The sequence below is a fragment of the Ornithodoros turicata genome, chromosome 4 (genome assembly GCF_037126465.1).
Source record: "Ornithodoros turicata isolate Travis chromosome 4, ASM3712646v1, whole genome shotgun sequence".
In the NCBI taxonomy this organism is placed as follows: domain Eukaryota; kingdom Metazoa; phylum Arthropoda; class Arachnida; order Ixodida; family Argasidae; genus Ornithodoros; species Ornithodoros turicata.
The window spans coordinates 45,613,596-45,741,711 of NC_088204.1; the positions used below are offsets into that span (position 1 = coordinate 45,613,596).

At 45.4% G+C, this 128,116-nt stretch overlaps 3 protein-coding genes and 3 long non-coding RNA genes across 10 annotated transcripts; 3 read left to right on the forward strand and 3 right to left on the reverse strand.

Annotated features, from left to right (window-relative positions):
• The first annotated feature begins 29,799 nt into the window (after nucleotides 1-29,799).
• On the forward strand, nucleotides 29,800-30,715 carry LOC135393087 (uncharacterized). Its single transcript, XM_064623646.1, has one exon. It carries the CDS (start codon nucleotides 29,834-29,836, stop codon nucleotides 30,698-30,700), a length of 867 nt encoding a protein of 288 aa, XP_064479716.1. The 5' UTR covers nucleotides 29,800-29,833; the 3' UTR covers nucleotides 30,701-30,715.
• A 441-nt stretch (nucleotides 30,716-31,156) lies between these two features.
• Nucleotides 31,157-32,782, forward strand: LOC135392398 (uncharacterized). Its single transcript, XM_064623113.1, has one exon. It carries the CDS (start codon nucleotides 31,157-31,159, stop codon nucleotides 32,780-32,782), a length of 1,626 nt encoding a protein of 541 aa, XP_064479183.1.
• A 31,059-nt stretch (nucleotides 32,783-63,841) lies between these two features.
• On the reverse strand, nucleotides 63,842-67,782 carry LOC135391487 (uncharacterized). The gene is made up of 11 exons (XR_010421996.1): nucleotides 67,668-67,782; nucleotides 67,406-67,593; nucleotides 66,224-67,331; nucleotides 66,091-66,149; nucleotides 64,777-66,016; nucleotides 64,644-64,702; nucleotides 64,380-64,569; nucleotides 64,248-64,305; nucleotides 64,116-64,173; nucleotides 63,982-64,041; nucleotides 63,842-63,921 (listed from the first exon to the last, which is right to left on the reverse strand). It is a non-coding gene; the product is annotated as an uncharacterized LOC135391487 (long non-coding RNA).
• A 410-nt stretch (nucleotides 67,783-68,192) lies between these two features.
• Nucleotides 68,193-72,357, reverse strand: LOC135391488 (uncharacterized). 5 transcript variants are annotated; one of them, XR_010421998.1, is made up of 7 exons: nucleotides 72,004-72,357; nucleotides 68,856-70,278; nucleotides 68,724-68,781; nucleotides 68,592-68,663; nucleotides 68,460-68,517; nucleotides 68,328-68,385; nucleotides 68,193-68,253 (listed from the first exon to the last, which is right to left on the reverse strand). It is a non-coding gene; the product is annotated as an uncharacterized LOC135391488 (long non-coding RNA). The 5 variants fall into 5 exon arrangements; XR_010422001.1 differs by lacking the exon at nucleotides 72,004-72,357 and having other exon boundaries at nucleotides 68,856-69,834; nucleotides 69,898-70,665; XR_010422000.1 differs by lacking the exon at nucleotides 72,004-72,357 and having other exon boundaries at nucleotides 68,856-68,913; nucleotides 68,988-70,665.
• An 18,413-nt stretch (nucleotides 72,358-90,770) lies between these two features.
• Nucleotides 90,771-91,465, forward strand: LOC135393088 (uncharacterized). The gene has a single exon (XM_064623647.1). The coding sequence runs from the start codon at nucleotides 90,771-90,773 to the stop codon at nucleotides 91,458-91,460; it is 690 nt and encodes a 229-aa protein (XP_064479717.1). The 3' UTR covers nucleotides 91,461-91,465.
• Nucleotides 91,466-98,706: 7,241 nt separating this feature from the next.
• LOC135393091 (uncharacterized) lies at nucleotides 98,707-99,233 on the reverse strand. Its single transcript, XR_010422442.1, has 2 exons — nucleotides 99,197-99,233; nucleotides 98,707-98,778 (listed from the first exon to the last, which is right to left on the reverse strand). It is a non-coding gene; the product is annotated as an uncharacterized LOC135393091 (long non-coding RNA).
• Between the last annotated feature and the right edge of the window lie 28,883 nt (nucleotides 99,234-128,116).

A 128,116-nucleotide genomic window follows, 5' to 3' on the forward strand; every position in this document is an offset into this window, starting at 1 on the left:
TGTGTTCGGAGGTTTACTCTTGGTTTACTCTTCTACTACAAGACCGGTCAGTGTCTGCAGGACAACCACGCAGGACTATAAACATCATTCGCGGCAGCGATGTTTGTGTGACGACGTGGCCGCGTTTTGTGTGTTTGTTGCTGAAGTGGTAAAGCATGCCAGTAATCAAATTTGTACAACGATTTAGGAAAACCATTGAATCTGCAGCTGTAGCACAGCGCCAGCTTGCAAAGGAACGATTCAAGATGACTCTTTCACAGACAGGGATACGAAACAACCGGTCAAGTACGTGCTTACGAAGGAAACGTTATTCCCGTGACCGAGCTGCTTTCTGTTGAACGACAGCCGCAACCGCGGTAAGGACACGTTAACAAAACGTTGTTTCCGCAGTGGTGCTCACATTTTAAGAGTAAGTGACATTGGAAAAGCACGAAAAGCAGCGCAAGCAACAAAGCGTTGCCAAACCGAAACTTTAGAGAGGATCACGTGGTGGACAGGAAGTAATGGCGGTTTTGACAGGAGCGACCGCCAGAGGGGTCCCACGGAAATCTGATCTGCTCGAAACGGCCGCTCCTGTGTTTCCTTCCTCCATGCCTGCTCCCGAGAACGAGCTCAACCGGAAGGAAGGTGCTCTGGCTCGCTCTGGCTATTTCATTGCCCCGAAACCAACGGGGTTCAGGGTTCAGGTATCTAATCCCTTTTACAACAAGGCAGGCATCCACAAAAAGAGTCGCAGGCGAGTCTCCAAGCTCTCATAAGAGGAGCGAGGAATTTGAGTCAATGCTGGGGGGTTCGTCTTGCGGGGGAGGCGCTAGATCCTGAGGGGTATCATTCGTTGTGTTCGTACGCCTCGGCGGCGGTGGCTATGAATGCAGTGCCTAGAGTCACTAAATAGCTCTAGTAGTGCCCCGGCGGCGGCGTATTTCGAAACCCTGACCGATACAGAAGAGCGGCGGCGGCGGCAGCAGAAAACCCGATGCGTTTGCTGTACGGACGCCGACGGTGGCTATTGTACTGGAGAACAAGGTTAGGTTGGAACACGCACGTAATTTTGAAGTTCTTTACTATGTGTTTGGATTACAAGCAAGGGTGGGTCAAATTTGACTACCCCTTGGACTGTAGATGAGACGGAACGTTACGAAGTTGTAGTTGAAACCGACAGATATTCGGAGAATGTGTTACGCCATATGAAGCAAGAGGGCAACAACTGTTAATTTGAACGTTCGGAAACTGTCACACAAGGAACAGTATGTCCTGTCGCACTGTTAATGTCAATGTCATTCTTTCCCTGTCTGATTTAGTATGTGCCTCGACCCACATTCGAAGCACATCAAAACAGTCTCTTGCGTCAAAACAGTTGTCATTTAGGAGCCTCCACTGATAATTCATATGCTGTGAGTAAACAGCATAGAATTGATCCACTGTACTGAACTGTCAATACGATGTGTCATGCTATGTGTTGCTTTAGAGTGCGTAATGCTAAGGCTGAGACATACACTGAAGGCAGGAACACAAACAGGCTATCTGTATTTCAATGCAAAAGTGAAGACCTTGTTGTACTTATTATATCTCCATACAGATAATAAGTACTTACAAATGTCAGCACACACTAGTAGACAGGTCCCAATAGTTATTATACTCTAGGGAATTTTTGTAAATTTTGTTATATTTTGCAACATCAACAACCGCAACAAACTTGCAGGCGAGTCAATCGAATGACAGATGTGGCGTGACTTGTATTGAAGGAAAATGATATTGTGTCAAATAAAGAATAATGTAATGATTGGATATTTGTAAAGAGACAGAAATTGTAATCGAGCAGCATCGCTTTGGGTGAGACTGACTTTGAGGGCTGGCTGTCGCTGCATCGAGCTCTCCTTCGGAGTGGGCATAGAGGACCTACAGTCAGGAAACAAGTGTGTGTTGTTCACACTTGACACATGTATTTCAATCGAAACTACTTGAAATCTCGTGAGGCTGTCTCGCAGCTCATGACACCCCATATATAAACTCATTATTAAACGTTCAAATATTCTGTATTTTCATCTCTCATCTCGCTGTGTGCGCAAGCATGAGTTTGTGGGCGTACCCAGGATCAGCGGAGGAGGGGGGATTTTTTTTTTTTATGTATCGAGCCCCCTCTACCTTGGAGGTCTGGCTACGCCACTGGAGAAGACGAATGAAAAGCGAAGTGTATCTTCCATGGGACCCTTAATTTCCGCCCCCTATGTGTGAACCACGCGGATGAACACACAACTGACAGCAGCCAAAGAGCACATTTGTACAATGCTTCACGCAAGAAATATGTAAACAGAATCCAACTAATAACTTGAAAAAGTCACTTAGTGTCAATGCAGTTCGTTCTCAGAATATTTTTTGCTGGAGGTACTGGCCCACTTGCACGAAACTTCTGCTAGGATGCTAACCTTGAGGCATTTCCTTTGACACAGCTCTTTTTTTTTGATTGGGTGTTAGCGCCGCGAAGCAACTGTGGCTATGAGCGACGTACAGATGTGGACAGACGGAGAGAGGATAGCAGGAAGGAGTGGGGGACAGGGGGGTTAGTATGCGTCCTGGGCCGACTTCAGGGGGAACTGTGCCGACATTCGTCTAGAAAGTCTTCGGAAAACCCAGGGAAAACCTCAGACAGCACAGCCGGCGGTAGGATTCGAACCCACCACCTCCCAGTCTTCAGCACGACCTTGGTTACCACCAACGAGCGGACGCCTTAGCCCACTCGGCCATGTTGACACAGCTCTGGCAGTGCATTTCGCTTATAGGAAAGTTTATGTCAGTAGCATGTGACACAAGCACTAGCAAGCCTGTGCCAAAGGGAATTCCTCAAGGTTAGGACCCTAGCAGAAGTGTAGTGCAAGCAGGCCCAGGTACTTACCCAAAAGTGTTCAAAGTAAAATTCAAAAGTTATATTTATTTAATTAGTGAGCATATGCAAATAAGCTACTCACTGCACAACTCATCTTTAGCGATAAGAAAGCTCTCCAATAGCACCAACTGTTTATGAATTCAGTTGTTGTTTATGAACTCAGGCTGCGGCCTCATACTCCCACATTTCATCAGTGTACGAGCAATGTGTCAGTAAAAAAAAAAAAAAAAATACTCAGACTGGGGACCTTCACGAAAGAAGTCCAAAAGAAATGGGACGTGGACAACAAAAGGAGTAACAATTAAATGGGGTGTTTACACTTTGGCAGTTTATTCCATGTAGCAGCTGCAGTTTTTGAAATCTAATCTGCAATATTGTAAATTGTGGTAAGCAGACTTCTGGTAGGACACACAGGATGTGAGGCCATATTTAGGTATGTTTGGTATCAGAGTGATTCTATTAGTAAATATATTGATGACACATAACAGAACCTTCTCATTTAATAGATGCTACCTGTAGTAATCAAAATGCATGTAAATCCTGTAAAAATATGCCTTATGAAAGAATATAAGGGGCCCTGTCTAATGCTTATGTACGAAAAGGGGGGCCATTCCCCCAAAGCCCTGAGATCAAGAGGAAAGTCTTCTCCTGCACCCACCTTCCAACACCTGCATACATACCGACATACATTATATCAATGTAAACAAAGGGGTTGTGTTGATAGGCCTCGTGGTTATGATGTTTTCGTTGTCATCATGCATGCTTGTGATTGACCAAAAGTTGACTGCATTGAAAAGACAGAGCTTTTGTTAAAAACCTTACACCACTTGTTTTTCTTTGGTTTGTCTTTCCCTTTTGTTTCTTTCCTGGGAATAGGAAGCCACCATAGCAGAGGCTAACCTTTCCCTACTATTTTTTAATATAATAAACATACCCCCCCCCCCCCCCCCCCCACACACACACACCACTATCCCTTGCTTTTACAAAAAGTGTGCTTTGTAGCCTGTATGATGGATGAGACCTGCGCTGGGTATCTGCAACCACGTATAAGACTATGCAGTATAATAATAAAACATAGTATATAATTAGTTATATTATTAATATTAGTTTAACAATAATAGTATAATAATAAACAACAAATACAACAGAGCATGTGTGGGCTTGATCATTTCACTCAACAAAATAGTTGCTGTGGCTGCAAGACATGAGCTTTATTAAACACAATTGTGTTACAACATTGTGTTTCCTCATCTGTCTTTCAGATAGTATAGCAAAGACAAGTGCTATCTGGTCTTAGAAGCAGGAAGCATGACCATAACAAACAAACAATAATGTATTTTTATGTATTTGTCCTTTCTATGTGTTCCAGCCTCAGAACATTAATTCTCTCATGTTCAACAGTTGCCACTTGTGTCGATACCGTCGTATGAATGTGTGTATGAGTGAGCAAAAATGTAAGAGTGAAAGAAGGATGAGTGAGAGAGAGAGTAGTTAATGTGTCCCTTCAGATGACGCACCCTTGGAAGTCGCTGGGGAGGTGTGTTAGCTTAGCTCAATTGGTAGAGCCCTGGACCGGTAATCCAGAAGATGTGGGTTCGAGTCCTACAGCTCACTAGCCTTTTCAGTGACTTCCATCAATAATGTGGTTGCATGACAATAACTTGACCTACAATCACTGATAGAACAGCATAAATGCAGGCAAGCTGGTGGACAAACTGCATGGCAAACAACCCTGAGCAATGGGCAAATGTTGAAGACAACACGAAAAGACTGCATCCTGTCATGTTGTTTTCAGAGTACGTTTTTTGCGGGTTTCAAAAAATGGTGCAGTACAAAAGCAATTGCCAAAGTTCATCAAGCATCACATTGCTCTGCCCTGAAGGCATAAATAAACAAATCAGAAGGAAGCAGCATAACGAAGCAAAACGAATGGACTGGCCCTGCATGCAACTTTTTCATATGGGCATAATTGCAAGACGTTGTGTAGAACACCAAATTACAGTAGACTCATTAATTCAAACCCCAGGTCATTACATATTTTTGTTCAAATTGTCATAAATTACTCCAAATATATGATGCAGCTCACATTTTTTAGCCTTTCCTCTAAAGAAGCACTATTACGAGTGGGGACACAAGAAAGGAGGCATAAGTTAATAACTGCAGAGATATTCAAAAGAAGCATGTCGATGGTTACTAGCTTAACACGTCAGTCCTCAAAACTAAATTTCTGATGTCAGCTAAAGCCCAAGCAGTAAGGGTGCCTTCTTTAGGAGACAGGCATCTGGAGGTGAGCATTATGTTCAAAGGAGGGTGTCTCAAGAGGTGGCGTCAGCAACATGCGGAAGCCATCTTCTGCCAGTAGGAGGGTTTCACAAGGGAATGAAAAATGTTGATTAGGCAAAAATGCCGTTCAGTTAATAAGCTTTTCAATACACTGAAAACTGTGAGCTAAACATGGAGATGACATGAAGTATGCAAAAGTATGAATTATCGTAGCTCGAGGTAATGAGAGAACACCTACATTAAAATGTAGCAGGTACCAGAGAAGTTTTTGTCGGTTGTTTGAGGTCTATCTTATTAACTGCCGTGAACTTGCCTGGGCTATGCTTGTATGGCATTAGCACCATGCATCATAAAACGCAATATATTTACCCTTTCTTGTGCAATGACGGCCCGCTTAAAGACACGTCCTGAAGCTCACTAACACAACTGTTACCTGATAGCCATACACATGCCAGTACTGTACATGTTCATCGCATTGCCCTTGGTGGTTTGTTTTTCTTTTTGTTTGCCTTTCTTTGCTGGGAATAGCAACCCGCCATGGTGCAAACTAACCTTTCCCTCCTATTTTTTTTACATAATAAAGATACCTCCCCCCCCCCCCCGGTGACCTTTTACGACTAACCAATAGATGTTTTTGTGTTGTTGATGCTGTATGTTCTTCGAGTTTCCCCCAACAACCTGAACGTTATAGCAGTGAGTGGGACCAGAATTCATCAAAACCATGCTCTTAAGCACAGAAAAATCAACACTTTTCAAAAGAAAATCTCATCGATTTAAAGCTTTCTGGCAGGTGTTTACACAGCCTATAGGAAAACCAAAAAGTTGTAACTCTAGCGATATGATGCTACCATAATTGATATGTTGTTTGTGCACAGCAAACTGAAATATTAAAAGGCCATTATTAGCGGCAAAACATGGGGAATACAGTTGTAGTTTTTGTATTACACGGAATTACGGACTTCACTGATGCCGTCCAACTGCAACGACATGCATGAAGCCCAAGCAAGTAATTTATCCTGCAACATGTGGGGGTTTCGTGGAAACGACATTGCTGTGTGACATTGCAAGTATTACTCTAGTGACATGAATAAATAATCCCTTTTGTTTGCTTGTAATGAAAAAAAGAGGAGAAAGTGAACTTGTCTCCAGACTTGTTCTGCTGCTCCTAACATAAATTCTCATCCCCCCCACTCCCTAAAAATACTGCTCGTGCTCTGCTCGCAAGTTTGCTATTCACTATGCACATGGTCGCTGTTCAGAAGTCCACTAGGCATACGTTCACTAGCAGTCCACTATTCACAATTATCCCAGGATCATGCACAGAGAATCCTAACAGGTTGTATCCATCCCACAGCTCTGAACACAAGTGCCTCCAAGGCAGCATCCCTAGTGTTCGGTGCCCAAAGTCCCAACACCTTCACTATATTGAAGACACTGCTGTCTAGTCGAGCCCTTCTTGTTTCATAACCTGGCAGTGCATGTTACTGTTTTACAGAGCTGCAGTGCCTTTGCATTTGTGAGCAACATGTTGTACTTAAAGCTTAATTTATGTGCATACATACGTACAGCATGTGATGGTGTGGGTATGATCAAGATTGGGTCAAGTGGGTGCAAACACTGGCACTGTATTTTTTTTTAGTTAACCCACTCCCTTACCTTGATCAGTAAACATATGAACCTAGACACCTTCCCATTCCCATCCCGGTTTGATAAGTTAACGAATTTCTAAGTTTGCTCGATACCCCCTTGTAGAAACCATTGTATGACAGCTTTCCTAAATAATAAAAACAAGAGCAATGTGTCATGTGTTAGTTGCCAAAACAGAGGGCTCCCAGTAATACCCAGCCAGCAGTGGCCCCAGCCAAACATGAAAAGCAAGTTGTAAGCATCTCATGACCATGTCGAATACATCTTGTCACTATTCCTAACCAAATTCACTTAGACATGTTTTTCTGGAGCTACAATTCTAGTTATGACTGGTAATGGTCAATGGTTGTCTCCAATGAACAATTCCGTGGTGAATCTGGTATGTGAATGAGGTATTGCATAAACAGGTGACGGGTGAAACTGATGATCTTTCGTCCTGAAGTGATAACCACTTTTGTCTCTTTGTCCATTAACATCACAGTCATGAGCAGAGATGAGAGTTGACCATGAGACACAGAGACTACCATAGCCATGGGATACAGAGTAAAAAATGAAATCAGATAATATAATTTACACCACAAATGGCAATTTCAATATTCCTCATGGAACGTGCAATTGCTAAGTCACAAAGTTACCAAAGTAATGTCTTGTTGAGCTGCGTAGTAATGAACTAATCTAAAACAAGTAACGTAACTAATACTTGCGTTCAGTTTGTGCAGTTCAAATGAGAAAACAAACATTTCAGGAATAAATGTGTGATAAAATTGGTCAGTTCTGGTTGGGTGATATCAAGTGAGACACAAGTAGCTATACCTAAATGTTCCAACTCGAAGCATCCCTTCTCTCTCCAGAAAACAAACAATGTGAATGCCATTCCTCATCATAAGATGACCAATGCAGTGATACTGACATCATTATTGTTTTTGCTTTTACTGGTAGCTTTTGTAGAAGTATGCTTTTCATTAATTTTAGTCTTGCTATTTTGGCGCACTTGCCTCTTTAGGTATGCATGTGTATATTATGCATAATGTTTTCTCAAGTTCAGGCCACCGTTCCCTGTTAGCAGTCAGAAACACTGAATAAAGGACAAAATATAGCAATATAAAAACCTGTGTACATTCTTTGTCATGCTGTGTACATTTATCCACAACATTTAGTAATGAAAGGCAAGTGTAGTCGACTTTTTGCCAACATGTAACCACAAAAGTAAGCTGTACCAACACTATGGTCATAAAAGCTTATAAATATTGGTACAGAAAGATATATGAAGTGCACTGAAATGCACCATAAATACAGCCTGACTACGTGTTATACCCGATTCCACCCCAGAGTCTGAAGAGTTCGTGTTAAACCAAGTATCGCCCTGAATTCAATCACGTTTCAATCATGAACTAAACTGGGTGCACATTATTTGGATTTGACGCTCAAGACCACTACATGCAACTTTCTCTGCGCGAGAAAAAAAGACAAAAGGAATATAACCTGAAAACGTCAGAGTGACTCTAGTCGGAACCACACACACAGTCTTTGTGCACGCACCATGCACAGACTTCAGTACGGCGCCTTTGCTTTTGCAGATTCACTTCAAACTTCTCTACACGCCGCAAGGACCCATTTTCAGTTTCTGTCCCACTTTTACATTCGAACATTTTCAACTTCCATGCCGTGTATTAATGGCAACGACCACCCAAATAGCAGCACAACATCGCTGGCATACACTGAAAACACCGACTCTCTGCGGACTCACGCTTTCAAACACAAGGAGCATAAATGTTGGAAGAACTTGCGCGTTACTTAACGCGTAATCTCAAGGCACGTCAACCAGCAAGCCAAATCTCTCTGTTTCTTTTCGCTCAACTCATATGTCCCAACCGAACACCACAAAACGTAACACCGCCTACAGCCGCCATTATGTCAGCAGCGTCCTGCGCCAACGCGATGCATCGGCATCGGGTTTTCAGGGTTTTCTGCCGCCGCCGCCGCCGCCGCTCTTCTGTATCGGTCAGGGTTTCGAAATACGCGCCCCGGCGGTGTAGTGCCCCGGCGGTGCAGTTAGTGTAGCAGACGCCGCTCAGCAGTGGACAGCAGCGGGCAACATTTCTTGATCTTTGATTCCAGCGAACCTAGCGTGTATTCCGATTTGATACTGTCGCAGTTATATGCACATTAATTTATGGAGGTATTGAATAAAAGAAGCTGGAGTAATATTTCTCGCACGACGCCAATCCAAACTGAACATAGCTGCTAATATTGGGCAACAAAAAGTTACATTATGTAATTTCAGGCATGTAGTTAATATTAGTTGTGACCAGAATGCACCACAACTTAAAACTGTTAGCCTCGATCGTTGTCAATTTCACGACACGTCCGAAATATATATCTACAGGACATCCAGGGGACGTCCCTCTCGCAACGTCACCCCTGGATGAATGTAGGAAATTTATGGATATTTTTGGATATCCATGGAATGTCAGCTGGACATCCATCTCTGGACGTTATGACAAAACATGGATGTCCTCGGGACGTTGATGTTTGTCTGGTAATTTTGTTTCTTGAAGAAAGCAATAAGCCAGACATCACCAGGGCAACGTTTGGAGATTAGGAGGACCTTGATGTTGCAAAACATGTTGTATTGGAACAAGTACAATCTTTTTCTTCTTCCTCCGTCTCTGGCCGCCATTCACCAAGGAACATTGGCCAGGGCGCTAAACTCCAAGTTGGGCGCAAGTGTTCCAGTCGCAGATTCGGATCACTTGCTCTAGGCCAGATCAAGCCGCTCCACTGCGGAGTGTGCCACTTGCTCCGACTCTGCCATTGGAATTCAACATATGAAAACAACAACTCCGGCACCCGAAACCAACGGAGACAGTGGTCTCTTGTTTCAAGCCCGTACAGACTCCCTCCCAACACAGAAGCGACTCTGCGAACTCTTTGGAAACGCAAACCCAGCATGTACCCTATGTAACACCGGAGAAGAAGAGGACTTACAACGCATCCTGCAGACTTGCCCGGCCTTACGCGAAGACGGAGTGTCCAAGACACCAGTCCCTATCGCCATCATGTTGGGCCTCGAGGCATCACCCAGCTCCCAACCCCAGATCAACGACACGAAGAAAGTCCTCCTCAAGTGGGAAAAGGCCTCCAAAATCAAATCAAGGGCGCTCCACGAGACGGCCGGCAGACCCCATCTCGAAACCGAAACCGGTCAAACACAGCGGACGGATGGATGGATGGATAGCGGCCTTCCCTTTGTATCGGGCGGTAGCATACGCCACCTAGCCTGTTAAAGTACGCCTTGCATTCGAGTTGCCTCCGCGGGAAAAATGAAGCCATTATTTCAATTTCATCCATTTTTGTTGTACTGTTTATTAATAGGCCTGTTCTTTCACACGAATGTTGCACGGACGATCTTTTTCGCGTTGTTGAAATACTGGGAACTTTTTGCCTGCTTTGTAGTTTGTTGGGTTTGTGTGTTGAAGTCGTTGAAACCGGTTGAAGCCGTCATGGCTATAGAAGCCCGCTCATATTCGAAACGTTGAAAGTGTATCTGAAGCGTGCGAAGCACTTTGTAATTTGTCAGTTTGTACTGTGTATCACCGCTATGTTTATCATGACCTTAGTTGTCCGTGCGCCATAAAAACCTGAATAATCATAATCATCGCTATGTTTATCATGGGTCATCATGAGGCACATCACGCCATTGATATGGATTTGATGAAACAAATCGGATTCAAGTCAACTCTATATTTTCGAGAAGCAAATGAAGTCATTATGTATCCACAATTATAATTTTTTTTTCTGTATTTAGTTATTTCTGCTCTTACGCAACAACGCCTTACGACATTACTGTGGCGGGGATACCTACAAATAAAAGTAAGCAATAAGTACAGCATACAAAAAGAAAAATTAAAAAGCACACATGTATAAGACAACACGTACTCAGGTCCCGAAAAAATAAGCTCTATACATCTGTTGGGCTGAATATTCCTGTGATGATCAATCTCGATATGTACGATGGAGGTTCCTTTGTCATATACTAATTTTATCATTAATAATCTTATCTGAAAATTGCAAACGTAACTGTTGTCTCCTTGTAGACAAACTATCCCAACCTAATCTTGACTTTACCTCGCTTATACTAACATCCATGCAACTCATCTGGCCGCAATATTCTGAATCCTCTCCTGAATTAAAAACATTTCGTGCGGATCCCATATTGTACATGCACAATCCAAAGTAGGGCGAACCATATAGTAATGTATGCATCCCTTTTAACTCGAGTACTAGCCCGTTTAATATTATGGAAAACAAAGTGAAGCATCTTTTTTGCTTATTTGGCTTTTTTCATGCCAAATCAAATCCCATTTCAAATCCGGGTTTGTCAAATCCTCTGCAAAATCCAGAAATTTGAGGAATTTGGTAGAAAACATGGCCAGGTGGTCAACTTTAGAGCGTCGTGCTGCTATTCACTGAAAGTATATCGTGTCAGGTTAGCCGGAGATGAATAATAAAACACACGAAGATTCAAATTTACAAATGCAACTAACCAAAGTAAGGCAGACACTTGGGGTAGTTGGTACGGTGTAAAAACAGCACAAAGAAAGAGATAGATATACACCACGACGCCGAACATCCAACACATTTAATAAAATGAAAAATATACATGTACAACAATTATTTCTTATGTAATGTCTTCCCGCAATTACAGTTTTCTGGCATCTTCCACCAAACTGTACACTTTCCTAACTCTTTTTTGTTTTTCGCTTTCTTTTTTATTTCATCCTTTTGTTTTTCTAATGTACAGGCACGCAACGCTTCGGAACCGGTTCTGCAGTAAAAAGTTGAAGGCATCAAGAATATATATGAGGAAAACCTCAGATTTCGAAGAATACAAGTTGACACGCGTGTGGAAACAGTCCGGGTGCAATATGTCACGAGGAGCTTTTACAATTTCGCTGCAATACCACACTACTATATTGAAAACAATGATCATGTATGAACAAATTAATATAGTGCAAGAGAACTCATGTACTCTATAACATTTTTTTTAGTTCGAATTTTAGTCTTGTATCGTCCTCGTCGTCTTCTGTGTTCTTCAAACTCATGGAAATGTTACATCTTTCAATAGCCTTGTGTCCAGCTAGACAAAAAGTCCAAGTGAAAATTGCCGAAAATTTGCCGGAGATCGGTATTTGGTTGGCACAAGTCGCTGTAACTTGAGCTGACGTCGTCATAATGTCACCTGCGAAGGCAGTTCGTAAACTGCGTTGGGCTCAAAGCAGTGGCCTAGCCCAAAAATATTTATGGAGGAGTTCTATGGGGACTTTACATGGGTGAGGAGGATTTCATTATGATCTCCCTCTTCCAAATGCACTAACCAAACTTACAATTTGGGGGGTTAAACCCCCAAACCCCGGCATATAAATGCGGGCCAATATTGGCCCAGCGTTTAGAGGAAACTCCAAAACAGCAGCTGCTGCTCGAAACAATCAAAGCAACGATGCTAGTCTATGTAGTTCAATTCGATGTATACAAGTCCATTTCTACATTTTTTCTTCAGCTTGCAAATTATTTTCAGACAAGGTGAAAACCAGCTTACACATTGAGCCATAGTGACACGGACGGCATTACTTAAGGAATTTTCATTTCCTACTCGTTTGTAATGTGTATAACCTTTGACAATAACAGCTGTCGAACAGGTTGGTACGTATACATGTCTATTCCAATAGCGGCAAAACGATGGTAAGACAGGCCACACATGACCATCAGCAGCAGTTTCAATCTTTGGATTTTATTTTTGCAATATACACACCTGCCAGATACAGTTGTAAGGCACACTGGTGTTACAGAATAGAATATCGCGTATATGGGTGCAGAAGATGCATGGGATACCTCATAACCATGGTTGGTTGAGAATCTTATTAGATTTGGACCATACTTGGCCCATCATTGCTGGTGCCTCATGGGACGCTATCTAGCCAACTAATGCCCGACTAGAAACCAAGCTTGGTTCTACAATGGCCCCAACTGCAATGCATGCTGGTCCCCGTGTTTGTTAGGACGGTCTGTCACATACTGGCCCAAACTTGGCAGTATTCAGTTGGCCCGAGTAAGGCCGATGTCAATCAAAGCTTGGCCGAACCCTCTTTTTCGCAAGCTCGGCCCAACTAGGCCGAACAACGTTTAGGTATAGGAATGTCATTTTTCTCCATGGGAAGCACATTGCTCTGCTTACTGTTAACAGATTCTTCGTCCCGCTCTGGTTCATAAATTTGGTGCCCCGTGTGTTTCTTTTCTTTCATTTTTGTTTTCTTTTAAATACAGACAGGCAAGCTTTGTGCTGATGGCATGTATATAGTTTCCCTTCAGTTGACAATTGAACCCCTGTATGCAAGAAGGGCATAAGTCGAAAAATCCCAAACCGAGAAAACTTCAAGTGAGCAGTTGGTAAAGTAATTGCAGCCGGGTTATCTCGACTAATGCAATGAAAAATGTGTAACATATATGTTTGTGTTTTTTGGGTCTGTGACTTAGCAGAAATTGTCCGCGAGCATGATATATCATTTTTCAATGTAACACCGCATGCACACAGGGTTATCGCGCAAATTCAAGCAGCTTTCACAAGTCGTACTTTGATTGCTGAAGAACCAGGTAGGGTGAAGCAGGGGCGGATTTAGGAGGGGGGGGTCCGGATGTCCTGACCCCCCCCTCAATTCTAGACTTGAACATAGGGTTCAATGGACCAATCCCAGCATGCACCTGGCACTTGTCCATAGCGGACCCCCACCCCTCCGAAAAATCCTAGATCCTGGGGTGAAGTCACCTGTGTGTTGTAGAGCAGCATGGGTAGAGCGTATCGCGCTGCTAAACGAGCACAATCTTGAAAATAATATCGTAGGTGACCAGCATAATATGACTTATTAGCTTAGTGCTCATGTTTTTTTTGCTTTTCTTTTTTTCGATTACAACGCCCAGTATCACTGCCGACACAGTCGTGTTAGTTAGGAAGAACGTGTTTTTCGAGTGGCCGCCGTTCAATTTAAGCTATCATTTGTATGCGTGCAGTGGCGTATCTAGAGCTACCTGCGTCCATGGCAACATGGTTAACATGATGTCCTTGGGGATGCGTTTTCGTGTGGTCCGCACTAGGTTTCACCCTACAACCTCTCTAATGGCGGGTGCTTTAGATCATTTATGAATGTGCCAGGTTGAGTGCCCGACCTGGCACATTCACACCCGACCACATAATGGCGCCCCTGTTCACCTGGCGCCCATGGCACCTGTCCACACCTGCCACACCCTAGATACGCCACTGGGTGCTAAGGACACGCTGCTAGCTTTGAACTCCCTTCGAAAAAACGTCTTTAGAACAGACGGCGTCGATCAACCGGCTTTCGACCGAACGGCTTGCGACCAAGCGGTCTTCGATCAAACGCCTTCTCCAAACAACTTAGGATTTCGGAATAACTCCTTGAACTCCATCTTTATGTTAATGTACAAGATAAAATGAAAGGAACCTGACGCGCGACGAGGTCTCGGAGCACGATTTCCGTCTCATAACGCTCTGATTATTACCCGGAAACTTCAGTACTATATTTTTAGACACTCCTTGGTTTTCACAGGGTACTTCACATTGCACCAGACCTTTCGTTCAGCGTAGACACTAGTTCAGCGGAGAATCCCCAGTGACCCGGAGCTTTTCCTAATCTTTCTCAGAAGGCCTCCCTTTGTGCGCCGTGCAAAGACAGACGGGTACAGGTTTTGGGTCATCCAACGTGCAACTAGCAAGGATTGTCGAAAGATGGAAAATCCAGGGAACCAGTCTCGAAAAATTGGCCGTATCTCAAAATAACGTGATCGAAGTCCCCGTTGAAAAATAAACTACTGTAAATAAATGTTATCTGGCTATTTCTGCGCGGAAAATGCCAAAGCCCACTAAGACTAACCTGAACATGAAAATGCCAACACCGAACTTTTACTAACCCAATAATCAACTAACTAACGTGCTGTTCCGCCGCGTCCGTTTCATTTATCTCCTATTTCTTAATTTTATTTATTTATTTATGTATTTTTGGAATAGCAAGCCGACGTCTCGTTTGATTGACCTTTAGCCCTTTTTTTCCCTTTTGGTCTAATAAATATGTGGGAGCTAGTAAGGAGCAACCACACTGGGACAGAGGTCCGATGGGGCGACAGTTTATTCCTGGAATGAGCGAGCGAGAATGATGATCGAGATCGTGTGCGTGAAAAGGGCATGCTGTCCGTCTTCTTTTACGGTAGGTGGCGGTACGGTGGTGTCCCTCTACATCAGTCCTGACCGGCGATGATGGAATGTCCCAGCGGGCAGATGGTCGTGGCCTCACGCTAGGACGGTGCCGGTAGAACTCGGTGGCCTCCGTGCGGGTCCCCGGTAGAACGTTGGGCCCGGTGCCTCTTGAGCGCCATTGGATGGGCTGCCAGCACTCTGTATCGAAGCCTGGTGGGAAGGCAAGGCGGGCAGGGTTCTTGGGAATGGCATGACGATGCGGATGGGGCCATGCAGCCGCCAGCGGCGTACCGAGACCGGTATGGGGGCGTGATGCTCGTGAAGGTGCCGCTGGTGAAAGCCCGAGGAGTGCCATCGCGAAGCATGTGGCGACGTGACGCAGAGTGAGAGACCATGGCGATGCGAGCTGAGTAGATGAGCGGGCTGGGTAGAACCATGGTGTTGCGTGGCCGGGCGTTGCGATGAGTGGAGCCGCGGCGAATTGACGTCGTCGCCTTGCGGTTCCTCGGTAGAACGATGCACCGTACCTTCGGATATGGCTTCGGAGGTGGGCTTGCAGAAATTTGGGATGGTACTGGGCCGAATTATGCTGCCGAACATGGTGTTCGTTGTTCGGGTCACCAAATATGTGGGAGCTAGTAAGGAGCAACCACACTGGGACAGAGGTCCGATGGGGCGACAGTTTATTCCTGGAATGAGCGAGCGAGAATGATGATCGAGATCGTGTGCGTGAAAAGGGCATGCTGTCCGTCTTCTTTTACGGTAGGTGGCGGTACGGTGGTGTCCCTCTACATCAGTCCTGACCGGCGATGATGGAATGTCCCAGCGGGCAGATGGTCGTGGCCTCACGCTAGGACGGTGCCGGTAGAACTCGGTGGCCTCCGTGCGGGTCCCCGGTAGAACGTTGGGCCCGGTGCCTCTTGAGCGCCATTGGATGGGCTGCCAGCACTCTGTATCGAAGCCTGGTGGGAAGGCAAGGCGGGCAGGGTTCTTGGGAATGGCATGACGATGCGGATGGGGCCATGCAGCCGCCAGCGGCGTACCGAGACCGGTATGGGGGCGTGATGCTCGTGAAGGTGCCGCTGGTGAAAGCCCGAGGAGTGCCATCGCGAAGCATGTGGCGACGTGACGCAGAGTGAGAGACCATGGCGATGCGAGCTGAGTAGATGAGCGGGCTGGGTAGAACCATGGTGTTGCGTGGCCGGGCGTTGCGATGAGTGGAGCCGCGGCGAATTGACGTCGTCGCCTTGCGGTTCCTCGGTAGAACGATGCACCGTACCTTCGGATATGGCTTCGGAGGTGGGCTTGCAGAAATTTGGGATGGTACTGGGCCGAATTATGCTGCCGAACATGGTGTTCGTTGTTCGGGTCACCAAATATGTGGGAGCTAGTAAGGAGCAACCACACTGGGACAGAGGTCCGATGGGGCGACAGTTTATTCCTGGAATGAGCGAGCGAGAATGATGATCGAGATCGTGTGCGTGAAAAGGGCATGCTGTCCGTCTTCTTTTACGGTAGGTGGCCGCCACAAATATATCCCCCCCTCCCCAGTCGCTGTCGTTGGTTGTCGTTGGTTTTCCTTGCTTCGCGAACGTGAATTTGGGTACCGGAAAAGACTGTTGCTCATTGCGTGGGCGGAAATTAGAAGCGGTCGCTTGATCGATTTTTCTTATTGGTTCACGTGGAGCATTCATGAAAATAAATAAATAAAATAATAAAGATAAAAATAAAAATAAATCGATCAATAAAAGAAAGAAAGAGAAACAACAAATAAAGCTGCAGTTCTAAGTGCCGTTATCCTAAGAAACATTTATCTCTGTGTAATCCGCTTGCTGGCTGTTTCAACATTACGAACATTACAGGGCAGTCCTGTTGAACGTTACTGGAATGTTTGTGAAGTTGGCCTTCCACTAACCGTAAATACGAGAGATTCTTGTTAGCCTTATGAGACAGTTGACTGAGTAAGCACAAACCCGAAACGGCTGTGATGTTCGTGAATGACAAAGGTCTGCAAATAACCAGTGGTCTCCCCTCTTTAGCTGAAAAAAAAGCAAGAAAGAAACAAAAAAGGAGAAGACACTGATTGCCTCATGCTCCGTATGTTCGAATCAAAAGTTACAGAAAAAGAGGTGCTAACAGTGGCGTATCTAGAGCTACCTGCGCCCATGGCAACATGGTTAACATGATGTCCTTGGGGATGCGTTTTCGTGTGGTCCGCACTAGGTTTCACGCTACAACCTCTCTAATGGCGGGTGCTTTAGATCATTTATGAATGTGCCAGGTTGAGTGCCCGACCTGGCACATTCACACCCGACCACATAATGGCGCCCCTGTTCACCTGGCGCCCATGGCACCTGTCCACACCTGCCACACCCTAGATACGCCACTGTATGCGTGTGTAGAAAAGGGGCAAGATCTGACTGCCCATCCCATTGACACACATACATTTCTCGTTTCTTACCCTCCTGTAACAGGTCAACAAATTGCAATACGGTCCTAAATTTTCTATGGCAGGTACATGCTGGTATGTGGATGTCATTGCAGCAAAAATACACGAAAGAGGATTGCATTACATGCATGGATTGCTTATTGCATACAGAGGTTCAATTACTTTATATATGGTTATCTCTAAATTAAAAACCGGAGACTGGGGGACAAAAAAGGACAAACACAGACAAGCTTGTCGGTGTTATGGATCTATACCACCAGCTCGCTTGCCACCTCTCTATCCTCTCGGTACTGTGTATATATTTTTGTCATTTTCTTTGGGGAATGTGTTGCACGATTTGCACTAAACATATCCGATCATCGTGATCATTTTGTGACCTTAGTATCAATAAAGAAGTATTCTTGATCGAAGACAATTTGTCGCCTTCTCTTATGTTTTTCTCATTTTTATCTGCCTCTCTTCCTTTCTACTTAATCTGCATATCAACAACTTTGGTTATGGACACTTCGCTTTTTGTAACCAGTTGGAAGGAGAAGTGGTCACGAGATAAGGGTATTTCGAGGCTGTCGGGATCCGGGGCTAAAGATCATATGTGGCAATCATATAAGGCCGAAAATCATGAGACCGAACTATCAGAAAGCTGGAAAGTCGGAAGATAGAACTATCGAAAAACCAAACAAAGAGGAGCCCTAAGATATGAAAAGCATTAAAATTACAATTACTACATAAAGTATACTTTCACTAAGTCGATGTTATATGTGAATTGCTGTAGCAAATGAATCATAAAAAAAGAAGAAAGAAAAGGACAGAAATCACTGGACCCGCGGTGCTGGATATACGTATATAAACTCAATAAACTGCAAACTAAATTTTGAACATCTCAAAGAAATTCTAGAAAAATCTTGGGGGCGACACATGATTCACATTTACCACCTGCACATCTGTCTGTTTTCCCACGGTGGTGGTTCCTCGGAAAAACCCGTTCATGTCTTTGGAAGACCTTTTGGGGGGCTAGCAGAATTCGCTTGCGCGAATTCAACCTCCTCTTGTTGTTTTACCAACCACCAACCTGCTTTGTACATGAGCTATGGTGCTTCTGCGCAGATATAGGACAGCGTTACGTTTCTGATCCTTGTTGTTTAGTTTCGAAAGCGATTGCCCTATCTACAGGGATCTCAAACACGCGGCCTCTTGGCCGCCAAAGAGAACGAAGACATACTGTAAAACCTTTACTGCTCCGACTTGCACAACAATTAAAAACAACACCACAGTAGACGTTTCGCCGCCTATCCAGGCAGCATCCTCAGTACAAATGGGCAAACCAAGGGGCACATCACTCACTTATCAAAGAGGGCGGCGTACACATCCGGCAGAGGGCCACGGTTTTTGTTGCACGCTGACTCCGCATGTCTGATAAACCACGATTCCAACAACTTTCGCGGGCCCCATCTTATCTCCCGTGCCAAGGTTTCCGCGTTATCAAAATCAAATACATGTTCAGTGGCCCAACAGTGATCAACCAACTCGGTTTTCAATCGCGTGGCATTCGTAGCATTGGCCACATCACTTTTATGCTCTTTCAAACGTGTTATTTGTTTCCTGCCTGTCTCACCGATGTAGATCCTATCACAACCCCCGCATTGGATTTTGTACACAACACCGCTTTGTTCATGCGGTGCGGTGCGATCTTTAGGTTTTCCAAAAGTGGCGGCCAAAGTACATATCGGTTTGAAAACCGTTCTTACACCTAGTGGGCGTAAAGCCCTACGAATCGCATACGACACACTTTGAACAAAAGGGATGCACACCACAGATTTGACGTTGTCGGTCCGAGTTACCCTATCTTTGACACGTCGTCTTGTGTTGCTAAGGAAAGTACCTGGATAGCCCCGTTTCCGCAGAGAGGATGTGTACGCCGCCCTCTTTGATAAGTGAGTGATGTGCCCCTTGGTTTGCCCATTTGTACTGAGGATGCTGCCTGGATAGGCGGCGAAACGTCTACTGTGGTGTTGTTTTTAATTGTTGTGCAAGTCGGAGCAGTAAAGGTTTTACAGTATGTCTTCATCACCCGGCTTTTGGAGTATTTTCTCACGTATCCGCTTCAATTACGGAGGTACGGTTGTTGACCAACTAAGGGAGTACAGGTTGGGACAAAAGTTTACGGAACACGCGAGCGGCGTCTTTTTTCTTCGGTGCGACACCCTAGCGGCTGGCGGAAGCGGGTGAGTTCACTGCTTCGGAGGGGTGGAAGCATGCGCATTTAGCGACACACAGTGGGGGGTTCCGGTGTCGCTCTGGTGTGTCCGGGCACTGGAAGCTACCGCTGTGTGTCGCTAACAGCGCACGCTTCCACCCCCCCGAAACAGTGAACTCACCCGCTTCCGCCAGCCGCTAGGGTGTCGCACCGAAGAAAAAATACGCCGCTCGCGTGTTCCGTAAACTTTTGTCCCAACCTGTACATCGGTCAGTCTACAAAGATAGTACGGAACCAGTGCCACGTGCGTTTTAACCATGAATGCCTCAACAACAACGTGGTTCCTCGAAGCCTACATTGCAAGCCCCTTGTGGACACTGCGTATGGCCGTGAACTTGCGCGACGTTTCAGCCGGAATTGCCTGAGAGCCCGCATCCAGGATAACAGACAGCAGATTCAAGTAGCAAGATGTCGCATGACAGCATCGGAGCGCGTTCTCCGTGCTACATTGCACCTAGACGACTTCCATGATGTCCTGGTGACGACAAAGCAGGCAGAGGTTACAGAGAAGGACAAATATACCGAGGCCCACCGCCAGAAGCTTGCACGGTTGCTTCCGGGTTCTTCTACATGCTTCGGTGGGACTTCCAACGTGCACAACTTGTCATCCAAGCAATTGTCGGAAGACCACGTGAGCCTTTTGTCGAAAGGTTTGAATTTTGCTGTGGCACCAGGTAGAGTCCCGAAGCGTGATATTGTCGTGGAGGTTGAAGAATGTCTCCGGCACTGAAGGACACGGCCAATGTTAGTCTGGCCCGTAGTCGAGTAGTCAGCGTTTTGGCGGACGCTCAGCCCCCGCGTCGGAACTTAACCCGTGGGGAATGTGCGGCCTTAAAGGGACTATCGCATCCGGGAACGTATGTATGATACCGATAGGGTAATGTTCCTCATCGCTTTAGAGTCAACTTTGCCAAATTTCTCTTCCGAAAACAGCTTACATATTAAGTAAACGAGTTTTAAAGGTTCGCATTCCATCTGCAGCCAACGCGATGATGACGTAAGCCAGACACACGAATGGGAGCGCAGCGCTGGCGATTGTCTTCGAGATCGTCTGCTTGGCGTTCGCATCGCACTATACTAAGTGAAAAGTCCTCGGTAAATACTCTGACTTTCGCTTACCAGTGTGAGTGCAGACGTAACCATGTTACGTGAAACACGGCGTTACGCTCCTGACTGTACGAACACGTTCAACGTTAGCGAGAAACAACATTCCGCGGGCCGGTAACAGAGAAGACGCCGTCCCCTAGAATTCCGCCTCGCCCGCCCGCCTGTCGGTCGGTTGCCAAGGCTACCAAGGTCCCTCCGGCCGCTCCGTGATTGGTATTCTCCATGTGAAAGGGCGCGCAGTGATTGGCCTCGTCCGCGTGACGTTTCCAGAGAGGGAATCCAGGAATGCGTCGTCTGCTCTTGCCAAGTTTTATATCAAACTACACAGGAACGACGCTGCCAATTCGCGTCGGGTTTTCGGCGTTATTATCAGTGATGAACGCGGAATAAAAAAGCACTACAGTTTCGGAATCGACCGGGACGGATGCGATAGTCCCTTTAAGGGATTTGAAGTCTGATGCTTCGGTTGTGATCCTCCCAGCTGACAAGGGGAAGGGCACTGTTCTCCTGGATCGCGAGGTGTATGACAGGAAGATGCTACAGTTGTTGGATGACCCTGTCCACTTTGAGAAGATGGCTGCCGATCCTACTGCGAAGTCTGAGCGGCAGCTTGTTGATCATTTGCGAAGACTTAGAAGAGAGGGCAAGATTGATGAGACTCTTTACCGTCGCCTATTTTCTTCAGATGGGGCTGTACCAAAAATATACGGATTGCCCAAGATTCACAAGGAGGATAGCCCTCTTCGACCGATTGTGTCTTTTGTGGGTTCGCCGACATATGGGTTGTCTAGATTTTTGGTAGAACTTTTAAAGCCTCTTGTGGCTGATAATGTGTTTGCAGTTAAGAACTCTAGGGACTTTGTTTCCCGTGTCCGTGCACTTCAGTTGAGGGACGACGAGTTAATGGTTTCCTTTGATGTGGTTTCGTTGTTTACGAACGTTCCCGTTGTGTTGGCTTTAAGCATCATTGAGAAACGTTTGAAAGAAGATTGTACGCTAGAAAATCGCACGTCATTACTGGTCAATGATATCATGGTTTTACTTAGATTTTGTCTAAAGCAGACGTTTTTTACCTTTGCTGGTGTTGTGTACCATCAGGTTGAGGGCTGCCCTATGGGAAGCCCAGTGTCGGTAACTGTCGCCAACATAGTAATGGAGCATGTGGAGAGTGAGGTGATGTCGTTTCTCTTTCCGGTGAAGATGTATTGTAGGTATGTTGACGATACGTTTGTTGTGCTGGAAAGGAGTAGCTTGTATGCGTTCCACCAGGCTCTGAACAGTGTACACCCCGCTGTTCAGTTTACTTGTGAAACGGAAAGTGACGGCTCACTCCCTTTTCTGGATGTGTTGGTGAGACGGGACCGAGAGGGCTTCCTTGGGACTTCTGTTTACCGCAAACCCTGCGACAGTGGGGGTCTGTTATCTTTTTATTCACACCTCCCATTTGAACACAAACAAGCTGTGGCGCATACCCTTTTGTCCCGATGTGACGCGCTGTCGTCTAATGAGTATGTACGGTTACAGGAGTTAACTAACATAGCTACCTCTCTGCGGAAACGGGGCTATCCAGGTACTTTCCTTAGCAACACAAGACGACGTGTCAAAGATAGGGTAACTAGGACCGACAACGTCAAATCTGTGGTGTGCATCCCTTTTGTTCAAAGTGTGTCGTATGCGATTCGTAGGGCTTTACGCCCACTAGGTGTAAGAACGGTTTTCAAACCGATATGTACTTTGGCCGCCACTTTTGGAAAACCTAAAGATCGCACCGCATGAACAAAGCGGTGTTGTGTACAAAATCCAATGCGGGGGTTGTGATAGGATCTACATCGGTGAGACAGGCAGGAAACAAATAACACGTTTGAAAGAGCATAAAAGTGATGTGGCCAATGCTACGAATGCCACGCGATTGAAAACCGAGTTGGTTGATCACTGTTGGGCCACTGAACATGTATTTGATTTTGATAACGCGGAAACCTTGGCACGGGAGATAAGATGGGGCCCGCGAAAGTTGTTGGAATCGTGGTTTATCAGACATGCGGAGTCAGCGTGCAACAAAAACCGTGGCCCTCTGCCGGATGTGTACGCCGCCCTCTTTGATAAGTGAGTGATGTGCCCCTTGGTTTGCCCATTTGTACTGAGGATGCTGCCTGGATAGGCGGCGAAACGTCTACTGTGGTGTTGTTTTTAATTGTTGTGCAAGTCGGAGCAGTAAAGGTTTTACAGTATGTCTTCATCACCGGGCTTTTGGAGTATTTTCTCACAAAGAGAACGAAGCTACCCTCTCGAAAAATTTAAAGACGAATTAGGAGAACAGATTTTCAGGCATTGTTTTCAGCCTGGCCCGCCGTACTGCTGCTGCGCTGTCCATGTTAGGTAGAATACACTGCATGCAAGCAGTTCTTGTGGCTCTCGAACCTCACAAAGTTACGGACACGGCAACCTGGTATTCGCGTGCGGTATGGTACACTAGCACACCGTAGCTATCCAATAAACCATAAAAAGCCCATGGACGTCCTCATGTGGTCCAGACGTCCTCGTCCAATTTAAACATCATTAGGACATCTATAGGTAGTGTCGCAAAGGCTGTCAATTGCATGACATCCTGAGGATTGTATTTTGACATTCTGCTCTGGACGTAATATGGGGTGAGTGTCACTTCAGTGGAATTAGATATGCATGACACCAGGCACGTGCGCGATACAATATTTTTCAGTTTAAATTGACAAATATTATTGTGTACAGTTTCCTATTTTTGCTTCTTGGGCCGCGATGGTTGCATTGGCTGCATGCCAACACGAACTACCGCGTCCTTGTCTGTTCACCATGCTACCAGCCAGCACTGTCAGTCGCACATGCGCAGTTTTGTTCGCTTGACGCTGGTTCGCTTTGCTTTGGCTCTAACGGACGTTTCTCATCGTGGCGAGTGATACGCATGATCTCGAGCGTATTATTGTTCCGCTAAGTCTGCAGCTATTAGAGGGTTTCTACTGTCGTTCCCAGTTTATGCTGTCGTTCTAGCAACCCGTCTGAGAAACAGCCCGTAAGGGGAAATGTTTCTGCCAACCCACAGCAGACCAGTCAGGCTCGTTTGAAATGTCAAGTGAGGGACGCGGCCCTGTTTCTGAAGCCAAAATCGCTCTTCGCCATCAGGATTTTCGCCGTGTAAGGTGTGTAATCAATATAACTGTGAAATAATATGTTCGGCTGTGCCATGCATTTGTCATTGTAGATTTCACTCCATTTGCAGGCGACCAACGACAGGGAGATGGAACGCAAGATGAAACTGCATGTGAGCGACTTTGTGCAGACGGTGTGTTATGTCTTGACACCTACTGCACATGGCTATGCTGTCATCGTGTTTTCTGAAAAGATATTTCTTGCATGTTAGGCGTGTATGGCGCAACGTGCACTAGGAAGAAAGACGCAAGCATTGTGTTTAATGTGGCGGAGACTCATGCACGTCATTACAAGATTTCCAAATGCTTTGAGAAAGACAAGTTGGACCGGAAGTGAGAATCTGTGTGCTTTTTTTCATTGTTGTTCATCGTCCGATCATTGAGAATTTTGTGCCTGTGTGAGACGAATGCTCAGGTGTGTTGATGATGAATGGGGATTCTTTCAGAGGTACGTACTCGTGAGTGGTGAATAAAGTGATTTCTTGCTGCTATATCTACTGTTTCGCGTGGGTTTTTGCGGGTTCTCATCTCCCCCAGACATGAGCGGCTTACTTCGCAGAACATTTCAGAAAGCATGTAGAGAGCGACGGGGTGGGGCGGTGAATAGCTTGCCGTTGCTGGCCACACAGCAGCATTTTCAAGATTGCCATAACCAGCATCAATGCAACTCAGCCACAAGCTGCCTTAATGCTACATCGGCATTAAGGCAGCCCTCATGTTAGCATCAGCGTCAGAGAGGCTCTAGTGTTAACATGAGCCTGAACAGCTCTGTTAATATTAGTATCAGAGCAGCTCCACGTGTTAACATGAGCATCAAGACAGTGTCCCCAATCACATCAAACCTGATATCACTCGTCAATAGGGAACACACCCATAAACGTGTGTTACCACGGCTGTGCCTCTGCTACTCTGGTTACATGCTATGTAGTACAATGTGGCTTAACCTTGTTCTCTACACAACCTGCATATTTTTATCTGCATTCTGCTAAAAATGCTTATAAACCCAGCATATGTATAAGCTCCTCGCTGCTGTGGTACTATTGTAGTTTCCTATCTTACTTTTGATTCATTCTAGTCGAGAGTATTTTTATGAAAAGCTGTCTTACTGTACTCAGTCACTGCACCAATAAACGTTGAAGCCGAACCACATATTTGCATCATGGTATTGCTCAAAGTATATACACCTAGCATAACATAAAAAACGTCCCATCAATGTACCAGATCATGTCTCTGAAAGACATCCCAGTGACATGATATGGATGTTTGTTTTACCATCCATGGGATGTCCACCCTGACATCATCGGGATGATTGTGGACGTCCACAGGTGGTCCACATATCCTGGTAAGGATGTCTTGCAGTCATCCCAGGGACATTTATGGTTTACTGGGTAATGCGAGGATTGAGTCGATCTTCTGTCCATCCTAATTCTTATACTAAATCAAATAGTGACATTAAAAGCCGGCTTTTGAAAGAACTCAGCCAAAAAGAAAAGCAAACTGTCAGTTCGAAAGAGAAGTATAGTCGAAGTGACTGAAATAAGTGGTTGTACTACTGAAGCTTCTATTTGTCTGATGGATAAGGAACTGGATTTTATTCAAGTCATAGGAATTTTTTTCACTTGTGTCACCCCTTATCACTACGGTGGTTTTGTTTGCACATGCCTAAAAATGTCATTTTGAGGGTCTTGTCTGACATACTTGTACAGACTTCTTGACTACGGAGCTATGGCAGACAAGGGCAGCTGGAAAAGATCACCACTAGGTGTAAAGTTCCTTTTCAATCAGGTCGTCTCAAACCCCCCAATCCCAACGTTCAACCTTCCTTTTCTGTTTTTCCAGAAACAAACCAGTTGATTGTGGAGTGGTGTGTTGTCCTTGTCTGCCGTGGCTCCATAGTCTAAGATGTCACACCAACTAGCCCATTCTACATTGTTAATCAGTTTTATACTTGTAAAGTGCTGGAAAAAAGTTTATGGAACATACTCTGGCGCACTCCTCTCTCCGAGTGACAAGCTGGCAGAGAATGGTATTGTACGGACTTGCATACAGGTGACTGGGCTACCTATACGCACATGTCTAAGTCTGTATGGTCCCATTCACTGTCACTCTAAGGAAGGAATGCGCCGGAGCGTGTTCTCTAACATTTGTCTAGCACTGTACTCGTTGTTTTGACATGGTGGGATAGCAATGTACCTGCGCACATGACTGCGTCGGGTCATTATAGTTTAGTTGTAAGCAGCTCTGTCTCTCCATTGTCCCGTCTGTATGCTCTTATTCCCTTTTGCAGTTATGTACCAACTGGCCCAAATTTCTGCACTTCTCATTAAACACAACATAGCAAACCCGAAGCCATAACCCACTGTGAATATGCCAGCTAGCTCTTTCTCTTTGATTTTCGATACTTAATCTTCCAACTGTGAGCTAAGGCAGCAATACAGTAAGTAAATGGATAATTTGGAGTGCTCCTGAACATTCTCCTAAACCTTTGTGAAGGTCAAATAGTTTTTCATACTTTCAGCACTCTATTTGAAAGGCCGCCCATTTATTGGAGTTAGCCTAGTAAGCCCGTTAATTTTTTGTGTTATCCACAATCCTGCTCCACAATAACTATGTGGGTCCTGTTTTTGTGTACAATATTTTGTACGATATACCAAAGTTTTATGGTAACTACAGTCGTTTCTTTTCCTTCTGGCCCTCCATGATGTGGTCTAAAGTCAATGTGTCCTGTGGCTCCAATAGCGTTCTTCGGACCCAAATATACTGTCTCGTAAAGTTTTGTCCTCAGTGCCAGGGGGATTCAATAATATAGACTGGCACACAATTATGTCAAGTACACCCAAAGACCTTTTTTCAAATTCTCGTATTATTGGACTACATAAAAAGAACTACCTTTATAGTACGGAGAGAAAGGGGAAAAATGGAGGCATCCAGTACATTCTCTAGGTCACTTTTGTCGAGAAACGGTGATAGCTTTTGCAAAAGACATAGAACAGACATAGTACAGGCCTATCGCAACAACGTCGACATTTTCTGCTTCATATTTTCTGTGCGAATGAATAACAGGAGTTATAGTCTGTTCCACATACTGTTCACCTTAGCAATATGTTCTGTGATGCATACTTTGACCATCCAAAAAGTGGCAGAACATGACTCCTTCAGCTCTAAATATTACTGGCATCAAAAATATAGTGCTTAACGAAATGTATGGCATTTGCAACTGCAATGATTGCTTTCTATCAGCACTGTTGTAGCTATCGTGCTTGAGTTATGGTTTGTTCAGTGATCTTCTATCATCATCAGGGTTTGTTCTATCAGCAGAACGCTAGCCATTGTGGCAGACATATGGTGGCCCTGAAACGGGCCGTTTATTTACTTCGTCCAGGTCTGCTGTTTCTTCTCCAGTGCACCATGAAGCTACTGAAGAATTCCTTAGCATGTCCACAGTCCATCTTCTAGTGTCCATAGTTCCCTACGGGAGCACGATGTTGGCATAAGACAATCCGTGGGGTGGGGCATCGTCACGCAGCTGGTGCCTGTGGGATGCCCTGGACAGCATTCAGGCATGAATGCAAAAGGCCAATGCAATAATCCCGTGGGAGTGGCGCACTTGATTACAGTATGCCACCAGAGGCCTTCTGCTGGGTCAGCTCTGTTTGAAGAACTCGAACTGAAAGTAAAATATAATTGTGAGTAGTGTGAAATTACTGAGAATTATAAGTAAACAGTGTCAGTTACAAATCTGTCAGCTCAGCACGAGAACAATTGTGTGCCTGCTTTGGTTTGCCTAGTGAGGACTAGCATAAGCACGGGTATGCAAATTCTCCAATAGAATCCCAATACTTCTCTCTCTATCCCATACCCAATTCATGTATGGCATCTGACAGTCCTGGTCTTTCTGGTCAGCTACAGGGGTTCCACCTGGAAACAACAGGGTGAAATGTATTTAGGCAACAAAAAGCTTCAAGTTTGCAGCTTTTAACATGCTGGATAGCATTTCACTATCCGTGATCATCATTTGCAAGCCTTAAATTTTGGCAGTGTCATTTATAAAACCCTCTACAATTTTTGAAAAGAAAACCATCTGATCACTCACTGTGGCATTTCTAAGCTATCACAGGCCATATGAGGACAGGAAAACATTGTTTGGTTGTTCAAATCGGGTCGGAGCTTAAAACCTGAGCGGTATCACTCGACACCGCTGCTTGATTGCGGGTTTCTGAGCCTTAAATTCTGACTGTATCACATGTTACACCACTCACTGTGGCTTTTATAAGCTATTGAAGGCTATATGAGGACAGGAAAGCTGTGTTCTGTTGTTGATAGTGTATCAGAGCTTAAAACCTGAGGGGTATCATTCGTAACTGCTGCTTGACCGCAAGGTTTCGAGCCCCAAAATTCTAACTGTATCACACGCTGAATCATTCACCGAGGCTTGTATAAGCTATCGAAAGCTGCACAAGAACAGGAAAACGTCGTTCGGTTGTTGTAATTTGGTCGGCGCTTAAAGGGACGGTCTCGTACACCCTGGCCCATCCACAAAGCGTACCATTCGATTCCTCATTGCTGAAAACGTAATACCGTAATACTGTGAATTCGCTCGTCCAGGATCGTCACGGTTATTAAATAAACGAATTAAGTTGATAAGAACCGCGCCAGCACATCGCGATTTCTGTTGGCAACAGCGATATCCGCTTCGATGGCAGACCGCTCATTGGTTGAACAAATCGTCTGCTGTCGCGCCTTTTTGCAGCGGTGAGAGCAGACGACTTCCAAAAGGTGCTCGAGGATCACGGCGACGGCAATAAATTTGCTGCATGTGGGCTGGTCAAACGAAAGACGCGTACTGTAAACTGTGGCCGAACAACAATGTCAATACGTCTCGCACCTTCATTTCGAGCGGGAGTTTACATGGATGACTCCACCTAATAAAGGCAGTTGACGCTTATTTACTAACTTGTCTCGTATCGTTCGGTATTATACTTCTGCATATGTCGCCACTTACTATCAGGGTTTACCACTGCTTTTTCCTTCTTTTCGTCAGACAGATGTCAAATTTAAAGCAAAGTTCGCGCGTGCGACCCTAGATGGCGCTGCTCCCCCTTGTCTATATAAGCTCTGACTGCCCTGCTTCTCTCGTCTTTCCTTTTTGACTCGAACAGTTGGCAACGAAATCTTACTCCATCGCCGTTTTCTGTTTACTTCTGGATCGCATTTTCTACTAATTTCTTATTCTCTTTTTTTTTTGTGGGCTAGCTGCAACTCAGGTAAGTTGCTTGTTGTGTGGGTGATTTACATCTGAAGTTTCTTTTTTTTTTTGTAGGGTTAAGCTTCCCCGGGAGTCGCTTCCGGGTAGCTTTGTGTTTTCATTAACCACTTTCGGTTCCCACCGCGGCTTCAGAACACTTGTAGCTTCCACAAATGTTGCTTCCTCTGTGACCGCTTCCCCGGCGCTGCACAGGAGCTACCTCTGAGGTTGCGCTGCCACATTTTGGCCACTTTGGGCCGCGTTTTCGTTTTTGGGCCGGATGGCCATGCTTGGGCTGGATAGCCATGTTTGGGCCGGATGGCCATGCTTGGGCTGGATAGCCATTTTCTGAGCGATACCCTTTCCCACTCGGGGTGAAACATTAACCTTGTCGGGATGACAGGGGTATTCGTTCTTCGTAGTCTGCGTGCCCGTACTGCTAGGATCAGCTAGAAGTTTCGTTTTTTTTATGCAGAGACCATGGCTGCACCTTCAGGAACAGAACCTGACCTGAGGGCTATGGTGGAATTCCTCACAGAGACGGTGGCCTGCCTGGTCCAGCGCTTACCTCCCCTGCCGGCGCAGGAACTGGACGTTGAGTCCGACGTCTATGTGACAGACAGGGAGGAAGATCTTCACCCCCCAATCATCTCCCCCCATTCCCCCCACGATCCCGATGTGGCGGGTGAGGGTTCCATGCCAGCAGTGGACGACTGGCTAACTGGCTTCGCAGGGGTGGGGCACCGTGAGGTGTCCCCCGCCATCATTGGCTTCGTCCGGGGCCACTGGGGTCCTGACGGGAGGTCCGAACGGTGCCGCAAGGCCCTTGCGGACTTCCCCCGTTTGAAGCTCCCGTTCCTGGTGGTTCCGGATTTGAATCCGGAAGTGAAGGTGCTAGCACTGGAGGCAGCCCGTCAGCGGCGACGTCCAGGCGACAGTGAACCAGATTGTGGGAGCGTGAGGCAACGTGATCAAGCCTTGCGGGATGGCCAAGCTGCCATCGTCTCCGCGGTGAGCCCCTTGGTGGCTCTCTTGGAGCATTGTTCCGAGGAATCATCTACAGCTCCAGGGGACCCACCTTCTGGAATGCCGCACGGTCAGGGGCGAGTGGATCGACGCGTGGTCGCCGACCACTTAGCGGCTGCCCTGTCACACTTGGGACGGCTATTCACCTCTCTCGGTAATGAACGCCGAGAGAGTGTGCTGAACAGGGTAGCCCCGGACCTGCGGTCCCTGGTTACCAGGGACCATCTCGACGAGGAGGGTGCTGCCCAACTATTTGGGCAGCAGTTCCTCGACCAGATTCGAATGCGAAACGAGACGTACAAGGTCCTCAGGGAAGCCCGACAGGGCACACAGAGGGGCAGCCCGAGGAACCTGCTCTGAAACGAAGCCGCCCGGGGTCCAGCAGTACCCTCCGCCAGCCCTTTCCAGGCCGGCCCTTCCCAGGTGGACCTCAGGGAAGGGCATTTCGAGGCCCACGGGGTAAGTCTCCTTTCCTCTTCTCCTCCAGCAGGCCGACTGGCCCGCTGTCTCCCGGTGTGGAAACTACTCCCAAGGGATGCATGGGTTCTACAAACCATAAGGGGATATCACCTCGAATTCTCCCACCCACCCTCCCTCGCGGGTTAAACGCTTCTAACGCGCCCAAGGCTATACCCAAACCCTACCGCTATTCCTGTGATAGAGGAACTGCAGCTCAAGGGAGCTATATCCCCCATCCCTCTGCACACAGCACGGTTTCTGTCCCCTTTCTTTCTTGTTCCAAAGAAGGACCGGCAGTTGAGGCCAGTCCTGAATCTCAAGCAGCTCAACCTGTTCATTCACCACAAACATTTCAAGATGGAGGGCTGGGACACAGTGAAGGATCTGCTACTTCAGGGAGATTATCTGGTTCGCATCGACCTGAAGGATGCCTACTTGTCAGTTCCTATAGCCAAGCGGGACAGACCTTGGCTCTGCTTCCTGCATCAGGGGAGGTGTTACCAATGGAACGTTCTCCCATTTGGCCTCTGCTCGGCACCGCGGGTGTTCACCAAGCTTATGAAACCTGTAGTTGCCCATCGAAGGTCTCAGGGGATTCGACTGGTAATATTCTTAGACGACATCCTCCTCATGGACCAATCACCTGGTCGCTTGAGGTCCTCCATGCAGACAGTCGTAAATCTGTTACATTCTCTGGGCTTTGTGGTAAATCAGACAAAATCTCATCTCACCCCAACTCAGACTCTCACCTTCTTGGGATTCGAGATCATGACGGTACCATTGGCACTGTGCCCCCCCGTCGACAAGGGGTTAGCAATCAAACAGGAGATAGATTCCATACTCGGAGAGAGCATAGGTGTGAGGGCCCTAGCGAGCCTGATAGGTCGTCTGAATGCTACTTCCTTGGGTGTTCTGGCAGCTCCTCTACATCTCAGGTCGCTCCAGTCTCTCTTGCATCGGGCTTTACAGATAGGCTCTTACGAGACCACAGTTAGACTCTCCTCAGCAGCCAGGGAGGATTTGGGGTGGTGGCGCACAGTCCTCCTGTCCCACCCCAGGCGGAGCTTGCACGAGAGTTCAGTCCTTCAGACCATTCAAACAGACAGTTCTCTGCGAGGTTGGGGCGCTCACTCTCAGGGTCTGGTAGTTGGTCAGCAGTGGACCACCGAGCAAGCCCAGCTCCACATAAACGAGTTGGAGTTGATAGCGGCATTCTTGGGGCTCCAGGCTCTCGGGAGGGCATCCGACCAGGGCTGCATCCTACTGCAGCTCGACAACAGGGCAGCAGTGGCTGCTATCAATCGCATGGGGAGCACTCGCTCCAGCAGTCTCAACAAAGTAGCCCTTCAGCTGTGGTCGTGGTGTCTGAAGCGAGGCCTAACGGTGCGTGCTCAACATATTCCCGGACGATTGAATGCTGTGGCAGACAGGGCCTCTCGTGTCCACTTCGACAACAGCAGTTGGAAACTTCATGTGCCCACGTTTCGGAAGATCGACAGCCTCTGGGATCCTATCAAGATGGATCTCTTCGCCGATCTGTCGAACCACGAAGTTCCACATTATTTCAGCTGGAAACCGGACCCAGGAGCAGCAGGGGTGGATACTTTCACCCAGATCTGGTCAGGACCGGGTCTTTATGCATTTCCCCCCTTCAACCTAGTGAATCGATGTCTCCGGAAAATGTGCGAGTCAGGCGGGGACCTCATCTTGGTAGCCCCGACCTGGCCGTCGCAGCCATGGTACCCCTCTCTGTTGCGTCTGGCTTGCGAAGAACTTCGACTCATCCAACCCCTTCAGGATCTTATCCGCAATCCGCAAGGTGTATTTCACCCATTGGTAGGCCACAGCCTTCTCCTAGCTGTGTGGAAGCTGACCAGCGACACCCTTCGCATTCGAGCCTTTTGGGAGAGGCTGCAGGGCTTATCTCCGCGTCTTGGCGAGAGGCACCCGGCTCGCCTACAATTCCTGCTGGCTGAGGTTTGATAGCTGGTGCAGTGCACGGTTGCTTGATCCCTTTTCTCCCCCTTTGAATACAGTCTTGAACTTGCTCGCGTACCTGCACTACCAGGAACATTTATCGTACAGGACCATTAATAGCTATCGGTCAGCCCTTTCCCAAACTATTGGTGTTTGCGAGGGCCATCCTTTGAGAGAACACCCAGCGGTCACCCGGCTACTGAAAGGAGTGTTAGACCTAAAACCCCCTCGTCCTCGTTACTCTGACATGTGGCCGGTGGAGTCAGTTACTTCTTTCATTTCTTCCTTAGGGGAAAATGATTCCCTACCTCTGCGCCTGCTATCGTACAAGCTGGTTATGCTTCTGGCTGGCTACTGCAGGGCGCTCAGCCGATCTCTGTTTGCTGTCCATGGATGACATTAAGCGTCAGCCGGCTGGCTGGGAACTGCGGCTTGACGGCTTACGGAAAACATCACGGCCCTCTAAACCCTGGCCATCCCTGTTCGTCCCGGCTCTACTTCGGGAGCCCTCCCTCTGCCCAATTCTGTGCCCAGAAGCATATCCAACACGTACGCTCACCCTCCGTACTGGATGTTCCAGACTCCTCTTGACTACTCAGAAACCCCACAGACCTGCTTCTCGGGACATAATCACCAATTAGCTGAAGCGCATGTTACAGTCAGCGGGCATTGACATATCCCGCTTCAAAGCGCACTCCACAAGGGGTGCAGCCACTTCCAGGGCGCTGGAAAAGGGGGTCCCTATCTCTGAAATTCTGGCGGTGGCTGACTAGTCGTCAGACACCACTTTTAACTGTTTCTACAGACGAGATTTGGGCTCTAGAGCAAATTTCGGCACGCAAGTTTTGTCCCGGGTGTGCACGCAGCTTTGAACAAGCAGTGGTAAACCCTGATAGTAAGTGGCCGACATATGCAGAAGTATAATTACCAGTTCTAACGAACGGTACTTACCTGAAGTTAGAGCTGGAATTATACGATGTATAGGGAGACACTTACTATCAGGGGTTCGTCCCGCCCGGGGTTTGACCAATCCCCACCATTGCGAAGCGGTTCTGCTGGCTTGCTAGGTGCATATAATTAGCGGCTCATGTCCTTTTTCTCCCATGCCTTTCATGTACAGGTCGGGGTCGAAGCCCAACAAGCCACCAGGCCACTACGTTCTACTCTGGTTGACGATCACCAAAACTTGATGACAGTTGTGTGATGAATAAAGCTGGCGTACACACCCTCTCTTATTGTGCCTGTGTTGTCTTGGGCACTGCCCTCGGATTTCGGAAAGACGAGAGAAGCAGGGTAGTCAGAGCTTGTATAGACAAGGGGGAGCAGCGCCATCTAGGGTCGCACGCGCAAACTTTGCTTTAAAGTTGACATCTGTCTGACGAAAAGAAGGAAAAAGCAGTGGTAAACCCTGATAGTAAGTGTCTCCCTATACATCGTATAATTCCAGCTCTAACTTCAGGTAAGTACCGTTCGTTAGAACTGGTACAGTCGACCCGCGTTTATCCGGACGACTCCGTTTCCTGTGAAAATGTCCGGATAGAGGGGAAACCGGATAAGTGAAACATGAAAATCCAGAGTGATCCTAAAAAGACGTCTTTATTGACCATTATACAGAAAAGTATCCATTGTCATCCGTTTCATTCTAATACACGCATCCAGTTCTTGAGAACCTTTGCTAATGGCATTAACTTGCGAAATATTGTTCTGTTGCTCGAAAAATACTAGCGCTGTTTTCAGTGCCGCCTGCGCATTTTCTACCGTCACAGCTGGTGCATCCCCGCTTTCACCATCAGATTCTTCTTGAACACTATCGAGAGCGACGACACTGACGATGTAGTCATCTGTGATTGCAGCGCAAAGGCCATCGTTGTGGACCTTCTCAGTCTGAAATGACCATACTGCTCAGTCGATCTGTTTTGTGTGCAAAGTCGGGAAGGGAGAAAATTCTTCCTAGCAACACCCTTTTTGTGTCAGTAAAAAGGAGGCCAAGCAAGGGTTCTCGACCTCGCTTGACTTGGTGTGGGCAAAGTGTCCTTCCTAGACAATGACCGGATAATTGAAGCCGGTTGTTGGGTGTTAGTCACTTCTGTTCCCTCAAATTCTCGTCCGAGCCCGGAAGCTGAAGTCCGGATAAACGAGGGCGAAATACATAAGGAGAAATCCGTCCCCATGCTTTTTTGTCCGGATTGCGCAGGATCCGGATAAATGAAGTCCGGATAAACGCGGGTCGACTGTAATTTTGAGCACTTCCAGTTCGTCTTACCTGCGAAAAGAATATTCCGTATGGAAGTGGGTGGATACGTAACTCGGGTGTATAACAACTCTTGTCGACGACAATGTGACGAAAGTGGATATAGAAAAGCACCTGTTGGGAGTCACATACTCGAAGCATCTTCAACAAAAGGTCTGATTGTCACACGCGTGCGTGTACTCCGCACGTTTCGTTCACGATGCATATGAGGTAAGAGACGTTCTGCGAGCACGATATGTGTGGGACGGCGCCGGACGCAGCTCAAACTAAAAGCTGTCGACCGTCACGCACTCAACTGTTAGCGGCAACGGTGTCCAAAGAACTAGGGAGCTATTCTCATCAATGTAAGCTACCGGCTTACTTTACACGTCACGAGCTGTTGGGCTGAGCCACCGCGACAAGCTCCGCCTGAACGCTCCGCCCATTTCTAGGGACATTTATCCCCAGCGCATACACAGCGTGTAGAGCATCATAGCTTAGACCTACAGTGGCGCTGTGTACCGGATTTAAATAGGTTGTATGGGAAAAAAGGAGAAACAACAGCACATCGGTTTAAACGTGCAGGAATAATTATGACGTCCTGATATTATAGTTGCTATGGAATATCCCTCATGAACGGAGCTCTGACAATTTTGACGAGACATGTTTGACGCCGGGCTGCTGCCGCCGCTGTCCTTTTTACAGTCAAAAAGTGGCGCCACACCCAATACCGTGCTGCTATGAAGAACATTGCTCTTCGAAGTTGTCCCCTCGCTGTCCCTAGTTCCCTAGCTCACGGGATCAAAGGTCAGCTCCGGAGGAAACTCACTGCCACAGATTACAACAAAAACTCGCAGGCACAAAGGTTGATGCCTACTGAATGTACTTCCAAAATAGTTTCGGCGAATACCCTGTATTTACTGCGAAATCTGTTTTTTGGTTTGCCGTCCGATCGTCCGCTTGAACAGCTGACGTCACGCTCAGCTTTCGCTTTGGCTCCTCTTGGCTTGTTTGCTGGCTCGCAGTTTCGCAATCGCCAGCAATCACAACTCGCCAGGGCTGAAAGCGAAATCGAGAGTCGTGTACGTACGGGCACATTTCTCCGCGCCTTAATTTGATCATCTTTTTACTCCGATTAGTCAGTACACACAACCTCATCTAAGTTGTCACTTTGTGAGAGATGCAGCGTGAGTGAATTGTGACAATGCCGTGCTTCTCGCAGTACGAGCAGGTACGCTACTAAGAAAGATGTATCGTGCCAGGTTCCCAGTTGATATTGTGCGTGATTGAGTGGTACGAAACCAGTGGTTGAGTGCTCTGAACTTATCAAGGCAACTGCCGTGTGTGCTCGAAGAATTTTGCATCAGAATGTTACGAGGTCGTTCACCTGACGGCCGATTTGGACTGTAAAAGTCGCTGGAAAGGGATGCGGCACCTGCCTCGTTCGACGACAACAAAGAGGAAAGGATAGCACCAAAGGACCAAAGTTGCGGGTAAGTGTCCGCACGAACTTGCGCTATGGCTTGTACACAATGTAAACATGTGAACGACAAATATTCTCAGAGAAGCTAGTTGAGAAATTACATGAGTTTGGAGAAGTCTGAGCTTGGCACAGGGAAGACAAAACAGTCACAGCAGCTGAAATCAGCAACAACTTAGGAGTTCCTGTTTTGAGACACTCTGTGTCTGTCTGGACTTATGTATGATCACACTCAGCCTTTTCCCAACCATGGAACTACCCCATATCCTGCATACATGGTAGCATATTGTTGTTCCTCTTTAAAAGCCGGGCTGTGTCTGTGAGCGCATTGTATTCAAGTTGTGATGTAAAGTTATTACGTGCCAAAAATTCCATTCTGTCCTTCTATACTAATGAAGTTGACTCCAGCAATTGAGTGCCTGGACCAGCAGGGGATGACGGTCAGCATGCTCGTCGCAGATTAGCAGAAATAGGTGAAGTCATGAGAAAGACTCTTCTATCTGTGAATCATCGTTTTGACACATGGCACATTGCAAGAGGACCACATTTGCTTTGTAGCACATCGTCATAACACATGCGCTAAGATGAATTAAGGTGACAACGGGCTGCAGTGCCTAGCTTTTTTTCTTTTTTTACGCCTCAGCGTAATGCAGCTGACATGGCCTGCGCAGAGCCCAGACTTAAAGATCATCGAAAACGTCTGCGGCAGCCTGAAAAATAGGATGAGCAAGAGACGGACGCCTACAAGGAGCAAGGACGCACTCTGGGAATTTATAGAAGCAGAGTGGTCCTTGCTACGTGAAGACGTGGACCTTGTCCGTCGGCTATGCGCTTTCCTTCCTGTGTGTATGGCCCCAGTTATTGCTGCGAAAGGGGGCCGACAAAGTATTGAGACAGTATCGTCTCCCCCTGCCTCTTTTTTTTTGTGTGTGTGTGTTCAAGGGTATACGCTCTTTTCTTCTGTTTTTGTCTAATAAAAAAAGAAAAAAGCTAGGCACTGCGAGCCCGTTGTCACCTCAGAGCTCGTTGTCAATTCATCTTAGCGCCCTGTTATTTCTCCGATAGCGGGGAGACTCCCTTCCCGCGATAGCCACTCGCGCTCGGTGCAGTAGACCGAAAACGAAACCATTTTGGCGTTCGTTACACTCAAAAGCAAAGTTACCACTACTACCACGGTGGGTCGCCACAAGCGCACTCTTCCATCCCTCTGAACGGGTGGACTCGCCCGCTTCCGCTCTCCGCTAGGGTGTCTCTGCCCAGAGAAAATACGCCGCTCGCGCGTTCCGTAAACTTTTGTCCAGCACTGTACATGTTACTCGTAAAACGGCATGCACTTACAGGTGCCACGAACCTGACGCGGAACAAAGAGATGAGGTTCTAGTAGAAGTAATATTTCTAAATGGTGCACAAGGGAAAAGCACTTAAGCATAGTACTCACGATAAAGCGGTATCCACAGTTGTAGTCCAGCTGTAATCCTGTAGCACCCGCCCGCCCGGCCGCTGGCGCTCATTATACTGTCGCACTGTCGTAACTTACAGACAAATCCTTTCGATTATAAAACCAACGCCTGTGTCACACATCACGCTAACAACGAGCAAAAAAGCGTTGTAGAGGCAAGCCGCTAAGCAAGCGACCGTTGCACAGTGAACGCATCATTCATCACGGGAGCAGGAACGCACAAAATACAAATATAAGAATTCCAAAATAACATTCGTTAACGCTAATGAAGTTTTCCAAAAATTGAAATATTATCTTTTTTCTACTAATAAAATTACTTTAACTTCGCCTTGCAATCTTTATATTAACATGCAGAGGCGGAGAGTTTTCATTTTCCCAGGGGGGGCAAGGGCGCACCGCGAAATAAGTACTCTCGCGGGGGGGGGGGGGGGGATATGTTTATTAAGAAAAAAAAAAGAAAGGTAAACCAGATGGATGTCGGTGTGTTATTCCAAAAGAATGAGTGAAATGGGGAAGCCAAAAAAGGCAAAGAAGAAAGAAAGCGAAAGAAAACAAAAGACGGAAAGAAAAGGAAAAGAAAAATGAAGAACACAAAACTAAAGCTGAAGAATCACACACTCTGATGGGATCTTATGATGTATGCAGAACTGGTATAGAAATAAGAGGAAGGAAGAACAGAAAAAAAAAAAAGAAAAACAGAGAGAACGTAAACAGTGAACATGTGCACAACTGAAGGCATTACGCCTTTGAGAACTGAGTGCAAGAGGAACAAAATGCATTGAATCCTCGGTGTTTGACCCGAAATGCGCGCGATGTTATGAATATGGTCAATGAAATGGAGCAGCGGGAGTTGAACCAGCTCCCAACGAATATGCGTTCCGAAGATTCTACCGTTACACCTCACTGGCAGCTGCTGGTACTTTTTCGACTGCTTCGTTTCATTGATCTGATTGCTTTGGGCGAAATTCAAGCTATGTGTTGTGTCATCCTCTGTGTTTCTTCCCCTCACCTTCTACTGTGATAATGAGTATGGTGGGCGGATACATATTTTACGAATTGCAAGATACATTTTTGGGGTTGGTTCCTCTTCGCTCTTTTGACCCGGGCGCGCCGAGCCCCAAAGGTTGGTGTCAGTCTCTTAGCGGGACTTCCCGGGGGAGGCGGCGCCCCCCCTAGTTCATGTTCCGGGGGGGCAAGGGCCCCCGCGCCCCCCCGTAGTCGGCGCCTATGTTAACATGTCATGGCACTGAAACCGAAACTTCCCTCAAACACGTAAACTGATCCAGTTCGAACTAGCACCACCTCACTTCCAGTTGCTCACCAGATTAACTTCAACTGGTACCATCTAATGAAATACATGCATACCAACACTGTGCCACTATATGCATGTATACATGTAGAGCAATCGGCCATTTATTAAAATTCACAGTTCCCAGCAAGCGTAGCACAATGTCAGATACTGGAATCCAATGTGAAAGTGTGGCAGACTACCGTAATATCTACAGTCATTTGACCGTAATCAGGATTACGGGCACACTACTGTCTTATTTACGTGATAACAGTCATAATAACGGCATATTTCATTGGTGCCGTATTAATTACACTACTTCGACAGTATTTCCAATTACAGTAGCATACCTGTTCTTTTTACGGCAAAAAATAGATTTTGACCGTAAAATTTACGGCAATTTTTTACAGTGTGCCAGCCTCACGTCCACAACGTGTGTTGCAGACATCGAAAATAAAATACATAAAATGAATTAAGTATGAACGTGTCTTTAGTGATCTTATCTGTGTGCTGCTCTCGCTATACAGGGTGTCCCAGAAAACGTGTCATTGAATTATAATAAAAAAACTACACCACCTAGAGTCATGCGGTCAATGGCATTTGTTCTTACTGGGTTTTTGCCACCTCCTCATGTGAATATCGTGTAACGTAAGTTTAATTATGTAAATTTTTGCGAGCTTAAGTCGGAAATTTGCCAAGTAAAAATCACTTTTTTACCTCACCAATGTGAAGAGCGTGTCTAATTTACTCAAATTAATGATAATTTACAGGGACATTCAGGAGCTATCCCATCGGAAAAAATAGCCGAACGTCATGCTCTACGGTGGTCGCACAGAATAGCGCACGATGAATTTTTCAACGCAATCTTTGTCAGTCCGACGAAAGGAGGTTGGAAACCCAGCCCTCACCGACATCGCAGAAAGAGATAAAACAGGCACGGCTTATCACGTTCGACTTTCGCTGGGATAATGCTTTCCCTCTCCCAACTGTAGGAAGTGTTACTTTTTCTACTATCACTCTGGGTGCGTTCCAAAACAAACCCTCGAGTCGAGTAGGTCACATGACCGAGTTGTACCATGTGACCATAGAGTACGCGCAAGGTCGAGTAGCTTTAGGAACGCATGGGGGACTCCGACCAATTTAAGATGGAGGCCGGTGTCATCACCGCTCTCACCTCGCGCGCGTCAGATTTATTTTACAGAGACGACGATAACGACGACTGGAAATGTATTGTGAGCTGTTTACGGGAGTCACCATGCCCCATCGGACATAGTTGAACTCTGTCTTATCGGCCCAGTGGGCATTTGGCTTTTTCATCACTTTGTGTATGTAATTACTTACTGGACAGTTACATTCAGAGATTGCTTGTCTGGTAGTATTTCTTCCAAGACGCTGCAGAATTATTCTTAAGCCCCTCTATTGGAGAATGACAGGGAAAAGCAGCTGACATTGTCGCCATTTATTTGTTAATTGTTTGTGGGATGGAAGACTTCACGTACCATTAGCTACCCCAAATGCATGAAGTGGGTACATCCCGTTGCATTTGGTAGTCAAACGAAATAAAAAAAGAAAAATGTTAATATCATGACGACAGAAGATGAAAAATACAAAAGGTGGAAGCTGCTGGTTGGAATCCTGGACCTGAGGTAGCGGTGCGGCCGTGGTTTGGGTCATGGAAATGTCCGCGGAATTCGGAGTCGAATGTGAGCTGAACGGCTGAAATAAAACACGTAATCAGAGCGCGATGAAGCGGTTCTGATAGTACACGTATCGCGAAGCACGCAGAAGCCTCCTGTTTCATTCACCTTGAAAGAAGTCTGAGCTTGGGCGAAAAGACGGGAAATTCGTGACAGAGTTCTGTTGTTTGTGTTGTCCCTTCGTTCCACAGCTCAGAATTTATCCAAGTTCCACCCAGGCATTTATCCAACAGCTAGCCTGCGCCTATGGTACATATTTTATATGAAACCTGTTCACACCAACGTACCGACAAACCATCCATCTGACAACTGTGAAGGTGAAGGAAGAAAAGTAAGATTCCATTTAAAATCCCATTTCGGACACACGCACACAAAAGTAATAATAATAATAATGCTAGTCAGTAAGAGCCCTTGCTCCTAATATAGTTTTGAACGTTTCACATAGAGCTGTGCCGTTACAAGGACCACGTGGCTACAAGGCAGTGAAACAAATAAACATTGCAGGGCAGCTGTTAGTGAACATATGCTAAAGAGATAATGGAAGAGCGACATACATGAAGACAAAATAGAAAGGCGCACCAGCACACTTTGTCCACGTTGTCCTGGGAAATGTATCCGGCTCACATGTCTTTGGGCGTTCTCCTGGTCCTCATAAACCATGTCGCGCAATTCGCATCGGAAGAGTGTTGCCATTTCGGTGTCCAGTTGTGTATTGATAACCCGTCGTGGAGGTAGAGGCTTTTCGACAACCACACATGCAGCTGGTTTCGATACCGCACTTTCGCGGGAAAGAGCAGACGACAAAAGCATGACGTCATTACTCGAGCGAACCTTCCCTGACCGGCCTTCCGAGGAGAGTTGAATCGAGTTAACTCTCTGGTTACTCCACCTTGTTTTGGAACGCGGGTAGTGACGTCATCGATTTACTCGACCCGGTTTTGGAACGGCGCTTCGGGTAGAGAGCTACTCCCGAGTTGACTCGAGTAGGTTTTGGAACGCACCCTCTGTGGGCTGGCTTCGGAACCTCCTTTCGTCGCACTGAGAGCGATTGCGCTCAAAAAGTCATCGCGCGCTATGGACCGGTGCTCCGAAAAGCATGATATTCGGCTATTTTTTCCGATGGGATAGCTCGTGAATATCACTGTGAATTATCATGACTTTGAGTGAATTCGGCACGCTCTTCATAGTGGTGGGGTAAAAAAGTGACCTTGACTTGGCAAATTTCCGAGTTCAGTTCGCAAATATTTACATAATTAAACTTGGAGTACATGACATTCACATTAGGAGGTGGCAAAAACCTAATAAGAACAAATGCTGTTGACCGCATGATTCAAGGTGGCGTAGTTTTTTTATTATAATTCAATGACACGTTTTCTGGGACACCCTGTATAGTTGCGCAACGCTACCATTACCAAAGATATAGCAGTGACTTAACAGCAAAAGATCACAGTTTCTTGAGCAGCGCGGCCATAATTGATAATAGCAAAGTGCATACTATATTTTAGTAGGTACATCAGATACAAACAGCGCTTCATTCGCGGACTGTAACATTATGTACATGGCAAAACCCCAACATCTATCACGCGTTTCAGATACGTTGCGACGTCTTTATATTGAACGGGGGCACACAAAAAATAGTGGCGAAATAGTTCAATCTCTTCGGCATGCCGGGCTTTCCTCTCCTGGATTCGTGACGTTTGTGGCTTGGGCAGCGCTGCAGGGTCGCACAGCAGAAGCCACAGCTGGTACTTTGCGGCGTGCTGCACCTTTTGGAAAAATACAAGAAGTTCCGCGAGACTCGGGTGCTGGTTCGGGAGTTGGTCATGGAGTCCATTGTGCCAACCCTCAACCACATTCGCGGTGCGTGCTCCGGAGTTGCCAAAGTGGTCCTATACGTCACGGACGGGAACGTATGTCAGCCAAAATTGTGGAAGTAGGATATGAAGTGCCGCAGCAGAGCGCTCAGAAGAGGTGATACTTGCTGAGGTGGATTGGAAATAAAATCCTCGCTGAACGGGAGACGGAAATGTTCGGGGAGGAAGGGCAGGTGCCTTACCGTCCTGAACCACTCTCGTACTTCATCATTGTCCTGCAGACGGTTCTCAAGCAAAGCTAGTCCCGCTTTTCATTTATCGCCGTCGCATAATGAAAGGCGTAGGCACTTATTTTTATCGGCTGATTCACACGTACAGCGCTGAACACTGTCACTGCTGCATTCATAGCTGCAACTTCGAAGTGAAACATCCAGTAACCTGAGCTTTGTAGTGTTCCCAAGTGGCTGAAACGGTGTAGCAGTGTGTCACGAATTACACCATGGGTTTATTCATGGGCGGCTGTGTCACGTCGCCTGGTGAAAGCAAACACAACAGGGTGACACTCTCCACGTGTCGACACATGAAGGGTGTACAACGGTATTCATGAATTCTGGTGAGTTATGCTTAAAGTTTCCGTCCCAAAACACTTACTCGGCCGACAAAAGCGCTTCAAAGTCGCTATCTCCGCACAAGACGATCATTTCGCTGTCCGGTGTGGAGTCTCTGTGTCAGAGGAATTCTTCTCAGTGGAATCGTCCAGGCAGCAACAATAACCCGTTTCTAGGTCAACCCGTGGTTTTTCCTGGATTCAGGTGACCAGGTGTGTGCACCTTCCCAACCCTATCTGGTATTCACACCACGTGATTCACACCCAGGACGCTATCTCATAGGTGAAGGAGATCATTGACAATAAAGCGCAGAACCGCGACATTCGTACGGGGACCACTCAGTTTCAAAGCAACTAAGTTTCCTAAGTTTCAAAAACAACTAAGGAATTAACGACCTCAAGACTTCTTGGCCACTGACGTAGGTGCGACAAAAAAGTACAGAACAGCGATGTTGGAATGAACCGCGTTTGAGATGGTCGATGGAAGGCGCTGCGTAACAAGCACAGAACAGCAACGAAAACATTGACCGAGTATTCTGTGTCCATGGATGTAATGGCTCGTTGGACGTACTGGCTTGATGGATGTGATGACTCGTTGGAGGTACTGGCTCGTTGGATGTAATGACCCGTGGATGTAGTGGCCAAAAATGGATATAACGTCTCGTTGGATGTAACGGCACAATTGATGTAACAGCATGTTGGGCGTAACGACTCGTTTTTGGATGTACCGGCGCGTTGGATCTAATGGCACGTTGGATGTAGTGGCACGGAATCATTAACAGGTGAAATATTGCGAAGTATGGTGTAGGGTCCTTCCATGGCAGGAGCGAGCATCCCACGGTTGGGGTGCCACGGGATCTCATAGAGTACGGCGTCTCCCGGGGACAAATAGGCAGGAAGAAATTTTTGGTCGTAGATTACTTTGTTTTCTGATGGTAGGCGAGAGAATTGCGCACCGCTTGCCTACGGGCTTCGGCGAGGGACGGGATGTTGTCAGAGATGTGAAGATCGTACGAAGGGACGCCGTGCATTAAATATGACGGAGAAAAACGGGTGACTGCAGGGTGCTGTTGTATTCGGCGATTACTTGCATAAGGAGCTGGTGGCAAGGGATCCTGGGTTGTTCCTGAATTTTGCACTTGAGTCGGTTGACGATAGTTTGATTCGTGCGCTCATTGAGGCCATTGCACTGGGGGTGACCGGTATATGTGATTAATTAATGGATGTTCCGATTTTGCAGGAACCGCTTGAAGGTGTTGGCGAGAAACCCGGGGCCTCGGTCGGAGAGAAATCGGCAAGGGGTGGCAGTCGCAAAAACTTCTCGAAGACAAGAGATGTACGCGTCGGCGGTCTCATGCTTCTGCGCAAATGCCCAGGCGTATCGTGTGGCATGGTCAACGACCAAGTGAATAAACCGTTTGGTAGAACCGTATCCAGCGAATCCCCCGATGGTATCTATTGCAATGAGGTAGAAGGGTTCCTCAACTGGTAGCACAGCCTCCAAGAGTCCAAATTTCTTCAGTTTCGACTTTTTGCATCGCTGACAGATATCACAGTGACGAATGAAGTTGGAAACATCGTTGGTGATGTCAGGCCAGTAGTACTGGGGAGATATAAGACCGAGAGTGTCTTTCGCACGCCAATATGCCCAAAGTCGTGGTGAGCTTTCTGGAGAAGTGCCTCGCGAAGCGAAGGTGCGACGTAGATTTTGCGTAGGCCGCGTTCTCGTACTATGGGGACACCGTTTTGCAAGGTATACGCACCGTCAGGTAGGTCACAGGAGGCGTTTTGGAGCTCCAGACTGGAGAGTAGGCTGATCACTGGTGATCGAGATAACGCGTCGGCCTCGACGTTGGCCGAACCCGGCTGATGTTTGAAGGTGACGTCGTACATAGACAGCTTAAGAGGCCACCGAAAAAGACGCCTTGTAGGACGCTTGATGGTTTTCAACCACTAGAGCGCCGCGTGGTCTGCGAGCACTGTGAAGTGGCTGCCGTGCAAGTAGCAGTGCCACTTGTCAACAGCGTCAACGATGGCCAAGCATTCCAGTTCAGTAGCAGTGTAGTTCGTTTCGTGTTTCGAGAGTTTGCGAGAATGGTAGGCTATCGGATGGTCATTTCCGTCATCGCCTACTTGCTTCAGTACCGCACCAACGCTGGTGAGAGAGGCATCACAGAAAAGGGTACAAGGTTTGGATGGGTCGAATATGTGAAGCACCGGGGCTTCCGTGAGGCGGGCCTTCAGAACTGCAAATGCGGCATGGCATTCAGGTGACCAGTGCCACTGGGTATCCTTCTTGAGGAGTTCCGTGAGGGGAAGACATTTGTCGCTGAAATGATCGATGTACTGTTTGTAGACATTGACAGTACCAAGAAAACGTTGCAAATCCTTGACGCACTGCGGAGCTGGGAATTTGCGTACGGCATCGAGGTTGGATTGCTTAGGTGATATTGTGCCATTGCAAATTGTGTAGCCGAGGTAATCGTTGCGAGTGCGCGCAAACTGGCACTTCTTAAGTTTCAGTTTGACGTTTTCAGCTTGCAGTGCTGCTAACAGACTGTCAAGGCTCGTGAGGTGTAGGTCTAAAGGATTATCGTTCTGTCCTAATGATGCAAGAGTGGATGAATACCAGTTACATTTAGATCTTGATAACTTTGCCCGGAGGCTACGGCTTGCAGAATATTTTCATGAAAAGACAGAGTCAAACAGTAATCCGCTTGGTATAAAATCAGAGTTCACTCCAGAACCTAACCGAGATAAAACCCTTGATTTGTACATTATAGCAGTTCAGAAAGATATCTTCCGTGCGTATCAGGACAGGGCCAAACGCAAATTCAGGTATGACCTCACTAAGCAGGAGCAAGAAAGCTTGTCGGCATTAGAGAACGACAAAGATATCATAATTAAGAGGGCAGATAAAGGAGGCGCGATAGTTGTAATGGATAAACAATCATACGTTACAGAAGGCCTCCGCCAACTTCAGTGCGCGGAATTTTACAGACCTGGAAACTGACCCCACCCCCGAAATTAGTGCCAATGTAACCAAAGTCCTAACAAGGTTAAAAAACGCTAAAAAGATTGACGAGAGCTTGTACCAGTATTTACTCCCAAAGGACCCTAGGCCTGGTCTCCAAGGGACATGCTCTCCAAGATACGTAAGCCGGAACCCCGGAAGCCCGATTGTTTCCTGTAATGGTACAGCCACTGAGATCTTTCATTATTCGTGGATCATTTCCTCAAGCCCATCCCGTCTAAATTCGACTCATACGTTAAGGACACCAACCATTTCCTTCAAGACATACGTAAAATAAACGTTCCCCCTAACTGTCTGTTAGCAAACCTAGATGTCACTTCCCTGTATACTAAAGTAGTATGGGATGGACTCTCATAGTGCACAACGCTACAAGGCTTCTGGACGCCATTAATTAGCAATTAGAGCTAATTGGGACCCTCCACATTAATCAGCATCATCCAATGAGTCATCACACTAATTGGGGAACGTCTAACTCGTGTCCAGACCACCCGAGCGTTGTGCACTACGAGAGTCCATAAAAAATAAAAAAATAGATAGAGAGAGAGAGTGGAGAGAAGAAGTTTAGTTGAAGATCAACGACGCCATCTTGAAGAAAGCGGCTCGGAAAGGCCGCTGACCGTCGCTGGGCGACGGAGCACAGAAGCAGGTTGCAACGCATCGCAGCTATGACCACCAGTTCCGGACATCCTGTGACGTCAGCTGTGACGTCATCATGACATGTCTGGGCAGGTTAGGACAGCTCTGGGCATGCAAGGAGAAAAACACTCGTAATACAGAGGCTGGGAAAGCAAGAGTATGCAAACCATCAATGGCTAACAACAAAAAGAATTAGTTACACAACAAATGAGCCCACCAGAACAGCAGCGCAGAACCATGCGACTGCTCCATCCGAGAGGCAGGCAGAAACGGACTCGTAATGCTTTTTTGTCCTGTATAAAGCCCCGCAGCTGCACCCCCTAGCGGTTACTTTCTCAACTAATCTTACAACAAAATTATTAAGAATCACGCCAGCGCTACAACCGTTCCCAAGGCAGAAGAAGATAGAAAATGGCGGGGATGCCCGGACAACAGCAACCAGCACCCGACGTGCACTGGCACGAAAATCGCAAACAAAGCGGGAACAAAGTTGGCGAAAGCATTAGTTACACAACAAATCACCTCACCACAGCAGGAGCGCAGACCGATGCGACTGCTCTCCGTGACAGCCAGCCAGAAACTGAGCGAGCGCAGGGAGCGCACGTCTGCTTTCCGCGACAGCCGGAGTAAAACTGACTGGGGCGCCGCTCCGCGGCCGCTACGCATACGCGCTCCTAGCGCCCTCTGGGGCGACCACCTCCGAGAGGCTAAGAGTGAAGAGCATTCCTGGGCCCCCTGCTGACCGTTCACATTGGTCGTGAGGCTAAGAGAGAAGAGCATTCCTGCGCCCCCTGCTGGCCGTTCTCATTGGTTGTGACGTCATCCTATTGTCTCAGGGCTACCCTGTTTTTTTCCACTAATGCTCCTTTGGGCAATCTACAATGAAGCCACAGTATGACGTCATCATGCACCTGCGTGGCTCAAGGACGCGTACGCTCTAGACAGGGGACCTATTATTTATTGAATCACACTCCCATGATTATCTCCTTTATTCTTCTATAACGATTGAATAGGAAACTATTGCAGAAGAGCACCATGCATGAAAGCTGATCGTAGGAATTCCAAAGTCTTACTAAATGAGACTTGCAAAAGAACAAAATATCCTAACACGTAACTCCATCATGCACCTGCGTGGCTCAAAGACGCGTACGCTCTAGACAGGGGACCTATTATTTATTGAATCACTATCCCATGATTATTTCCTTTATTCTTCTATAACGATTGAATAGGAAACTATTGCAGAAGAGCACCATGCATGAAAGCTGATCGTAGGAATTCCAAAGTCTTACTAAATGAGACTTGCAAAAGAACAAAATATCCTAACACGTAACTCCATCAACGGCAAATAAGAGGACTAGGTACTCAACAAATCAACACAGAGTACGGGTAAACAGGAGCGCAGAACTCAGGGCAGCACTATCGTCAAGACAACGATGTTCCTTGTCAAAAAAGAAAAAATACAAAACGTTAACACAGGAAAGCATGCATATCGGGGCATGTCAGAACACGTCAGGACAAATTGTACGACTGCTGGGCAACAGAGGAAAACAAACAAACACTTGAACAGAGTGAAAAAGACACTCACCATCATTTTTCCCGTTCACAGCATTCCCTCATTGTAAATCCGCTCGTCACAAAATCCACCTGCATCGTCGAACACCATTCACCAGTGACAAACCACACATCCGCACCCCATCAGAGGCAGACAGAACCCCACCGAAGCTACGCTCTTCCACTGACGGCCAACGCAATTATCAGGAGCAGAATTTGCGTGTCCAGACCCGTCAGTGTCCAAGAGAGAAGTGAACCCCTGCGCCCCCTGCAGGCCGTTCTCATTGGTCGTGACGTCATCCTATTGTTTCAGGGCTACCCTGTTTTTTTCCACTAATGCTCCTCTAGACAAGGTCAACCTGAAACAATCGTCTCGTGGTATGACGTCATCATGCAGGTGCGTGGCTCAAGGACGCGTACGCTCTAGACATGGGACCTGTTATTTATTGAATCACTATCCCTAGATTATTTCCTTTATTCTACTATAATGATTGCATAGGGAACTATTGCAGAAGAGCACCATAGACAAGAGGAGATTGTAGCATTTCATTCTCAAAGTCTTACTGTACCGGGAAAAAATAATGGTTCAGCAAGACATGTCCATCCCAGCCGAGAGCCATGCAGCTAAGTGAATAATGAAGCTTTGTTCCTCCTGAATAAAGTCACACACCTGTCCCCCTCACAGTTACTCTCTGAACTAAATGAATCGCAAAATTATTAAGAATAGCTCTACTCCCATTCAAGGCAGCACTATCGTCAAGAATATTTCTTGTTCAAAAAGAAAAAAGCTACATGTAGAAGGAAAGCATGTCAGAACAAGCCCAGGCATGTCAGTGCATGTTTGTCAGACAACAAGAGGGAAAAAGCGAAAAGAAACAAAGAGGGAAACCAGCATCAAACTATTTCTAAGCACACGCACTCCTCTTATTCAAAAACAGTGCTCATCATAAATCCGTCCAGGGCAATACACACCATTTTTCTATTGCTACACATTTTTTCCAGTGACGGTCAATGCATTGCTACGGACTGCGTAACGTCATCACATCCTGTCTGAAGAAGAAGACAGCGGCAAAGACTCCTATCATTCATTGAATCGCAAGATTATTTCCTTTGTCCTACTTAATGACATTGATTCTCTCATTAAAATTCAACAAAAAAGCACCCTACATACTAACGATTTTCACCCCAAAGGCTCATCATGGTCATTACAATTACAGTAAGCTACCACTGCTCTTTTAAAATAAGAAGTGAGACCACTCAACATCACCTCCAGGATTATGTAATACATGACCCTTTCTATGCTCATACATTCGTTGTCTGAGGCTACACCTGCGAGCAAAAAGGCGCGGAAGCCGTGGGGCAAAGTTCCATTCGCGCATTGCGAGCAAAAAGGCGCGAAAGCCGGGAGCAAAGTTCCATTCGCGCACGCCAAAGCACAAGACAGAACGCCTTTACGGGAACACATGGCATTCGTATACTATATTAATGATTATTGCATTGCAGTTTAGAAAAACTACTACAAAACTATAATTTTAGGAGCCCATTAAAATTCTACTTTCTATGGAAACTATAATTGCCCTATTACTTGGATCGCTATTAATGAAGCGCTCCAATTTTTTCTCTCTTCCCATTTCAGCCTTGTCATGCGGGGAAGCAGACTCACATCCAAAATAATTAATTTACACTGAGGGTGCCGTGCTTCAGGAATTCCTATCCTGCGCTCAGATGCAAGCATTTGCGCAAATTGCGCGCACTTGTGCTTGACTTAAAAAAACTGAAGCATATGCTAATAAACTAAGAAAAAGGCACTCATGTCTGGTATCTGATAGTGTCACATACACAGACGCATTGTCCCTTCGTAAAGAAAGCACAGTACAGGGATACACAAATTTCCTTAGGTGAGCAGGGAAAAGGCTTAAGACCTCAGGTCACCACACATCGCCACGCGGCTAGCACAACATGACACCAACAACATACTAGCAGCGGGAAGAACTGCAACACTGCTAAACAAGTCCAGACATGCCACGATGTCGTCACAAATCAGGAAAAAAAGCACACGCATGCACGCACAGAGGACAACGCATTAAACACACGGAGCGCTCAGGAATAATCGTAGCGTTACTGCACATCGCTACCAAGCTCAACGTCTAACACAAGACGGCAGCAACAAGATATTAGCGAAGGGTAAAAACTGCAACACTACTGAACAAGTCCAGACATGCGACATCGCATACAAAACACTGCTCATCGGGGAAAAGGCCTAAGCCCGCGGCGGATCATCATAGAGCATACACAACTTCATTTTTCTACTTCGCGTAAACTAAACGCGGTCGGCTTGGAAAACGACGTACAAATTTTCTTAAGGAGCAGAGAAATATAGAAATTTCTACTCCGTGCTCAGATACCAGCATTTCTACTCAAAAACCTGCAAAATTAAGCACTGCTTACTTCGTCAAGATATCGAACACCCAATAAAATCAAACAAACAACCCCACTTCCACTGGTAGAACACTATTTACCTTTTACGCAGGAGGCTTTCTTCTACATAAAAAGTAGAGAAAGAGCAGCGAAAAATTACACGCACTTTTGCTCGCATAGCTATAAGAGAAAAAATATACAAAATAACGACGTACACGCTAATAAACTGTGACAAAGACACCCATTTCTGCTATCAGATAATTATTGCATAATGCTAAATACTCATTTGCATTGGCCCTGCGTGAAGAAAGCACAGGACAGGGATACACAATTTATCTTAAGCGAGCAGGGAAAGTCACTTCTACTCGAACAGCTTGGCCAATGCAAATGAGTATTTAGCATTATGCAATAATTATCTGATAGCAGAAATGGGTGTCTTTGTCACAGTTTATTAGCGTGTACGTCGTTATTTTGTATATTTTTTCTCTTATAGCTATGCGAGCAAAAGTGCGTGTAATTTTTCGCTGCTCTTTCTCTACTTTTTATGTAGAAGAAAGCCTCCTGCGTAAAAGGTAAATAGTGTTCTACCAGTGGAAGTGGGGTTGTTTGTTTGATGTTATTGGGTGTTCGATATCTTGACGAAGTAAGCAGTGCTTAATTTTGCAGGTTTTTGAGTAGAAATGCTGGTATCTGAGCACGGAGTAGAAATTTCTATATTTCTCTGCTCCTTAAGAAAATTTGTACGTCGTTTTCCAAGCCGACCGCGTTTAGTTTACGCGAAGTAGAAAAATGAAGTTGTGTATGCTCTATGATGATCCGCCGCGGGCTTAGGCCTTTTCCCCGATGAGCAGTGTTTTGTATGCGATGTCGCATGTCTGGACTTGTTCAGTAGTGTTGCAATTTTTACCCTTCGCTAATATCTTGTTGCTGCCGTCTTGTGTTAGACGTTGAGCTTGGTAGCGATGTGCGGTAACGCTACGATTATTCCTGAGCGCTCCGTGTGTTTAATGCGTTGTCCTCTGTGCGTGCATGCGTGTGCTTTTTTTCCTGATTTGTGACGACATCGTGGCATGTCTGGACCTGTTTAGCAGTGTTGCAGTTCTTCCCGCTGCTAGTATGTTGTTGGTGTCATGTTGTGCTAGCCGCGTGGCGATGTGTGGTGACCTGAGGTCTTAAGCCTTTTCCCTGCTCACCTAAGGAAATTTGTGTATCCCTGTCCTGTGCTTTCTTTACGAAGGGACAACGCGTCTGTGTATGTGGCACTATCAGATACCAGACATGAGTGCCTTTTTCTTAGTTTATTAGCATATGCTTCAGGTTTTTTAAGTCAAGCACAAGTGCGCGCAATTTTTCGCTGCTCTCTTCCTCAAATCACCGATTTTACGCAGAAGAAAGTCGCATGGTGCAGCTGAGAAGAGGGTTTCTCTGATTGTTTGTCAGATGTTGTTAGGAGCTCGGTATGTTGACGAAGTCAGCTGTTAAAGGTATCCGTGAAGAAATGCTTGCATCTGAGCGCAGGATAGGAATTCCTGAAGCACGGCACCCTCAGTGTAAATTAATTATTTTGGATGTGAGTCTGCTTCCCCGCATGACAAAGCTGAAATGGGAAGAGAGAAAAAATTGGAGCGCTTCATTAATAGCGATCCAAGTAATAGGGCAATTATAGTTTCCATAGAAAGTAGAATTTTAATGGGCTCCTAAAATTATAGTTTTGTAGTAGTTTTTCTAAACTGCAATGCAATAATCATTAATATAGTATACGAATGCCATGTGTTCCCGTAAAGGCGTTCTGTCTTGTGCTTTGGCGTGCGCGAATGGAACTTTGCTCCCGGCTTTCGCGCCTTTTTGCTCGCAATGCGCGAATGGAACTTTGCCCCACGGCTTCCGCGCCTTTTTGCTCGCAGGTGTAGCCTCAGACAACGAATGTATGAGCATAGAAAGGGTCATGTATTACATAATCCTGGAGGTGATGTTGAGTGGTCTCACTTCTTATTTTAAAAGAGCAGTGGTAGTTTACTGTAATTGTAATGACCATGATGAGCCTTTGGGGTGAAAATTGTTAGTATGTAGGGTGCTTTTTTGTTGAATTTTAATGAGAGAATCAATGTCATTAAGTAGGACAAAGGAAATAATCTTGCGATTCAATGAATGATAGGAGTCTTTGCCGCTGTCTTCTTCTTCAGACAGGATGTGATGACGTTACGCAGTCCGTAGCAATGCATTGACAGTCACTGGAAAAAAAGTGTAGCAATAGAAAAATGGTGTGTATTGCCCTGGACGGATTTATGATGAGCACTGTTTTTGAATAAGAGGAGTGCGTGTGCTTAGAAATAGTTTGATGCTGGTTTCCCTCTTTGTTTCTTTTCGCTTTTTCCCTCTTGTTGTCTGACAAACATGCACTGACATGCCTGGGCTTGTTCTGACATGCTTTCCTTCTACATGTAGCTTTTTTCTTTTTGTACAAGAAATATTCTTGACGATAGTGCTGCCTTGAATGGGAGTAGAGCTATTCTTAATAATTTTGCGATTCATTTAGTTCAGAGAGTAACTGTGAGGGGGACAGGTGTGTGACTTTATTCAGGAGGAACAAAGCTTCATTATTCACTTAGCTGCATGGCTCTCGGCTGGGATGGACATGTCTTGCTGAACCATTATTTTTTCCCGGTACAGTAAGACTTTGAGAATGAAATGCTACAATCTCCTCTTGTCTATGGTGCTCTTCTGCAATAGTTCCCTATGCAATCATTATAGTAGAATAAAGGAAATAATCTAGGGATAGTGATTCAATAAATAACAGGTCCCATGTCTAGAGCGTACGCGTCCTTGAGCCACGCACCTGCATGATGACGTCATACCACGAGACGATTGTTTCAGGTTGACCTTGTCTAGAGGAGCATTAGTGGAAAAAAACAGGGTAGCCCTGAAACAATAGGATGACGTCACGACCAATGAGAACGGCCTGCAGGGGGCGCAGGGATTCACTTCTCTCTTGGACACTGACGGGTCTGGACACGCAAATTCTGCTCCTGATAATTGCGTTGGCCGTCAGTGGAAGAGCGTAGCTTCGGTGGGGTTCTGTCTGCCTCTGATGGGGAGCGGATGTGTGGTTCGTCACTAATGAATGGTGTTCGACGATACAGGCGGATTTTGTGACGAGCGGATTTACAATGAGGGAATGCTGTGAACGGGAAAAATGATGGTGAGTGTCTTTTTCACTCTGTTCAAGTGTTTGTTTGTTTTTCTCTGTTGCCCAGCAGTCGTACAATTTGTCCTGACGTGTTCTGACATGCCCCGATATGCATGCTTTCCTGTGTTGACGTTTTGTATTTTTTTCTTTTTTGACAAGGAACATTGTTGTCTTGACGATAGTGCTGCCCTGAGTTCTGCACTCTTGTTTACCCGTACTCTGTGTTGATTTGTTGAGTACCTAGTCCTCTTATTTGCCGTTGATGGAGTTACGTGTTAGGATATTTTGTTCTTTTGCAAGTCTCATTTAGTAAGACTTTGGAATTCCTACGATCAGCTTTCATGCATGGTGCTCTTCTGCAATAGTTTCCTATTCAATCGTTATAGAAGAATAAAGGAAATAATCATGGAATAGTGATTCAATAAATAATAGGTCCCCTGTCTAGAGCGTACGCGTCTCTTGAGCCACGCAGGTGCATGATGACGTTATACTGTGGCTTCATTGTAGATTGACCAAAGGAGTATTAGTGGAAAAAAACAGGGTAGCCCTGAGACAATAGGATGACGTCACGACCAATGAGAACGGCCAGCAGGGGGCGCAGGAATGCTCTTCACTCTTAGCCTCTCGGATGTGGTCGCCCCAGAGGGCGCTAGGAGCGCGTATGCGTAGCGGCCGCGGAGCGGCGCCCCAGTCAGTTTCTCTCCGGCTGTCGCGGAAAGCAGACGTGCGCTCCCTGCGCTCGCTCAGTTTCTGGCTGGCTGTCACGGAGAGCAGTCGCATCGGTGTGCGCTCCTGCTGTGGTGAGGTGATTTGTTGTGTAACTAATGCTTTCGCCAACTTTGTTCCCGCTTTGTTTGTGATTTTCGTGCCAGTGCACGTCGGGTGCAGGTTGCTGTTGTTCGGGCATCCCCACCATTTTCTATCTTCTTCTGCCTTGGGAACGGTTGTAGCACTGGCGTGATTCTTAATAATTTTGATGTGAGATTAGTTGAGAAAGTAACCGCTAGGGGGTGCAGCTGCGGGGCTTTATACAGGACAAAAAAGCATTACGAGTCAGTTTCTGCCTGCCTCTCGGATGGAGCAGTCGCATGGTTCTGTGCTGCTGTTCTGGTGGGCTCATTTGTTGTGTAACTAATTCTTTTTGTTGTTAGCTATTGATGGTTTGCATACTCTTGCTTTCCCAGCCTCTGTATTACGAGTGTTTTTCTCCTTGCATGCCCAGAGCTGTCCTAACCAGCCCAGACATGTCATGATGACGTCACAGCTGACGTCACAGGATGTCCGGAACTGGTGGTCATAGCTGCGATGCTTTGCAACCTGCTTCTGTGCTCCGTCGCCCAGCGACGGTCAGCGGCCTTTCCGGGCCGCTTTCTTCAAGATGGCGTCGTTGAGCTTCAACTAAACTCCTTCTCTCCACTCTCTCTCTATCTATTTTTTTATTTTTTATGGACTCTCGTAGTGCACAACGCTCGGGTGGTCTGGACACGAGTTAGACGTTCCCCAATTAGTGTGATGACTCACTAGATGATGCTGATTAATGTGGGGGGTCCCAATTAGCTCTAATTGCTAATTAATGGCGTCCAGAAGCCTTGTAGCGTTGTGCACTATGAGAGTTCATCCCGTACTACTTACTAACATTCCCCACTCAGATGGAATAGCAGTAGCAGAGTGTGCATTTAAGAATCAACCCGATCAGGGTTCTGATACGTCCGTCCTCACGGAACTCCTGAATCTGATTCTAACACGCAATAACTTCGAATTCGACGACAAACACTACATACAGGTCAATGGTACAGCAGTGGGAACAAAAATGGCCCCGAACTATGCAAATATCTTCATGGCATACTTGGAAGAACCGTTCCTCAGTAATTGTGCTCCGAAGCCACTCCTATACCAAGCGATTCCTAGGTGATATCACGTGCTTATAGTCAAGCGCTGCGTTACCGGAGAATATGTTCTAACGATGATGAACTTGACAATCATCTTGAGAGCCTTGAAGAAACATTCGCAGATAGAAAATATCTTAATCAGGTCGTAAAAGATGCCATAGTCATAGCTAGATCAACCGATCGAGAGAACCTATTCCAAAGATGGCCCCGTGCCGATAAGAATTCTTCAGTAAACCTCACTATTAGCTTCAACGGTTATGTCCCGGATGTTATCCGCATACTTAAACGGCACTATCCTCACCCAATCTGATCGTATGAGTCAGGTGTTTCCGGAACCACCCGCGTTACTTATCGCCGAGCAAGGTACATCCAAGACAGACATGTGAACGTCAAGCTAGACAAGCCGTCGGAAAACAACGTAGATGGGTAGAAATCCAGCGAACCGGTAGAATGTAGGAAGGGAGTTGCCTCAGGACAGAAGCCGCCGATATTTCGAACAGAGACTGTTCTTCTTCTGGGCACCGTCCTCATCATTGGCATGGTATTTAAAGGGTTAGGTGTGACGTGTTTAAAGGTTCATGCGAATTGTGGGTCAACAGCCCGGAGGGAAGAAAGGTTCCGTACGGGTTTTTACGGCCGTAGTGAATGGCAGCTTTGTTAGAGTGTGGAGGGGATTATGTGAACGTAGTGATCTAGGCTACAGACCGGTTACAGAAAAATGGAAGGTTCACGAACACGTGGACGAAACGGGACAACAGGCAAGAATTGGCAAGCATAGCGAAAGATAAGGAGGTTAGTGGTTACGTGGGGAAAATTCCAGAACCAGCAAAGCTTTTTTTTTTTTTTTTTAATATTTGTAATGCAAAGTTGTGGCATGCAATAAAGAAAGTAGAAAGCAGTGGCCATGCATAACATAACAGATGATAATGGAGGTAGAAGGGAAAAGCATATTTTATTTGTGAAGTGTTTCTAGGGTGCCTTGTGATTTGTTGATACCGGACGGGTGAAGAGCGTTGAACTTGTATATGAGATAAGACTTCCTATCACGTCTGTCACGTGTGGATCTAAACCCGGTTTCTAGAATATATAGTTTAATGTTGTCAAAATTGTGACCAGGAACGTTAAAGTGTTCGGCGACTGCTTTGGGGAGTTTGTTGGACGTGTCGGTTCTGTGTCCGGTAAGGCGGTTGTTCATTTGTTGGCCGGTTTCACCAATGTATTGCATAGAGCAGTCGCCGCATTCAATGCAGTATATGACATTGGAGCTTGTGCATGTGAATGCGTGGTTAACGGGGTGGGTGTAATTGCTCGCAGTGCTTTTGATGGAGTTAGCGTGTTGAACGTGCTTGCATGTTTTGCAGCGCGGGAGGTTGCAGGGTCGTGTTCCCGTGTACGGGGTGCTTGTTTTGCTGATTTTGGCATTGACCAAGGAGTCTGCCAGGTTTTTTGCACGTCGGTATGTCACCTGTATAGGATTTGTGAATATATTGCTAAGTCGGTCACTGCTTTGGAGGAGGGGCTCGTGCTTCTGTAGAATGGCTTTGATGTTTGGAAGTGCGTTGGAATATCTTGTGATGAAGCTTATTTGGCACGCGTCAGGATTTTTTCGGTTTTCCAGAACCTCGTCTCGATCGAGTGTAAGTGCCTTGCGACGGAATTCGGTTAGGAGGGAGTCTGGATAGTCCCTTTGGGCAAGTGTACTGCAGAGTTCGTCAAGCTTCTCAGCGTAATCTGTGTCGTTTGAACAAATTCTGCGTAGTCTTACACTCTGCCCATTAGGAATTCCAACCTTACAGTGACGCGGGTGGTGGCTCTTGAAGTGAAGGTATTGTTGTTTGTCAGTTGGCTTTTTGTACAGGGTTGTGATGAGGTTGCCGTTGTCTAGTGATATTGTGGTGTCGAGGAAGTTAATTAAGTGAGTTGACTGTTGTGATGTGAACTTTATGTTGCTATGCGCGGTGTTCAGTAGATCTATGAACTTTTGAAATTCATGTTCCCCGTGTTCCCATATTATCAGTATATCATCGATGTATCGAAGGTACACCGTGGGTTTCAATGAGAGGGCGCTGAGAACTTTGTTTTCTAAGAACCCCATGAAGATATTTGCGTATGTGGGTGCAACAGGTGTGCCCATACTTGTACCGTGTACTTGTAGGTAGTGTTCGCCATTGAACTCGAAGTAGTTCAGTTTAAGGACCAAGTCCATTAGAGCGAGTATGGTTTCCGTGTCTTTTCTGGTGTTTGTTGTAGAAAGGGTATTGCAGAGGGCTGTGATTCCGTCGTTGTGTGGGATGTTAGTATACAGTGATGTCACATCCAGCGTGGCTAGTATTGTGTCCCTACCAAATGTACGAGTGTTGTTTATATCTCTGATTATTCTGAGGAGGTGGGGTGTGTCTTGTACATGCGATGGCAGTGTTGTCGGAATATGGTTTAAATAGTGGTCCAGGAATTTCGAGAGTCTTTCTGTTGGTGTGTTGTTATTAGATACAATTGGCCTGCCGGGGATGTCAGCCGTATAGAGCTCGTTGGCGTGTACCTTGCGTGTACTGTGTGTACCGTCGGAAAACAACGGTTGTCAACCATGCAACGGACGCAGATGCCAGATCTGTAAATTAATGCAAACTGCTACGAGAGTAGAAAGCACGGGGCGCGGACAATTGCTCACTGGACAATTGCTCACCGGACAGTTGCTCACCGGACAACTGCTCACCGGACAATTGCTCACCAAAAAACTGCTGAGGCCGGACAATTGCTCGCCACAGAACCGTTGAAGCCGGACAATTACTCACCGCCTCTCTCACCACACTTATATTGTGATTTTATTTCGCGTTTATGGCGCTTGACTTTTTTGTGTTAGCTGAACTTCTTTTTTAGCTGTCTAAGTTGCTCCAAATAGATCTAGGAAATCCACCAGTGAAGAGGCTAAGGCGAGAGGTCGTCCACTTGCAGGTACGCCTAAAGCGTCTTTGTCAGGACCTGCGTCCATGGGGCGTTCCTATAGGATTTTTTCCAAGGGGTGGACAGCAAAGTGCTTCCAGGGGGCAAAGCGTGCATCCACCTCACCTCCTTCCCTGGGGCGGACGCTGCGGACTGTGCGGGTGTTCACAGGTTCATATTATTAGAAAAAAAAATCATGACCTATGAATAAAGGGTGCAAAATTTTCACAAGTGATCTTGCTCCCTTCTCGGTACGCCCATGCCTGCGTCACCAGGATCTTCCAAGACACAAGCCGGGGAAGATTTAAGAACATCTCCATTTAACCACTCAAATTCACGAATTTTCTATGTCTGTCGAAGTCGGTTTAGCGAACGCAAGTCACATTTTAGCGCCCGATTGGCTTAGCAGGGCGGACACGACTGAACAGCACGTATTAGGTTAGTCCAAGTTCATTGTTTGCATTGCTATGTCCAGGTTAGTCTAAGTTCGCTGTTGACAGTTTCCCGCGCGCGACTGGGCAATTTATAGTCACATAACATTTATTTACAGCAGTTTATTTTGCAATGGGGATTTCGATCACTTTATTTCGAGGCAACCCAAGTTCAGCTAACACAAGAAGGTCAAGTATATGAGCGCCATAAACAAGAAATAAAATCACATCCCATGAAAACGCGAAATAAGATTGCATATAAGTGCGATGAAAGAGCGGTGAGCAATTATCCGGCTTCAGCGGTTCTGTGGTGAGCAATTGACCGGCCTCAGCAGTTTTTTGGTGAGCAATTGTCCGGTGAGCAATTGTCCGGGATCCAGGAAGCCCAAATTCTAACTATCGCGCAAAAATTAATGGTCTATTTAACTGTAAATCTTCTAACGTCCTTTATCTCCTTCAATGTAATGAGTGCAAGGCCCAATATATCGGTCAAACAGCTACATCCTTCAGAATCCGATTCAATAACCACAGATCCGACGTATCAAAGAAGCCTAATCTGCCAGTGTCTCGACGTTTTAGTAAACCCGGTCACTCAATTAACGACATAGCCATTTTCGTACTGCAATTGGGTTTTCCATCCCAACGCCTTAGAGAACAAACAGAATCGTTCCTGATCTACAACTTTAAAAGCCAGATTAACGAGGTCCCCGGCGTCCTCTCAACTGTTCGCAACCTAAATTCCTAATTCTCTCAGAATACATACACTCTTTGGTATCTCTTTCAGACTCCCCGGTTGGTCACCCCAGGAAATCATTGCCCTCCGGCGAGGAGCATGACTGCCTGTGATTCATTTTACCTTTTTACCCCTTTTACCTTTGTTTGACAAAGCATGTGTGCTGCCCTCTCCCCTTATACATATTCCCCTCTCATTTTTTGGAATTGTCTTGCGTCACAATAATATCCCATTCCTGTTGAAGACAGCGCTGCTGTCGAAACGTCGAATACCCCCTCTTAGTTTTTAATAAAGTTCCCTTTTTATTCCTTGTCCTGTAGAAGCACTGTCTCCACTTCTGATCCCTATTGAATACTGTACCCTATTGAATTTTTCGTGGTCAACCGCATTCGTTTATTTCAACTCCTATATGTGATGAACACTGAAACATCCGTCCCGAGCAATATCAGTTTAATGAATATCCCTGCCCATGCACGAGCGTGAGTTCGGTCTCTTCGTCGTTACGTCACCCCCCCTCCCCCTCCAAGAGTGAAGCGGATGGGTAGATGGTAGGGGCGCAGCTTGCTGATGTGTACAATGTCGGTCTGACTTCCGAGCGGAAGAACAGAACGGTCAATTTCGTAATTTACCGGTGACACCCTTTTGAGCACTGTGTATGGTCCTTCCATAGCTGGAGCTAATTTTCCTCGGTTAGGGTGCCATGGGGTCTCATAGAGGACGGCGTCTCCGGTGGAAAATTCGCCTGGCATGACTTTCTTGTCGTAGATCAACTTGTTCTTTTGGTGGTAAGCGAGAGAGTTCTGCACTGCTTGTTTCCGCGCTTCTTCGAGTGGCGGGACGTGATCTGGTAGGTTTGTGGGGTAGGATAGGACCCCATGCATTAAATACGAAGGAGGGAACCGGGTGACTTCATGGGGCGTTCTGTTGTACTCGGCGACTACATCGATAAGTAGCTGAGGCCAGGGCGCCCTTGGGTTTTCCTGTATTTTGTAGCGTAGGCGATTGACAAGAGTCTGATTTGTTCGCTCGTTTAGGCCGTTGCATTGTGGGTGGCTGCTTGATGTGAATAGCTGGTGAACGATGTGGTTCTTCAAAAAGCGTTTTAAGGTGTTGGATGTAAAACCCGTGCCACTGTCGGAAACAAAGCGACGAGGTGTCCCGGCTGCGAAGACTTCTCGGAGGCAGGAGATGTAGGCTTCGGCGGTTTCACTCTCGTGCGCAAAGGCCCAGGCGTAACGCGTGGCATGGTCGACTATCAAGTGGATGACTTTCTTAATAGACCTGTAGCCAGCGAGTCCACCGATGGTGTCCATGGCGAGGAGGTCGAACGGTTTCTCGGCTGGTGGCAACGACCCCAGCAACCCAAATTTCTTCTGCTTGCTTCTTTTGCACCGGTGACAGGTGTCACAATCACGGATGAAACTCGAAACATCGGTGATGATTTCAGGCCGGGGAGATTAGACTGATCGTTTTCTTCACTCCGACGTGTTCAAACTTTTCGTGAGCTTTGCGAAGGATTTCCTTTCTGAGAGGAGTGGCTACGTATATCTTGGGGACTCCGCGTTCGCGAACAATGGGAATGCCATTTTGCAGCGTGTAGGTTCCAGGACGGAGGTCACACGGAGTGTTCTATAAGTCAGCAATAGAGAGGAGGTTGACCAACGGTGATCGAGACAAAGCATCGGCCTCGATATTGTCCAGTCCTCGCTGGTGCTTAAATGTGACGTCATACATAGAGAGCTTGAGGGACCAGCGAAAAAGGCGGCCGGTGGGGCGCTTGATTGTCCTTAACCACTGTAACGCCGCGTGGTCAGTCACAACCGTGAAAGCGCTGCCGTGGAGATATAGCAGTGCCATTTGTCCACAGCCTCAATGATGGCCAGACATTCCAGTTCGGTTACGCTGTAATTTTTCTCGTGTTTTAGGAGCTTGCGGGAGTGATATGCCACGGGATGTTCCTTGCCGTCATCGCCGGTTTGTTTGAGGACGGCACCAGTCTCACTGAGAGAAGCGTCACAGAAGAGAGTACACGGTCTTCAAGGGTCGAGTATGCGAAGAATTGGGGCCTCTGTGAGGCGATCCCTCAGAGTCTGAAAAGCAGCATGACATGCCTCGGACCATTGCCGTGACGCGTCCTTTTTCAACAATTCTGTTAAAGGAAGGCATATGTCGCTGAAGTGGTCGATGTACTGTTTGTAAACGTTTGCTGTACCCAAAAAGCGTTGTAGATCTTTGACACAGTCTGGACGTGGAAATTTTTTAATTGCTTCGATGTTCGCTTTTTTCGGTCTCGTGGTGCCATTGGAAATTGTGTGGCCCAGGTAGTCGATGCTGGTGCGTGCAAACTGACTTTTTTTTTTTTTTTTAGTTTGACATTTTCAGCTTGCAGTGCTCCGAGCAGAGCATCAAGGTACCTCAGGTGCGCTTCGAAAGTAGGTGCGTGCACGACTATGTCGTCGAAATAATTGACGACATTCCGGAGGTTATGCTTCGCAATAATGGTCTTGACAGCTCGCTGGAATGTAGCAGGGGCGTTCTTAAGGTCAAAAGGCATGACAAGCCATTCGTAGTGCCCGGTACGAGTGACGAATGCGGTCTTAGAAATGTCATGTGGGTTCATGGGCACATGCCAATACCCAGATGTGATGTCAAGTGCCCTTAAGTAGCGTGATGGGCCTAGGGAGGGTTGTACGTCGTCAATACGTGGTATGAGTTGATGATCGGCTACAGTTAAAGCGTTTAGCGTCCTATAGTCAATGCACATCCGTGTCCTGCCTTCGCCCTTTTTCTCAGCCAGTATTATGGGGGATGCGTATGGGGACAGAGACAGACGGATGAACCCTTGACCAAGGAGGGGTTCCACTTGCTTGTAGGTTTCGGCTCTGTCCGCCTGGGACGCTCTATACGGTGGTCTGTGAATTGGCACGTTGTTCAGCAGTGTGATTGAATGTTGCTCCGTCGTGATGGATCCAATATCAGTCTGGGATGTCGAGAAAATTGAAATATATTTCTCCAATAATTTATCCAGTGCCCGTTGTTGTGTCGTCGTCAGCGAATCACGTTCTGGATAATTCTGGCTTTGTACACCCGGTGCCGGTGGTGCCGGCGTCGGTTGGGAAGGGATAGTGCGGGGTAGCCTTGTGAGCTGCAGGGTTGAAAGATCGAGGGCAAGGTTGTAATCGGAGGCATAATCAAGGCCAAGCAGAAGTTCTACCTTCATTCCTCGTAGAATATGAACTTCCACCTTCTTCGTTGTTTCTCCAATTTTCAGGTTAATGGAGACGCGACCCAAGGTTTGCATTGATGAGGTAACTTGTCGAATTGTGTTGACTGAATTATTGATGAGTTGTAGCTGCACTGTAAAAAATTTCACCTTAAAAAAACGGGCAAATGCAAGGAAAGTTGGCTGCCAAACATTGGCCGTTTTTTTTTACGGTGGCCCCGTATAAGTTGTGTCCGTGAAAAATACTGCATTGGCCAGTAATTTTAACAGGCATATCCCGTGTGGCATTACTGTGCTGTGATCGTTAAAAAAACTGCATTGGCCAGTAATTTTAACTGGCATATGCCGTGTACCCTTATCCTGCTGTGCCCATCCCTGAAGCCCCTCTTTTTTTTTACATATAATCGTAGCAATGAGAGCAGTTTAAGTAATGACCATGCGTAACACATTGTGATGTTTGTCACATTGGGATTTATTTTTTATGTACATAGTGATGAAAATGCGCCAATCACCTCTGGCATCAAAACCCTGGAAAGAGAAAGGAAACTGGTACAGGGAGCAGGGAAATTGACATGCAGTTATACTCACCGTTTATTTTTTTTCAAAGGAAGAACATACGAAGGACCCATGTGCACCCATCAGTCAGCTCTGGTATCAAACCATTGCAAAGAGAAAGGAAACTGTTACAGGGAGCAGGGCAATTGACGTGCAGTTATACTCACCGTTTATTTTTTCAAAAGAAGAACATTCGAAGGAACCATGTGCACCCATCAGTCAGCTCTGGCATCAAAACATTGCAAAGAGAAAGGAAACTGTTACAGGGAGCAATGCAATTGACATGCAGTTATACTCACCGTTTATTTTTTCAAAGGAAGAACATTCGAAGGAACCATGTGCACCCATCAGTCAGCTCTGGCATCAAAACATCGCAAATAGAAAGGAAACTGTTACAGGGAGCAGTGCAATTGACGTGCAGTTATACTCACCGTTTATTTTTTCAAAAGAAGAACATTTGAAGGAACTATGTGCACCCATCAGTCAGCTCTGGCATCAAAACATTGCAAAGAGAAAGGAAACTGTTACAGGGAGCAGTGCAATTGACGTGCAGTTATACTCACCGTTTATTTTTTCAAAAGAAGAACATTTGAAGGAACTATGTGCACCCATCAGTCAGCTCTGGCATCAAAACATTGCAAAGAGAAAGGAAACTGTTACAGGGAGCAGTGCAATTGACGTGCAGTTATACTCACAGTTTATTTTTTTCAAAGGAAGAACATTCGAAGGAACCATGTGCACCCATCAGTCAGCTCTGGCATCAAAACATTGCAAATAGAAAGGAAACTGTTACAGGGAGCAGTGCAATTGACGTGCAGTTATACTCACCGTTTATTTTTTCAAAAGAAGAACATTTGAAGGAACTATGTGCACCCATCAGTCAGCTCTGGCATCAAAACATTGCAAAGAGAAAGGAAACTGTTACAGGGAGCAGTGCAATTGACGTGCAGTTATACTCACCGTTTATTTTTTCAAAAGAAGAACATTTGAAGGAACTATGTGCACCCATCAGTCAGCTCTGGCATCAAAACATTGCAAAGAGAAAGGAAACTGTTACAGGGAGCAGTGCAATTGACGTGCAGTTATACTCACCGTTTATTTTTTCAAAAGAAGAACATTTGAAGGAACTATGTGCACCCATCAGTCAGCTCTGGCATCAAAACATTGCAAAGAGAAAGGAAACTGTTACAGGGAGCAGGGCAATTGACACGCAGTTATACTCAGTTTATTTTTTCAAAGGAAGAACATTCGAAGGAACTATGTGCACCCATCAGTCAGCTCTGGCATCAAAACATTGCAAAGAGAAAGGAAACTGTTACAGGGAGCAGTGCAATTGACGTGCAGTTATACTCACCGTTTATTTTTTCAAAAGAAGAACATTTGAAGGAACTATGTGCACCCATCAGTCAGCTCTGGCATCAAAACATTGCAAAGAGAAAGGAAACTGTTACAGGGAGCAGGGCAATTGACACGCAGTTATACTCAGTTTATTTTTTCAAAGGAAGAACATTCGAAGGAACTATGTGCACCCATCAGTCAGCTCTGGCATCAAAACATTGCAAAGAGAAAGGAAACTGTTACAGGGAGCAGTGTAATTGACGTGCAGTTATACTCACCGTTTATTTTTTCAAAAGAAGAACATTTGAAGGAACTATGTGCACCCATCAGTCAGCTCTGGCATCAAAACATTGCAAAGAGAAAGGAAACTGTTACAGGGAGCAGGGCAATTGACACGCAGTTATACTCAGTTTATTTTTTCAAAAGAAGAACATTTGAAGGAACTATGTGCACCCATCAGTCAGCTCTGGCATCAAAACATTGCAAAGAGAAAGGAAACTGTTACAGGGAGCAGTGCAATTGACGTGCAGTTATACTCACCGTTTATTTTTTCAAAAGAAGAACATTTGAAGGAACTATGTGCACCCATCAGTCAGCTCTGGCATCAAAACATTGCAAAGAGAAAGGAAACTGTTACAGGGAGCAGTGCAATTGACGTGCAGTTATACTCACCGTTTATTTTTTCAAAAGAAGAACATTTGAAGGAACTATGTGCACCCATCAGTCAGCTCTGGCATCAAAACATTGCAAAGAGAAAGGAAACTGTTACAGGGAGCAGGGCAATTGACACGCAGTTATACTCACAGTTTATTTTTTTCAAAGGAAGAACATTCGAAGGAACCATGTGCACCCATCAGTCAGCTCTGGCATCAAAACATTGCAAATAGAAAGGAAACTGTTACAGGGAGCAGTGCAATTGACGTGCAGTTATACTCACCGTTTATTTTTTCAAAAGAAGAACATTTGAAGGAACTATGTGCACCCATCAGTCAGCTCTGGCATCAAAACATTGCAAAGAGAAAGGAAACTGTTACAGGGAGCAGTGCAATTGACGTGCAGTTATACTCACCGTTTATTTTTTCAAAAGAAGAACATTTGAAGGAACTATGTGCACCCATCAGTCAGCTCTGGCATCAAAACATTGCAAAGAGAAAGGAAACTGTTACAGGGAGCAGTGCAATTGACGTGCAGTTATACTCACCGTTTATTTTTTCAAAAGAAGAACATTTGAAGGAACTATGTGCACCCATCAGTCAGCTCTGGCATCAAAACATTGCAAAGAGAAAGGAAACTGTTACAGGGAGCAGGGCAATTGACACGCAGTTATACTCAGTTTATTTTTTCAAAGGAAGAACATTCGAAGGAACTATGTGCACCCATCAGTCAGCTCTGGCATCAAAACATTGCAAAGAGAAAGGAAACTGTTACAGGGAGCAGTGCAATTGACGTGCAGTTATACTCACCGTTTATTTTTTCAAAAGAAGAACATTTGAAGGAACTATGTGCACCCATCAGTCAGCTCTGGCATCAAAACATTGCAAAGAGAAAGGAAACTGTTACAGGGAGCAGGGCAATTGACACGCAGTTATACTCAGTTTATTTTTTCAAAGGAAGAACATTCGAAGGAACTATGTGCACCCATCAGTCAGCTCTGGCATCAAAACATTGCAAAGAGAAAGGAAACTGTTACAGGGAGCAGTGTAATTGACGTGCAGTTATACTCACCGTTTATTTTTTCAAAAGAAGAACATTTGAAGGAACTATGTGCACCCATCAGTCAGCTCTGGCATCAAAACATTGCAAAGAGAAAGGAAACTGTTACAGGGAGCAGGGCAATTGACACGCAGTTATACTCAGTTTATTTTTTCAAAAGAAGAACATTTGAAGGAACTATGTGCACCCATCAGTCAGCTCTGGCATCAAAACATTGCAAAGAGAAAGGAAACTGTTACAGGGAGCAGTGCAATTGACGTGCAGTTATACTCACCGTTTATTTTTTCAAAAGAAGAACATTTGAAGGAACTATGTGCACCCATCAGTCAGCTCTGGCATCAAAACATTGCAAAGAGAAAGGAAACTGTTACAGGGAGCAGTGCAATTGACACGCAGTTATACTCACAGTTTATTTTTTCAAAGGAAGAACATTCGAAGGAACCATGTGCACCCATCAGTCAGCTCTGGCATCAAAACATTGCAAAGAGAAAGGAAACTGTTACAGGGAGCAGGGCAATTGACACGCAGTTATACTCAGTTTATTTTTTCAAAGGAAGAACATTCGAAGGAACCATGTGCACCCATCAGTCAGCTCTGGCATCAAAACATTGCAAAGAGAAAGGAAACTGTTACAGGGAGCAGTGCAATTGACACGCAGTTATACTCACAGTTTATTTTTTCAAAGGAAGAACATTCGAAGGAACCATGTGCACCCATCAGTCAGCTCTGGCATCAAAACATTGCAAAGAGAAAGGAAACTGTTACAGGGAGCAGGGCAATTGACATGCAGTTATACTCACCGTTTATTTTTTCAAAAGAAGAACATTTGAAGGAACTATGTGCACCCATCAGTCAGCTCTGGCATCAAAACATTGCAAAGAGAAAGGAAACTGTTACAGGGAGCAGGGCAATTGACATGCAGTTATACTCACAGTTTATTTTTTCAAAGGAAGAACATTCGAAGGAACCATGTGCACCCATCAGTCAGCTCTGGCATCAAAACATTGCAAAGAGAAAGGAAACTGTTACAGGGAGCAGTGGAATTGACACGCAGTTATACTCACAGTTTATTTTTTCAAAGGAAGAACATTCGAAGGAACCATGTGCACCCATCAGTCAGCTCTGGCATCAAAACATTGCAAAGAGAAAGGAAACTGTTACAGGGAGCAGGGCAATTGACATGCAGTTATACTCACCGTTTATTTTTTCAAAGGAAGAACATTCGAAGGAACCATGTGCACCCATCAGTCAGCTCTGGCATCAAAACATTGCAAAGAGAAAGGAAACTGTTACAGGGAGCAGTGCAATTGACACGCAGTTATACTCACAGTTTATTTTTTCAAAGGAAGAACATTCGAAGGAACCATGTGCACCCATCAGTCAGCTCTGGCATCAAAACATTGCAAAGAGAAAGGAAACTGTTACAGGGAGCAGGGCAATTGACATGCAGTTATACTCACCGTTTATTTTTTCAAAGGAAGAACATTCGAAGGAACCATGTGCACCCATCAGTCAGCTCTGGCATCAAAACATTGCAAAGAGAAAGGAAACTGTTACAGGGAGGAGGGCAATTGACACGCAGTTATACTCACAGTTTATTTTTTCAAAGGAAGAACATTCGAAGGAACCATGTGCACCCATCAGTCAGCTCTGGCATCAAAACACTGCAAAGAGAAAGGAAACTGTTACAGGGAGCAGTGCAATTGACACGCAGTTATACTCACAGTTTATTTTTTCAAAGGAAGAACATTCGAAGGAACCATGTGCACCCATCAGTCAGCTCTGGCATCAAAACATTGCAAAGAGAAAGGAAACTGTTACAGGGAGCAGGGCAATTGACATGCAGTTATACTCACCGTTTATTTTTTCAAAAGAAGAACATTTGAAGGAACTATGTGCACCCATCAGTCAGCTCTGGCATCAAAACATTGCAAAGAGGAAGGAAACTGTTACAGGGAGCAGGGCAATTGACACGCAGTTATACTCACAGTTTATTTTTTCAATGGAAGAACATAAGAAGGAACCATGAGGTTAGAAAGCGATAAAAACCGGGCTGTTTGGTGGTACATCCTAAAGGCGATAAAACCCCGTTTCAGTCAGTGGTTCGTCTGTTTTGTCTCTCTGTGTCCCCTGCACCGGGGTTTTATCGCTTTTAGGAAGGAACCATGTGCACCCATCAGTCAGCTCGACGTCAGTCAGCTCAACGATCGCCCACGCACGATGTTCGGCGGTTGTGAATGACGGCAATGACCCGTACTTGGCTTGGCTTTGCCTCCGCAGTGAAGGTTTTGGCCGGCGCATGGTGATGGCGCCACTTTTACCTAGTTTTCGCAGTATTTGTGATTACGCTAACACGCCGTCGTCAGATACTATTAAACGCCCGTAGAAATCACAGTATTTTTTTACAGTGTGGAGCCTCCTGTAGATGTCTTCGCTGATACATTAAATTGTGGATCCTGTATCTAGAAAGGCAGTAACAGGAGTCCCATTGATGAAAGCTTTGAAATGAATTATTGAGGCCTGGGTCGCACTGCCCGTTTCCCTGCTCATCCGTGAGGGCGGAGGTAGATACTCGGTTAGGGCACGTGCTATGCCAGTGGTACTGCTGCGCCAGACCGATTGAGGAACAGTGTCTACACTCAGTCCTCGGAAGGTCGTCCTGCTAACGGGTTTGCATGTACTTCCCATCCATCCCATCGTCGGTTCTTCGTGGTTGCTGATGTTTGAAGGCGGTCCCTTGCCTTTGTCTGCTCATAGCGATCTCCACTCTCTGAACTGAGGCGAGCCATTCGATGGGAGATTCAATCCGAAGTCCGGCAAGCGCCAGTTCCAACTCTGGGAGGAGACCATCGGTCAGACCGGACACAACGTGACTGGCCCTGAGCCCAGCCGACTCACCCAGTCTTCGTTTCTCCTCATAGTAGGAGCCAACCGACTGGTCCTTCCTCTGTCGGCACTCGGCAGTGAATAAAGGAGCGAAATGGGTCTGCAACTGGGCTTTCGAAGCGGACACTCATACGTTCCATGACATCCTTCCAAGTCTTCATGCTCTTGAAAAGGTACCAGCGGAACGCTTCGCCTTCGATGTACTCGCTTAAGTTGTTGATCTTGTCCTGCTCTGTCCAGCCGTTGGTGTCTGCCTTGGACTCGAACAAGCGGAGCCATTTTCCCACGGGTACGTCGTCGGCGCCGCCATGATATTTAGGAATGTTGAGAGGTTGGTGTTTGGGCATGAGGGTCCACACTTAGGTAGTGTCCTGTCGACTCGTGTGATGAACACTGGAACATCCGTCCCGAGCAATATCAGTTTAATGAATATCCCCGCCCATGCACGAGCGTGAGTTCGATCTCTTCGTCGTTACGTCACACACACACACATATATATATATATATACATATATAGATACATATTGGTCGAGGGAAGTACAAAAGTCAAACGGCCACGAAGTTTTACAGTTGTGGAAGGAAACAGACGCGGAAAACAGATTTTAGGGAAGTTAGAACTTTTTCAACTTTTAATTCATTCAACTTTTAATTTCTGCCCATTAAATGAACTAGTGTTTCTAACTTCCCTAAAATCTGTTGTCCGCGTCTATTTCCTTCCACGACTATATACGTATACATATACAGGGTGTCCACGCTAAGTGTGAACATATTTTTTAAAAATATATCTATCACTTTTTCCAAGATGAAATCAATTGCAATATAGCATATGCTGAAGGGCACTCCCTAGGGGGCATTAACAGATTCCTAAGGCAATGTCTTAATTAACTTTCAATAATTAACTTTTTTAATTATAAAAGCTACGAAGTTGCTCCAATGAGAACATCTGATCTCTTCGGTCACCAGATACCAAAGCCGTTTTCAGAACAAAAATCCGTTCGATAGATCGTCCGCAAAAAATTCGTGAAGGAACGCCATTTTTTCTTTATTTTATTTATTGCGCATCTCTAGAGACGCGTCTTTCCTTCGCCCCCAATACGATAGGTTCAAAGAGCACACTATCGCCTCTTGCGTCCTGGAAAAAGATTAAAAGAAAACAGAAAATGCAGCCCAAGATAAGGGCAGTCGCGATAGAGTCACCCGATAGATTTGTGTTTTTGTTTTGTTTCCGCAAGTTAAAGCTAATCTTCGACGCATGAGGCGGCACTGTGCTCTTTCACTCTCTCACACTGGGGGTAAAGGAAAGCCGCTTCTTCGAAGATGCGCAATAAACCAAATAAAGAAAAAAATGGCGTTCCTTCACGATTTTTTTGCGGACGATCTACTGAACGGATTTTTGTTCTGAAAACGGTTTTGTTATCTGGGGACCGAAGGGACCAGATGTTCTCATTGGAGCAACTTCGTAGCTTTTATAATTAAAACGTTAATTATTGAAAGTTAATTAAGACATTGCCTTAGGAGTCTGCTGATGCCCTCTTAGGGAGTGCCCTTCAGCATATGCTATATTGCAATTGATTCATCTCGGAAAAAGTGATAGATATATTTTTAAAGAAATATGTTCACACTTAGTGTGGACACTCTGTATATAGAAACACATGCTGACTGGGTGCTGCAAATGTGACCTCACTTCTTAAAATAAATAATTCACTAAGGTATTCGGTTGTGCTCCTGAAACCATACCAGCGGAGTCCTTGGGGGAGTTGCTGGGGAGGTTCTGAGGATGATACGTGGAATCTCATTCTAAAACTTTTCTGACAAATTGATGACTATTCGGGGACGTCCTAGGGATACCATTCCTATCCCTGAGTGACATCCCTGGAATAGCCTGGGGAGGTCAGTGTGTTCTTGGGGCTGTACCACCTGAGTTTACTGACTAGATTCGGTAACTTCTATTTTGTCTTTCTTTTACTCTCTCTCTCCCTCTTGTGTGCCGTAATCGGTCGCAAGATTCCAAGCCACGCAGATGAGAATTAACCCATTTACGCATTCCTGAAATATGTGATAGCATTTGGACCACACGGACAGAGATGTTTGTTAGCCCCAATAACGAAAAGTACTCACACGTTTGCGCCGTTTAGGTGGATATGTTCTTTCCCTGGTGAGGACACGTATTGTGATGGTGCTACACCTTGATTCAAACGACACTGAGCTCGTTATCCAGTACGTTGAAGAGATTCAGCGTCCTCTTCGTAATCGCAATCATGCAAATGTTCGCTGCAAACACGGGCAGTCGACGGCACCGCACCGTCTTTCCATTCCGGCGGTCCGATTGCGTGGCATCAAAAGCTGTCCGTCTCGTCACTGGGAAGCATATGACATTGGATGCCCAGCGAATATTGACGTGAATTAGGGCAATCAACCATCCAACATCGTCTCGACATGTCGGCGAAAACCACAGGATGCGACTGCGATATACTGCGACGATCGCCCGGAAGCTGGCGTCATGGAGATTTCCACTCCTGATGAACGGATAACGCGGGATCCTACGGCGCATGCTCCTGGCGGGACCGCGACACGTCGCGATGACGTGTCGCGGACCAGGCCGTGGTCCAGGCTGTGTTTCCGCGCGGCAGCTTGCCACAGCGCGGCGCCAGCAGTACTCCCCTCGCCGCTTCGTTTAAATTTGCTCCCGAGAATACTCCTCGCATGACGAAGGTAAAATTTTGGTTCTAGACTCAGAACAATGTTTTTTCTTTCTGATGAAAGCGAGAAAAAAATCATTCCATAGTCCCTTTAACGGTGGATACTTACGCGATTATTCTTGAGCGTTTATTTTTAACGGTTTCAAATATGTTACATCCGTTTTTTCAACCTATTTACCATGTGCATGTAATGACGTATCACAACAATGAGCACACGGGACAAAAAATCTTCAATTTTGCAGTAATGATTGCTCTAACAAAGCTTGTAGCCTTGTCGTTTTGGTGTCTGTAGCATCTGTAGGGAAATTTCGTGACAATTTTACACTCTGCGCAATGTCATGAGCTCCTTTATGCTTCATAATAAACAAATTGTCTTAATTTACAGCGTCCAACAGGATGGAATTTGCCTCTGGTTAGTGCTAGTGTAGTCCACATGCATCAGCTATAAAGAGACAACAACAACAACTTTATTTTGACTTTGGAGAGTGGGGAGGTTCATCGCCAGAGGCGATACTCTACCCCATTGGTGGAGGGGCCAATGTACCACGCCGTTTGATCCTATTTACCTATGTCATGTAATGATGCGTCACGACATGAGCACACGGTACAGAAAATCTTCAATTTTGCAGTAATAATTGCTCTAACAAAGCTTGGAGCCCTGTCGTTTTGGTGTCTGTAGCATTCGTAGGGAAATTTCGTGACAATTTTACACTCTGCGCAATGTCATGAGCTCCTTTATGCTTCATAATAAACAAATTGTCTTAATTTGCAGCGTCCAACAGGATGGAATTTGCCTCTGGTTAGTGCTAGTGTAGTCCGCATGCATCAGCTATAAAGAGACAACAACAACAACTTTATTTTGACTTTGGAGAGTGGGGAGGTTCATCGCCAGAGGCGATACTCTACCCCATTGGTGGAGGGGCCAATGTACCACGCCGTTTGATCCTATTTACCTATGTCATGTAATGATGCGTCACGACATGAGCACACGGCACAGAAAATCTTCAATTTTGCAGTAATAATTGCTCTAACAAAGCTTGGAGCCCTGTCGTTTTGGTGTCTGTAGCATTCGTAGGGAAATTTCGTGACAATTTTACACTCTGCGCAATGTCATTAGCTCCTTTATGCTTCATAATAAACAAATTGTCTTAATTTACAGCGTCCAACAGGATGGAATTTGCCTCTGGTTAGTGCTTGTGTAGTCCACATGCATCAGCTATAAGGAGACAACAACAGCAACTTTATTTTGACTTTGGAGAGTGGGGAGGTTCATCGCCAGAGGCGATACTCTACCCCATTGGTGGAGGGGCCAATGTACCACGCCGTTTGATCCTATTTACCTATGCCATGTAATGATGCGTCACGACATGAGCACACGGTACAGAAAATCTTCAATTTTGCAGTAATAATTGCTCTAACAAAGCTTGTAGCCTTGTCGTTTTGGTGTCTGTAGCATCCGTAGGGAAATTTCGTGACAATTTTACACTCTGCGCAATGTCATGAGCTCCTTTATGCTTCATAATAAACAAATTGTCTTAATTTAGCGTCCAACAGGATGGAATTTGCCTCTGGTTAGTGCTAGTGTAGTCCACATGCATCAGCTATAAAGAGACAACAACAACAACTTTATTTTGACTTTGGAGAGTGGGGAGGTTCATCGCCAAAGGCGAAACTCTACCCCATTGGTGGAGGGGCCAATGTACCACGCCGTTTGATCCTATTTACCTATGTCATGTAATGATGCGTCACGACATGAGCACACGGTACAGAAAATCTTCAATTTTGCAGTAATAATTGCTCTAACAAAGCTTGTAGCCTTGTCGTTTTGGTGTCTGTAGCATTCGTAGGGAAATTTCGTGACAATTTTACACTCTGCGCAATGTCATGAGCTCCTTTATGCTTCATAATAAACAAATTGTCTTAATTTACAGCGTCCAACAGGATGGAATTTGCCTCTGGTTAGTGCTTGTGTAGTCCACATGCATCAGCTATAAGGAGACAACAACAGCAACTTTATTTTGACTTTGGAGAGTGGGGAGGTTCATCGCCAGAGGCGATACTCTACCCCATTGGTGGAGGGGCCAATGTACCACGCCGTTTGATCCTATTTACCTATGTCATGTAATGATGCGTCACGACATGAGCACACGGTACAGAAAATCTTCAATTTTGCAGTAATAATTGCTCTAACAAAGCTTGTAGCCTTGTCGTTTTGGTGTCTGTAGCATCCGTAGGGAAATTTCGTGACAATTTTACACTCTGCGCAATGTCATGAGCTCCTTTATGCTTCATAATAAACAAATTGTCTTAATTTAGCGTCCAACAGGATGGAATTTGCCTCTGGTTAGTGCTAGTGTAGTCCACATGCATCAGCTATAAAGAGACAACAACAACAACTTTATTTTGACTTTGGAGAGTGGGGAGGTTCATCGCCAAAGGCGAAACTCTACCCCATTGGTGGAGGGGCCAATGTACCACGCCGTTTGATCCTATTTACCTATGTCATGTAATGATGCGTCACGACATGAGCACACGGTACAGAAAATCTTCAATTTTGCAGTAATAATTGCTCTAACAAAGCTTGTAGCCTTGTCGTTTTGGTGTCTGTAGCATTCGTAGGGAAATTTCGTGACAATTTTACACTCTGCGCAATGTCATGAGCTCCTTTATGCTTCATAATAAACAAATTGTCTTAATTTACAGCGTCCAACAGGATGGAATTTGCCTCTGGTTAGTGCTAGTGTAGTCCACATGCATCAGCTATAAAGAGACAACAACAACAACTTTATTTTGACTTTGGAGAGTGGGGAGGTTCATCGCCAGAGGCGATACTCTACCCCATTGGTGGAGGGGCCAATGTACCACGCCGTTTGATCCTATTTACCTATGTCATGTAATGATGCGTCACGACATGAGCACACGGTACAGAAAATCTTCAATTTTGCAGTAATAATTGCTCTAACACAGCTTGGAGCCCTGTCGTTTTGGTGTCTGTAGCATTCGTAGGGAAATTTCGTGACAATTTTATTCCCTGCGCAATGTCGAGAGCCCCTTTAGGCTTCATAATAAACAAATTGCCTCCATTTGCAGCATCCAAAGGGCTATAATTTCCGACCCAAATGGCGGACCTTTTCGTTGGTTTTTGAAGATGTACACGACTATAATGGGACTTGTGGACCTACTGGACCTGATGGCCTGCTAGACCTGATGGACCTGGTAGGTCCCATAAGACATCAGGACAATTAGCCTGATGGTCCTTCAGAATTTTTTTCCAATAGGGCACTGTTTCAAACAATGCCATAGAGTGTCTTATGACTACTGGCTGTCATTATGACATTTCATGACTATTTTCGTGATATGTACCATGAATCAATTTTATGGGACATAGTGCTTTCTGACTACCAATGGTCTTTAATACATTCCATTACTGTTTTCATGATTTGGGTCATGACTCGGCTACATCCAACTAACGTTGCTTCATACAGTGTCACGAGTGTTTTAGAGACTATAGACGGCCGTTATGACATTACATGACATTTCCATTATATGTGGCATGAACCCGACATTATTTCATTTCATTTTCCTAACGACCCTTTAGGTAAAGGCCTTACATAAGGGGGAGAAGAAGGAAAACAAAATAGAAATTTTTAGACAAGTTTGAGTGTTACAATCAAAAGAATATTTTCTCGCATGCTATCTGAAAGCTACAAAGATCTGGCAGTGCGACAAAATCTGCTGGCAAGTCGTTCCATTCGCTTATTTTTGGCCGCAGTGTGGAGTATTTATGTGTGTCTGTGTAACTTAGTTATGATTCTAGCTTGTAACAATGCTCTACATGACGAGAGAAAAAATGAGCAGGGGTAACGTAAGAACCAGAATGACATAATTTATGTATAAAAACAAGCCTAGCTATTTACGTCTCACTGCCAATAACGGAATTTTATACCGCCTTTTAATCTCGGACATATTTGCTGTGTGATCACGTACATTAAAAATGAACCTCATAGCATTGTTCTGAACAAGCTCTAGCCGATCACACAAATATCTAGCCTATCACATCTGATAACGACTCCGCACACCGGCTGCGTATTCCAATTTTGACCGTACCAACGTATTATGGGACTACCTCTGCTTCACACAGTGTCATAAAGTGTTTTATGATTACTGACGCTTATTATGACATTCCATGATATTTACATGATATCTACCATGACGGACTCGATGCAACTCAGCTGCTTCACATCCTGTTATACAGTGTTTTATGACTATTTACGAATACCTTTGCGACCATTGGTATTCATAAAACTGCATGACACTGCGTGAGGCTGCGGTATCTGCATAAAGTCGAGTCATGACCCGTATCATGAAAATAGTCAGAGAATGTTAATATGACAGTATTTGAAGCAATGATAGTCCCATAAAATTGATTCAGGGCACATATCATGAAAGTCCTCATGAAATGTTATGACCGTCAGTAGTGACAAAACACTGTATGACACTGTGAAGCAGCGGTAGTCCCATAATGTCGGTTCATGGCACATGTCATGAAGATAATCATGGAATGTCATAATGACCCTCGGTAGTCATAAAACACTGTATGACACTGTTTGGAGCAGTGGTAATCCCACAAAATCGATTCATGGCACATGTCATGAAAATAGTCATCGAATGTCATGACCGTCGCTAGTCATAAAACACTGTATGACACTGTTTGAAACAGCGGTAGTCCCATAAAGTCGATTCATGGCACATGTCATGGAAATAGTCATGAAATGTCATAATGACCGTCGATAGTCACAAACCACTATATGATACTGTATGAAGCAGCGGTAGTCCCATAAAAGATTCATGGCACATACCATGAAATACTCATGGAATGTCATAATGACGGTCGGTAGTCACAAACCACTGTATGACCCTGTCTGAAGCAGCGGTAGTCCCATAAAATCGATTCATCGCACATATTATGAAAACAGTCATGGAATGTAATAAACGACCCCCGGTGGTCAGAAACCACTGTATGACACTGTTTGAAGCAGCGGTAGTCCCATAAAACCAATTCATGGCACATGTCATAAAAATAGTCACGAAATGTCATAATGGCCGTCGGCAGTCACAAACCACTGTATGACACTGTCTGAAGCAGTGGTAGTCCTATAAAATCGATTCATGGCACATATGAAAATACTCATGGAATGTCATAATGACCGTCGGTAGTCACAAACCACTGTATGACCCTGTCTGAAGCAGCGGTAGTCCCATAAAATCGATTCATGGCACATACCATGAAAATAGTAATTGAAAGGCATAATGACCGTCGATGATTACAAAACACTGTATGACACTGTTTGAAGCAGCTGTAGTCCCATAAAATCGGTTCATGGCACATATCATGAAAATAGTCATGGAATGTTATAATGACCATCGATAGTGATAAAACCACACTTCATGACACTATTTGAAACAGTTGCAGTCCCATAAAATCGATTCATGGCACATGCCATGAAAATAGTAAATAAAAGTCATAATGCCCGTCGGTAGTCATAAAACACTGCATGACACTGTTTGAAGCAGCGGTAGTCCCATAAAATTGATTCACGGCACATACCATGAAAATAGTCATGGAATGCCATAATCACCGTCAGGAGTCATAAAACACGGCATGACACTGCTTGAAGCAGCGGTAGTCGTACAAAATTGATCCATGGCACGTACCATGCAAATAGTCATGAAATGTCGTAACTGTCGGTAGCCATATCACACTGCATGACACTGTTTGAAGCAGCGGGAGTCCCGTAAAATTTGGTCATAGACCATACCATGAAATAGTCATGAAATGTCATAATGACAAAAAGCAGTCATAAAACACCGCATGACATTTATTTTAAGCAGCAATAGTTCCGTAAAATTGATTCATGTCGCATATCTTGAAACTAGTCATGAAACGTCATAATGACAAAAAGCAGTCATAAGACACCGCATGACACTGCAAAATCCAGGGGTTGAATCAGTAGTCATAAACTCATGATACATTGGCGAAATCATGAAAGTCTCAGTCATGACATGACTGAATACACACGGAATACATTTACACGAAATAGTTGGTGTCTGGATTAATCTGGTTCACTACTGGATTAATTACCCACTCTCTTCAACATCTTCATCGACGACCTCCTTGCGGCACTGCATTCGTCAGGGAAAGGAATCCATATGCACACACAACAAACAAACGGAACGACTGAAGATACGTGTATTACAGCCCTTGCCTTTGCGGACGATATTTTGCTACTAACTACCAGTGCAAACGACATGCAAAAACCCCTGGACATTTGCACGCACCATGCCAAACATGAGGGCATGCGGTTCAGCCGGGAAAAGACAAATATCATGCACTTTGGACCGTCCGATGACAAACCCACGCTGCGCCTGCAAGAATTTGATATTCAGTATACAGACACGTACAAGTACCTCGGTATTACGATCGAAAACTGCAAGGAATATCTCCAGAAACATGAACAGAACCTCATCCTGAAAAGAAACATGAAAAAAGGCCAGGTGTGGAATATAGCATGCCATTCCTACCAACCATACGACGTGGGAAGACTGATTGGAAAGCTTACGCCGTGCCTGCTGCCACATACGCGAACGATGTCATTTGCCTCAGCAAGCAAGCAACGGACCAGCTCGAACGCCAACAACGCGAGATCGAAGATGGATTCTCGGGGGATCATTCGCCACACCAAATCCCGCCATTCAAGGAGAAATGGCCTGGTCTACCTGCTCTTTCCGAGAAACCCAGGCAAAGACAAAATACCTTGGACGTCTCATTCACAGACCAAACGACACCCTAATAACACGAGTCTTCCGACACCTCCGTTACAGGGGCGCCCGAACGCACTGGATAAAAAAAAAAAAATCAGCCAAATTGACCGCAAGGACACCGCCAGACACAAAGCGAGGAACAAACGCGAGTGGAACAATACAACCAAGAAGGAACTAACCCGGACTGAAGAGAAAAGGTGGCACTCTGAAACAGCGAAGAAAGAAGCATGACCATCTACTCTTGTTGAATTCCAATGGCGGATTCGGAGCGTTTCCAGAGCAAGTTTTGTTGCTCTGCCGAGAGCAAGTCTGTTCGATTGGCAGATTGGGAACAGTTCTGGAGTCTTCCAATGGGAGCTTCGGAGCGGCATTCGAGCCAAGGTCGCTCCAGGGAGCAACCCAGACTGCTCCGCCAAAATAGGCAGATTCAACCGGAACTCTACGTGACGTGTCACTTGTCGCTCGTGCTTCTATTTCCTGTCTGTGCTTCGGCAACATGGCCGCTTCCCGACGCGTCTTCGCCGTGACTAGTATTTCGCATCGTACGTTAGCGAATATATATACCCAGACAACCACCAACGTTCCAGGAATATCCTGTGGACGTTCGTTTTGGGACATCTGGACATCCTAGGGATGTCCACAAAAATCCCTATGACGTCTCGTGGACGTCAAATTTACTGCCAAAGTTGCATCCATAGATGCCCCAGGTCAGTCCAGTGGATGTCTTTACTGACGCTTCAAGGATGTTGTACGGTCATCCTAGCCCCCCCTCACAAATGTGATTTACAGTGACTATCAAGCTATGTATGTTGGCGAATTACATGCTGGCTACACTGAACTACACCTATGTTATTCGAGGAACTGAGGGTCCGAAGTTGGGGAAGTCGGTACATGACAAGTTCACACCGCCGCAGCCACAAACACAGACAAAAGGCACACACAAAACAGGACGAACTGCAACTCACGACTACTTTACTGTTGAATACACATACACTCATAAATACCAGGGTAGGTACACGTTCCCCTATGTATCCGACCTATTTTTTGAGATAGCACAATTCTTCCTGTATGAGGGCGATAGAGGGAGCGCTGACACATTTTCCCCCTTTTTCCTCTATCAAAAATGCTTCATATATCTCTCGATCCTGCTGTGATCGGAGATTAATTTCTATTAAAGTTTTATCAATGGCAGGCGAGCATCCACATCTATCACAATGGAATGCCAAGTGACCCGACGGTGGCATCCCTTTCAACAACGTCGCGTGCTCACGTAACCTAGTATTGATACACCTGCCCGTCTGGCCGATGTACACTCTTCCACAGGATAACCGAATACTATAAACCACACACTGGCGGCAGTCAACCCACCTGTTTTTGTGGTTGGTGTTACACACCTGTCTTTTTTGTCGCTTGTTCACCTTAGGGCAAAGACTATACAACTTGCAAGGGGCTGAGATCACAACAGGAACATTATGTCTGACACCTACTTTCTTTATGTTATGTGCAAGTCCGTGAAAATAGGGAATTGAGACCGGTCTACCTTCCACCCGGTTCCCACCAAGCTTCGGTTATCCCTTACACTTCCGAACAAGGCATTCTACCACCGAGATGAGTAGATCCTCGGGATAACCCCCAACCCGCATTTTTTCTAGCTGAGACTCGAAACTCCCCTGAATTGTATGTTGACAGGACTTTTCCAAGGCAGCCCCCAGGCCTGAAGTGGCAATAGCCCTCTTAACAATCTTGGAATGCGCCGAATCGTACGGTAGTACCATCTTTTTTTATCTAGGGTGGAAAGCCCAACAAATATGGTCGTGTCCTACACTTAGCTTCAAATCCAAAAATTGGAGGGTACCCTCCACCGGTAACTCAAATGTGAACGTCAGGCCTGGAGCACAGGAGCTAAACACATCTAAGCAGGCCTGAACATGATTACCCAAAACAGGTGACCCTAAACTTGAATCAAGAAAAATGAGGAAATCATCAACGTAGCGAAACACTTTCACTCGCTGTTTGGCATTCATCATGTTCTGTATGAAGACGTCACATTGACCTAAGTATATGTCAACTAGTAAAGGAGACAAACAAGAACCTATGGGGGTGCCACTCTTCTGTAGAAACAATTCACCTTCCACTTCCACCACAGTTGCAGTGAGGTACCCTCTTAACAACTCCAAAAAGGTAGACAGACTGATCCCTGTACTATTCTGAAAAGCCACCGTCCCCGAACTCTCAATCAAGTCTTGTACTGCTTGAAGCATAGGGGTTTGAGGCACAGAATAGAAGAGGTCTTCCACGTCCACAGAAAACATTTTGAGGTTGGTATGCGTCAATTCTTTTAGATACTCGATGATAGGGGACGAGTTCTGCACCTTGAAAGGGTCATCAATACCCAACTTAGCCAAGTGGCGTTGCAGATATCTTGACAAGCACACCTGCCTGGTCCCTCTTTCCGTTATGATGACCCTAAAAGGAATACCTTCTTTGTGGGTTTTCGCAGTAAAAAAGGCTTCGAGGTGTTTCTTCTCACTCTTTTTGATCCTGGTTGTAAGGTTTTGAAGGTTTTCAGTTTCACAAACATGAAGCACACTTGTATACGCCTTTCTTTGTTCCCCAGATGAGGCTTTCCGAAAATTCTTCTTGATAGCTTCTGCACATTTCTCCTTATACGTCTCTGTAGGCACCACCACAAAACCTCCCTCCTTGTCGGCAAGTAGAAGCCTTTGCCCTTCAGTGTCACAAAATTGCAGAACAGGATGTAGATCCAGCTGGCGTGTAGACAGGCCAACATTGATTATCGCCTGTACCCCTTGAAACAGGCACGAAGCAAAGGCCTCGGGCGGAGCCGCACTGGAAACTTTTCTAACCAGACCTAAGACCTCTGGTTTCTTCAATTTTTGGTTGGAGGCAAAACTTAGGTCCTTTTCCCAGAACTCTTTCCACGTTTTTGCGAATCGCCGCGTCTCCTAGGTTCACCACTGCCTGTGGCTGCGGATGTCGCCTAACCTTGTTACTGGATAGGAGCAGATGTCGAAGTCTAATCTTCTACAGAAACTCAGTAAATTCTCTACCCATTTTTCTGTATATGTTGAATCTTGAAAGCGTTCTCCACTCAGGTTCTTCTTCCAGAAGGCAGCACACACGTAATCCATCCTCAGCAAATCTTGCTGTTCGCCAGCATTCCCCTCTGATAATCTTGCTCATCCTTCTCACATGACTGTACGAAGGTGTTAGGAATCCAAACACCAAACGTGTTTCTTCAGGAACTGTGTTGCGATCCAAGGCCCATGAAATAGAACGAGCCCTGACCGTTGACAAGGCAGACAGGAACAGCCAATTACTAATCCTTGCGGGTAGGTTGAAGGAACAAGAAGAAGGGTTAGAAAAGGATAGATACCCCTTTGCACTGGAAATATAGTCACTGAGGGTCCGAAGTTGGGGAAGTCGGTACATGACAAGTTCACACCGCCGCAGCCACAAACACAGACAAAAAGCACACACAAAACAGAACGAACAGCAACTCACGACTACTTTACTGTTGAATACACATACACTCTTAAATACCAGAGTAGGTACACGTTCCCCTATGTATCCAGCCTATTTTTTGAGATAGCACAATTCCTCCTGTATGAGGGCGATAGAGGGAGCGCTGACACATTTTCCCCCTTTTTCCTCTATCAAAAATGCTTCATATATCTCTCGATCCTGCTGTGATCGGAGATTAATTTCTATTGAAGTTTTATCAATGGCAGGCGAGCATCCACATCTATCACAATGGAATGCCAAGTGACCCGACGGTGGCATCCCTTTCAACAACGTCGCGTGCTCACGTAACCTAGTATTGATACACCTGCCCGTCTGGCCGATGTACACTCTTCCACACGATAACGGAATACTATAAACCACACACTGGCGGCAATCAACCCACAATTTCTGCAAGTTCTGCAATTTTGTGACACTGAAGGGCAAAGGCTTCTACTTGCCGACAAGGAGGGAGGTTTTGTGGTGGTGCCTACAGAGACGTATAAGGAGAAATGTGCAGAAGCTATCAAGAAGAATTTTCGGAAAGCCTCATCTGGGGAACAAAGAAAGGCGTATACAAGTGTGCTTCATGTTTGTGAAACTGAAAACCTTCAAAACCTTACAACCAGGATCAAAAAGAGTGAGAAGAAACACCTCGAAGCCTTTTTTACTGCGAAAACCCACAAAGAAGGTATTCCTTTTAGGGTCATCATAACGGAAGAGGGACCTGGCAGGTGTGCTTGTCAAGATATCTGCAAGGCCACTTGGCTAAGTTGGCTATTGATGACCCTTTCAAGGTGCAGGACTCGTCCCCTATCATCGAGTATCTAAAAGAATTGACGCATACCAACCTCAAAATGTTTTCTGTGGACGTGGAAGACCTCTTCTATTCTATGCCTCAAACCCCTATGCTTCAAGCAGTACAAGACTTGATTGAGAGTTCGAGGACGGTGGCTTTTCAGAATAGTACAGGAATCAGTCTGTCTACCTTTTTGGAGTTGTTAAGAGGGTACCTCACTGCAACTGTGGTGGAAGTGGAAGGTGAATTGTTTCTACAGAAGATTGGCACCCCCATAGGTTCTTGTTTGTCTCCTTTACTAGTTGACATATACTTAGGTCAATGTGACGTCTTCATACAGAACATGATGAATGCCAAACAGCGAGTGAAAGTGTTTCGCTACGTTGATGATTTCCTCATTTTTCTTGATTCAAGTTTAGGGTCACCTGTTTTGGGTAATCATGTTCAGGCCTGCTTAGATGTGTTTAGCTCCTGTGCTCCAGGCATGACGTTCACATTTGAGTTACCGGTGGAGGGTACCCTCCAATTTTTGGATTTGAAGCTGGGTCATTCCACGGGGAATGGTCCAAGGTTGTCAATCGACCATCACCAATATGTTTTAAAAAAATAGGGTGCGTGGAGGACACTGTCAGATTAATCGTACCGTATGTCCCAACTCGAAATATTGATTCCATGTGTTTTTAGAGCAGGTCAGAGTTTGCGCCAGGCGAGAAAACCATACCACAGGTTTTTGTCCTCTTTTCGCGCGTGCTTGCTTCTATATACGAACCAATGTGGTTTTTATGTCATCCGAGGATTATGCAGCATAAGTTAAGCAGGGCATGCGAAATAACTCTCTCCCTCGCCTTCTAAAGTCGGGCCCAAATGTCGCCGTTTGTGCAACTTTTGTGATTTTATTCCGCGTTCCCTGCTTACCTTGTTGGAAAAGTAGGTACGGCTCCCTCTTTACAAGCACATGGGGAACGCTAACAAAAATTTTCGCATGTCTGGGATATACACTTGTTCTGTGAGAACCGTTGGAAAGTGACACACATCAAAACTTTGCATTTTACAGAAGAAGATTTCGAAATGTGGCAGACCACTTAAAAATCGCCGACCAACGTCATTCGATAGCACAATGCTTCAGCTTCAACATATCAAAAATCTGGAGAATTACTTTTTGACAAACGCAATAAATGAATTTTTTTCTCGACCATGGTTTGCTTGGCGTTGGGCGTGGAGAAGCACCCTTCCAGGCACATTCTGACGTGTATACTTCCGCGTCACACTAAAAGAGGAAAAAAGTAAAACCACAAGGTGTCGTGCCCAAAACACGCCCTGTCGAAAATTAACGCTCAGCACAGCTATTGTTGTTCTTAGGCCCCTTGCATACCAGGAAAGCTTTCCTCTCAGAAGAAAACGCGATTCTGCCCTCAGAAGTTGGTTCGAAGTGGTGAAACTTTCTTGTCCCAGGCAATGCAATGCAGCGGCTGTGTCTTTCGGCAAGGATGGTCCTTTCGCTTAGCGCTTGCTGGAACTTCTACGCAACATCACACGGCAGGGGCCGCGCGACGGAGTAGGAGGAACTGTTAAAAGGCTCGCTGCCAAAGCCAGTGTCCAGCGGCCACAGGAGAGGCAGATCCTAACACCAAGGGACTTGTATATGTGGGCAAAGGACGCGCTGAGCATAAATTGCCTGTGGGTATCAAAGGACGAAGTTGCAGCAGAAAGGACCATCCTTGCCGAAAGACACAGCCGCTGTATTGCATTGCATGGGACAAGGAAGTTTCTCAACTTCGAACCAATTTCTGAGGGCAGAATCGCATTTTCTTCTGAGAGGAAATCTTTCCCGCTACGCAAGGGGCCTAAGAGCAACAATAGCGGTGCTGAGCGTTAATTTTCAACAGGGCGTGCTTTGGGCAGGACACCTTGTGGTTTTACTTTTTCCCTCTTTTAGTGTGACGCGGAAGTATACACGTCACAAGTGTAAATAAAAGACGAACCGTCGAAAAACCCAGGAAGACAGTAGTACCAAGCATATAAAACGAACCTGTTAAAGGGTCTCTGCTTAACAACGCGTCAGACCAGAATGTGCCTGGAAGGGTGCTTCTCCGCGCCCAATGTCAGGCAAACCATGGCCGAGAAAAAAATTCATTTCTCGCGTTTGTCAAAAATGTAATTCTCCAGATTTTTTATATGTTGTAGCTGAAGCATTGTGCTATCGAATGATGTAGGTCGGCGATTTTTAAGTGGTCTGCCACATTCTGAAATCTTCTTCTGTAAAATGCAAAGTTTTGATGTGTGTCACTTTCCAACGGTTCTCACAGAACAAGTGTATATCCTAGACATGCGAAAATTTTTGTTAGCGTTCCCCATGTGCTAGTAAACAGGGAGCCGTAGCTACTTTTCCAACAAGGTAAGCAGGGAACGCGGAATAAAATCACAAAAGTTGCACAAACGGCGACATTTGGGCCCGACTTTAGAGGGCGAGGGAGATAGTTATTTCGCATGCCCTGCTTAACTTATGCTGCATAATCCTCGGATGACATAAAACCACATTGATTCGTATGTAGAAGCAAGCACGCGCGAAAAGAGGACGAAAACCTGTGGTATGGTTTTCTCGCCTGGCGCAAACTCTGCTCTGCTCTAAAAACACATGGAATCAATATTTCGAGTTGGGACATTCGGTACGATTAACCTGACAGTGTCCCCCACACACCCTATTTTTTAAAAAATATTGGTGATGGTCGATTGACAACCTTGGACCATTCCCCGTGGAATGACCCAGCTAAGTGTAGGACACGTCCATATTTGTTGGGCTTTCCACCCTAGATAAAAAAAGATGGTACTACCGTACGATTCGGCGCATTCCAAGATTGTTAAGAGGGCTATTGCCACTTCAGGCCTGGGGGCTGCCTTGGAAAAGTCCTGTCAACATACAATTCAGGGGAGTTTCGAGTCTCAGCAAGAAAAAATGCGGGTTGGGGGTTATCCCGAGGATCTACTCATCTCTGTGGCAGAGTGCCTTGTTCGGAAGTGTAAGGGATAACCGAAGCTTGGTGGGAACCGGGTGGAAGGTAGACCGGTCTCAATTCCCTATTTTCACGGACTTGCACATAACATAAAGAAAGTAGGTGTCAGACATAATGTTCCTGTTGTGATCTCAGCCCCTTGCAAGTTGTATAGTCTTTGCCCTAAGGTGAACAAGCGACAAAAAAGACAGGTGTGTAACACCAAACACAAAAACAGGTGGGTTGACTGCCGCCAGTGTGTGGTTTATAGTATTCCGTTATCCTGTGGTAGAGTGTGCATCGGCCAGACGGGCGGGTGTATCAATACTAGCTTACGTGAGCACGCGACGTTGTTGAAAGGGATGCCACCGTCGGGTCACTTGGCATTCCATTGTGATAGATGTGGATGCTCGCCTGCCTTTGATAAAACTTCAATAGAAATTAATCTCCGATCACAGCAGGATCGAGAGATATATGAAGCATTTTTGATAGAGGAAAAAGGGGAAAAATGTGTCAGCGCTCCCTCTATCGCCCTCATACAGGGAGAATTGTGCTATCTCAAAAAATAGGTTGGATACATAGGGGAACGTGTACCTACTCTGGTATTTAAGAGTGTATGTGTATTCAACAGTAAAGTAGTCGTGAGTTGCAGTTCGTCCTGTTTTGTGTGTGCCTTTCGTCTGTGTTTGTGGCTGCGGCGGTGTGAACTTGCCTATTCGAGGAAGTATGCTCTAGTATTACACTCCTTATATACACGAGCTCACTTATCCTGAAACAATGCACAATTGCCGATCGGAATACTCCCAGACAATCATGTTTCTGTGTATAATGTTGTAATGTCTGCAATATATGTTTCGCAATATAACTGGTAGTACAAGACACACCAAAAGTCTTTAACGAATGTAGTCAAATTTATACAGCAAACACATGACATCACATTCCCAGGAATGTCACTATAGCCTTGTGACATACTTCTATAAACTTCATGGAAGTGAGTAAATATCACAGCTTGTGCTTACATGAAGCAATAAATAAATAAATAAAGTTCTTAGAGATTGTAATCATAAGGAGCACTTCAATGAAGTAACTGTAACATAGTGCAGAATGAACTGTAGCTTGTTTATCACAGCTCGCTAAAACAAAAAAAGAAGTTGAAATTATGTGAGCATATAAGAACACATTTACATATATACACTCTTAAAAAGGATCTTCGCCGCATAGCACGCTCCTAGCCAGCCATATTCTCACATGATATCGTTATCTGCCCTGATTTGTTGAAAACGGGAGGCGTACGCCTTTTTTGTGACACTTATGATGTTCATAATTGTCACAGAAAAGGCGTACGCTTCCCGTTTTCAACAAATCAGGGCAGATAACGATATCGTTCGAGATGATGGTTCGCTAGTAGCGTGCTATGCGGTGAAGTTAATTTCTAAGAGTGTAGGAAAGCGACCACCCCAAGACGGTACCCGACGTCATTTGCTTCTCTAAAACTCTACAGTCCAAGATAGCATTCTCTCTTTTATTGGTACGTGTAACAATACTCCAAATCAAAAATTTCACACAAAAAAGCACAGTAGAAAGGAACACAGGGTCGACACTGTTGAGTTTCATTTTATGTTTGCCACGTCTTGGTAGACATATTCCCTTCCGCTCTCGAAAAACATCCCTTCCCCGCGTAGCACGCTCTGCGCCAACCATTGCTACGAATGATAGGGTTCTCGCTTCTGATTCGAGGACAGAGCGGTACGTACGCCTTTTTGTGTCGGTTTTTCCTGGGTTTTCCTCAGACGCTTTCAGACATATGTCGGCACAGTTCCCTTAGAAGTCGGCCCAGGACGCACATTCCCCCAGGGCGTCAGTCGTGACGTTGCCCACCTACGTGAGGCCGACAACGGCAAGCCCGTTCACCACCCACCACCACCACCACCTTGTGTCAATTTGGATATTTGATAATTGACACAAAAAGGCGTACGCCTTCCTCTCTCTTGGAATTAGAGGTTAGCCCTATCGTTCGTGGCCATGGTTGGCGCAGAGCGTGTTATGTGGTGAAGTTCTGTCTTTAGAGTGTAACAAAGGAATTTTTCAAATCAACTTTTACGGTACAAACTTCGCTTGATAGCAGGCTCCCTTGCCTAGACAGGCTCCAACTGAATTTTGTCAAAAATTTCAATCCCCTATTCACAGAATATCGGCTGAAAATATGATTACAATATTATATCAACAATAATTTGTCTTGAGCAGACTGAAGTAAATCTGACACAAGATTGTTACCAGCACACTCTTAAAAACGAAATTGGTTCTTTAAATGTTTTGTTAAACACCTTGCTTCCTCGTTCGCCTGAAACTAAGCCTTCTGTTTCCAAACGTGTTGTATTACCTTACTTCCACAAAGTGTCTCACAACTGGTTGGCCGTCGCGAACAAATTTCAAGTCAGCCTTGTTTTCAAGAACAACTTCCGTCTTGATCGCCTCACGCCTTTCGCGAAACCTGAGGTAACCTGTAAGAATCACCGGAACAAATTCGTCCCCTGTTGTTCAAATGTTGTTTATGAGATCCCCCTAGCTTGTGGTTTTTGTTATATTGGCCAGACAAAGCGTTGCTTAAATGATCGTTTGAGAGAGCATTCATTAAAAGTAAAAAATAAAGCCTCAAACTCCGAAATTGCCAAGCATTTGGAAGAATGCTCAGACTGCTTCCCTCTATGGGATGAAACAATTGTAAAGGCTTCTGAATTGGACCCCCACAGAAGACTTTTGAGAGAGACCCTATGCATAACCTCTTGTGGAAACATCGAAATTATCGTGATGTTTCCGAAATGTCATTCCTGTCTGTCTCACTGAAGTTTTGACACAAAATTATTTCAGTTGTCACAATAATATTGAAAATCCTGATACTGAGAATGTCAAGAACTCTTCTCGTTTTAATAAGATTCTTCTTTTTATTCCACCAGACAATGATGTTGTGTGACACCCAACAATAAAGGACTACAAACCAAACAGAGTGACACAGAGACATGCAACCAAGACTCCAGTGTGTGTGAAGTTGCTGTGAGTGATGAAGGTAATAAAAGCTCAGAGGCATTCATCTCTCATGATATTGCACAACAAAACTGGTTACAACACATTGTACAAATGATGAATGAATAACTCAAAATCTCTTTTTGGTGGACTTTCTGTTGTTAGTTCATTCACAAAGTGACGCTCATTCTGGCTACTGCACCCAAAATGCGAGTGACTCAAGTGGTGGTAGTGTGCGGGCATCAGGCGACAGTAAGATTGCACATCTATTCCTTGTTTTCAGTGCATTGCAATGTCCATGAATCATATTTTTTTAAAATATTAGGTGATCCTCAGGATGCTGTTCCTATTCACCGCTACACCCAAAGCACAGATGATACTAGTGTGCCAGCATCAGACAACAGTATGATTGCATATCTCTTCTTGGTTGTTCTTGTGATGAATTGCAATGTACCTGGAGCACATTTTTAATTTCCTATTAGGTCATTTACATGGTGATGATCCCACTGAGCAGACCAAATACAGCGTGGGTGAGGCCAGTGGTGCATTTACGCAGCCATTAGATGATGGTAAGTTGCAGGAGCAGTAGTGCCCTACAATTGGGTTGTACAATCACCTGAATTTGCATTATTTTGCCAAATTTCAGAATACCATGTTTGTCTTCGAGGACCACCTTGTTCATCATGTATTGGTGTGGTTCACCAAGAGGCTCTGCACAGGATAGCATGTTTGCAAACGGAACTTGAACAGATGAAGCAAAATGAAGCCCGCTTGGAACGTAGCTTAGAAATTGCTAAGTCACGACTTTTAAATGTTGACATCATCAGGGGGTCTACAGAGAATGCAATGTTTTACACTGGGCTGCCAAGCTTCGAAGTCTTTTTAAGTGTGTATCGATACCTACACCAAGGTGCAAAAAACATGACCTACTGGGGGCTTACTAAGCTGAAGGACAGTGAACCTCGAGGGCAGTGGAAGGAAACGGAACTTATCGATGAATTTTTTATGGTCCTCACTCGTCTAAGGACTGGCATGGCAGGCAAAGGAATTGCCAGAAACTTTTTGATATCTGAGGACCATTTCAGTCGTATATTTACGACATGGGTAAATTATCTTGCTACTGCTCTTGAAAGGTTGACTGTTCTTCCGAGCGTTGAAGATTTGCAGCCCCACTTGCCAAAATCATTCCATGGGTTTGAGAATACCAGGTTACTGCTTGATACCACAGAGGTTCGTATACAGAAACCGTGCTCATTGAATGCCCAGAGGCAGACTTTTTCAGCATACAAGCATTACAACACATACAAGGTAATTGTTGGTTGTACACCGGACGGCTATATTGCTTTTGTGTCCAAGCTTTGGGGTGGCTCGGTTTCAGACAATATAGTCATTGAAACAAGTGGCATTTTAGATAAACTCCAGCCTGGAGATGCCATTATGGTTGATAAAGGTTTTACTTTCCATGCACTGCCGCCTGGTATTACATTGTACAGTCCACCATATCGTCAGTTCCATGAGCCACAGATGAGCCGTGAGCATGTTGCAGAAACTAGACGTGTAGCTCGTGCAAGAGTGCACGTCGAGCGAGCAATTCATAGGGTGAAGTCTTTTCACATTCTTGACCGACCCTTTCCAATAGCAATGATAGATATTGCTGAGCAAGTTTTCCATGTTTGTTGCTTCCTCAGCAATTTTCGGCTGCCACTGATTGGCGATCGTTAGCCAAATAAGCAAAACATGCCACAAGTTCAAAATTTGATGTTACTACAGAACTTGTACCTTTCATTGTTTGCTTTTTTTTTTGATGAGGTTATGTGTGCACCAGTTTTATGATATGTCCATGTTTTAGGCAAGAGGCTTCTTAATATAGTGCAAATGGTCAGTTTCGTTATTTGTTTTATCCGCATCATTTTCCTTGTACATTTTCCCAGGGTTTGTTACTGAAAAAAATACGTTAGCTTCTATTTGTGGTACACGAAAACCTACTTTTTGAATTCATGTTATTGAAACCTCCCGAGACTAGGGAACAACAAATTCAAATTTGCTTCTCTAGCTTTAATAAGTATTACGCCGTAAGGGGCTGCAACCATTACATGAATCGAGATGATCGACAATTTCTGCCATACGATCGTCATTCTTTACTTGTAGTGCATGCTCTCTGAAATTATTGTTTAACTCATTAGTGCTCGCTCTGCTTTCCGATAAGTCTACAATAGAGGGTCTGTGCTTCAGATTCTTCGTCTTGGTCTTCATAGGTTACGTTCCCTTCACATCCGGTTGTGCATAGCCTAACACTATAATTCTCGTGCCCGTCGCTGATTCCTAGAACCATTTCTAAAGCTTCTACCACGGTCCTTCAATACTCTTTCTGGTCAGGTAACTCCGCTCGAATACAATAGACTAGGTCACTTAGGGACAATTGCTCCCGCTTGGGGTGATCGCGTCGTTCGGGGGGAGACACCCTCGTGCAGCAGACGACGTTTCTGCAGCTCTGCGTGTTTTCAGGGAATATTTAATATTGTCTTTATGTTTCATGTTGTCATGTCATTTCTTTGTTGTCTTTCTTTGACACAGAAAATTTTACTTTTGCTCTCACTCGGGGCTCTCAATCGTGGTCGAGAAGCATATTATTGCATTTTGGTGCACAATCACTCAATCCAGTGATATATTGTAAGCTAATGACACTTTCCGTAGTTATTGCGTGAGGGCAAAACTTTACAAACGCGTGATTTTCTTCTTTTCCTCGTAGCAGTTTGTTGTAACTTGAACAGAGATAAAATGACGAGGTGATTCTATTTCAGCGCAGACAGATAAGACTTCAGAAGAAGTACATATAGAAATCCTGTATTTTAATAATCTAAAATGATCTCTGGCGGTATGAGAGCCGAGGGATACACATGCTATAAATTATTTACGAGAGCAACACGGTGATATCTAGTAACAAAAAATAATAAAATAATCATTCTTACATAGGAACAGAGTGCGAAGATCTCAATAAACGTCAAGGATATTTAACGAAGAACTCTCTTCTTACGCACTCAAAACGCAAGCACAAAGAAAGAAAAAGTGTACACTTCCAAACTCCCATAGAAACCCTCTGCAAGCCATACGCGCAGACACCGGCAGACACGAAAGTCTCCCCCTGAACGATCGCCGCGCCACCACTCGGCCGCCGAAATGAAGTTCTCGCGAGAGTTTCCTGACCAGAAAGATTATTGAGTGACCGTACTTCTACTAACGTCAAAGAACTCTGAGGATATCTGCAGAGACTCTGAAGCATTACCCATCAAGCATTTCAAAACGGAAAAGTAGGAAATGAAGTATGGAAGTACCTATAAGTACGGAAGTATGAAAAATATGAAAAGTAGTAACTTTGGTAAATGCGGCAGACAAATCGCCCGATCGACTGAAAACCTAAACACGATTTCGGGCCATACTTTTGAGCATTGGTATCGTGACAGACAATGCAAGCCGATTTCGGCATCATAACATAGCACAACCTGCAAGACAACGTAATTTAACGCAAGACAACAAAACTGCATAAGGAGCTTCATTACGAAGTTCGTCCAACAGCTATCCTGTATCTACGCCATTTGAAAGACAACTTGTTTTTTGTGGTTCCCTAGTTTTGGGAGGGTTTGTGATTCCCTAGTTTTGCTTTTTAGCAATTCTGTCTACTGTTTCTAGGTTCACTGTTTTCAATACCAGTTTTATATGAACAGCTAATGTTCCTAGTTTGTTACCTGTAACAAATGCCACATTTTTCTTTACAAGCACTTGTGTAATATATTTCATTACATGCACTATGAACTTCTGTACAAACACATCGTTTAAATTCTCTTGTATATGTGCAGGATGTGTTGCTGCATGTTCCATTTCAATACATGTTGAATACATGTGCCAATGCTATGATTGTACATGATCCCACACCCTGTTATATCACTGTGTTTATTCAAATAACTGCTGCAGTGCTTTAGGAAAATTTTCTTATTATTACTTTGAGCCCATAGCCCGGCTCACAAATATAGTACCCTTTTTTGCTTTGTTCATACGACACATATGTCCCTTTCGTGTACAGCTGACCCAGCCTTCTTAACCGCTGTGTGAGCAGCTCTGGGATGAGGGCATATTTTACGAAATGAAGCAAGGCAGGAAGAAGGTTCATCTGCCAAAATTCACTGTAAAAAAAAATCCGTTCCACATGTGTGGACCTTGCACTGTTTCCAGCATTTGTCCAAACAACAAAGTCACACCACTGGGCTCCAGTGACAGCCATTTGTCCTTGCACCTGGTAGTGGTAGGAGTGGTCCCTTCTTAGTTGGACCTCACCATTTACGAGTGTGCAACAGAAGTTTTTGTCACAACACGCTTCAATCGGTGTCACACCAATTTTCGAGAATGGGCACTTAACTTCCAGCAGCCCCACCTCGGAACCATCTCTGACAATGCGGTCAGGGGATGCTGCAAGGAAGGGGTACGTGGGATGTACATGCAGCCCTGTCACTTCAACAGAAATGTCTTTGTCATAGGCACCCATAAGTTCGCAGTATGCATCCACTGCAGCTCCTTCATTTCTTCTGCCGTAGGCAATGGCTTCAGAATATGCTGACTGTTTGGGGTACAGCACACTCTTTACAAGCCCGTTAGGCAACCTACACTTGGCAGCTCTTTTGAAGACCGATGATGTAATCCGGCCGATCCGTTCTCGGTGCCATTCTCTGTTTTCAGCTTGTCCAGCTGTTCTCGCTGTGACATCTGCCCGCTCTTCAGCTGTAAGTGGCTTCATTGATGCCAAGTGGTCGTTCACGACTTTTATAGCTGCCTCAGATGTCAGGCTAACATCATCATCTATTGGCACACAAACACACTTTTTGACTGGAGCAGCGTAACGCAACCAAAGCATGCTGGGGCAGCTCTCTCTCATATCTTCTACAAGGTCCGTATATGCCTCACTTCCATCTTCCATTGCATCTTGGCATGGATTATAGACCCGTTTCCTTGTCTTCCTTGCTGGCTTGGTGACCAAGAATTTTTGGAATGTTATGTCTCTCAGTACAGTGGGAGTCGTGGCCTTTTTGCCTGAAATTGAAATGGTTTCATGAATGGATGGCAAAATATTCTTAAAATATGGCATGCCTCACAACATGCTTCTATTTCTTCCATGCCTTCTAGAGGGGTCAACATTAAAGCTTCAGAAGCCTTTGTCAAGTGTTGTGTAGGTATGTACTTGCTTGCAAATGAAGATATCAGAGGCAACAGCAATGTTTGCATCTTCTAAGCAGTGGCATTGTGTGTGTGGGGAGGGGTTCAAACCTCCCGTAAACATGCATGAGGTAATACATTCGGTAGAGCCAAAACGATGGTGAAGTTCTCTCCCTCATATAAGAACGCAAAGTTTCCTAGAACCCCTCCCGAAATATTTGCTGCCTGCGCTACTGACGAACTAGAGTTGTGTGTTGGAGGTGGAGAGCATGTTAACCAAAGATATATACAGACCTTGCGGGGGGGGGGGGGCAGGTCCGTGCACGTCTTCGCACGCGCAGTGTCTGCTGCATGGAACAAAACTGCCGCGACATGGTGGTACGTTTCGCTGAGCATGGAACAACCAAATTATAGAAGTCCTTTATTAGTGAACGAGCACATTCGCGAAGAGAAAACGAAACATTTCCTCACCCTGCAACACATCGTCAGTGAGCGCCACTGATGCGACCGGTCTCCTTTTTGTACCCCCAGGCAGAAACCTGGAATGGGACCATTTCAAAATGGTTTAGCGAACTGGTCCCACTCTGGTCCCACCCTAGTAATGGTCCCACTCTGGTCCCACTTGCCAAGTGGTCCCATGGGGGACCAGTTCGTTAAACCACTTCAGAATGGGACCACTCTGGAGTGGGACCACTTCAAAGTGGTTTATTCGACAGGTCCCACTTACTGACTGGGACCAGTTGAAAGTGGAACCAGCTTCACGATGGTCCCACTTGAACTGGAACCAGTGGAATTGATCCAGTGGTCCCCTCTGCTAAGTGGTCCGGGATCCGGCCACTTAGCAGCTGGGGCCACTGAATGCATGACTGAAAATAATGCGTAGAAATGCACATATTGCTCAATTAAATACCGTTTATTCTGCTAAAAGCATACACTGAGCAGAAAGAAATAATCAATACATCTCTACATGTACATACCACGTAGTATAATTCTGATCACTCACTGTGTCTTGACAAAGCATATGCCTGACTGTGCGATGCACTCATGGACCACAGGGAGCTTTCGGTCGTTGGCCACCTCACATCTTGTATTTTCTTAGAGAAGATGACACATGACACTCCTGTTTTCCATGCAGGTCGCGACACCCCCTTCCTCTTCACCGTACGTTCGGAATCTTCTTATCCTGTTTCTCTTCCAAGTTCCACCTAAGTTTCTAAAATGAAACATGTATTTAATAGCAATCAAAACATCACGGTCATCACTCATACCTGCAAACATTCGCGACGTGCAGTCCGTTTGGCGTTTCACAGTGCGTTTTGCCCCTACGCCGTTTAGGTCTTCTTGGCATCAAAACTCTTCCGGGAAATCGACAATGTGTTGCACAGGAACCATTGTCATCGCATTGTCTTACAAAGCCAACTAAAACACACGTAAATACTGCACAGGAGATACACCATCCTTGCGACGGCAACTGAAGACCAAACCAACTTGCTGCGACGCGTTCAAGCGTTCAAGCTCTCCAACTGCCATGCCGCCATGCCATGCGCCATGCCACCTGCCACTCTCGCCTCTCTCGCCCTCTCTCGGCTCTCGCTCTTTGAAGTTTGAATTTGTAGCCGCCGTAGCGTCTCCACATTGCATCAGCCTTTGCAGTTACCTGTTCTTTTTTTTTTCGTTGTCTTTCTTCTAGTTATTTAGCTTAATTTTTGTTGTTGTTGAGATGTATTTTTTACCTTTCTCTGGTACTTATTGTGTTATGATATGCACCTTCAGATGAGAATATGTGCTCGAATTGGAGTTACAGGGATACAGCATATATTTGATCGCAGACGCACGCACCTGGATAAACAGCAATAAAAAGAGATCATGCTTGTGCTAAAATAGGTCAGAGTAATAGACCAAACAAAACCAGAAGGATATATGGCGAGTGTGGACAAGATGAAATCTCAAGGGGGAAAGCTGGGAAGCTGCCCAACTTGGAGTCTCAAGTGACCATTCTGGGAACAAAATGGTACCTGTGAGGCTCCAGCTGGAAGTGCTGGAACCATCTGAGCCCAAAATGGAACCCGCTTAAAGCCAGAGTGGGAACCACACACCACTTTGGCACCCTTCTGGGCCCAGAATGGAACCCACTTAAAGCCAAAGTGGGAACCACACACCACTTTGGCACCCATCTGGGCCCAGAATGGAACCCGCTTAAAGCCAGAGTGGGAACAGTGCACCACTTTGGGACCCATCTGGGCCCAGAATGGAACCCGGTTAAAGCCAGAATGGGACCACTAACGCCACTTGGGGACCCATCTGGGACCAGAATGGAACCCGCTTAAAGCCAGAGTGGGACCATTAATACCACTTGGGGACCCATCTGGGACCATTCAACTGCAAATGGAACCACTTGGGGACCATTCGGGAACCAGTCCTGATTTCTGCCTGGGCCATACTGAGACAGTATAGAATCCCCTTTTCATCGATGGCGTGCACGTTGCCCGTATCAGCACAAACTCGGAGTTTTCTGTTTGTTCATTCACCGTCATGTTGTGAACGAGCCCTTCTTCCTTGAACGCCCATCCACGGTGTGCCTGACGAACAGTCGATGTGCTGCTGCCTAGATACCTCCACACTTCGTCAACAGTGACGTTCCGGCAACAAGAAAGATCGTGTCCCCATCCGAGCTCGTGAAAGCTGAAGGGGCGCACTCCTCGTGAATCATCACAGGCGAAAAAAAAAAAAAAGATAAATATATGAGAAGACGACGACGAAGCATGTTCACAGCAGCGGTAAATGACAGCGTGTACACTTGGATTCCGTGGCGTCTGTTTTGAGCCTATTAGTCTCGATCGCAGCCGCGCTTCGGATTACGCTGCCGAATGCTAGACGGCGCAGTATTTTCCACAAATGGTGATAAACCTTTTCTTTTTTCGGTGCGCTTATAGAGAAGTGAGATGAGCTTATTAGCTTGACATGAAACGTCAATTTGCTCGATTTTGCCGTTTCGGGTTTGTGCTTACTCAGTCAACTGTCTCATAAGGCTAACGAGAATCTCTCGTATTTACGGTTAGTGGAAGGCCGACTTCACAAACATTCCAGTAACGTTCAACAGGACTGCCCTGTAATGTTCGTAATGCTGAAACAGCCAGCAAGCGGATTACACACAGATAAATGTTTCTTAGGATAACGGTACTTAGAACTGCAGCTTTATTTGTTGTTTCTCTTTCTTTCTTTTATTGATCGATTTATTTTTATTTTTACCTTTATTATTTTCTTTTGTTTCATGAACGCTCCACGTGAACCAATGATTGTATCTGATTACGGTCGAAGTCTCATTACGGCTGATGTCTCAATACGGCCGAAAGTCTCAATACGGCCGATAATCCTTTAATCCCTAAGTGTCTCATTACGGCCAAAGTCTTCATACGGCCGAAAGCAGTCTCATTACGGCCAAATGTCAAAATGTGTATTGTAACCTGCATTGATATGCAATGTCGCAGCCAGGTATGGATATATATTCAGCAGGGTATAAGCCATGCACTGTGCCCTTAGGGCCCTTATCATACTTATATACACATATTGCGAGACAAACGGTATGTTATCATACCACAGCACAATGCAATATATTGTGTAACGTGTACTCCCACAAGGTAGTGTTGATGTTGCTGTGAAGCAGGCTACTATGTGGAGTTAGCTACTTGTAGAGAGCTAGATGAATACTGGCTTTGTTGTGACGCTTTTGGAGCCATCCTACAGTCACTGGCCAAGACGGAACACCTATCTCAGTCGATGTCAGTTTATTTCCATTCGCCTTACAATGGTACAATTCTTGCTTCTGGAATGAGTAAACCTGCAAGAAGCGAAGAGCAACCATGAATAGGCTAGAATACTTAAAAAAAAACAGGCATTTGACTCTACATGGCTGGTTTTAATGTGCACAAGCTGCACACGTGTTGATATGTGTCTGTTATCTCATACAAGGTTAACATAAATCTTCATCTAGACAAAAGAATGACAAGCCTTAAAAATGTGACTTCCAGGTAAACACAGAGCATGACCATGATATGAATTTAGGTTCATTAGTTCATTCCCTTAATGGAAACATGTAAATATCAAATAGTGATCAATTACAATTCATGAAATGATGCATGCATAACTTTCCATTTCTGGTTTCTTTTTTATAAAAGTAGTGCACGAATTAACATTCGTGCACTACTACAAAATTTCTCGCTTCACAACAGAACCTTATGATGATCTTAACAGCTCACCTCTTCGGCCAGGACTCCCTGGGCAGCAACATCCTATTACCCATGTTGTTGTTTTTCTTTTTCGGAATCCTTCGTGCAGCCACATACCATGCCTGGAATGGAAAACCAGCTATAAATAACAATGTATTTGAATGACTTCCTCTTGAAGTATTTCTTCTAATCAGATATGCTTTTGTGCCTAGTATGGTGCGCGAAGGCACATAAGTACAACATTTGCAGACGTTCGACGTAAGCGGTTCAAGTAGATCAATTCAAGTACGCCGACTTGCGCTTTTATTTTTGAACAAATACGACGACAAATTTTAACAAATTAAATATGGCTCACAATGATACGAGTAAATGCTGCTGTACGGTGATGCATTATCGGTATCTTATCGTCTTCGAAAAAATCTGTTGTTCCTAAACGCGCAACCAACTAGAAACGGCGCAAACCTACGAACAGATACCGAGTTACATCTATTACAAGCACTTCGGCTGTTTTTATTCGTTTAAATTACTCGGATGAGAATGTGTGGACAGCACACTACTAAGCCAGACAATCTACGAAAGCATTACTCACCAGAATTCCTGCTTGACTTGGTCTTGGTCAACACTGCGCGATATACGTTGGGGCTGTGGCGATTCATTCAACTCGATTTTCACAAAACAACAGGCGCTGCTCGAAAGACAACGACGGAAAATAGAGAGCCGCTATAAAGTCCGCTAATTTGCTCATTACAGCACTACAAATCGATATATGAACAGTCGTAAACAGCAACCACTCGCTCACACAAGAAACGAGGTACCCAAAGTTGCTAGACACCATCCGAACTCCGAAGTGAGAGTAGCAAAACAACAAGATATCAAAACACGAAAGGAAGAGTATTGATCCCCCCTCCTTCTATAGCATGCAAAAAGTGATTTGCGATGTTCATGACGCGAGTAATTTTCACTTTTCACTGATCCAAAGGAGGTCACGTGGGATTGCTTGACGCTTGCGAAATTAACAGTAATGAAAATGGCGAAACGAAACTTGTGAATCGTGCATTTGCTCTTCATGGTAGCTGCCAGAAAATCGAATCAAACCTAATGGGACACTGGATTACAGGTATGTTGGCATCTTTTTCATTCCTGCACCTGATTTACGTGGATACATGGGTACGGTGTCTCGCGATGCTGGGGAAATATTTGCATGGGGAAGTGTGCATGGTTCTGGACCTTTTATTTTTGATCGCGTAATCAAAATATCGGCACCTCGCGTGTTGTAGCTTGCATGTGACCAACCAAGAGCTGTTCCCCTACTAGCGCTACCTACAAACGACAAAACCAAACATGTGGGAAGGTATATTTTTGATTGCTCATATATAACGAGAAAATGTACCGTTTTCAGATTGCTACCACTGCTCCATGTGCCCGCAATTGTCCAGCGTGAATGGTTAAACTAACGACGTCGCCCACCACGGCGGAAGTGTTTTGCGCACAAGCGTTTCAGCGTGAAGCCTGCAGGTAACATTTGCTGCTTACCATTCTGATATATTGATTCTGAATTTACATATTCAAGCTTAGAGTAATTCTGAATGCCCAGGGTGACACACGCTTACAACATTGTGACATCAGTGCAGTGGCATAAGCACTACTGTAGTGCCCCTCAAAGATGAACGAGGGGGACTCTTCCACCCCATGTAAAGCCTCATAAAACACCTTCTGAAATATTTTCTGACTATGCAACTGCATCATGATGACATAATTGTCACTGTTTACTGTAGTTTCTTGAATATGTTTTGAATATAAAAAAAAGTCTGGTTGACAACATATGTCTTATGATCAGCATCAAACAAGAGCATATGTCATTTTGTTCAGCACGTTATGTATTTTTTTTTAAATTTCAGATGGACGCACGTACATTGTAGAAGGCAGCTAGTGGGGGAAAAGATTATGGTCATAGGTCATGTGGAGTAACCTTTTCAGGACACACACATACAGTTTGCTCTCAGAACCAATGAGTAGAATGTTGCTCGAATACTGAGAGAAAATGGCGTAACAGATACATATGGGAATAAAAACATTTTTCACGAGGGATGCATGCAACAGTATTGTATGCATGAACCATTGTGTGTGACACAAGCCGTGGGGGCACACCGACACACTTGGGGAAGCATAAAACACAGCGATGGCTAATATGAAGGATGCTTCTTTTTTCTTTTTGGCCGTAATGAAACATCTTCACCGAAATGAGACTACCATCGGCCGTAATGAGACACTTGGGGATTGAAGGATTTTCGGCCGTAATGAGACTTTCGGCCGTATTGAGACTTAGGCCGTAATGAGATGTTACCGAACCAATAAGAAAAATCGATCACGTGGCCGCTGCGCCATTATTTCCGCCCACGCAATGAGCAACAGTCTTTTCCGGAACCCAAATTCACGTTCGCGTAGCAAGGAAAACCAACCACAGCGACGGGGGCGGGGGATATATTTATTAGACGAAAAGGAAAAAAAAAAAGAAAACACGGGCTAAAGGTCAGCCAAACGGGACGTCGGCTTGCTATTCCAAAAATACATAAATAAATAAATAAATAAAATTAAGAAATAGGAGATAAACGAAACGGACGCGACGGAACAGCACGTTAGTTAGTTGATTATTAGGTTAGTACAAGTTCGGTGTTTGCATTTTCATGTTCAGGTTAGTCTTAGTGGGCTTTGGCAGTTTCCGCGCAGAAACAGCCAGATAACATTTATTTACAGCAGTTTATTTTGCAACGGGGACTTCGATCACGTTATTTTGAGATACGGCCAATTTTTCGAGACCGGTTCCCTGGATTTTCCATCGACAATCCTTGCTAGTTGCACGTTGGGTGATTCAAAACCTGTACCCGTCTGTCTTTGCACAGCGCACAAAGAAGGGCCTTCTGAGGAAGATAAGGAAAAGCTCCGGGTCACTGACTCACTGGGGATTCTCCGCTGAATTAGTGTCTACGCTGAACGAAAGGTCTGGTGTAAATGTAATGTGAAGTACCCTGTGAGAACCAAGGAGTGTCTAAAAATATAGTACTGACGTTTCCGTGTAATAATCAGCGCAATTATGAGACGGAAATCGTGCTCCGAGACCTCGTCGCGCGTCAAGTTCCTTTGATTTTATCTTGTTCATTTATACATAAAGATGGAGTTCAAGGGGTTTTAGGAGCTTCCTCCTTCCCTTTTTTTTTCATTTTTCTTTGAATAGCTGTTGCTAAATGCAATGCATTTATTTAGGCTGATTGAGCCTATGAAAAGGCCGAAAATCATAACGCCGAACTGTCAGAAGGCTGAAAATGGAAAGGCCAAAGAGACACCGGGTGAGCACTCCAGTGAATGACCACTGAATGGAATGGTGTAGATTATGAAAAAGTTTTGTGGCTATTGTATTAGAAATCAAATAACTGGAATGCATAGCATTTGGTGCTCGCAAATAGACTAGCCAGCGAATATGAAAAACAATAATCTACAATATGTTTACTACGAAAAGAAAGTGTGTGGTGGGTAAAGTGAGGATAATTGTGCATTAAAAGCCCCTGGAATATAGATGCAAGGAAGAACTGAAATCTAGACAGCCGATGAAATACATCACAGCCGACCGAATGTTATCGTTCGCTTTGCGGATTTGTTGAAATTGGGAGACATAGGGTGCTTTTTTCTTTTTTTTTATGTGTTAATAATGAGTAGTTAGATCTACATTCCATTCAACGAGCAACATAAAATGGATATACATAGTTTGCTGCATTAGTTCGCTAGCGATATCGATCGCTGGATTCTATAGTATTTCTCTATTGTCAGTCAGACACAGGTGTTACAGTTGTCCTTACATCTTTTTCTGGGCCGATGTTTATGGGTTATAAAAGCTCTACACCCACTTATTCAGGTGTTTCATTGCGGTTGGATTGCATTAAAAATACGGTTCATCAACATAGAAAGTATGAGACAACAACTACAACATCATTGTCTGACCGCCACCAACAACAAAACAGAACTATATATGAAAATACCAGTATTCCGGTTGAGTTGGGAACTACGTCCGACGATATCCACGTTCAACGAGCGTGAAGTCAGAACCTCAGGATAGTGGGCATTTGCGTTTCATTTCATTGATACGAATACAGAAGGTAATGTGTCATTGCGCTCAGTATTCTGTAGTACTCCCCTTTATAAAAGAACGCGGCTAACATATCTGCCAGAAATAAGTAGAAGGTAGCAGGACCTTGGAAAATCACCAGTGATGAATCACCTCGTGTCATAGTCAATATTTATTTGTTGTTGGAGAACGGGCTAAAGGTCAATCAAACGGGACGTCGGCTTGCTATTCCAAAAATAAATAAATAAATAAATAAATGAATAAAATTAAGAAATAGGAGATAAGTGAAACGGACGCGACGGAACAGCACGTTAGTTAGTTGATTATTAGGTTAGTAAAAGTTCGGTGTTTGCATTTTCATGTTCAGGTTAGTCTTTGTGGGCTTTGGCATTTTCCGCGCAGAAATAGCCAAATAACATTTATTTACAGTACCGTATTTTCCTGTGTATAACGCGCACTCGTGTATTACGCGCACCCCTAAAAATGAGCCGAATTTGAAAAAACTTCCATGTATAACGCGCACCGGTGCATAACGCGCGCCGCAATGTTGCTACAAGCTTCTGTACTGCCACCAGTATACAGAATAAACCAAGGCGGTGTATAATATATGCATTTTCAACGGGGACTTCGATCACGTTATTTTGAGATATGGCCTATTTTTCGAGACCGGTTCCCTGGATTTTCCATATTTCGACAATCCTTGCTAGTTGCACGTTGGATGACCCAAAACCTGTACCGTCTGCCTTTGCACGGCGCACAAAGGGAGGACTTCTAAGGAAGATAAGGAAAAGCTCCGGGTCACCGGGGATTCTCCGCTGAACTAGTGTCTACGCTGAACGAAAGGTCTGGTGTAATGTGAAGTACCCTGTGAAAACCAAGGAGTGTCTAAAAATATAGTACTGAAGTTTCCGGGTAATAATCAGAGCGTTATGAGACGGAAATCGTGCTCCGAGACCTCGTCGCGCGGGATCCAGGACAATTGCTCACCGGACAATTGCTCACCAAAAAACTGCTGAGGCCGGTCAATTGCTCACCACAGAACCGCTGAAGCCGGATAATTGCTCACCGCTCTTTCATCGCACTTAAATGCAATCTTATTTCGCGTTTTTATGTGATGTGATTTTATTTCTTGTTTATGGTGCTCATAGACTTGACTTTCTTATGTTAGCTGAACTTGGGTTGCCTCGAAATAAAGTGATCGAAATCCCCATTGCAAAATAAACTACTGTAAATAAATGTTATCTGACTATAAATTGCACAGTCGCGCGCGGGAAACTGTCAACAGCGAACTTAGACTAACCTGGACATAGCAATGCAAACAATGAACTTGGACTAACCTAATACGTGCTGTTCAGTCGTGTCCGCCCTGCTAAGCCAATCGGGCGCTAAAATGTGGCTTGCGTTCGCTAAACCGACTTCGACAGACATAGAAAATTCGTGAATTTGAGTGGTTAAATGGAGATGTTCTTAAATCTTCCCCGGCTTGTGTCTTGGAAGATCCTGGTGACGCAGGCATGGGCGTACCGAGAAGGGAGCAAGGTCACTTGTGAAAATTTTGCACCCTTTATTCATAGGTCATGATTTTTTTTTCTAATAATATGAACCTGTGAACACCCGCACAGTCCGCAGCGTCCGCCCCAGGGAAGGAGGTGAGGTGGATGCACGCTTTGCCCCCTGGAAGCACTTTGCTGTCCACCCCTTGGAAAAATCCTATAGGAACGCCCCATGGACGCAGGTCCTGACAAAGACGCTTCAGGCGTACCTGCAAGTGGACGACCTCTCGCCTTAGCCTCTTCACTGGTGGATTTCCTAGATCTATTTGAAGCAACTTAGACAGCTAAAAAAGAAGTTCAGCTAACACAAAAAAGTCAAGCGCCATAAACGCGAAATAAAATCACAATATAAGTGTGGTGAGAGAGGCGGTGAGTAATTGTCCGGCTTCAACGGTTCTGTGGTGAGCAATTGTCCGGCCTCAGCAGTTCTGTGGTGAGCAATTGTCCGGCCTCAGCAGTTTTTTGGTGAGCAATTGTCCGGTGAGCAGTTGTCCGGTGAGCAACTGTCCGGTGAGCAATTGTCCAGTGAGCAATTGTCCGCGCCCCCGTCGTGCGTCAAGTTCCTTTCATTTTATCTTGTACGTTTATACATAAAGATGGAGTTCAAGGAGTTATTCCGAAATCCTAAGCTGTTTGGAGAAGGCGTTTGATCGGAGAACCGGTCCACTCGTCACAATCCCACTCGTCACAGGAAGACTCGTCACAGGATAATTGGTCACACCGGCCCTCTGGTACGAGGTCCTTTTGTCACCGGAACACTTGTCAAGGGGGGCGGCTCGTCACCGGAACACTGGTTGCAAGGTTTACCCCGTTCCAAAGGGAATGCGTTTCATCGTGTTTTACCAGAGGGATTATTCCAGTGCCCGACCCGCACTTCCGCGAACCCGGATTCTGAAGACCGCTGACCGTACAAATTTCACGTCTTTGCTGAGGGCACGGAGAGCATGGAAGTGACGAAAACTCAGCGTGGGGCTCCGTTGCTGGGGCGCGGACAAAAGTTGAGAGACTGACCAAGGTTAGGTGAGGAGAGCCTTTTACGTATTTCACACGTTGGGGAGTGGGTCAGTTCATGTAGAATATGCACCCGTCGAGACTGACGAAGGTTAGGTCGAAGACCCTTTTACATATTTCATACGTTGGGGAGTGGGTCAGTTCATGTAGAATATGCACCCGTCGAGACTGACCAAAGTTAGGTCAAAAGAGCCTTTTACTATTTCACACGTTGGGGAGTGGGTCAGTTCATGTAGAATATGCACCCGTCGAGACTGACCAAGGTTAGATCAGGAGAGCCTTTTACGTATTTCACACGTTGGGGAGTACGGTGCGGTGAGCAGGTGGCAGGTTCACTGTGACGAATATTCCGGCGCGACGGCAGTTCCTCGTACGAGATGCCCTGTGACGAGTTGGCCTCCTTGACGAGTTCACCTATGACCAGTTGGCCTGTGACGACCGGGCTTGTGACGAGTTCTCCTATACCCGTTTGATCGAAGACCGCTTGGTCGCAAGCCGTTCGGTCGAAAGCCGGTTGATCGACGCCGTCTGATCGAAAGACGTTTTTTCGAAGTGAGTTCGAAGCTCGCAGCGTGTCCTTAGCACCTCTATTTCTGTAACTTTTGATTCGAACATACGGAGCATGAGGCAATCAGTGTATTCTCCTTTTTTGTTTGTTTCTTGCTTCTTTTTTTTTGCAGCTAAAGAGGGGAGACCACTGGTCATTTGCAGAAAGGTTTCATTGGTCATTCACGAACAGCATAGCCATCTGGCTTTTTACTCTCTCCCAACCGAAAGGAAATAAAATTGAATAAAATTGAATTGAATTGAATAGAACAATGCGAAAGTATCCCGCGTAGCTGTAGGACACATACCGAAGAAAATGTCTTCAAGTTGGGAGCAGCCAATAATCTGTGCTTCTTCTGGGCACCCTTTTCATTGCTGGGACCCGAAATGGGATAGTGATATGTGCACGAAAGGCACTCGAAGTATAAATGCTAAGAACGAAATTTCACCATAGTATAAAGTACAGATATTGTATTAACAGCCATATAAAACTTTAGATCAATCTTGTTTATGGTATGCATCTGGTCCAAACGAAGCAATAAAAAACTCAATCAAACGACCGCTGCCGTTTCGATCAAACGGTGTTCGATCAAATGACTTTCGACCAAATGTCCCGCGTTCGATCAAACGGCTTTCGTTCTTGCGTAGACGATTTCTCCGGGGGCATTTTTCTCTGGGGACGGTTCTTCCTGGGGACATTTTTTCCGGGGATGAAAATCTGGCATCTCGGGCGAGCTTTGATTATATGAAACGACTTCTCCGTGATCATTCCTTCATTTGGCAACTAGCGCTCATATTCATCTCTGGAAACCCCAATTTTGTAATTACATCTGTGTTGCCCTTCAAAATAGTGATTTTCCTAAAATACGCATAAATTTGGCTCACATGGTGTCCAGTTCTTCAGCTTTTCGACGACCGAATTTCACGTTTTCAAGTTTAGATTGAATTGACTGAGACCTCAGCATCCAACACAACGAAATCTGGAGTAAAAATTTACGCTTCAGAAATTATTCTAAAAAAAGAAAAGAAGGCATGTATTATCCTGTCCCACATAATAAGGAGGCCGAACTGTACGTTTTTGCCACATTCAAACAAGAACCTGTTATGTTGTCAGGTGACCATAGTTATTATTTTTCTACAATGTGTCCTTTTATTTTTTGTCGAATCGTTCCTCTTGGCGTTCAGGAAAAAAAAAAAAGAAAGACTGTGTTGGGAATATCGCGACTCCGGCTGCAAGGCCTTGCCGCTCGACCTTCCCATATCTTTTTTGGTTGGTTTCCGTGTGTCGACCCCAAGCCTTTATCGCCCTCCACCTCCTTTGTACGGTTTTGCAAACTCGTACACCAGAAGAAAGGGAGTCCCCTGTCACTGAGGTTGTCGACTGACATCATTTTTCTGAGCGGGTATAAGGTGAAAGAAAAAGAAGGGAGAACATGGAGGAAAGGAGCCTCTCAAATATGTTACTGAAGTTTTCGGGTAATAATAAGACGTCTGTTCTACGACGGAAATTTTGAAAAGTCTTTTGCACAAACGCCTTGTAAATGAATTCAGATATTTGATAATGCTTACTTACCAGAAATATACATATCAAAATGTCATTTTTGCATGAATAATAGCGTTATTATTAAGGTAAGTTGCATGTTGTAAAAACATTTTTGGGACCCCTCATATAGGACCCCGGTTAGCGAATGCTGCCCTGTTGTGCATTTCTCACACACAAAATATGGACTTTGTCGCAGGCAATGCTATGTACTTCGTATCTTTAATGAGCTCCCCTTCGACAGTTTTTCTTTGGAATCGAAGTACAAACTAAAAAAAGCGCTACGGCAACTTTATCATAGGATGTAGTACCTTTATATGTTCATGTACTGTCAAACTGTATGCCGCTGACTGCTTCAGGCCCAGTGCGACAAGCTTTTCCCCTTAGACGGGCCTGTTTTATTATATTTGTAGTTTGCTTTCTTGAGTAAAATTATTAGTATTATTATTTATTATTATCATTATTATGTAAGCGAGTGCAGAAAAAAAAAGGAATACCATTTCGAGCAGGTTTTCCAGACTGGCATTGTAAGCGCTGTGTGTGGGCAATGTTTATAGCTTAATTTACAGCCGCTGGTAGATCCAATTGAGAGCCTCCGAGATACCGGCATCCGTACTATCCGATCACACTTGTACGTCGGCATACAGTAAGTATGCACTAGTAAAACAATACGAAGAGCAACTAAAAATTCCATAATCAGTCAGTACAGGCGGTAGTGACTTGTGAAAACAATAATTGTAGCATGAATATATAAGAACAAAAAAATAAAAATAAAGTACTCATGTAGCAATAGGAGACAAGCAAAACGACGTGAATGTCTCGAATCGAACTGCGGACCTTTCGTGGCAAAGTTCGACACTTTACCACTCGACAAACAGCGCAGAGGGCGCGGGCCGCCTTAAACTCGCGAGGTCAACCATGCACAATGGGGATTATTTCGTGAGTCGGAGGGACTATCCTTGACTTTGCTGACCAAGATCGAGGGAGGCTCCGCCTCCAAATGGCGCGCCAATAGGAGGACTCCGGAGGCGGAGCGCAGCGGCCTCTCCTCTTGCCTAATAGATCGGTATAGTCGTTGCGACTCCCCAACGACGTTTTCCTGTTCTCGTGCAGCCTTCGATAGCTTATAAAAGCCCCAGTGAGTGATTTAACGTGTGATACACTTAGAATTTAGCGCTCAAAACTCTGCAGTCAAGCAGTAGTTACGAATGATACCCCTCAGGTTTTAAGCTCCGATCAAGTTGCAACAACCGAACGACGTTTTCCTCTTCTCGTGCAGCTTTCGATAGCTTATACAAGCCTCAGTGAGTGAGTTAACGTGTGATAGTTAGAATTTAGGGCTCAAAACCCTGCAGTGAAGCAGCAGTTACGAATGATACCCCTCAGGTTTTAAATGGACGGTCTCGTACAGATCGAGCGATTCCGAAACTTGTTATCTCTCCGATAGTGGAGGGACTTCCACTCGCGCTCGGTGCAGCAGACCGAAAACGAAGTCATTTTGGCGTTCGTTACACTCAAAAGCAAAGTTACCACTACTACCACGGTGGGTCGCCACAAGCGCACTCTTTCATCCCTCTGAACGCGTGGACTCGCCCGCTTCCGCTCGCCGCTAGGGTGTCTCTGCCCAGAGAAAATACGCCGCTCGCGCGTTCCGTAAACTTTTGTCCAGCACTGTACGAGTAGCTAGTTAACGTTACCAGCAACTTGTTTCATTCTCGTGTTTTTGTCTTTGTATTTCTTCGTTCATGCTCGTGTTTTAGATCCTTCACACCACGGGTGTTCTCGAACTAGCGTAGAACTAAGAGATTCGCCGGCTTTCGGGGGCAATGAGTACTACTCATTGCCCCCGAAAGCCGGCGAATCTATTAGTTGATATGTCCAACTACTCCACAACAGAAATGTTGAGAGATTTGCGTGCTTTTTGGGGCCACGACTGCTCAAATTAACTGCACACTCTAATTACATGTTGCAATTGAATGCATATTTACTTGTGCCTTTTCAACTTTCCACCAGCTCCGGTGGCGCAGCGGTAACGCGTGCGCTTGGAGACTGGGAGGTCCGCGGTTCGAATCTGCGGGCCGGCTGTGCCGTCTGGGGTTTTTCCTGGGTTTCCCTCAGATGTGGCACAGTTCCCCTGAAGTCGGCCCATGGACGCAGCTATCCTCCCCCCGAGCGGATTCCGCTCGGTCTTCCACTTCACCCTTTCCTCTCCTCCTCTCCACCACCTTTCCCTTCCCGAGAAACATGCCACTTAATCAGGCAGGCAGACCTCTCGGGTTCCTCCCAAACGACACTCCTCCTCCTCCTCCTTCCAACTTTCCAGAAACCTTAAGCTGCTTGGGCTCAAAGGAAAATGTCAATCCATCGTGTGCTATTAAGAACATCTCACATACTTTGTTAAATGATTCAAGATGACCACAAGGTAGTCGAGCAAGGGACCCATCAGCCATGAAATATTATCTATTCCATGTAACTCTGTAGTTCCTCTACTGCTTTTGTTTAATTACATTGTAGTTACGCTACATGTACATTAGAATATGTGCAATGTTTGATTACAAATAAAATGTAATTTTGCATTGCAGTTCTTTGGATCTGTCGTTGCTGGGAACAGCGATCCTGCGAAGTGGCACTGGTTGCCTACCAGCTAGCCTCTGTCCGAGCAGGCCAATGTAAGTCAAACCACTTCAACTGGTCCCAGTTCAACAATTAGGTTTGCAACCAGCTCCAGTCGAGACTGCGACCCGTTAGAAACCAGTTCAGATTGTGACTGGCCAGAAACCAGTTGGGCCAACTGGTTTCTGGCTGGTCCTAGTCACAACTGGTACCAGTTGGCCCAACTGATTTCTGGTCCCAGTCTCAGCTGGGACCAGTTGCAACTGGGACTGGGTGAACTGTGTTATCTAACAGAGACCAGTTGTCCCAACTGGTACCAGTTGAGCTGGAATCGGTTGCACTGGTCCCTGTTCGATAACACAGTTCAACTGGTACCAGTGAAAAAAATTTTTGCCTGGGGTACTCCCAGAAGACATGTACTTTCGCCTTATTGTACGCGAAAAGGGAAATGATCCTGTGTACTATTTCCAGTCACCGTTACTTGAAGCTGCTGCCGGCTAAAAGAAGCTGAGCAAGCTCCGTGCGCATATGCCCACTGATGTAACCTGGAGGTAAATTATCTCGCTGATGTGTTAGATTTACTTCTGTGCATACTTCAGTGCTCCAAGATACTGAATGCTAAACCGCTCTGCTGTAAATTTTGTATTCTAGGTGAAAAGATCTAAGAACATGCATATATGACACATCATGTGCTTCATATGCGTATGACTTGTCAATGTGGTGTTACTTGAACGAAGTCATGATTGTTGAACATGTTTAACGTGTTCTTGACCCTGCATAATTTGTTTGGTTCCAATCTGTTCCAGCAGAGATGGCCACTTCTGGGCACACCATCCTTCCTGGCCAAGTCGTGTGGAAAGGCATCCAAGACACCCTTGGCCTTGGATCACTTTCTGGAAGAAGATCCAGGAGGGGGCATCTCTCTTGCACGGTTTCTCGTGACACCGAGTGAGTATTTCAGTTTTTATCATCAATCAGCATTGCATCACTTTATCATTTCAATCCTTCACTCTGCAGGAGCACATTTCAACTAGAAACTGGTATTATTCCGGCTTATTTTATTTAGCCGTTTGTCCCGCCGTTATTTAGTGACTGTAACACATGCTTGTAGTGTTCATAACTTAAATGCCACACCAATGTCTCGAAAGGTAGAACATAAGGAGCTGGTGTCCCTTATAACTTCACATGGAATTAGGGTATTTTGTTGGGTTGGCATGCTGCTTGTCCACCCTTGAACATTAGCATTCCTTTGCAATTGAAATTGTGCCTTCTTACCCACTTAGAATTTGCGGCAATAAGTGCATAGCATGGCGGATAATGTTCGGTGTCCCTCTCCTTATTTTTTGTCAGAAAACAAAGTCGTTGAGTAGTGCAACTGGTGGCTGGCTAGTACGTGTAGCTCCATATCTTAATATATTGAAAGCTGGGTGACCACACCGGATCAGACAGGGTGGTCCGGTCGACCTCTTCATTTTTTTGTTTCAAACATATTTTAAATCCTTGTTCTTAGGAGGTATATTGGCGCTGAAAGTAGTTGAAAATAATTGGTGGTTATTTTTTAATGTACTGTCATTCAGATGTGGGCATTTCGACCATTGCGCTTTCTGTGCAGTTTGACGCCAAGTATCTTCATAACTATTTGGCATATTTAGCTGAATTTGTTATCCATGTACTGTCTGGGATGGGTAGCACTGCATACGAAGTTCTGCAGATTGTAAGAAGGTGCATCTTTGATGAGCAAAAAATCGCAAAGTTGCTTCATTTGTAAAATATGGTATGTTTTGGGAACCTCATAACTCGTCCCCCGTTTGTGATACCGGAAAATCATCCACATCATTGCGTTCGTCTCGAAATGCCCTTTCCTCGCATAACGAGTACATTGCATTGTGAATTATGGCAACGGCCCCAACAGTCCTTTTATGAAGGGTGTCTACGAGAAATGCGTAAAGTCGACAGCGTGTATCCCATATATTCCCACTCGTGACATCGTTCATTGTACTCACAAACATTCTCCGAGAAGACTCGAAACAGCACACGCAAAAATTTGCTTCAGGGATGGTCGAAGTTACGTTCGTAACTCAATGTCATTCGCAACGTAATTTCGACCATGTCTGAAGCAATTTTTTTATGTGCTGTTTTGAGTCGTCATGAAGAACGTTTGTGAGTTTATGAGTGGGAATATATGGGAGTGCGATGTCGAGTATAAGCATTTTCTGTAGATACCATTCACGAAAAGACCGTTGGGGTGCAATTCGCGATACGATGTAATCGCTATGCGGAGAAAGGTCATTTCGAAACAAACAAATTGATGCAGATCATTTTCAAGCATCACAAGTGGGGGCCGAGTTGTGAGGTTCTCAAAACGTATCATATTTTACAAATGAGGCAACTTTGCGATTTTTTATCTACTCAGAGGCAAACCTTAGGATTCTCAGAGCATAGGACGCAGTGCTACCCACCTGACACAACACTTGAAAACAAATTCAGCTGAATATGTCAAATAGATATGAAGATATGTGGCGTTGAACTGCGTAGGAAGTGCAATGATCGAAATGCCCACATCTGAATGATAATTCATTAAAAAATAACCACCAATTATTTTCAACTACTTTCAGCGCCAGTATGCTTCCTAGGGACGAGGCTTTAATATATGTTTGAAAGAAAAAATTGGAGAGGTTGACCAGACCACCCTGCCTGATCCTGCGTGAAATCACCCAGCTTCTGTTTCTCCCTAGCAGTGAGAAAGTGTGGTGCCCTCTGTACGCTGGTGCACCGTGATGCTGTGCTCTACTCTCCATAGTCATCCATATTCATCCAGAATGCAAGAAGCATTACAAAGTTGTTTCTTTGTTATGACTATAGTCTAAAAACTGAGTTGTACAGAAAGCCCATTTTGATCACAAAATATTATACTGGTGAGACACAATTGCAGTATGCTGTTTTAAAATGATTAGTGGGTAAAATGGATGCGAGGCAAACGGGGAGGTAGCTCTAATCATGATTTGTGTGCGGAACAAAGAAATAAGTGTTAGATTCAACATGGAAATTGTGTGCTTTCTCTCCCTTTTCTTTTCGGTGATGAGTAGTACAGGTGCGGGACGTGCTTGTGTCAGTATGAAGGACATTAGGGTGCAGCAAATTTATGTGGTACATATTTTATGTAAAAAACACAGGCACGCAATTCTCTGGTGCATGGTGAGATTAGTGCAGTGATTTTCCATAAACTAACCATCTCATTCCTGCATACATCACTTGTGTCACTAGTCATCAAAAGTAAAAATTTGTACTTGCTTCACTGACGGCGTTGCTGATTCTTTCATTTAAGACGTATTTTGTGATTGTAACTACCTGTTGAATTGCTTGGCATGTATTTCCTGGAATAATCTCAGTGACATTTGTGATTATACGAGTGAAGCGTGCTTATTTCATAACCAAACATATTCTTCGTTTCAACAATTTTAGGCTACATCTATAATGACAAACACTGTAAGATCATTGCAACTTCACACAGTCACTCCACATGAAATCATCAATATCTAACAATATTTAAATCGATATATGTACTATCCCAGTATGAATGAAGGTCTTTATGAACAGTATAAGACCTTAAGATATTTCTTCGCTTGTATTGGAAAGTACTCAGTCAGCACCATAAAGGTGCCTGTACCAGTGCCACCATACTGAATGTATAATGTGCAGAGGTGTGTGCATGTGGACCTGCATTCGAATGGTAGTAACTGTCGTACTACATATCCTGCATTTTCTTTCTTACAGGGGTATACTGTGGATCAGCCCTGCAGGGGCAGCAAGCTGAAGAACAAAGCCAGAACCTATGAAGAAGTTCTGGAGATTGTGTCGAAAACAGCACAAGTGTAAGGGAACATTTTACTTGGTAACCAGATACACTTAATATACTCTGCAACTCTAAGATGTTTTTTTGATCGCTGCAGATTCAACAGCTATCACAGATTTTTCACCATTTCTCTGTATGTACAATAAATGCTCAGTCCTGTACTCTATGACTTGTGTCACACATTACTGAATGACTTGCAATTCCATTAAAGGAAGACAAACACAATTACACATCCTTCAGTGCTGTTCCCATATTTGTGGGAATTAATGCACTCCACACTTAAAAAAAAAGCCTACTCTCTCAGGTGGCAGTGAAAATTACGGGAAAGAGCCGGCAACATAGCTGCCATTAAAATCCCTGTAAATTTTATGGCTGCATTTTTTGTAAGGCACCGTAATTTTCACGAAAAAAAAAACAGCATTCTGGTTACATCAAAATTACTGTAAATTTAACGGCAGTACTTCTTCCGAAGTGGCCGTAATTTTAACGGGAAAAGTACGGCAACATAGCTGCCATTAAAATATACGTAAATTTTACGGTAGTTTTTTTACAGTGCAGGTCAAGTTAGCGCTTGAGCAGCTTCCCGTCGTGACGGGCCATCTTATGCTTGTAAAATCTTTATTGTGTGTGCGTGTTTCTTTTCTTTTTCTTTTTTGAGACTGTCTGCGGTTAGTTTGTACTGGTTCAAGTTTCAAGTTCGTCCGGGAAAGAATGAGGTGGAAATGAAAGCCACAATTTGATAAAGTTTTCGCACCGAATTTGGATGCAGACGTTCGCGCGTCCCATGCCAGCGTATGTTTATTGAAAAAAAAAGCGGGAAAAGGTTAGTCAGGCATAGGCCGACTTGCTATTTTTTCCATAAAAAGAAAACGAAAAAAAGAAAGAAAGAAAACACACACACAGCAACCGCCTGTGGGTTGTAGTCGTCTTCAACACAGGCAGGTTACCTGTTCACCCCTGTCATTCCTAATCCGGGCTTCTCCTCCCGTCGACCTTCTTACCTCCCATCGCCCCCATGGCGACCCAGATTTTTTGGCCGTTACGTCCATCGTGTCGTTACATCCATCGTGTCATTACATCCATCATGCTGTTACGTCCAACGCGTCGTTGCATCCATACCGTGCTATTACATCCAACGAGCTGTTTCATCCATCGTGCCATTACGTCCATCGAAGGATGTAACGACACGATGGATGTAACAGCTCGTTGGATGTAATGGCCCCGTACTCCTGTGATTTATGAAATCGACCGCTCCATCTTACCTCTTCGGCGGCTAACCGACATCGTCCACGTTAGCAAACTACGCCTCTACGATTCCCCTACTCGCTTTTCTCTTGGAGGGCGGGGGGGGGGGAGTGTGACGTATAAAAGAGGAGGTGCAGCGCGCGCAATAAACATATGTTCGTTCTCCGATTCACTGATCGCTCCGTTCCTTCGTCACACACGTATATATATTGGTCGAGGGAAGCACAAAAAATCAAACGGCCACGAAGTTTTGCAGTTGTGGAAGGAAAAAGAGGCGGACAACATATTTTAGGGAAGTTAGAAACACTGGTTCATTTAATGGACAGAAATTAAAAGTTGAATGAAAAAAAGGGTCGACGTTTCGACAATGGCACTGTCTTCGTCAGGACAAAAGATACACAGGCGGTTACAGATTGCTTAAATAGGTTTGGTATGTGACGTCATCATCGGTACAAGGCACACCACTAGCGGTTGTCGGCAGGTATGGGAATATTCCAGAAGGTCAAGTCCGGGTGGTGAGGTCATTCTCCTTTGGTCCCTCTCCGTTTTTTGGGAAAAAATTCCTGGGCAGGGTGAGTGCTGCTTCGAACTTTGCTGAAAAGAAGAAAAAAGAAAAAGAAAGGAACGAAGCTCAACTAGGCAGCCAGATTTCTTACCGTTGACAGTGCTCCGAAATTTTCGTTATTGGTTGATTGGAGTTTGTGAATGAGATAGGATTCGCGTTGTTCTCTGCACCGATCTGAGCTAAAATTTGACTGGAGAATGAAAAGTGACACATTATTTAGGGAATGACCTGGTTGTTTGAAATGGCGAGAGACCGGGAGGTTTGGCTTTTTGTAACGCCAGACCGGTGGTTGTTGAACCTGACCCGAAATGATGTTTTGGTCTGACCTACGTATTGTGCTTGGCACATGTCGCACTGAATGACATAAATGACGTTAGATGAATTACAGTCAAAGCCACCATTAATTTTGACGGAAGAATTAGAACTAGTGCTTTTAAGTACTTGGGCGCTTTGCATTAATTTGCATATTTGACACCTGCGATCATCGCACGAGCGGCAGCCGATTCCTGGATGTGCTGGCTGGCTAACCTTAGAGCTAACTAGATTAGAGTCACTAAATAAGCTACGCTTCAGAGTAGCGACACTGAGCCGCCATGTTGTTTCGGATGACCTCCAGCCCCACCTCTATTTTGGCAGTAGAAATAGATGAAGGTGAAGTTCAGCAGTGGAAGAAGACGACACTTCGAAGAGCGCTAAATGGATGGCGCTGGAGGTCATCCGAAACAACATGGCGGCACAGTGTCGCTACTCTGAAGCGTAGCTTATTTAGTGACTCTAAACTAGATTATCGTGCAGGTTGTGCGCGCGCCTGTACGTTACCCGCGGTGGCTGAGGGAAAATTTGTCCCATGCGCTCTGATTGGAGAAGGATGCTGTGGTGACGGTTTAGTATACTGTTAACGCTTGGAATATTGCTGCTAAATGTTAAAATGGGGTTTCCGGAACTATTATCCAACATGCGTTTGTGGTTTTGGAACAGGGCTTTGCGATCTGCTTTGCGGGCTCTGTTTAGTGCGTCGTCAACCAAATTAGGTGGAAATGGGCGATTGATGAATGTTTGTTTAAGTTGAGCTAGATTTCTGCTCAGGTCGTCGTCACTGGAGCAGATACGCCTGTACAGAAGTGCCTGGTCGTAAGGGATGGCAAGTTTAGTATGACGCGAGTGACAACTGTTAAATGCTAGGTACTTTTGAGAGTCCGTAGGTTTACGGAACAGGTTTGTGGACAAGACCCCGTTGGTTAACTTTACCTGGACATCTAAGAAGTTGACAGTGAAAGCGAAATACGAATGGGTGAACTTGATGGCCGGATTTGCTTGGTTAAAGTCGCTGATAAATGTGATTAGGTCATCTTCTGAGCGTGGCCCACGACCATCTCTATAATAGACGACCATAACACTCGCCCGTTCGCGTATGGGACTTCCGTCCGCGCCTCGAGGAGCGGAAGTGCCGTATACACGCGCGGAGCGCCCGCCAGGGGCGCCACTTGCGGGACCCAGAAGAGCTCCTGTTGTAGCTCAGCTGTGTGCAATATGAGTGGACCTTGTGGTTAATCCTTCGTGCGTACATGTTTGTGTATTGTCGCAGGTTATCTGTTCATGTAGAGCTAAGAGTTCTGAAACTAAATACTCAGAAATAGGTTGTGCTCTGAAGCGTAGGTGGCATGTAAAACTGTGAAACTCGCGCACTATGTGCCGTACATCGTACACATAAACTTGGCAGCAGCACCTTGTGTGTTGGGCCAGTTATCATGCGTTTATGATTGTCAGACGCAAGCGCGTTCAGACTTTACGTTTCACGTGAGAGGCGTTCCGTGTTAACATACAGGGCAGTTACAGAGAATGGGTAAATGCGACCGTAAGAAGAAACTGTTCCTGGCAAAGAGATGACTAACACCTGTTACGACGTCCAACAGAATTTCTTGTATAAGCAAGCACTTCAGTTTTAAATCAGCAGTTGTTTGTTTTCCAACTTATTGGTCCCTTTTTATTTTACTTTTACACTTCTTTTTCTCCTTTTGCGGTTTGCCATTACCTTTATGATGCTGTTCGGATAGAAGCCACTCTGAGAATTTTTCTTGATGGTGGCTTTTCTGCGACGCTACTTTTTGGTGCCTTTTTTGTGTTCGTTTTGCACTCCTGCGAGATGCAAGGCTGTGTAAACTTCGTGATCACTAAACGTATTTACCGTAGTCACGGTGCCACGTCTGAGAATTTTGCGCTTTGCGCCGATGCTAAAGTCTTCGGCCTTGAAATGCCGAGAACACGCAGAGTTCGAGCTAGCATGCAGGCGAAAAACGATTTTAGATGGAGAGTTTTTCGCTGTTGTTGCAGACAATGGTCGCGGCTTTGTTGTACGAAGCATCTTCATCAAATTTAATGCAAGCCTTCGCTCATCAGCACCAGTGAAGATGCTGTTCTCCTTTGCGAATCTGATTGTACGGCCGAACACAAGAATCCTAAGTGATGCAGTCAAAAACTTCTAATATTAAAATTACCGTGATAATCTAACAAATAAATGCTATTTTTCCTTGCTGACTTGTTGTTATGTTCACATAACAATATTATGTTGTTATGTTGTTGTTATGTTATTTCTGTAATTCCAGATGACGTCTTCATCACAGCATTTATGGTACTAGTTACGGCATTTAAATACTGTATACTTTATATTTAAATACTCCCATCGAAAAGTATCTATGAAGAGTATTTAAACACCCCTTTCAACAAAGTATTTTGTATTTATATTTAAATACTAAAAAAAATGCATTATGTCCATCCCTGGTTGGAGGCCACGGTTCATTATTCGTTTTTTTCAGAGAGAGATGCGTAAAAGGTACTTAGCGATATTAGATAAAACTATTTATGGAACACACTGCCATCCATAAAGTGTACCCTATATAAATGAAACAATCGCAATTCGCAATGAAGTTACTTGGGTCAAGACGCCGCGATATATTTCGAGCCACTTCTCCGTAAGACTGCATTTGAGCGGAACTCGTGGAATGAAATACTTGTGTTGGACACTGCTTTCTTCGGCTTGCAAAGCGGGACGGTGCAGTAAACCATCACGTCTGCACCATCCAAACCATGCACTGGAGACAAACAGTGTCCACCGCGTGAAAAATAGCAAAAACCAAACGCGAATGACTGCAGCAACGGTATATCCGCATAGCATGCGTCGTCTGCCGAGGGTCCCGTATTCAGCGCCACAAACGCGCGGCGGCCCGCTTGGCGAAACTACATCAGTGGCGCTGGGGCTAGGTGCGAGTGTTATGGTCGTGTATTATAGAGATGGTCGTGGTGTGGCCACACCATGAAGATGTCGTCGAGGAACCGCTTGTAAAGCGTGGGCTTCTTTACGCGCTTGGACAGAAATTCCTCCTCTAGAGCTCCCATAAAAATATTTGCGTAGTTTGGTGCCATTTTTGTACTAATAGCCGTGCCATTGACTTGCAAGTAGTGCTTACCGTCGAATTCGAAGTTGTTATTTTGAGAATAAGGTTGAGAAATGTGGATAGGACACACGGATCGTAGGGGGTATCAGAATATTTTGAAAACGCCCTTTCAGCTGCAGCAATGCCATCTTCGTGGGGGATGTTAGTATACAGAGATGAAACGTCTAGCATGACTAGCAGACTGGAAGGAGGAGGTTGACATTTACTTAATACTTGAAGAAACTGATTGGTATCCTTAATGTAGGATGGTAGTTGCGAAGGTATATCTTTAAGAACGTGGTCTACAAAGCTTGAGATGTTTCTCAGTAGCTGTACCGCTGCATGAAACTATGGGGCGCCCTGGATTTCCAGGTTTATGGATTTTAGGGAGCATGTAAACCTGCCCACTATGGGGCTTTTGGGGAGTAGATAGTCGTACAGGGTGGTATCTATCACTTTTCTTGCCTTTAGAGCTTTTAGACTGCAGATAACATCTGCTGTAATTTTCTCCGTAGGGTCAGCCTCGAGGAGTTTGTAAAATGATGTGCACGATAGTCGTCGAAGACCTTCGTTACCGTAATTGCTTTTGTCCATTACCACGATTGCACCGCCTTTATCAGCTTTTTTGATGACTAAGTCGCTACGATTCTGAAGATCAGAAGGGCTGCGCTGTTCAGCTGGCGTTAGATTTGGTTTCGATTTTCGGTTGGATGATTCATTGTAGGCCGTTAATGATATCCTTTTGAACCGCACATATGTACATGTCCAGAGTCTTTTCACGATTAGCCTCTGGCGTAAAGTTGGATGGCAGTTTGAAAGGGTGGGGATCCGACTTAGGCTTATCATGAAAGTATTCCTTTAGACGTAGACGACGGGCGAAATTATCTAGATCCAGATGAAGTTGGTATTCATTTATTTTACTGTTATTGGGGCAGAATGAGAGGGAGGCCACGGCTAAGTACGGAGACCTCTCAATCGGTAAGTGTGTGGGCCGATAGACTAACGACATTATGGGACTTTTGGATAACGCACGTGCAGGTGAGGTTGCAGTAGTGGAATCTGTTTTTTTTTTGCAACAACTTGCTGATCTAGCGATGGTGTAGAAGTGGTACGTGTACTATTAATCAGTGATGGCCAGTAGTTAACTACATGTAGTTAAACTACTAGTTAAACTACCAGATTGTAGTTAAAAAGTAGTTATCAACTACTTGCAGAAATGTAGTGGCAACTACTAGTTAAACTACTATTTCAAGTAGCTAACTACAGTAGTTAGGTTACTGAAGGCGCGAACTACTTCCGACTTTGCCGCAAGCTTTACGGCACGATTGTTTGATGAGAACGGAGGTGCAGAACAATTGTGTCGTGCATGTGTACTAAATCTTCATTTTTAATGCTTGTCCAGCAGCGTTGCGGATTTAACGAGTCAAATCGGCTTTAAATTAAATCCATGCTTTTCGGAACACCGCAAATCAAATCCAAATCAAGTCCGGATTTAAACTTGAGGCGACAAATCAAGTCCATTTTAAATCCGGATTTGTTTTTGGTGTGCTAAATCAAATTCGGTTTTAAATCAGGATTCATCACTTCCGTCAACGAATCCGGGGGCTAAAAACTTCCCGATATAACTGTAGCATGCAGCTGACCATTGTCGGGTTTGGAGATAGTGACTTATCTCGCGGCCGGTGCAGCCGGGTTATCGCCCGCTGATATCGTACACGTGCAGTAGTAGGGGGCGCTGAAGACTGTCATCGATACCCTTAAAAAGGCGGGCGTGTTTGTATTGGGACACTTCCCGGGGGATCCTCGAGCTGGTCACGGATCGTTGGCATCGCAGGGTATGCAAGTATGGTAATAAATTGTTGTTTCTCTGCTATTTGAATGGTTGTTTCGTACTACCTCCGGCGAGGCGAACGGATGCGGAAGGCCCCGGGAGTGGGAGCCCTGTGCCCAGTTGGGCAGGGGCGGTAGTTTTCCCGCAATGGCGCCCAACGTGGGGCCCGAGTCCGTTCGGTGGAGGATTCCCGTATGTCATGTGCCACGTATGTTGGCGGTTTGGGCCGGCAAGTTGTTTTCGGCGTTGCTAATTGTTTTATGTTTGTTCTCCGTGACCAGCTCGTCGCTCCCGGTCAGTTGTAAGCTGCTACGTGGCTGCGACTCTGGAGCAAGACTGAGGCACTCGCAGTTCCCCGGCCCTGCTCTAGTAGGACGCCTGACTTGGTCGCAGTAGTACCAGCAGGACTCGCGCGGCAGTCCGGCGTATCGATGGCGTCTCATCCACGACTCCGCACAGGTTAGAGTCCGCAGTGCACGCGCTACTGCTACCTGACGCAGCGTCAGCTGCGCTGGCGGCACGCTCGGAGAGGCCGTTCGCGGGCATCGGCTGCAGCCGAGTTACACGTCATTCCATGACTCCCAGCACGGTTCATGAACGAATTTCTCCTGACGGATTACCAACGCCGTTTCCGAAGGGAGCTGCATAAGCGTACTCAGCTTTGCGACGAGAGCCATGTAGAATTCGTTCGGGCTTCACTTCGGCCGTTCAGTAGGGTTGTTTCCTCTGCGACTGAAGCGCGGAAGGTCGCATCGGCTATCCGCCAGTGCCACTCACGTGTTCGCCCAATTTTCGAGCCCGTCACTTCTCCAGCCGGGAAGGATGCCGTAGGACGTTCGTGCTATACAAGGCGACCTCCTTAGCTGAACTCGAATACCATCCCCGCCTACGCCGGATCAGGCGTTAGAACCGCGTTGCACGTGTTCGACGGAGATTAATTTCGGTTGAGCGCCGACATGCAGACGGACTCACGACCGATACAGTACTGCCTACAGTATGCGACCTTACAGGCCGTGTAGGTGGCCGCCGAAAACGTCGGTCACTAGGACCTAGTGCCCCTGACTCGTCCTGACATTCAGTTCGCTGTCATTCACACGACCGCGACTTCATATAGTGATTAGAGGGTCCAACAACGCCTCTTCGCCAGGAGATTCCTTCTGGTCACTTTCCTGTATACCTCTTTCTTTTTTTTTATTTTAGGCGTCCCAGCAAACTCGGGATACAGCAGTTCCTCGCCGCAGGAGGCCCCTACCTCCACGTTCCTCCACCGCGCCAGGACAGAGGCCGCCCGGGCTTCGAGGGTTCGAGATGCCGATGTGGTAGCAGCACTTGCGATCATCCAAAGACACAGACCGGAATGTTACGGGACATGGAGCAGCAACCTGCAGAGCCGCCAAGAGGAAATGACGTCCTAATCGACATTCCCGACGACGACATGGACGACCTTCTCTGAAAATATCAGAACTGAATGGTTCGTGTGTGATCGCGCCTTGGGATCTCTCTTGTTTTTCAGTGCCGTGACGGCACGTCGAGTGTTTTGGTCGGGGGAGTGTTGGGTTTGAGATAGTGACTTATCTCGCGGCCGGTGCAGCCGGTTATCGCCCGCTGATATCGTACACGTGTAGTAGTAGGGGGCGCTGAAGACTGTCATCGATACCCTTAAAAGGGGGCGGGAGTGTTTGTATTGGGACACTTCCCGGGGGATCCTCGAGCTGGTCACAGATCGTTGGCATCGCAGGTATGCAAGTATGGTAATAAATTGTTGTTTCTCTGCTACTTTGAATGGTTGTTTCGTACTACCTCCGGCGAGGCGGAACGGAATGCGGAAGGCTCCGGGAGTGGGAGCCTGTGCCCAGTTGGGCAGGGGCGGTAGTTTTCCCACACCATGTATACAAGGTACAATTACTGCATGCATTTGCTGTATTACACCCGTGACATGGTATAAACAACTATAAATCTCACCTGGCAGCGAAGAGTATGAACAGCCAACATAGCGATACGAAGGTTGACACTGACATTTTGTTTTCACGTGGATATCGGAGTAACATATTTGTCAAATACGCTTACTCGGCACATATGATAAAGCCAACTGCCGGGGATTATGTTGTGTTAATGTGATGGATGCGTGCTGCACACCGCAGTCGTGTTATAACAAACTCAATGGTACAGCCGCCCAACACGCGTAAGCAGTCTTATTCTCTCAGGTTCTTGTTTAGAAAGACCAGCTGCTCCAATGTAGCTGGCTGCAGCCTGTTTCTTTTCGTGGTCTTGATCAGGCTGGCTGCAGAGAGCACTCGTTTCAACTGCTCTAGAACTTGCAGGTACTGCAAATACATGTTTCGCTACTTCCGAAAGCAGCGGGTAGCGGGCCACTAGGGACATCCAATAGCAGAGAGGGGAAACAACATCATCCTTTACTGTACACTCGCTTTAATAGAGGACTATTTCGTCCTTCGTTCTTGCGGTATGAGTTCTGCGGTGGCACCAAGTTGACCATAAGCAAGCCACTATGAGAAGGGCAACCAACATTCACATTCCTGTTCCTGCACACAATGACCTTATACGACTGGTTCTCATGTGGACATTTCGGGACTTATTTTAGCAATCTCTGGACACCAGAACGCGACATCAGTCGCAGTTCCGAACCAATAAAACAGACAAAATACGTGTATGGTAGTCCTTTTCTCGAACGTACATTGCCTGAGCTCAGTGGACCAGTGGTGTGCTTTCTCCCATGCGTTCCATTTCTACGAAATAATAGAAAGCTGTGATATCGTTGTGAATTAGACATCGAACTACCCATGTGATTATGTGTGAGAGTATTGCATGACGTACCTTTAGTGCTTGGAAGGAAAGATGGGTATAGGCCTTAGAGGTGGTCTGTCTGACAGACAAACCAGCTCTTAAACTTGAAGCAGTCTACAAACAGTGTCCGTAGACTGCTTCACGCAATCAAAAAATCATGGGATTTCTTTTTAAACGAAACAGAACTTTTGGCGGGACATTGGGAACAGAGATGGCGGAATGCAAGGCAAGCCATCTCAAATCCAAACCTTTTTAGACCTTCTCCTCATTGCATCATGTGTAAACATTGTGAAATGCAATTACAGAGACGGCCCCAGATACGACTGACAAAGAATCTGCCCGCCCGTCAACGTCAATTTCGCAGCAGTCAAAATCCAACCATTTTCCTTGAGGAGCTTGACCAAATACACATCCAATTCCGTCGAAAAAAAAACGTGATTCAATCCAAATTCAAATCATCTGTCAAAAATGGGATTCAATCCAAATCATAATCGTCGCCCTATTTCCCCGTAAACCAAATCCAAATCAAATTCCTTTGATGGATTTATATCATATCCCCGGATCTAAATCCGCAACACTGTTGTCCATTGAAGCCTTGTCCATTGAAGCCTCATTTGCTGTGAAATAATTATGCAACTTAGTTTATCGCGTAGGCGCAGAAGAATCCCGCGCAAGCTTTGTATTTGACGATCGTAGCAGTGCTTGAGCCAAAGTTTATCATTGCTTGTGATTCATATTTAGGGGGTTCCAAGAACACTACATGGGATTAGTGTTGATGGACAACCGTTTAATAGTTATAGGTGTAGTAAACTACATTGCAGTAGTTAAGAAGTAGTTTTAACTACTCCCCTGAAAAGTAGTTGAACTACTAGTTAACTACTCCATCACGAAGTAGTTAGTAGTTATAGTTAAACTACTGTAGAAGTAGTTAGTGGCCATCACTGCTATTAATATGTCACACTCCTCAACTGGTGCACTTCATCCAAGGGTAACTAGCGCATTAACGTTGTCCCTGACTAATTTTCTTCGTTTAGCATTGAGCATTGCCTCTTCCCTGTCTTTTGCGTACTGTACTAATTCCGCCTGATGGTTGTCGCTTAAGACGGATTTACAATCGATAATTTTGGTCTGCTGGGATGATTGGTCTATAGCTTCTTCACAGTGGGATTTTAGCACGTCGATTAACGCGGTAGAATCATTCTGAGGGATCTCGTCCCACTTGTACTGACGTATATATTATTATATATTATGTTATATATATAATTTATTATATATGCTACAAAATTTAGGTTCGAACGACCAGGATGTTGAATTAAATAGGGGGAGATAAAAGACACCAGAGACTGAAGTAGGGAGTAGGGGAAGTTTTTATTAAGCTGGCATTTAAACTAAGGGTCTGGGGAAGTCTACGTTTCGGCGGAAAGCTCCGCCTTCTTTCGGGACTGAGACGAAAATCTATGTACAAGGTCTTTTAAAAGGTTACAAAAGTGTCGTCACAGTTGGTACAATTCACTGCGAGGCAGTCGTCAGTGAGTCATGTTCTGGAGATTCCGGAAGGTTCCTGGGTCATCGGCCGGGGAGATTACGTGTCAGAGTCCTTGGGTCGCGCTCGTTGAAAACCTGTTGTCCGGGGTGTTCTTAGAGTCATTGTGTCCTGTAAAGAAAAGAAGAAAAGAGGCAGCGGGCACTCCGAGGACCATACAGAAAAAAAGTTATCCGGATATGCTCTTACAGTTGATAGCACTCCTTTATCCTCATTTATTAGAGATTGGAATTTGTAGATCAAGTACGATTCGCGTTGCTCTCTGCAGCGATCGGATGTGAAATTTGACTCTAAAATAAAAAGTGCGACGTTATTAATGGAAATGACCCGTGTCGACTAAAATGGCGAGAAACCGGGAGGCTACCTTTTTTCGAAACATCTGATCGGTGGTTATTGAATCGAATCCTGAATGAATTTTTACTTTGACCTACATATTGCGCGGAGCATGTTGTACATTGAATGATATAAATAATGTTACTGGAGTTACAGTCAAAGTCGCCATTGATTTTAAGGGAGAAGTCGGAGTTTGTACTCTTGACCGCTGCCGTGCTTTGCATTGATTTGCATATTTGGCATCTTTTACCATTGCATGGATGGCATCCCGCCTGTGGATCCCAGCTGTGGACGGCCGGTTCGAGCTTCTTGGCTCTCATCGGCACAGCGTAGGGATGTGGACACGCTCTTGGGTCGGCACAAACATTGTGTCTCTGCAAGACATCAATGTTCCAGGGTGTTAGCAACACCTCTGGAGGCCGCAGTGCAAAGCCAGTAAGTACAGATACAAATACAAAAATGAGCAAATGCTCCATGGCTGCACGTGAGGCATATGTTTACAGTTCAAGCGTGCCACAACCCCAGCTGTGGACGGCCGTTTCGAGCTTCTTGGCTCTCATCTGCACAGCGTAGGGATGTGACACGCTCTTGGGTCGGCACAAACATTGTGTCTCTGCAAGACATCAATGTTCCAGGTGTTAGCAACACCTCTGGAGGCCGCAGTGCAAAGCCAGTAAGTACAGATACAAATACAAAAATGAGCAAATGCTCCATGGCTGCACGTGAGGCATATGTTTACAGTTCAAGCGTGCCACAATCCCAGCTGTGGACGGCCGGTTCGAGCTTCTTGGCTCTCATCGGCACAGCGTAGGGATGTGACACGCTCTTGGGTCGGCACAAACATTGTGTCTCTGCAAGACATCAATGTTCCAGGGTGTTAGCAACACCTCTGGAGGCCGCAGTGCAAAGCCAGTAAGTACAGATACAAATACAAAAATGAGCAAATGCTCCATGGCTGCACGTGAGGCATATGTTTACAGTTCAAGCGTGCCACAATCCCAGCTGTGGACGGCCGTTTCGAGCTTCTTGGCTCTCATCGGCACAGCGTAGGGATGTGACACGCTCTTGGGTCGGCACAAACATTGTGTCTCTGCAAGACATCAATGTTCCAGGGTGTTAGCAACACCTCTGGAGGCCGCAGTGCAAAGCCAGTAAGTACAGATACAAATACAAAAATGAGCAAATGCTCCATGGCTGCACGTGAGGCATATGTTTACAGTTCAAGCGTGCCACAATCCCAGCTGTGGACGGCCGTTTCGAGCTTCTTGGCTCTCATCGGCACAGCGTAGGGATGTGACACGCTCTTGGGTCGGCACAAACATTGTGTCTCTGCAAGACATCAATGTTCCAGGGTGTTAGCAACACCTCTGGAGGCCGCAGTGCAAAGCCAGTAAGTACAGATACAAATACAAAATGAGCAATTGCTCCATGGCTGCACGTGAGGCATATGTTTACAGTTCAAGCGTGCCACAATCCCAGCTGTGGACGGCCGTTTCGAGCTTCTTGGCTCTCATCGGCACAGCGTAGGGATGTGACACGCTCTTGGGTCGGCACAAACATTGTGTCTCTGCAAGACATCAATGTTCCAGGGTGTTAGCAACACCTCTGGAGGCCGCAGTGCAAAGCCAGTAAGTACAGATACAAATACAAAAATGAGCAAATGCTCCATGGCTGCACGTGAGGCATATGTTTACAGTTCAAGCGTGCCACAATCCCAGCTGTGGACGGCCGGTTCGAGCTTCTTGGGCTCTCATCGGCACAGCGTAGGGATGTGACACGCTCTTGGGTCGGCACAAACATTGTGTCTCTGCAAGACATCAATGTTCCAGGGTGTTAGCAACACCTCTGGAGGCCGCAGGTGCAAAGCCAGTAAGTACAGATACAAATACAAAAATGAGCAAATGCTCCATGGCTGCACGTGAGGCATATGTTTACAGTTCAAGCGTGCCACAATCCCAGCTGTG

Excerpts from the sequence above, each read along its gene's own strand:
- LOC135393087 (XM_064623646.1), top strand. The coding sequence starts at position 29,834 with ATGGTGGAATTCCTCACAGAGACGGTGGCCTGCCTGGTCCAGCGCTTA.
- LOC135392398 (XM_064623113.1), top strand. The coding sequence starts at position 31,157 with ATGGAGGGCTGGGACACAGTGAAGGATCTGCTACTTCAGGGAGATTAT.
- LOC135393088 (XM_064623647.1), top strand. The coding sequence starts at position 90,771 with ATGGCAGGCAAAGGAATTGCCAGAAACTTTTTGATATCTGAGGACCAT.